The sequence below is a fragment of the Trachurus japonicus genome, chromosome 8 (assembly GCF_045865225.1).
Source record: "Trachurus japonicus isolate A0001 chromosome 8, Traja_1.0".
In the NCBI taxonomy this organism is placed as follows: Eukaryota; Metazoa; Chordata; class Actinopteri; order Carangiformes; family Carangidae; genus Trachurus; species Trachurus japonicus.
The window spans coordinates 7,834,738-7,959,737 of NC_140914.1; the positions used below are offsets into that span (position 1 = coordinate 7,834,738).

The following is a 125,000-nucleotide window of genomic DNA, read 5'->3' on the forward strand; positions in this document are numbered from 1 at the left end:
TTAAGTTTCAGAGATGGTTTCCTGCAGCTCCTCCACCAACCTGAGGCCAGAAAGGTGTGGGGAAATGTAATAAAGCAGTGGTAATCTTACCATAAAAAAACAATAAAATGCTGGAATTAAACATTCAAGTGAAATTAAAGTCTCGTCACAATCACCTCTTTGCTTCATTTAACCTGTAAAATCAAAACAACGCCCGGCAAAAAGTCATTTTATTGTATCAAATGGTGTTGCTTTGATGAGTGGGAATTTCCATGGAGTACTTGAAGGCAACAAGTGCAAAGTGTCAGAGCAGCTTGTTATGGGAGTTGTGGTTTTACTGCACAGAGAGAAGAAGAAGAGGAGACTTGCTGATGATGATGTGTCTAAAATAACCACAGTGCTCCAGATTTATATTTAATATAAAGTTATGTCTGGTCTGACGGGTCGAGTTTCTGCTCCGTTCTAAATCCGTGGACAATTCTGCACAAACCACAGTTAAAATTTATGTTCCTGTTTAAAATAGATGATGACAGCATCGCTCTGAAGCAGCGAGCAGCCGCACGGACACAGAAAACCAAGATTAAATACTCACCACATGTCCGTGGTCTCATCAAAGATCAATAAATCTGTGCATGTTCAACGTGTGCACACATCACAGGCGTGCAAACCGGTCCAGTATGTTACAGGTGGAGTGACGGGTTAAGAGGAGGCTGACATTTCCAGGACGGCAGGACGGGTTGCTGAGGGCAAAGGAGGCAGCGGTGCTCTAGGAGGAGGAGGAGGAGGAGAGGGCCAAAGATTGAATTTCGGCCCGACAGCATTTCCACGGGAGCGTGAGAAAGAGCACAAGGGAGCAAAGTGAAGACAGTGAGTGACCTACAAACAAGCTTAACCATCTTAACTTCACCCCCGGCTGCAGATCAACGCCGTGGCAGCTCCTGAAGGAGCCACGCTGCTCCCCCTGTCGCCTCCCCTCCCAAACGTGACACATGAAGGTGGGATAGTATATTCAGCAGGGGGAGGAGGGGTCGTCTAAACATCATGATGAGGGGACCGATACACAGACCGTCTCAGAAGGAGGGAAGGGTCGGCCCTGAAGGTGGAGGTGGAGTGAGAGAGCGATGGTCGGACAGACGGATAGAGAGACGGAGACCAGTCTGAGTTTGGTTTCTACTGGGAGAACTGGACATGGTGACAAACAGGTGATGAGCTTTGTGCATGGAAACGTGTGGAGTAAAGACAGTACAGGAAAATACTGCAGAATATGTTGGGAAAAAAAGTTGCATGCATGAATGAATGCATCAATAAGTTTTAAGTTTTCTGAGAAATCTGCAAAAATGTTGCAAACCTGAACAGATTCTGCTTTAGTTTCAAGTTTTGGTTCAGTATTATTATATTTTTTTTACTTTGATATATACATAATGAAATTATAACGTAATCTAAATCAAATCTAATACAAAATGTTTTTTCTGTTGTGCAGAAAATTTAAAGGCTGATCTCAGAGAGAGAGGAGAAGAGGTGAGATTTTGATCTTCGTGTTGACTCATTCACACTGACACAGACAGCCCTGAGATTAATAAGAAGCACATGGCTCAATGATAATTTATATCAGAGGGATTATCTGTTATTATGACTGATGGATAAAATAACAAGAACACCAAGCAGATGAATTGACAGCTCTCTGAAAATGGAGCAACAAATTATAAACAGTATGACCAGGATTTCTTCCAGGTCCGCCACATTTACTGGATTAGTTTCCTCTGGGTGTTTCTAATACAACTGGCCAATGAGTGTTGTTTAGTATATAAAGGCACTGTTAGATTATTGGGGAGATGAGAAATTGGTTGTTGCATGTTTTGGCTCCATTCAATAACAAAATGTGAGATTTTATCCAGAATTTTATGCAAATATTTGATTTCTATGCATGAAAATGATCCTTTCGTGTTTTATCAGTGGCTTTTCTTTCCTCTTTCCACTCATGTTTCTCTAATTCTGTTTCTTCTGGATGTGATTTGTTTCCTTCAGAGCGAAGAGGGAAGAAAAAAGTAGGAGAAGACACACGAGAAAGTAAAACCAGAGACTAAAACATGGATAATCAAGACAAGGATGGAGGCGTAGAAGGAGGAGGAGGAGGAGGAGGGAAGACAGATAAACTAAAAGTTGTGGGAGTTGGTGATGAAGACAAACAGACCAAAGACAAACACAACAAGCTGGAGAAGGAGAGCGGCGAGAAGGTGCCGGGCCACAGGGAGAACCGCAGGGAGAACCGGCGCTGTCAGATGCGCAGCGGTTGGGCCCTGACGGAGCGTCTGGCCATCAACGTGTCGGGGATGCGCTACGAGACGCAGCTCAGCACCCTCGCCCAGTTCCCCGACTCCCTGCTGGGCGACCCCCAGCGCCGGCTGCGCTACTTCGACCCCATGAGGAACGAACTCTTCCTGGACAGGAGCCGCGTCTGCTTCGACGCCATCCTGTACTTCTACCAGTCGGGCGGGAGGCTCCGGCGGCCCGCCAACGTCCCCCTGGACATGTTCCTGGCGGAGATCCGCTTCTACGAGCTGGGAGAGGAGATCATCGACCGCTTCAAGGAGGACGAGGGCTTCCCCAAGGAGGAGGAGAGGCCGCTGCCCACCAACGAGCTGCAGCGACGCCTCTGGATGCTGTTTGAGTATCCCGAGTCGTCCGGCGGCGCTCGGATCATCGCCATCATCAGCGTCATGGTCATCGTCATCTCCATCCTCATCTTCTGCCTGGAGACTCTGCCCGAGTTCAGGAACGAGAAGGAGCAGAGGGAGGTGAGGAGGAGCGTTGACGCACTCAAGAGCCACTCACTGTGCAAAAACTCAACATCTTTCCAAGAATATTTGTCTTATTTCTTGTCAAAATGTCTCATTTCTAGTCAAAACTAATCCCTTTCCACTTAAAATAAGACTCATCACCTAAAAATTTACTTGTTTTTAGATCAATTTCACTGGTTTCAAACACATTTTCACTTGAAATAAGTAGAAAAATCTGCCAGTGAAAGCAAGTTTTTTGTGCTTGTAATAAGGAAGAAAAACTTGCTCCACTATCAGATTATTTTAAGTGAAAATATGCTTGAAAGAAGGAAAAAGGGTCTAAAAACAAGCTGCTTTTTAGTGTGATGAGTCTTATTTTAAGTAGAATGAGATTTGTTTTGACTAGAAATGACATTTTGACTAAAAATAAGACAAATATTCTTGGTAAGATATTAGATTTTTTGCAGTGCATGTGGGGCAGTAAGAAGAGACAGAGAGGAGCGACGAGGGTGTGGACGGAGGGTTATGTCAGAGGGAGGTCATGTGACCTCACAGGGCGCAAAGACAACAGAGGGTTAACGCTGTGAGGAAGTGATGAGGTGAACGTAGAAGGACAACAGGCGCTGACAGGTGTCACAGGGTGAAAACGTCTTCATCTGCCCCGTCTACACTGCAAAAACTCAAAATCTTACCAAGAATATTTGTCTTATTTTTAGTCAAAACAAATCTCATTATAGCCTACTTAAAGTAAGACTCATCACATTAAAAAGTAGCTTGTTTTTAAGACATTTAAAAAAAAAAAACTTTTTTCAAGCATATTGAAATAAGTAGAAAAATCTGGATCAAGTTTTTCTTTCTTATTACAAGCACAAAAAAACTTGCTTTCACTGGCAGATTTTTCTACTTATTTCAGTTTGAAACAAATGAAAATTATCTAAAAACAAGATCATTTTTAGGTGAAAATTCTTATTGTAAGTGAAAATAGTTTAGTTTTGACTAGAAATAAGACATTTTGACAAGAAATAAGACAAATATTCTTGGAAAGATTTTGTGTTTTTGCAGTGTATGCTGAGGGAGAAACAGCGACTTCAAGAAAAATCAGTCAAAGATGAGAAGCGGCAGACAGACAGACAGACAGACCAGAGACGGGGAGGGAGAGATTATTTTGGACTTTGGTCGTTAAACCCGATCCACTCAGATTTGAGGGGAAGGAATGAAGGAGATGAGGCGAGCAATTAAACCAAACGCGCGAGACACAAGAGCAATGAAAGAGGAGAGGCCGTCGCAGCAGGTTGTGAGGAGGTTAAGAGGGAGAGATACCGACGGCTGCCAGAGCCGGCGAGCACATTTAGGTGGAGTGGATATACTTTAAGAGTGGAGGTAGAGTTAAAGGTAAAGAGAGGCGAGTGTGAAGGCAAGGGGAGAGGAGATGAGCTGCTCTCCGGTTACCCCTTGGAGATCTAAAGGTCTATATATAGAGGAAGGACAACCCTGAGAGCACATCAACACACAAACAAACGTCTGTATTAATAAACGGAGTGAGTGAGTCACAGGCTACGCACTGAAAACGGCTTTTGGAAAAGAGTCGACCACGCTCCAAGATCAGCTTTTTTGATGACCGCCACAAAATTAAATTAGCCCTGCGAGCTCTCCGGTAGCCTGGAGACACGGTGGATTGTGGGGGTTCAGGCAGGATTTACGTTTCCCATCACCACCAGCAGCACCACTAGCAGCAGCAGCTCTGCTCCGTTACCACTATACATAGACTGATCGCTCACATGATCAGAGCATTTGACACTTTTGGAAGCTGCATAAACAAATTCAAAGCGACATGTGCAGCCGTCCCCAGGCAATCACTCACCTCACACATGACACTGATAATCTAATATAAAATACCTGTCTTCCATATAAAAATCATGCTCAAATTTTATGTTAGTCACTTATTTAGCTCTTATTATCATTATGCACATGTAATAATTGGTTTATAATGCAATATTATGCATCTGTAAGCACAGAAATGTGTTTATTAAGAACTATAACTCCTGCAGCCAGAAGTAGCTAATGAGCGGACTGTAAAAACAGATATGAGAGAAGAGGTCAAAAGAGAAATCTCACCTAATAAAAAGTAAATTAAAAAACAATATATAGATCACAAATTAATGAACGCAAGAAATCCGTAAGTAAAAAGTTTGAAAGAAAATGTTAACGGATTAAATAGATTATAAAATGAAGTCATGAGTGGAAGTAAAAAGCAAGCAGGATGTAGAAAGACATTCAGTCGTCTCAAAACACAAATGAAACAGACAGGTCAAATAAAATAATACATTTCAGATTGATTGAGGCATTGATATAATAATAAAGAAAAAGAAAATTGTAACTGTGTTACTTTGCGCTATTACTGATGTGATACAGCTGTCAATCTCCTATACGATTTATGTAGTGGGCATAAAAGCTAAACACAGAGACTAAAGCAATAATATATATTCGTCGTTATAAAGGTTTAATGATCGAGGTCTAAGAGTGAGTTCACCCAAATCACAAAAATGTTCATTTTCTGCCTTTTTCTTTACGTTTTGATACTGACCACTGCGATTAATGTTCAAAAACCAACACAAATCTGAACCATAGACACAAAATAATCCAGAGACTCTGCTGTCAACTGGTTCCTCTACACCTACTCTCTCTTAGTTGGAGTTTTTCTTGTCTGTGGACAGTTTAGTGAGATATAGAAAGTTAAGGTTAGATTCTAACACATTATGAAAGAGAGTTTTGCTCAAACACCAGACACCAATGAAAGTCTCAGATCAGAACATGATAAGTGGGCTCACATTATCCAGCCTGGCCAAAAGGAGATCCTGTTGTAATGCAGTTCCAATGTAAGTGATGGACAAAGTCCAGAGTCTTTATCAGAAGCTGATGTGAAGCTTTAGCAGCAGCTGCGTTAGACGGTTGAACTGGGAATGGGAAAAACTGTTGGGAAACCAAAGAGTTCATAATAAAATACTATGACTTTTGTTCAGGAATGAATCTGTATCTTTTAAACGCTGCAAAACAAAACACAAGCAAAGAAAGATCTAATAATCTGCACGCCAACAATGAAAAGCAGAATGTGTGATTTAGAGCGAACTGAACGTTGTCGCCCATCGTAAAAGGTTTTTTTCTATAAGATTTGCAAATAATTGCTTCTGACCCAAACAAGGAGACAGATGGATAAATATAAAAACATACAAATAGTCGGGGACAATATGTGCTGCAAGGCTGTAAAACCTTTAAAGTAACTCAATCCAACTAGTTAAAAGACTCTAATGCCGAATCATTTCAACCCTGCACCTACTTCCCAGAAAAAAACAAGCAGCCGGGTTAAACGAAGTGTCAGATGCCGCGGCCATGCCGGTGTCTGGGTGTAACACAACCCAGAGTCACATGAGTGTAATGTTTTTTGTGTGCTTAAATATAGAGAAACTGATTTATATAAAAGTCTGTGAAGGAAAAATAAAGCCGGGGGGGGTGAAAACGGAGAGGAGAGAAAAGTTAGCACGGTATCACAGATCTCACAGGCTCGATCGGATCCCGATGACGGACGTGATACTCCAAATGTGCTGAGGACAAACTCACAATAATTGCTTCTTCTCACTTATCGTCTGTCCACATTCAGGTTACTTCATCCTTGTTTCCCTCTGTTTACGCCCGTCGCCATGGAGCTATTTACCATTGCTCTACCTTTCCCCTTCATGCTCATACTTCAAGTTTTACAAACAACAGATGGTACAGTCGTGTCTGTCATGCAGGATAACTCATGTTTTTGGCTTTTGCAACTGTAACTTGATTTCTCTTCTTTCATGTTTCACAGCAATTCACCTCCATCCCTCATCCCACCATCGCCAACGAAACCATCCTGGTCCCGCCTGGCTTCACCCCCTTCCAGGACCCTTTCTTCATCGTGGAGACTATTTGCATCTGCTGGTTCTCCTTTGAGCTCGTCGTGCGCTTCATCTGCGCCCCCAGCAAGCCGCACTTCTTCAAAGACGTCATGAACACCATCGACTTCTTCGCCATCATTCCCTACTTCGTCACGATCGGCACCGAGCTGGCCAAGGACAAAGGCGCGCAGCCGTCCGTCTCGCTGGCGCTCATCAGGGTCATCAGGCTGGTGAGGGTCTTCAGGATCTTCAAGCTCTCCCGCCACTCGAAGGGTCTCCAGATCCTGGGCCAGACGCTGAGGGCCAGCCTCCGAGAGCTGGCGCTGCTCATCTTCTTCCTCTTCATCGGCGTCATCCTCTTTTCCAGCGCCGCCTACTTCGCCGAGGTGGACAGGCCCGACACGGCGTTCACCAGCATCCCCGAGGCCTTCTGGTGGGCGGTGGTGTCCATGACGACCGTCGGCTACGGGGACATGTACCCGGAGACGGTCGGGGGGAAGCTGGTGGGCTCCATGTGCGCCATCGCCGGCGTGCTCACCATCTCTCTGCCCGTGCCCGTCATCGTGTCCAACTTCAGCTACTTCTACCACCGGGAGATGGAGTGCGAGGTCAACACGGAGTTCCAGCACGTCGCCACGTCCGTCTGGGAAAAGGGCGATGACGACGAGGACGGCGAGGAGGAGGAGGAGGACGAGGACAGATTGGATGACGGGGTCGAATACCCGGGAGATTACGAACCCCTGTACGAGCAGAACAACATCTGTCCTCCGCTCAACGGGGCTCTGCTGGCGGGACTTTGTGACGGACAGGCGATCGGAGATCAGAGAGGAATTAAGTTCTACCTCGACGGACCTCTGGTCACTCAGGTCTGACGGAGCAGAGAGTTTTCAGACTGAAGATTCGAGCAGCAAGAGAAGGAGAAAGCTAAAATGGATAAGCAGATGGACATGTCCACAAAGACTTGGGACTGTGGTTGAAAAGTCTTTTTTTATTTTATTGCTTTGGACGGTTCAAACTGGGTGAAACGACCCGGAAGTGTCGGGGAGTCGCAGTCGTGATCGGAAAGGAAGCTTCAATGGCTTCCAATCTTATCTCCTTAAAGCCCCAGTATGTAGGAATTCCCCCCATCTAGTGGTGCGGTTGCATATCTGAACGTATTCTTGATGTTGCATTCACGTGAAATCGGGCAGACGTCAGACAGACAACAGACGCTGCGTGTAACAGGATAAACAAGTGTCTATGTAAACAAGTGGTCTGCCAGCACAAAGCAAAACAATACGGGCGTGACAATATGTTGTCATGGTGATGTTGCATTGTCCCACGTTTTACCGTCTTTCTCTCGTCAAGTAAAATGACATCCGGTTGGTTTGCCGACGGCCGTCTGCCTGACTGCACCTCCGTCCTTCCTCACACTACACAGTGGTGACAGTCCGCTGAGTTTCCGTGGTTACCTACGGTCATGCTGCCACTGAACATAAAAAATGGCGATGGAACATGGCAGCCAAGGTTCGGTGCGTCACCCACTTATGTAGTTGTAACGACTTGTAACAACTCATTCTAAGGTACGAGAAAGCTTTCATTTGTGTGCGGGTGTGATTCGACTTCAGTGAAATACTTATTTTTGAAATCAATATATGATTTTTGCCAAATGCCAAATGAGTTACATACTGGGGCTTTAAGCCGAGGAAACACTGGACCTTCCTTTATGGACGGAGAGAAGAAATGCCGTCCCACAATTCCCATTCAAAGTGACGCAACACTGTAGAAATGTAGAAGCAACAGAGCAGCTGTTTCAAGTTTGAAAACTGATGGAAATCATCGTCTGAACCACTGAAGCCAGAATCCATAAATATACGTTTCTTCAGTCATCATGGAGACAAAGTGGAGTGAATTTATAGTTATCGGCATCAACTTCATAACAAAGTACTAATGTTTATAGATAAATGCTGTTTCACTAAACCTCCCTTCATTGAAGTATGCAGAAAAAATAACTGTCAGGAAACTGCACATTTTATTATATCATAATTATCATTTCTATTTAATTATCAGATTAACTTAAGTGAATAAAAGTTTGTTTTGTTTCTAATTTATTATCTCTGTGTTATAAATAAAGCTAGTTTGAAGAAAACAGGTGAATTTAAGTGCAGTCAGATTTTCTCCAAACCACAAATGTCTTTCTTGAACTCAGGATGTTTTTCATCAAGGTACAGCACTGTTGGACTGCAGCCTTTGACCGACACAGGCCCTTGTTCGTGCTTCCCATGTCATCATGGTTTTTACCTCAGAGACTTCTGCATGATTATGTTTGACGGACAGCATCTGTTTTCCCCCAATAAATGAATAAATAAAAGCAAATCTGTGAGAAACCTTGTTCACCGTATGGAAAAAATTAGTGCTGCTGTAAAGACGGACTCCTCAAAGATCCCTCTGCACAGCTGGAATAAAACATGTTACATGGCGGCACAATAAACTCGATTTTAACTAATTCCTCATGTCGGTTTCTTAAGGCACAAAAATATCCTGAGAACACAGGCCAACAGAAAACATGGGGACTAATTTCCAGAGAAAATGGGAATTTATCTTGAAAGCAATTCTTTATTTGAGCCAGAGTAATGATTCAATGTAGCAGGCACTGATGAACCAATGGCTAATTGAAGCAGAGTACTTAGAAAGCAGGATAAAAAGTGCAACAGGTAGAACATGTTTCATTCCAGCTGGATCAGGGACTAAAACTAGCAGTGAAAAAATAATTTAGTAAACTTAAAATAAAAAATAAAAAAGTTTTTTTTCCCCCGAAAACGAGAACTAAATAAAAACTACAACGAACAATGCAAAACTATCTAAAACTAAACTGAATTGCAGATAACATCAGCTTAGTTGCAGGAAGAAAACGCCATGGGACGACTTAAGCTCGACCCACAGGTAGATAAGAGTGAATGTAATGTGATGAGGACTGATGGGAAAATTTATGGGATGCAAATAAAGGGAAAAATCCCACAAATTTGGAAGTTCATCTTCAGAGGTGTGATAGAGACGTTCTCCTAATACCTGAAAAACAACAAAAGACGAAATAAAAACTAAAAAAACAACAACAACTAGTCAATTCCTCAAAAATAAAAACTAATCTAAAACTGAAAACTGAAAAACTAAATAAAGATAAAAACTAAGGAAATCTTTCAGTCAAAGTTTGCCCAGATTTATGACAAAAGCATGAGAGCTACAATTTGAGGGCACATGGAAACCAAAGCTCAGTTAGTGCTACAAACCGATCCCACCACATTGTAGACATAGATATAAAACACTTGAGGGGGAGATCTGATCTCTCTAAAGCCTGGAGTGCAGCATGCTGGGAATCCCTTCACTGCATATTTAACTGATTGTGTTATCTGAAACATGTGACCTGTGCGGCCGTTACCTGTTCCTCTGCAGCTAAACATGCGGCGAGCGTGGCAGGTGTTGATGCCTTGTACTTGTCGGAGTCATGTCAGAAATGCGGTGCTGTAATGTTGCGCTGACGACAACAACACCGAAGAGATCGCTCATCGGCTTGTAGTGGTGCAGACAAGAGTTCATGCTGTTGGTCTGGAGCCAACTTTAATGCAGCACACGCTCACACCGGTGTAATGGATACAGCCTGGAGATACGTGCGGAGAAAGCTGATCTCAGGTCAGCAGAGCTTCGGGGCCTCCAAGTGACATTTCTGTCCCAGTGGTGAAGCCAAAACTGTATTCTGATGGTCTGAGGTTCAACTAATCACCTTCTGGCCCTTCTCCACTACACAGTTACAGCTCTACTCGGCCGACTCCACTCGGTTTATGTCAATTTCCATTACAATTGACCATGTCTACCTCCTGAACGTGGGCGAGGTCGTCATATCATGGCTGCTACAGTCGCTCCGTCTACCTCTCTTATTTTGATCCTCTCATCAGCTGCAGACACACTTGTCTGCACCTCGTTGACTGACTCCGTTGTGGTTTTCTGCACAGCAGCTATTTAACTCGCATGAAAGAATAACAACAGTCGCAGTACAGACCAGCGGTCGCTGTTGCCGGTGTATTTTTAGAAATAGGTTTGATTATTGTGAAGACAATCTGGCCAGTCAGACAGTACGTTTATATGACACTTGAAAAAAAATGAATTATTGCCTTAATCCGACTATAACAGGACAACTGAAGTGCATGTAAAGGCGTCAGTCCTAATAATATCGGAGTTCTCCAACTCCAATTATGACACCCAGATAATGCAATTGAAAATCGTTTTTCTTCAGCATGTATTCGCCTTAATCGGACTGAAACTGGACAATGCATGTGCGCATACTCCACAACAGTAGAAACGGCACAAAGTGGAGCAGAGAAGCCGCCCAAACCCAGCCACGTAAAGAAAAGAAAACCCTGTGTCAGCGCCGATTCAGTGCATTTCACACAGTGCGACCAGCAAGAGGATGTGTTGTATTGTTTTTAAAAAGAGAGAGAGAGAAAGGAAGCCCGTGCACCGTCATTTGTATCCCGAACCCGGCCCAGACCGGTGTAGTTGAGAATTTTGAGTTATTTGATTTTCTCTGTTGCATGTAAACTGGGACACAATGGAATTTTGAGCATAGCTCAATTTAGCTGTGCATGTAAACGTACTGAGTGGCCGGTAGTCGTTGATGTGATGTTTCAGTATCGGCTCAGCTCGCTTGGAACCTCGCTTGAGCCGTTACCAATAAAAAGTACCAGGTACCAGGTACTATCACTGGTGGCAAAGAAAGTCAATTTAACGGTAGTTGTAGTGACAGTTATTTCTTGTCAGTCCGACCCCTCACCTACGGTCATGGGTTGAGATGCAGAGAGTTAATCACAAGCAGATGAAGTGAGTTTCCTCTGTGGGCGGCCGGACTTTCACAGATACAGTAAAGGGAGTGAGACATATGGATGGAGCTCGGAGTGGAGTCGTTGAGGTGCTTACGGCATCTAAACCTGATCTCCTGGGTGCCATTGGAGGTTTTCCAGGCACTCCCAACTGTTAGGAAACCCAGATCGGACAGCAGAGACCATTATCTCCTCTGGCCTGGGAACGCCTTGGATTCTTCCAGACTTCCCGTTACATGCAGAACCTTCGTACTGAAACGGGGAATATCAACTCCCAAACAGGCCTCCTTTAAAGCCCACGTTCGTCTGATGGGTCAAAGTACGGTTGTGGAGGTCCTGGAAGCAAACAGTAAAACGACTGTGGTATCTTAAATGATGTAACTTAATAATCTTATGTCTATTTGTACGTTTGAGGCCGAATCTGATCCGGATTTCACATCGTTGCCTTAGAGATGACGATAAAGATCAAGATACCGAAGACACGAGGAGACGTGGACACGTACTATAAAGAATATTATTAGGAGGTGATGCACACTGGATACTGTACGTCTGCACTTCTTCTGGTTTAATGATCCCAGAGGCTTTGGAGGGAGAGTTTGGGTGTCATACTATAGATACTGTGGATGCTGCAAGAAGGTTCTGGTTCTGGTTCTGAGTTTCTTTCTAGGGGGACTTTGCATGTTCTTTCTGTGTCTATATGGGTTCTCCAGCTTCCTCTGACAGTCTAAAGACTGACAGTCAGCACACGAGGTTGACTGGTGAGTCTTAGTTTTCTGCAGTTGTGAATATGAGAGTGTGAAGTTCTTTGTCTTTATATATCGGCCCTGTGACCTGTTGAGGTACATCCTGCTCTCGCCCAGTGTCAGCTGGACAGTATTGGATCAGGATGGTGGTATTACACTGTATGAGAAGTTACTTAACCGTCCTGTTGTTCTTCTTGGTCAAATTGACCCAATCTGTTCCCTTCCTCCATCCCTCCTTCTTCCCACAATCCTGTTTCCCCTTCCTTCTTTCCTTTCTTCCTTCCTTCCCTTCATCCTTACTTCTTCTTCCTTCCTCTTTTGATCCAATTGACCTGATCTGTTCCCTCCCTCCATCCATCTTTCTTTCCTTCCTTTTCCCTTCCTTCTTTCCACAATCCTTTTCCCCTCCCTTCCTTCCTTCCTTGAACTGTTTCCTCCCTCAATCTTTCTTTCCTTCCCTTTTCCCTCCCTCCCTTCCTTCACCCTTACTTCTTCTTCCTTCCTCTTTTGATCCAATTGACCTGATCTGTTTAGTTCCTCCATCTTTCTTTCCTTCCCTTTTCCCTTCCTTCTTTCCACAATCCTTTTCCCCTCCCTTCCTTCCTTCCTTATTTCCCTTCTTCCTTCCTTGAACAAATCTGTTCCCTCCCTCCATCTTTCTTTCCTTTCGTCCTTACTTCTTCCTTCCTTTTTGACCCAATTGACCGAATCTGTTCCCTCTCTCCTTCTATCTTTCCTTCCTTTTTCCCTTTCTTCTTTCCTTCCTTCTTTCCCTTCGCCCTTCCTTCCTTGACCCTGGAGGACAACAGGAGGGTTAAAGGTAGAGTTGGAGATCCTGGAAAAACGGTTCTTGCAGGCCACATTTTGAAAATACACAAGTCAAAAGTCCAAGTCCCCTTTCCTCAGACTCCTCCCTGAAGCATCCAGAACGCAGGAACACGCAACGCTTGTCCAGCGCTGGGTTCACATCAAGGTGAAGCCGTGCTACACGCGACGGTACCGTGGAAAGCTGCGTAGACCACATTAGGGTTACATTGGGTTAGGGTTACACCGAGCAGCATCGCTATCTTTCCTTCAGCTTTTTCTCATGGCTCATTCAGATGAAAGAAAACATCTAACATCATAATAAACCATCCAGTTCAGAGCTACATTGTAACCTACTACCAGACTTCAGTGTGGGACATTGGATCACTGGCATCGCCTTTTCCGCGGTCGTAACTCGTTGAAGACTCTGATCTTTGTGATGATTTTTGTGAAAAAGCATTAAATTACTTGGTTGCAAGAGGATTTCAAGAAATTCAGTAAAAAGAAAATGCCACAGAATAAGAGCCCCAACCCTACCTTTAAGAGACAGGAAACAACTGTTTGATTTATTTTTGCCTCTTCTTTTATTGTAATTTTTTCCACATGTTCGTAATAAAGTCTTAATTCGTTCAAATCTCTGATCAGGAAGTGGACGCTGTGAATATTCTACATGAAGCGATTGTTTTGTAAAAGGAAGCACATTGATTAGACTCTCACTGTAAGTAAAGTACCGACTATAAACAACTACCTCACACCACCCTACGTCAAAAACCCACCTATCCCTATAAACCCACTATAAACGACTTCTTGGAGATGAGTGAGTGCAGATGGTGATGAATGTGGGTCGACTCAGCTCTGTCCTGTGTGTGATGACTCATCTGGCCTCTAGGTGTCACACTCTGGTTTTTTTGAAACAGCACAAACCTCTCGGTCTCTCTCTCTCCTGCTGCCAGTGGATTTCATTTACTGGAGAATGACATAAAAGACTGTGGAGGATTCAAATACAACGTCTTCTCATCTTGAAACGATCTTGTTCATATGATCCAGATGAGTTACGTTATGATATTTTCATTCCTCGCTCTCCAGAAAACAGACGTGTTTAAGTTTCTGAGGCACGGATGAAACATGCAACATATAAAAGATGTGAGTGCATTACACACGACCACATGAAATAACTTAGCTTAACTGTTATTACACATGAAATATTATTATCATATATCAATGCACTGGGTTAGACTTTGGCTTTTGCAGCATGAAAGGTTTCACGTATGTAAACTTTGTCCCTGATTTATATATTAATAAGACAAATAAGACAATTAGTCTGTTAATCTACTAGTTAATCATGCAAAAGTTAATGAAAGTATTTTGATAATTAATGATTTTAGGTGCAGCTTCTCCTATCAGTGGATTGTGTACATTTTTAAGCAGATACTACATGCAGCCACTGATCAACACTGTAATATATATATATATTTGAGATTGATGTTAAACTTGTTCACGTTTAATCTTTAAGAAAGTTTTATTGCAACTGATAGAACAAAAATGTAAAACTCGTAGCGTTTATTCTTTTTGTTGCTATTTGTCAAAAGAAAACGGTTCATTTCGGTCCAGTTTGTGCAGTTTACGGCGACCAGGTTTGTCTTTATCTGTGAATTAATCAGTGTGAGGCTCCAGTTGCATTCATATTAAAGAACTTTATTCATAAATTAATCACATTTGCTGCCAAATCTTCACAAGTAAGACAAAAAACAAAAGGCTGGAGAAAATGTTTGAGTTGAGCCGAAGTAAAGAAAATGGATGGACAGGGTTTCGGAGCAGATGAAGCTCCTCATACCCCCCCCCCCTCTCCTCTAACACACACACACACACACACACACACACACGCACGCTGCTCTCGATGGCTGCAGTGATTAAATTCCTGACCCCCTGTCGCCTCAGATGGTGTGATATCCCCCTGTCATGTGTCTCTCTCTCTCTCTCTCATGCTACGGGACAGATTAGAGCTTCATCCACAGACACTGTCCTGTCAATCAACACCAACTTCCAACATCCCATCATTTCTCCTCCACCTCATTCACACTTCACCAATCTGAGCATCACATTTCCAGGTTTGTGACCCTGTTGTTGCTGCTGCTGCTGCTGTTTCACCTCTTTCTCTCCTGTGACGTGCAGCCGCCCGGCGCCAACGTCAGCCCGGCTTCGCAATTTACCCACAGTGCCCTTATGCTGTCTGGGAAGAATGAAAAGGATTGACGTCTTTCAGGCCATCTGCCGCTCCGCTCCCATCGCTCGCTCTCTCCTGCCTCTCCCATCTCTAACTATTCTTTGAGAGGATTAAGTGTGTCGCTATCTCTCTGTGTGTGTGTGTGTGTGTGTGTGTGTCTTTGTCTCATCAGCGTGCACAGCGCTGCCTCTTGTGTAATATCTGCATTTTCGTCTCTATTGCAACTTTTCCACCCTGTAACATGCGTCTGCCTTCTCTTTGTGTCCGGACACCAAACAGTCGGTGACGCACGACCCCTTTTAGAGAGTAAATCCCTCCAAAGATTGAACAAGAAGACGCAGAAGAACCATCAGAAGTTATTTTAAATAAATCTCTAAGATTTTATTACATACAATATACACGCAACCTGGACCTGTGTATCATCTGAGTTCAAACTTAAGGAAATTAAAATGAAAAGGCAGTTGAGTGGGACAGAGGAGACTGATGAAAATTATTTTACAGCAACTGATAAATGACAGTAAAAGTAAAATAAATAACTAGTAAATTTAAAACATACAACAGAATTAAAACAGCATCTTGCCTATTGCTCATCGTTTCAGACACCAGACCACAACGAGAAAATACAAACCATAGATACAGTAATATAGACAATATTCACATCGACAGTCGGAGGATGGAGATGCAAGGAGGTGGAGAATTATAAAAATAACGCTGCTGCTGTGTCTGTTGTGCGTTTCCATCATTTACATGAACCTGTTGAATGTGTGAGGTAATTTTAAAGGAAAAGTTTGCCAGGAAACTTAAAACAGGAAGAGAAGGAGTCAAAACAAATAACATCAACACACACTTCTCCTCAAGAGCAGACGCACAATCGTCCGGTGTCAAGCAAATTCAAAGAACACACACAGACACACGGGAGCGTTTCAGGTGATAAATCAACACAGAGGTGGGTTATAAAAAGGAAACGAGGTGAGTAAACTGGGGAAAGAACGCTCCATTTAAAGGGATAGTTCAACATTTTGGCAAATTGTCCCATTGCCATAATCCCTATAGTCACAGCAGTAGGTTTCGTTACTTTTAATTGTTGGTGCAAGCTATTTTTAGAACGGTGGAGCAGAGCCGCGAGCTGCTCAGAGCTACGCTACGGAGGCTAATGGGATTTGGACCATGCTATGAGATAATAACAGAACGTTACCAGACAGAGTTGTTTTAGAGGTAAATTCATGCAAAAACGCTGATGCACGTTCCTGTCTGGGGCAGTTTTTCGTCAAGCAGTCGCTGCATTTACCTCTAAAACAATTCTCTATGACTATAACTATCTCATAGCGTGGTGAATGTGCAGGTCACATTTTGATGAGTTTGGAAACCAAGAAATCCCATTAGTAGCTCACGGCTCTGCTCCGCCGTTCTAAAAACAGCTTGCACCAACAAATAAAGGTAACGAACCTACTGCTAAAACTATAGGGATTATGGCAATGGGTCAATTTGCCAAAATGTTGAACTATCCCTTTAAGCTCTCAGCAGAGACTCTGGGCTGGTTTTCAGGGATGTCACATCGTGTTGTCATAACAACATCTTAATATCTATGAACATTACGCTCAGAGTGAGCTTATCGATCAGTCCTGACACAGATAATGAGAAGAAACCAGCTGGAGATCGACCGTGGACCTCCTCTTTGCTGTTTTGTTTTTCAACTAAATTGGGGAAAGCTGTTGTTAAGTGGAAACAAATTGTTGGGAGGAAACAAAAGATCTGTGGAGCTACAGTCATGGCAGGTCGCCCGGCGGGATGGCGTGCCTCCGATCGTAGGCGGTGTCGTCGCTCTCCTCCCCGTCGCTCACTTCGCCCAGAACCCGCTCCCTCTCCTCCTCCTCCTCGGTTTCGCTCTCTCGCCTCAGTCGCTCTCGTTCCCGGTCTCTTTCTCTTTCTCTGTAGCAGCGAGGCAGCGTGGGAATCTGAGGGGGCGGAGCCACAAGAGTGAGGTCAGAGTGAAAACCAACTCAGTTTGAATAAACAAAAATGTGCTAAACATTAAAGGAAGAGACCTATCTATCTATCTATCTATCTATCTATCTATCTATCTATCTATCTATCTATCTATCTATCTATCTATCTATCTATCTATCTATCTATCTAGTTCAAACAGGTTTTGTTTCTCACTTTTGTGACGATGCATATTTTAAGACCAAAATTTTATTTTTGCATTGATGCTTTATAATTTTTATACAAATAGAAGACAGTTACTGTAAATCAGGGAGGGAAGAGAGAGAGAGGGAGAAGGAGAGGGAGAGGGGGTGACATGCACATAAAGATCAAAGAGCTCCAATTTGTTTTTGCCGTTGTAAGAATAAGTTTCAATTCATGACGACTGTAATTAATTCTTCAGCTTTTCTGAAAAACACTAAATCGTGTTTCAACTAGTGTCGCATTTCAGACGCAGCCTCCATCAGACAGTCTTGGTCGTGGTCTTGAAATGTCGACTTTCTGCAGGAGGTGACTCTTGAAATGGGACCAGGTTTATTGGACTATGAATCAACATATTGTATTTTAAAGCATTTAAAGCAACAGGAAAACTGACTGAGCAGACACATGCAGATTCATGGTAACTGCATGGAAAAGTGCATGTTGTTTTGAGATCAGCGGGGCAGAGACGTGAGCTGCTCAGTGAACACAATGGAGGTGAACGGTACAGCTCCCCTGTCCCTCATCAAACTCATCAAATACACAATCCAACAACTCCACAACGCTCTGGTGGACAAGTTGTGACCTGCACATTCACCACACTATGAAATAATCATGTAACATAGTGAGACAGAGTTGTTTTAGAGGCAAATGCAGCCGGAACTACATTCCAGACACGGCTGCTGGGCGGAGTGATTTCAAAAGCGCAAGTAGTTCTGAGTATTTGCTTCATGTGTCGTAATGTTACATGTTTATTTCATAGCGTGGTGAATGTGCAGGTCACAACTTGTCCACCAGAGCGTTGTGGAGTTGTTGGAATGTGTATTTGATGAGTTTGATGAGGGACAGGGGAGCTGTACCATTCACCTCCATTGTGTTCACTGAGCAGCTCACGTCTCTGCCCCGCTGATCTCAAAACAACATACACCGATAAATAAAGGTGATGAACCTACTGCTACGAGTATAGGGATTATGGTGAGAGGAGAACTTGCCAAAATATAGAACTATCCCTTTAAGGAGCATCGTTAAAGAGCAAACAGAGGGGGGGTGGTTACCTGGTTGTCGTGGCTGGGCAGGGCGCAGTAGCCCGGCTCCGTCCTGCGGAGGAGGCGTGGTGAGTGGGTACGGAAAGGTCGGGGGGAGTGGGAGTGGGAGCAGACGGAGCGCGGAGAGGGAGAGCGGACGGAGCGAGGTGACGGAGACCGGACAGAACGGGCCGGGGAGTAGGTGATGGAGGCGGACTGGGAGTGGACGGGACCGTGGTGGTTTTGTTTGGGAGGGCGGGGGGAGCGGGGGGGCAGCTCGGGCGGTTTGATGGGGTCGATCATCAGGTCGATCTCCGTGAGGATCGGCGGCGGGGGGATGAAATCGAGCTCCTCCTCCGGCGGGAGCATTTGCATTTCCGCAGCGTCGATTTCTTGAAGCTCCGCCTTCGACAGGTGGTCCACGATGCCGGCGCCGAACGAGTCGCCCACCACGTTGATGGAGGTTCGCATTCTGTCACTGAGCGGACAAACCACATGAATAACACCAATGTTTTTACACCGACACACACACACACACACATCCTTGTAAATCTATCTTTGTGAGGACATGACATGACATAATGTATTCCCTAGCCCCTTACCCTAACCTTAACCATCCAAAACAAATGCCTAAACTTAACCATTACTCTTAACCTAATTTAAACCTAATTTTAACCTAACGTCTTAACCCAAGTCTTAACCCTCAAACAGCCCTTGGAAAAAGTGAGGACCGGCCAAAATGTCCTCACTTCCCAAAAATGTCCTCACTCACTGTTGGTTAAAAACTTGTTCCGGTCCTCACAATGTAGCATGTACAAGAACACACACACACACACACACACACACACACACACACACACACACGCACACACACACACACACACACTCCACCTATCAGACACCTGACTCACAGCAGCCAGTCGACAGCGATCAGCAGACTGATGTCCTGGGTGGGAAGACCGACGGCCGTCAGGATCAGCAGCATGGTCACCAGGCCGGCGCTGGGAATACTGGCCGCTCCGACGCTGGCCAGCGTGGCCGTCATACTGCGGAGGAGAGACGAGGAGGATCATTGAACTTTACATCACCAGCTGAATAGTTTTAGGGTTTCACTTCATCCTGTTTCATGTCCCTCTCCACCGGCTGGCAACGGATTTTCATATAATGGCGGCGGATAGAGTTCACTTTTGAATCGTCCAAAACACACACTATGAAACATCCAGATACCTCCATACTGCTCGTCTGTACTGACCCAAGTGTCCTGAAGCCGCCACATGAAAAAGATGTTTGGAAAAAATTGATCTCTGTTTTTAGCCTTGTTGTCGTAGTAGCTCCCAGTGGCTGCAGGAGATTTGCTGCCAGATGTTCGTTCGTCGTCGTAAACCAGTGAATGTCTGATGTAAACACGGAAGAACATCTCGCAGCAAATCTCGCGCAGCCACTGGGAGCTGCTGCTACAACAAGGCTAAAAACAGAGATCACTTTAATTTTTCTGAACAACTTTTTCATGTAGCGGCTTCAGGACACTTGGGTCAGTACAGACGAGCAGTATGGAGGTATCTGGATGTTTCATAGTGTGTGTTTTGGACGATTCAAAAGTGAACTCTATCCGCCGCCATTATATGAAAATGTTTTGATGACTCAGAAAGTTCTCCAAACCCTTCCTTGGCATGACGGTGAGTAGATGATTGGTGAATTATTGATTTTGGGTGTAGTATCCCTTTAATTAATTGGTTGCAATCGGAGTGTGAAGAGGATTTCAAGCAATTTGGTAAAAAATGCTCCATAATAGGATCTCCAACCCTACCTTTAAAAGAAAACTAAAACAGTGAAAAAAAATTTGTTACCTGAAATAAAAAGAAAAATGTGTTTGAATAACCGAAAACTACATAAAACTAAACTGTACTGCAGATAAAAATCAGCTTTGTTTTGTTGTTGTTGTTTTATTCCCTCGAATGCAAACAATTTTAAGTTTTACTTTTGATTTAGCTCCGAGTTATGGTTAAAGAATTGAATGAAAAGACTTAGTAAACCATATTTGGTGTCGTGTATTATTTCACCCTTTTCACCTTCCACAAATCAAGCTTTCCTCCTAATAATTTACATGAAAAACAAAAACTGAATAAAGCTAAAACTGCTCAATCACTTGTTGAACTAACTAAAACTAAACTGAAAAAAAAGTAAACTAAAAAACTAACTAAAGTTTCATGACTATAAAAATGATAAAAGATAAAACTTTCTTGAACAATCGCTCTTGGCCGATGCTGTAAAGATTCATTTATTCCATGATGAAAAAATGTGACATTTGACCTGAAAGTTTCCGTCACTGTCGGCCACAAACAGCCGGCGGTCAGTGTGGTGATGAGTGTCAGACGGTGACGGCACCAACTGGAGCAGAGGTGAAACCGCACCGAACTGTGGGAATCGCTGACTCACTGTGCCAAGCGGCTTTCACTGCTGACTCAGCGCGTTCTCTCTCTCGGGCTGAACGTCCGCCAACAAACCCAATTAAACGTGGTGTGTGAGAGCCCGGGAAGGTGCCGGATACCAGTCGGCTCCAGAACGAGTTGGCGTGACAACAACTGTAGGATCGTTAGGTGGTTGTTGTACATTTAGTAAATAGTGAGATGTTTTTATTGTTTTCCTTCACAGGGAGGCAGGAGGGTTAATTACAGGAGGAGCGGGGGCATTAAAAAACAAAAGCTGGACGACCTCAGATTTATATAAAGGTGTGTTTTGAGTTCATGTTTTACAGTTGGAGGAGCAACAACCTGGTGTTTACAGTGAAACACATTAGATGAATGTGGCATGTCTGATATGTATATATATTGTATATATGTTTCCTCATGTATTTATTTCTTCACTAAGTTCACGTATTTTTAAAATTTGATTCATTGTTCTTTCTTATCTGTGGAGATGGCAAAACTATTGCCACAAGAGTCTTTTTTCTAGAGTCTTCTGTATAGAGTTTATTGTGGCTTTGTTGTTTTATCTGTCATCATTGTCTCTTTGTCTCTTCCTCTCTCTTACCTTAGCCTCTGTTGTGTCTTTAAATGTCAAACACCATGCTGTCACACTGTTTGCCCATTTTGGGACAATAAAGATTTACTTTACTTTCCTGATGTCCAAACTTTCCTGCACTATGTTTTGTTGTCTGACCCGGGAGCTCAATTTATTACAACATAAAAACACAAACATGCAGGACAACTTGACAATTTGACAAAACATGTGCTGCAAAAACTCACAACACAACATAAAAGTTTCTAGGAACACAAAAGTATGAGGGAACAGACTAAAGACTACTGCTGAGCTAACAGTGGAAATTTGCAATAATCTGAAAATTGTGATACTGTTGTTACGGTAAACCAGACAAACTCATCACACCATCTTCACAAATTCTAAAGTCAGGAACCTTTGAACTAAAAGTGGCATAGAATCGTTTGTTTCTGCAGGAGTTAATAGACTCGTAACATATAAATGAATCTGCCGTTTAAATAATTCTGGCAATGAAACTGTGTTGGGAATGGTGAACATTGGGTACAGTGACACACGCTACACATCTGAGCTATGGAAGCACTGGTACACATGCCCTTTAAATATGAATTGTTAGACAATTTTATTTTGTTATTTTTGCCTTTGTTTTTTGTTAAATCTTTGTCCTGTGTGTTTTTATAATAGACCCTAGGTCTGTCTGTCTGTCTGTCTGTCTGTCTGTCTGTCTGTCTGTCTGTCTGTCTGTCTGTCTGTCTGTCTGTCTGTCTGTCTGTCTGTCTATCTATCTATCTATCTATCTAAAGGGCCCCAGCCTGGTCCGTCACTTTATTGTGTCCTTGGAAACACTTCTGTTGTGTTGTGAGTTTCTGTGGTGCACGCATCAACACATTGATGAAGTTGTTTTCTAAATTTTTCTAGCATGTTTCTTCCTTCAGTGGACAACTCGACAATTTGACAATTTGTGTTGAGCTCTCCGGGCCACCGTACCTCCAAGATCTGAACTACATCTCAATCTGTTGTGACAATCTGCGGCGGCAAATATCACCACGAAGTTTGAGACGGTTACGCACCACATGTGGATGTTATTAGGAAGATTGCTTTTTTTTTTTTTTTTCTCGGATGACACAACAGAACTTTTTAGAAAATTAGATTTTGGAATTTGGTGGTAAACAGTCATCGCTGTTGAAGGATTAAGAAGTAAACAACTTCAAAGTGCCGAAGATCATTTGTAACTCACGGCCACAACGAGCAGTGTCTGGTCCAACTGGGTTTGGTTAAACGCTCAAAGACGAACAATCTGAGCAGCAACACACTGCACGACTAAAACAGTTTGTTTACATCCGCTACTTTGACTTGTGTGTGTGTGTGTGTGTGTGTGTGGCGCCCTTTTCTACCCATTTCAACTCTAAATTGTTACTGTAAAACAGACACTTCAAACTACTTCTAACTGTTCACACCTTCGTTCATGCAGAATCCAGTAAAGCTTGATGTGATCTTGTGTCACGTGACCTTCAGGCAGATGGCGTAAACAACAACGATGCACAATAAACAACGACAGCACGTGAATAAATCTCCTGGATCAACTATTATGGAGCTTTACCGTAAACACCACTTAACATCATGTAAACATTGTAAATATTTATGTGTCTCGTGTGGTAAATTGTTTGGACTGTGACCGACACAGATGGTGAATTAAGATTTTGTTGGTGCTAAAATGATGAATAATAATAAAAATGTGAATCAAATAAATGATTTGAGCGGGAAATCCTTGTGCAGTGCATTACTTAATTTTTTGTAATGTTGTGAAAGGAGAGGTGGAGCTGGTCAACAGTCAAATGTTTGGATTACAGTATAACACATACACACACATTCGGCCTTTCATCTGGTTCATCACAGAGTTTTTGGTTTTTTTTTTAAAGTTTAGATCATAGTTATTCAGCTGAGTCCAGTTAAACATCACTTTGGTTTTTTGCAGCTTGGCGTCACGTCACAAACTGACACAACTGCTGTGAGTTGTGTGTTTTACATAGTTTTGCAAGTTTTAATGATGTTTCTCCAAGATAATTGATAAGTTATTCTGTGGTGAAGTTAGAGACGGTTAACAGGGGAGATGTGAGGATTGACAGATAAAACTATAATAATAATAATATTATCTGGATTTATCTGTTTGTGCACTTGTGATTGTGTTTCAGATGATTTCTGTAACAGTAAAGTTGATGTGTAGTTCAGTAGTGACACTTCTTCACCTCACTCACTGGCAGTGTTGGGCACGTTACTTTTAAAAGTTATTAATTATGGTTACTAGTTATTTTCCCAGAGTTAGTAACTGAATTTCTACATTATAAAAGTAACTAATTACCAGGAAAAGTAACAGTAACCCTTTAATTTACAGGTCGCTAATTACATGATAATGTCAAGAAATAGCCAAGAAATAACGGTCAATTTCATGTCATGTTTTTCATAAAGACAAAAGGTTACACCATGCTTTTCATGCTTTCAATTTTTTGGGAAAGGCCAGATTTTTTCTCCACCAAGTCTTCTTGCAATTGACCGATGTTTCTGTGCTATTTCTACGCAATCAATTGTTATTTCTCAACATTATTATGAAACTGACCGTGATTTCTGAGGCTATTTCTAGACATTACTATGCAATTTCTTGTTATTTCTGAGCTATTTCTTGACATTATCACGTAATTAGCGGCTTGTAACTATTGCTAATTCTCAAATATGTCAAATTACTTGAATCAACCTCCTCAACCCCTCAGTTTATCTGGAACTAACCAACTGACTCAGTATTGCTGCTGAGGGATTCTGAGTCAGTTGGTTAGTTCCAGCATTTTTCCGACTAGTTTGATGGACTAAAAAAAAAAAAGTGTATACGTAACATAAAAACCTAAATGGGTGTATTTTATTTTGTAAAGGGGAAGTAATGGCCAGTAATGGGGGATTTTTATCACCAGTAACAGAAACATAAACCACCCTGAATAATCAAAAATGAACACTTGTAACAGCCCCCTCCTCCCTTTTAGCAGGATTGCACTTAAATGTTGTTTTTAATGTTCTATCTATCTATCTATCTATCTATCTATCTATCTATCTATCTATCTATCTATCTATCTATCTATCTATCTATCAATCTATCTATCTATCTATCTATCTATCTATCTATCTATCTATCTATCTATCTATCTATCTATCTATCTATCTATCTATCTATCTACCTCCCTCCTCCACCACCTGTCTCACCTGACAGTGACGATCTGGCCGCCGTCCAGGGTGATGTCATTCATCTGGGCGATGAAGATGGCGGCCACGGCCTCATACAGCGCCGTGCCGTCCATGTTGATGGTGGCGCCGATGGGCAGCACGAATCTGGTCACACGTTTGTCGATCTTCAGATTTTCCTCCAGGCAGCGGAAGGTGACGGGCAGCGTCCCGGCGCTGAGGGGACACAGGAGAAAGAAAGAAAGAAAGAAGAAAATAAAAAGGTGCAGATGTACAAAGAACAGGAGCAAAGTGTGTGATGACAGACGGAAAATCGGCCGACAGGTGGTGACAGACAGAAGTGTGGAGGTGAGGAGGGAGGTGTCGGGGTGATGTTTGGGGTAGAGAGCAGAAAAAAAAAAAAAAGAAACTGTAGAAATCTGAGCCTCCTCCGAACAGCTGGTGCAGCCACTGTTGAAATCCTCCAACATGTGAATTACAGGAATTTGATTCCCGGCCCTGCTAAGCCCGGGTCATAATATAATTAGAGAAAACGTTGATAGGATTACACATTTTCACTAAAGCCGCAGTAATGTGCCAAAGTAACAGTTGGTTGCGGCAGAGCGGCGGGATCCCCGGCGGGCCGGGCCGGGCCGGGCCGAGCCGGGCCGGACACATCGGGGCCAGTTTGGCCTGTGACTGTTAATCCTCCGGCTCAGACATCCACAACACAGGATCTATCTGACATGGGCGCGTCTGCCTCGGCCCAGCGCTCACACACATTTTGGCCGCGTCGTCCTGATTTGTCAGTTCGCTCGTTGTAAATACATCATTTCACTTTTCGCCCGTTTCAGATTTAACCCAAATGGCGGCGAGCCAGTGGCAGGCGACGCCGATCAATCACAGCGACTACAGCAGCTGCTGCAGGAAGAGATGTTGTAAAAAGAAACATGTGACACACACATGTGTTAACACATGCCCAAACAGAGCGTTTACACACACACACACACACACACACACACACACATATTTCTTGCAGGCTGTCGTACCTGCTGGCGGTGCCGAGGGCGGTGATCCAGGCCTGGAAGATTCCAGAGTAGAAAGTGAACGGGCTCTTCCTGGTGATGGCGAAGAAGATGGCCGGTAGGATCAAGCCGCCGTGGATCATCAGGCCGACCATCACCGTCACCATGTACATGCCCAGCTGCCTGGCAACCACCTCCAGGTCTCCGATCGCCGCGATCTTCCCGGCGATCAGGGAGGCGATGCCGACCGGAGAATACCTGAGGAAAAAAACATCAGAGCTTTAATCTTTCTGTCAGGCTCCATCATGTTTTAATGCTTCATCTTCTCTTTTCTCTCTGTGCGAGGATGAAGGTGTTTCAATTATAACTTTATTTTATATAAAGCCGCCTTTCAAAATACTGCTGAAAATGAAGCGTGTATTATGCTACGTAAATAGTTTTGCCTCAACTAGGATGATTTTTCATGCAAAAACTAACAATATAATGTATTCTAGATCTAAAATTAGTGATAATTTACATTATTAATCAATCTGCAGTTTAATTTTCATAGTATAAAGTCTTGGGTCTTTAAATGTTTTCAAAACTTCCTCAAAAAAGCAGGACTAAATGCATAAATATTTACTTTTTTCTTGAACAAATGATCAATTATGAAAATATTTGTGGATAAATTCCTGTTTATTGATGAACTGCTTTGTAAAATCACTTGACAGCTGAGCTCGACTGCTTCAGATCATGTTTATATGTTTTTGTGTTTTCTGTTGCTTCACTGTTGCAGAAATCTAATAACTCATAAAGCCAAACCATGTGTTTAATGTTCTTATTAGAAAATAATCATAAAGATATGAAAAAGTTTTTTGTTTTTTTTATCAAACAAAAAAGAAGAAGAGAAACATTTGTTTTGTTCCCTGCTGTTGGTGAGAAACGTGTAACCAACACCTAATCAATCTTAATTCTCTGTCAAAGGAGCTCCTCTTCTCCGCTCGAGGACATGACACATTCTTGGATCTCTGGTTTCCACAGCAGTTGTTCATGAGCGCAGGCCGCCGCTGGGCCGAGGGTCATGTGAATTAGAGCCGTGTTTTCCCTTTAAGCTCTTCCTGGTCCGAGCAGAGGAGCAGGTCTCGTGGTGGCGGTGACGGCGTCTGCATTGGCGTTAGCGGTGGCGCTCTCTCTCTCTCTCTCTCTCTCTCTCTCTCTCTCAGGTCAGCTGGCATTCGCTGACAGTTGTTTTGGTGCAGTTTGCCGCCGTATATGATCTGATGGATGTGTTCCCCGTACGATACGTGTCTCTGTATACACTGGCCTCAGTGTTTGGCGAGCTCCATAGGCCCCGTGAGTAATCTGTTTATACTGAGTGAGTGATACGAACAAGGACACGGTTCCTTTGGTGTCCAGCTGCGCATGTAGAGACAGAGACGATGGCCTCGGAGAGCTGAGACACAAGCATCCTGCTGTTTTTCTTCCAACCCAACGCCTACCCGCGCTCCCTCCCTGCAGCTCCCCTCCCTCTCCCTCAGGCTTGGGGAGTAACGGAACGGCGTTACGTAATCAGGATACAAAAAAAAAAAGGTAACTGTAATCCTAGGGATGTCACGATTTCTTGTTTTCACAATTAATCGCGGTATTAAACTCCACAATTACTGTGATTGATCGTAAAGAATCCTAAAGATGTTGGAACCATATCTGCAGATGTGCACCAAAGTAAAGGTAAATGCACAGATACTGGTCCATTTATCTAAAGTAACACTGAATTAGTAGGAATTTAAATGTTAGCGTGTGAAAAAATGTATTGTGAAAAAAATTATTAAAATAAACTTAAACATTTGATATAGATGACAATTAATGACTTAAATATTTCAAACACTTCTCCCAGTGGATTAATAACTGGTCCTATGTAATTATATTTTGACGATATTTGATTTTACATATTCATAGTGTTGTGATATTTATTGATGCATAATAGCGTGATAATCGTAATACCGTGATTATTTCTCTGACAATAATCATACCAAGAAAATCTATAATCGTGACATCCCTACTGTAATCCGTTACAGTACGGGAAAAAAACCTGTAATCAGATTACCGGTATATTTGATAAAGAATGGGGATCACTTGGCAGGATTACATTTTTAAAATCAACCATAGGCTATAGAGCGTGCACACAACGCCTCAACAAACCAACACGTGAAACGAGTCGACCACCTGTGTGTGTGCCAGTTTCCACACACCGTTCCCGTCTGCGCTGTGGTTGAGCTCCGACTGTCGGATCAAACCATCGCCCACTGCTCCGAGATCACAGGAGCACAACCAGCTGATTAACAGCCGTGTAGAAAGTGAGAATAAAATGCAAACAACAGATCAATTTGCCTTTCTGAGCTCGATTTTGTTTCTGTTCCTGCACAACGGATGTTTTGTATCATAAAATGTTGTGGTTTTCCACCTCCACAACTATTTATTAATTTCTTCCTGACCCGTGACTCGTGGTTTGTGCCGGCGGCAGTGATTAATGTTGACAAAGTGATGATTTTACAGTCGGAGTTTATACACTGTCTTATATTTAGAAATTTACCGGATGCTCTGTGTGTTTGACTTCCGGTTTGGAGCGATCTAATCCACGTGGATTGATGCATGACGTTCTTAATTTGCATGTTTGGTACTGAAGTAATCCAAAAGTAAGTTAAGTAATCCGTTACATTATTAAAGCCCCAGTATGTAACTTATTTGGCTTTGTATTAGCAAATATAAATACGTATTTCACTGAAGTCGAATCACACCCACATACAACTGAAAGCTTTCTCGTACCTTAGAATGAGTTGTTACAAGTCGTTACAAATACATAAGTGGGCGACACACCGAACCGAGGCGGCCATGTTGCATCGCCATTTTTTACATTCAGTGGCAGCGTGGGGAGAAAGTTTTCCAGGTAGCGCCTGTTAAAACTGTCACCACTGTGTAGTGTGAGGAAGGACGGAGGCACTGGTGTTGCATTCAGGTGCAGTCAGACACCTGAATGACGCCGTCGGCAAATCAACCGGATGTCATTTCACTCGACGAGTGAAAGACGGAAAAACGTGGGTCGGGTAAACAATACGACATCACCATGACAACATATTGTCACGCCTGTATTGTTTTGCCTCGTACTGGTGGACCACTTGTTTACATAGACGCTTGTTTATCCTGTTACATGCAGCGTCTGTTGTCTGTCTGGGGTCTGCCCGATTTCATGTGAATGCAACATCAAGAATACGTTCAGATATGCAACCGCACCGCTAGATGGGGGGAATTCCTACATACTGGGGCTTTAAGGAGATAAGATTGGAGGCCATTGAAGTTTCCTTTCCGATCATCACATCACCTACATTTTATACCTTTAATTTTGTGATACTTAGAGTAAGTTACTGATTACACTTTGTTTAACAGGTAACTTGTAATTGTACTGGATTACATTTTTAAAGTAACCCTCCCAACCCTGCTCTCCCTTCACAGCTCCAGTGCCACTTCTCTCTCTCTCTCTCTCTCTCTCTCTCTCTCTCTCTCTCTCTCTCTCTCTCTCTGTCTGTCACCGGGTCCTGTGAAGCCTCAAGGCGAGGCGTGCACCTCTCTCTCTCTCTCTGAAGGCATGCTCTCACACGCATCTTTTCCACGTCCCCCCTGTCCTGTCCCTTCCCCTTTCTGCCCGCATCTGCTTTCTGCTCTGCTGCCAAGCGGCTCCTCTGCCGTTGGTGGATCCATTACATTTTGGAGATCTTCCACCGCGCCTCCCCTGGGAACCCACAACATTGTTCTGGGTCCTGGCTCCTTCTTCGACTCCCCGGCATACCACAGACTCCAGCTTGACCCAGGGAAACCCTCTCTCTCTCTCTCTCTCTCTCTCTCTCTCTCTCTCTCTCCATCTGTCCGTGTCCTTCACTAACACACTTTCTGCCTCTTCCTCTTTTTTTTTTTCCTCCAGCTTTCAGTTTTTTTGTTCCCACAATTTGTGTCATGTACGCAGCGTTCACCTGATCCATCACTGTCACCTCCGTGTGTGGTAGTTATCTCCAGAATGTCATAGCAGCGCAGCCGTTGAGCAAAAGCAGAGACACACTTGTTGTGAACGCACAAACACACACACACACACCAACACACAGAGGAGAGACACTGACCACATGATCATGGAGACCATCGTCATGATGATCTCATTAAGGATGTTGAAGAACTCGCACATGACCTTCCCCCGCTCGCCCATCCTGCCCATGCAGATGCCGAAGGTGATGAAGAAGCCGATCAGGCCTGAAGGAGGAGGAGGAAGAGGAGGAGACATAATAATCAATGAGAAGATAGTCAATCAAAAATAAATAAATTTAGGTAACCCTTTACTTTACACGCCGCTAATTACGTGATAATGTCAAGAAATAACCAAGAAATAACAAGTTATTGCGTAGTAATGTCTAGAAATAGCCTAGAAATAACAGTTTCATAGTAAAGGAGGAGAAATAAAGCCAAGAAATAACAATTGATTGCGTAGAAATAGCCCAGAAATATCAGCCAATTGCAAAGGACTTGGTGGAGAAAAATGTTGGCCTTTCCCAAAAAATTCAAAGCATGAAAAGCATGTGTAATCTTTTGCCTTTATGAAATGAAAAACATGACATTACTATCACGTAATTAGCGACCTGTAAATTAAAGAGTTACCAAAAAATGTAATTTACGTAAACATGCAGCACAAAGCGTCAACTCACCAAGGACGTTCATGCCCCATTTGTACTCCAGTTTCTTTTTGTTTACTATAATGGGCTCAGTCTGGTTTGGAGCTACGACCGGCACCTTCTTCAGCACCGTCTGAACCTGTTGGAGCAGAACCATGTTCACACGGGTCAGAGCTCAGGACGGAAACTCAACAACTGACATGAGATGAGTCCAGCTCACACAGCGGAGAGAGAGAGAGAGAAAAAAAAGCAATGTGATTTAGTAAGTGGGATTCAGTGAGAGCAAACAAAAGCTTTGGCAGCTGCACAATAAACTAAAAGATTTTTGTTTAAAGAAAAAGGCCAAATGGGGAACGAGAGATTCTCACACAAAGACAACAAAGAGAAAGAGAGAGAGAGAGAGAGAGAGAAGAGGAGGAAGAGGAGGAAGAGGAGGTGGTCGAAAGGTTGAAAAGTGAAGGACGACTCCTTCCTGCAAAAGCAATTATGGCCTTTATGACTTCAAAGAGCACAAACAAAAGAAGCAGAAAAACAGATCTGCAGACAGAGGAGTGAAGAAAGGCATGAAGCGAAAGAGAAATTAGGAGAAGGATAGAGGAGAGGAGAGGAAGAGAGGAGGAGAGGAGAGGAGAGGAGAGGAGAGAGGAGGAGAGGAGAGGAGGAAAGGAGAGGAGAAAGGAAGGAAGGAAGAGGAGGAGAGGAGAGGAGGAGAGAGGAGAGGGGAGGAGAGAGGAAGAAGGAGAGAGGAGGAGAGGAGAGGAGAGGAGAGGAGAGGAGAGGAGAGGAGGAGAGGAGAGGAGAGGAGAGGAGGGGAAAAGGAATAGGAATATGAGAGGAGATGAGAGGAGAGAGGAGAGAGGAGAGGAGGAGAGGAGAGGAGGAGAGGAGGAATGGGGAGAGGAGAGGAGAGGAGGAGAGGAGAGGAGGAGAGAGGAGGAGAGGAGAGGAGAGGAGAGGAGAGGAGAGGAGAGGAGAGGAGAGGAGAGGAGAGGAGAGGAGAGGAGAGGAGAGGAGAGGAGAGGAGAGGAGAGGAGGGGAGAGGAGGAGTCGGTACTGTGTGTCCAGCAGCAGATGAATAACTGTGTGATGTTACAGATGTAAAGAGATTAGCAGCAGCAGAGGAGCTGATCCTCGTCCAGTCAAACACAGTCAACGGCCTCTAATCACCCGGACACACGCACAACACACACAAACAAACACACACACAAACACACACATCACTGTTAAGTACAAACATCTGAAGAATCTGAGAATAATGACTTCAAATGTTTTAGATAATTAAGTGTTTGGTGTTAAAAAAATTAATGATAAAATCTGTGACATCGGATTTTTTTTCAAGTCGTTTGTTTTGTCAAATGTTTAATAAATCTTTACAAGTTTTAATTAAAGCTGTCGATTGATTAAAATGTGCAACTGATTGATTGCAAATCAATTGCACACCTTACATTACAAAACAAACCTTAAGATGCACAGTTTTGTATTTTGGGAAACAGTTGCAAGAGTCTAATGAGCAGATTGAATCCACTCTGACGTCGACATCGTTAAACACACAGCTACTCACACTAATTAATAAAATATGTGTGATGTTAAACACAACCGGCAGTAAAAAGACAACGTGTTGTTTACACAGATTCAGTGTGTTAATTAGTGAACTTTATAGACACTGGAGCCAGGCTAACTGCTCCCACCTGTTTCCTGTCTTTCTGCTAAGATAAGATAAGTCAGGCTTAAGTTAAGTTAAGCAGCAGCTGAACGTCGCCGCCACACGGTCCTCCGTCCTCTGCTCCTCTCTCAGGATATTCACACCTCGGGGTCGACACATGCTCAGAGGGAAGCCTTGACCTCTGTGGCTGAAACCCTTTAAGTCAAATCCTCCCTTCACTCTCACACATGTAGAAAACATCCAGGATGAAGTTTGGAGGACGAGTGGAGCCTCCAGAGGATCAGCAGCCGTTAACCTCCCCACACAAACTCCTTCATCCTGTCCAAGCCCTCAACACCAGCGCTTCACACAGACTCCATCACCGCTCAGAGTTTGGAAACAAAACTATCCTGACTGACTAGTTGAGTTACGGAGTTTTATATCAATGGTTTCAAACCTTTAACACAAATCAACATCTTGTTTCCTCCCTCCATCATGAAAAAGCTCAATTTTTTACCAACAGCTGGATAAACATTAAACCACAACTGGATGACACTCATTTTTAATACCTATTTTTAATATCTTCAGAAATATTATTAAAATTCACCTAAAAGATAAATAATGGATGTTTTTTTTACAGAAAAAAATCTCAATATTCAAAGAATAACCAAATACTTCTTATTCAGATTCATTAAAGAGGAACTACGCAGGATTTGTAGCCAAACTGTCAGTCTCTCTGTGACCTTAACTAAACAGCTTTGGAGTAATTGTGATGATTTATTGTGATGGTCAACATTCAAGATCATGCTCAAAACTTTTAAATTAGCTTTTAATGTTTAAGTTTGTATGTTTTATACAGTTTTATTATTATTATTTTATTATGTATTATTATTATCACGTGTGTCACTTATTGCGTCTCTTTGTTGAAAAACAACCGCCGCACTGGTGTCCCAGTTCTTGTCTCTGCAGCACCACGACACAAACGCGCCCCGTAACCCGTAAGCTTTTGTTTATGACAGATTAAACTTCACAAATATACACGTCGTAACATCGTACTATATGATATATAACGTTATCTACCGCTCTATTGATTGTTTTCTCGTCGGCTTCGTTGTAAACAAATGCACACAGCCATGCATAGATCCTCTTTAAAAGGTTTTAGCCCAGTAACTAAATGTTCGTTATGTTTGTATTTGGCGCCTGAACCTCTAAAAGAAGTGAAGAGGCAGGGTGAGGAAAGCGTCGGTACCTGTTGGATGCAGGCCTGAACCAGGTTTTCAGGGAACAGGTTTCGGAGCAGGTCCAGGAAGGCGTCCAGGCTGCTGACCTCCTGGTTCTTCGGGGCCGAGTTCGACTGCCCCCCCCTCAGTTTGGGGTTCCCCGGGTGGATCCCCAGCACCAGGATGACCCCCAGGATGGCAGCGATCACAGTGGTGGACATGTAGTACACCATGGCCCTGCTGCCCATCCTGCCACTGGAGCGGGCGTCCAAACCAGCCAGGCCTGAGACCAAAATACATAAAGTGAATGAGAGTTGTTTTTCTAGTCCCACATGTTCCCGTCCTGTGTACATACAGTATATAAGTTTATATACAGTACATGTTGATTTGTTTCTCCATGTGTTAAAGTGTTTATCTGGTTTGTCTCAACAACAAATAATATAATATAGCTTTATTTTTACAGACTCCAAGTCCAATAATTGACAGGCAGACAGACAAATAGACACATAAACAAAAAAAAACATAGACAAACAATATATAGACAGCACACAGTCTGTCCACACACAAGCTAAAAAATAAATCTGACGTCTTTTTGAATCTAAATGTGAAACGAGAGATTTAACATGTCGATATTTAACGTGTAACCTACGCCATTTAATTTAAACCAGCTTATGGTTTGTTGTACAGTTAATTAATGTTTGGCATGTTAGGAATAAAATCATTAGCGTTGAAGGTATCTCTTAAAGTTTTATAGGTTTCACAGAAAAGCCATTTAAAATAATTAAAGGACGATTCCAGACAAATTCAACCTGGGGCTCTAGTTTCCTGGTATTTTAGGTCTAAAAGAATGAATCTGAAGATTTCCTTTTTAAAGTCTCCTGTTATGCAGTAGTTCTGTCTGTCCCCGCATCGCCACAGGAGCGTATAATGGGAGCAGACAGATCTTAGGCTGTTTAGGCTGTTTACGTCCCACAAAACCAAATTTCTTTCCACAGTCTACGTCAGATAGTTATTCAAACATAGTTATCTGTTTGTTTTATCAACAAAGGAATATCAACTCAGAGGCAGGACGTTTTTGTAGCAGTAAGATTAACTTTGGCTATTGTTTATTGTTTATTTTATTCTACCTATTAACGTACTGAGAGTCTCAACTACAGCTCTGTTTACAAACATGTCAGTTTTCTTGAAGTAAACAAACCCCTCAGTGTATGTTGCTGTGGCGATGTGGAGACAGACAGAACTACTGCATAACAGGAGACATTAAAAAGGAAATCTTCAAATTCATTCTTTTAGACCTAAAATAGTAGGAAACTAGAGCCCCAGGTTGAATTTGCCTGGAATTGTCCTTTAAATTCTGATGATCAGTTAAAACCTTTTTTTTTTTTGCTTAAATAAACTCACTGTAATTACTCCTGACATGTTAACGTAAGGCGGTTAGATTGATAGCATACTAATGTTTAGCATGGTGTTAATAATCAGCACCTTCAGCATCAGTATTTAATTAGAGGTGACGATTACTCTTCATCACATGTTTCCAGGTCCAGAGATAATAAACAAACTAATTCACAGAAACTCGCCAGACTCGTCAGGTTTTGTTTCTTTTTTCAATTAGTTAGTTAGTCACTATTCACTATGCACCAGTGTGAATGGTCTTGCTTTTTTTAAAACCACTTCTTAATGCTGCTATTAGTTTGTTAACTTCTGACAACAACTGTCAACTTCTCTGTGAGAAGTGCTATATAAATAAAAATGTTCTTACTTTTACTTACTTACAATGTAACAGTTTCCATGTGAACACGCTGAGTTGGGAACAGTCAGCGTCTTAGATCAACAGAAAGTCAAGTTGATCAGATGTTTTCTATTCTTCTGCTCTTCACTCCTTATTATTACACTCACTTTGGAATCCGGTATCTGGTTTTACTTTTCTTGTGAAGCATTTTTTCTAACTTTGTTTAGGAAAGTGTTATATAATCGTGATTATTATTAGAATAAGATGTTAAAGTTTAGTAGCATCGCTCCTGAGGGACAGCTCAATAATTAGTCACGGTCATGGACAATCTCATTATTTACCAGTCGGGAAGCTGGTTAGGGAAAAACTTGTTGGTGTCAAGATTCATCCTGTGGAAACATATATCTGTATCATATCATTTAACAGATGTTGATCTGAGAAAACCAACAAATCAGTTATTTGTCAGCTCCACTCCAAACAGTGCTTTAGCTGAGGAAGTTGAATTTTCCAAGTTCCCAGTTGGCCAAAAGAAACGTCAGATTTCCAACTGAACTTCAGAAAACCCTGAACTCCCAATCCAAGATGAGTAGATGAGTAAAAGTTGAACACTTTATGTCTTGTTTTTGCGACATTAAATCATGTTGTTTGTTTTGATGTTTTGTTGCTTTCATGCCGCAGTTTTCATGAAGTGTGTTATTATCAGCTGGTATTAACTAACGAAGCTAACAACAACAAAAAGGGACGCTTTAACGACTTGTTCCCAACTCATCGCTGTAACACATGGTCAGTGGAGCGCAGCATGACTGTGTATTTATTGCGTGTGCATGTAACGCACCTGTGATGAGGCTGGAGATGATGAGAGGCAGGATGAGCATCTTCAGCATCCTCATGAGGATTTCTCCAGGGAAGGAGATCATGGTGAGGACGGAGCTGTCCGTCACCTTCATGTAGCGGAGCAGCATCCCGAACACCGCTCCCATGACAACACCTGAGGACGAGGGAGAGAGGCTGTTGTCAAGTGTAGTTTTTGGAAACAGATAATCACGATCACAAAGTTGTATCTGTAACAAAAAACTATCATTATCAATGTTATTTTACTATTAAACTACGCTTTGTTTTTGAACTGCAATACGTCCGTGACTTAAGTCGACATTAGTTTCCCAATCCATTTAAAAAGTCGTTCAGCTGCTCATTAGTCTGAGTCCAGCAGAGTTTTAGGCTCTCATGGTGCTTAAGAAGTGGGAAATCATGGATAAATGCTCCTCTGTGTACTTAGTGAGATTGGGGCAATATATCAACCCCAAATATCAGAAATATCTCAAATAGTTTTCGGTAGAGCCTTAATTTGACAGACCCTCAAGTTTTTAATGTATTGTTGAACACACTGACCCCCAAACTGTGCTGCTTTACATCTGATGTTAAGGAGACCTCTGACTGATGAGAAGCGTCGACTGTAATGTAAACGGGTTTAAATCTGGGTGACGAATCGCCGACAAAAATAACACACTTCTGGACCTTGCAGGGTTTTTTCTTTTTTCTTCACAGAAAGCAGCTATGCAGAAACATACCAAAGTGTTTACAGAGGCAGACTTAAGACAACAACAAGCCTCAGATGTCTCGTGGGAAAATGATCATGGAGTCTGTACATTCAGGATCGTGCATGTTTAATATCTGCTGCGGAGAAAATGTCTGCAGGACTGACCACAAATTCAATTCTGGTCAATCACTGAAGAATGCGGGGACTTTGGGGCGTTCAATTACGTTTCATCAAAAGCTGAAGCTGCTTGTTGTCAAATGTTTTCTTGGAGTTATTAGGTGACTTAACATTTATTCTCACTACAATACACTTTACGGCTCACAGGCTGATAAGAGGTTGTAGTAAAACTGGAATCACGTCATTACACATCTACACATGTCCTGGTCCATGCGTACCCATAACAGTGAGTCCCAGCAGCAGGCTGTGGGTGTTGCGGCTGCAGTGGCCGGCATCTTTATACGCAACTTCCGTGTTGTCATCGCGAGGGGTCTCTTCTTTCTCCGTCTCCTTGTTTGTGTTGGACTGGTTGGCTGTCGACTGGTTTGTCATCCTGCCTGCAAATGGAGACAGTGGGAGGAACGGGTTTACTGCTGGGGAGAACATGTGCTTCTCCATCTCTTAGCACACGCTGGCCTGCACAGTATTAAAAGTGCTGGTAAATGATCCGCCCGAGGTTCTTTAACTGAATCGTCAAATGTGAAGACTGTGGAGTGTTTACAGGCCGTCTTAACAAAACATTCCTCTGCTATAGTGAGGATCCACATTGTTACCATTCTGGGTGGCTGCCTCTGCTCTTAAATGGGGATTAGGGACACCTAGCACTCAGTCACACAACAAGAATGCCTTTTGAGTATTTGGCTGCAGTTCCTAAGGGAAGTAAAGACGCATAGCTGCAGGCAACCCAAACACAGCAGGCGATGGCTAAACAGGACATGAAGAAACAATTCAACAGATGTAATCTGTGCATCATCCTCTAAATGGAAAAGGCAAAAAACCGCCAGAATCTAAATACAACATACAAAGCTATGGAGCTGCTGATGAAGGAGGAGATATAAGTGACGTGTGCAGTAAAGGCTGAGTCAGCCAGGAGCCGTGAGATGTGGCCCCTGGCTCTAGGGCGGTCTGTGACTGACAGGTCTGACACAGGCTTAAGTGGAAGTTGTTTAATGGCTAAATCCATGTTGGAAAGGTACAGGAAAGAACAAGACTGAAGCTGCAGTCAGACCCTAATTAGATCCCCATACGTTAGGGAGCGGCAAAACTGAGCTTCGACTTCAATGTGATATTTTAGAAGCAAAGGTATGGGTTAAGGTTGGGGTTTATTACATACACAAAACACACATAATTTCTGTTTTTGTTTAATAGCAGCAGGTGAACACTAATTAATGACAGAGGTTAAAGACGTTATGTGTTTTAAACTTTGGTATAAGTTACAAATTCATGAACTGCTGACATAGACCGCCAACTCTGACCGGTCGACTGCTCACCGTCTTAATATGCTTAACATGTTATTTTGGTCACACTGACTAATTGGCATTTTAGTTATAAATCCTGATACGAATATGGAACATGATTGCACTAAATTTTGTAGCAGCCAGCCACCAAGGCATTTTACCCAAACCCACAAACATCACCCACATGGTGCTAGAGGAGCCAAGGAAATTGCTAAATTCATTTCGATACATCATCTGGGAACCATAAAATTCTCCAGAAAGTGCCCTATCAATCCATCAAAGCAACATTTGCAAATTTAATATGAATGTAAACTTTAGTCTGTTGGTGGTACCATAGAAAAAGGCACCAAGGTCAGTGGGATTCATCCAATTTGGATCATGAATGGCTGCAGAGAACTTAATAGCAATCAAAGTTGCTCGAAGTCGAAGTTATGGAGGTATTGATGAAATTCAAGTACGATGTGTCTCCTATTGGAGTGGATGCAGCTACATATGGAGGAAAAAAACTTAAAACTTCCTGTCATTATGGAGTCCATTTAACTCGACTCGATCATTTTGAACTCTCACCCTGGAGCCATAAACACCCGTCAACGGTTAATAATTATCACTTCAAGTCTATTTTGGCTCCTGTGCGTCAACAGGAGGATTGTTACTAAAGCAATCAAATTTCCCTTCAAGGCAAAGTCATCACCTCCATCACGAAGACAGAGTCAACGAGTAAGAATGTCTCCACTGTCCAATAACGCCACACATCTCTAACTCTGCAGAGACCGCACCAGCTACGATTCTAAACATAAATCATATATAAACACATCTGGGGAGCAGCGCGGCCATGCCAAGTCCTCATCACATGTATGAATGTCACATTTACAAACAGACAGACTCCCTGAGACAATTGAAATCAGACGTGATTATAATCCATCAGCTGAGCGGGTGGCATTTTCTGCGGCGGCAGGGATACAGTCGCGACTCATTCGCCAAAAAGTACAGTAGACAGGGAGTGCAGGGGCATGAAAAATGTTACCTACTGGTTCGTCTGAGCTGTCACGCTTTCACCTCCTCTCTCTCATCTCCTGCTCCCTCCGGCCATACCTCTGCCTCTTACTACCGTCTCTGCAACTGTCGCCCGTCGAGGCACAAAGGCAGATTGCCCGTGTGATCTGAAACGTTGTATTTTGGAGGCGGAGAATGCCCTGCCAAGTTTCAATTGCAGAGATATAATCCTCAGTGGATGGAGTACTGAGGAGAGGAGGGGGAGGGGGTTCCACTGTTATAGTCCTTCACAAATCCTCTTTTCAATCCTTATGTCATTCTTAGCATGAACATTGTTTGGTAACATCAGTCGGGCACATGCACTTCATTTGTACGAGGCCATAGTGAGGGCAATGGGGGCGAGGACGACATTTTCACAATAGTGTTTTTTTCTTCCTGATTCACTGAGAAAGGTGGTAAGGTTTGGAGACAGTCGACCCTCTCCTCTCTCAATGATATGGTTCAATGACCCCAACGTGCAAATAAAATCCTGTCCAAAACTTCAAACTAAATGGGATGTCAAGGAAAGACCAAGATTGTCCTGCTCGGTTTTTGCAAAAGCTGGCAATTTAGAGATGCATGATCCTCTGTGGCGATATGTTTTTTTAAAATATGACAAGGAAATATCATGAACTTTCTAAGAATAAAGCAATTTCAACTCATGTTACACACCATCAGAGAATCGTGCAGTCGTTCAACAAGGCTGCCTGTCATCCTCTCTAGGAGTGAAAGCTTAATATTAAACCTTTGTTCGCTGAGCAGGTCAGATGGAGGCCCTGAAATAATGAAGCAACAGCATGTGTCCTGCGAGGAGGAGGGCGGCGCTGAGGAATATAAGCTGCAAGGACATACTCAAGGACCTGAAGCCGTTCTGCAAATCTGTCTTCCTTCCCCAACAGACAGATTATTTTCCTGCTCCAGGAAATGTCAGAGCTGCCTCAAGACGAAACGTAGCTGGCCTCTAGGAACCAGCTCTTTCTGGACTGTCCTAGTGACTCTGCTCAGCCAGAGAAAATGGGACTGTATATTTACAACCTAACAGGGTCGAATCTGACTTCTAAGTTTCTAATGTTTTCCCTGAAAAGTACTCAACAAAGTACAAGAAACAGATGCTGTTTGGAGTATCTGAGCAGCAGCCAGGAGAGGAACGAGTGGTCATAGGCAGATCTGTTACATCATATGATAGCTTAGTATCCCTAATAAAATGCAGCGGGTCCAGCCTGTTTGGTCAGGCAGCCTACAGTAAATCCTAGATTTCGCAGCAACATGGAACATGTAATACTCCTCTGGTGCGCAGGTAGACCTCAGACCCTTTGAAGGGAAGCCTGATCTTTGAAAGAGCTTTGGAAACACGTGTTAATGATGAGGGGGCAAAGGAGAAAAAGCACAAGGATGAAGGTGGGATGACTTCAAAGCGAGACCAGTTTGGAGAAAAGAAACAAGCAACCTCTACCACCCTGGTACGGTAGTGACAAGATGGAAAGTCTCCCAGGGCGAGGGTCAGAGTAATGGCAACTGGATAAACATGGGGGTCCCTCAGTGTAAATACTCTGCTAGTCCATCAGATGTGTGATGATGCCCTTTGCAGTGCGTGATAACCATCACAATCAGTCTCCACATGCAGCCATGTACTTACGACACATCTTCTTAATCGTCATGGTTTCCAGGAGGATGGGCCTTGATGACAGAATGAGTTAATCTCCCAGAAGAGCGGGTTTTGATTGCTGTAAATGAGCCAGAGCTGCTGTAGATTGAGGTGCGCATACCATCGGAGCCGGACACAACAAGTCACCGCCACACAGCTGACTTCAGTCTGGCCACTGGATTGTCAATCCCTCGCCTAGTATCCACTTATGGATGTCCACATTGATGATCCGACCAGGTCTCTAACCAATCGCTGATGTTAATTCAGGAGATCAGACAGATGCATGTTGCCCGTACAGCTGTAAGTCCCCATCCCTACCAATCTGCCTGCCTCTGATCTTAACTGGCACTGGCTTTTTTTTAAATCATCTGCACTAAAAAGCAACATAACAATCTGAATATGGTTTCACTGACTGCATGTGGTCTTTGTGAATCTACTTAGCCTTTATAGCCACTAGAAATAATAAAGCCTTAATAGGTTACACAGAAAAGTGACCAACAAACAGCCCAGTGAGGCAAATCTAAAGCCATTTTTCATAAATTCAACCAAAATGTCAAGACATTGCAAAAGCAGAAAAATACATTTGGTCTTATTTACATCTAAGATGTTGCTGCTGTCACTCTTTCTCTAGCTTCTGTCTGTTATTTAATACACTCTCTGATCTGTGCTTCTTCTTCAGGACAGACTAGATGCTACAGTGCCTCGGTATCGGAAAATGCCGAGCCAGCCAGGTCGGGTCTAACTGGTTAGCATGCTAACGCTAACTTCAGAGGTAGAAAAGGAGTGGCTGCTTTCCACCAGTGCAGACGACAACAGCAGCAGGAGAACGTTTCTTCTATACGGTTAAGTAAACAGCTGTTGCTAATGCTAATGTTAGCAATTTAGCAATGGCACATATTCCTAATTGGTGCTTGAAAGCTACTTCTTACCTACTTACTACTGATTAATTTGGTTCCCTGACAAAAAACACATTTCATAGACTGTTCAGTTGATCAGATCACAACTGGGTCAAAAAGAAGTAATTAAGAGCTAGTTGTTGCAATATCTTTGTAGTTTTAGGCAGTTTAGCTTCCTGTAGAGAATATGTCATTACAGAAACCTCAGTATCCCTATGAAATGACAACATCCAGCCAGGTTCAATGTCTGCAATTCTCTTCTTTTACTGTGTGCTTTCCATATGGTTTAATCAAAACAACCAAAAACCAGACTTCATCAATTTTATCTCGAGGTTGGACGTTCGTTGTTCATATGCACTAAACTGCTCACTGAGGAGATGAAACAAATTTCATTCATGTGTAGATGTGTGTGTGTAGTTTAAAAACGTGTATTGTAATGTATTGTTGAGCAGGCACCACATGTGTGTGTGTGTGTGTGTGTTTGTAGCAGTGTGCTGGTGTCTGTGTGTCTCAGAGGATTACTTCCAATGGTTGATTGTTTGGTGTGAGCTTTGCAAAGGGATCGAGATATAATCCTCACCCCGCCCCTCCATCCTCCCCTCGTACAACAGCGGGAGATGAGGATGGTCACTGCAGCACTACAACTCGCTACATGATAAACTGGTGTCAAACACAAATCTGGCGAGGAATGAATAAAAATGAAAATATAACAATATAGCTGCGTGACTGTCTGGATCACAAGTAAGTATATAGCATGTAGTATCATGTTGTTTATCCACTTTTTTTTGCATTAAATGTGGAGCAAGCACCTCTGAGAAAAAGACAAGATATTTGAACTCAACAGCAGGACAAATACAACGCATCAGAAGCTCCGCCTCCCACATGAACCTGCATTGCAAAGGCCACGACAAGATCCAGGTCATCTTAAATGGTACAGAAATTGGAAGTGAAGCAAAATATCATAAGACAAACATGTACAGAAACACAACTGTACACAAACTACAGTGACAGAGGAGAGGACTGGAGGTTTGTGGCTAAGATAACATGAAGATAGATCTATGGCTGTAAAACTTCTTCTATGTTGACATAGCCAAATAAGATGGCAAACCGTGGCTACAGCTACTGTTTCAAAGCTATGAGGCAGATTACCTTAGTGATACTCTCCTGCTGTTATAGCATCACACCATCTCAATAGCAAGATATTAAGCCGAATATGCAAAATTTAACCAATGTTCCTGTCAATTGGGGTGCAGGGTTTGGTCATAGCGCTGAATTTGCTGATTACCAGGCCATGGTACAACTTTTGAAAATGCTCCTTGATCATCTCTCCTTCCTCACAATCGTCCTAAAGTCTCCATTCGTCTCTTATGTGCACTCCCAATCAGTCCCAATAAAGTAACCTTTAAATTAGTTATATCCATTAACATGGGCCAGATTTACCAACTCTTCCTCCCACTTTCCCCGTCTCCTGTGTATCAAGACAAACATCCAGCAGACAAATTCATTGAATCTGACACAAATTGTACCGTATTAGAATAGTTTACAGCACCATTAATGATAAAGGCTTGCACAGTCTGACACCAACTACAGTACAAACATACACTCAGATCCTTTACCATCACATAAGATAAAGACAAGCAGTAAATCCATACTTTAGACACGGGAGATAAACAACTTTGATATTCCTGCTTGAAAAACGACTTTAAATGATTAATCGCTCATCAAAACCAGACCATGATCATCTTTTTCTTTTGATCGACTATATGATTTAAGCAAAGCAACATTCATTCGCAACAAGCAATCTCTAACATTCATTCTGAATTTCCTCATTCATAAGCTTTCTAATAAAATGTATAATCTGTTAATCTTCCAGAATGAAAACATATAGGCTAGGGCTTTATCCCTTTTACATGAGGAGTTACTCTGTCCATTCAAACTGCTAATACACTCAATAAACATCTGCAGATGAACATATTCCAGACACATGACTGCTCAGAAACACTTCATGTAGCACAGCGTCTCTCTCTCTCACACACACACACACACACACACACACTGCTGCTGAGTGGCCGTACAGCTCAGAGTGGAGCGGTACCTAATTCCCTCAACATATGCACAACTGCCATCGAACACGTGTCTGCCCCGTGGTTTAACAGCAGGGGGGTAAAACGATGTGTGTTGACCCTGTAGGTCAGTGTCAATCAGCTGTGGACTCTCAGTGGTTGGGTGTGACCACATGGGTCAGTGTGTGTGTGTCCTCAGTTGGCACATTTAACACGCTACACTATATTAACACATAACATTAGTAAAACAGATCGTATGACTCACTTTGTGAAGCTTCTTTCTAAATTCTGGAAAAATTACATCAATAAGCACTGATCATTTTATATTTTGTTTTATATTTGAGAAGCTGTGAGTATTTTCCAACAGTGATACTAATGGCAACATCTTGCAACTTGAAACAGAGACTGAATCTGTGAGCGTGCAAGTATAATCTCTGCATATAGCCTATGTTATGTATCTTGACTTCCTGGAGCTGATTGTGATATTGTCAATTGTCCAAAATTAAAATTTGCAATCACACAAGCAAAGAATAACAGTAAATGTTCACATACAGTATATGTATGTATAACAAGTAGGAACCAGGAAATTGTATAGTTTTTTACTGAAATCTTATGTGACATATTATGTGAATCAACAATTTTCGCACCATTAATCAATAAAAATCAATTAATCAGTGTAAAATGGATGAAAGGAAGATACAGCAAGAAACTTTCAGGGATCCTTTCCCTGAAAGTTTCTGTGTGTGTGTGTGTGTGTGTGTGTGTGTGTGTGTGTGTGTGTCGCATTGTCAGTATTTGAGATTGAATGTACATGAAGTGTGAGTGTCAGAAAACACTCGAGCTTGTGTGTGTATGACAAGTTTTGCATGTGTCTATGTGATTTAGTCTGCATCTGTGTGTGTGTGTGTGTGTGTGTGTGTGTGTGTGTGTGTGTCCACGTGTCCCCACCCCCTCCTCCTCCTCTCTCTCTATCGGACGATAATCTGAGTGTATTAATCTGTTGTTTGAACTCCTTAAGCACAGACTGTCTATCACATCTGCTCTCTTCACCCTTGTAAATCTCTGCTATTTATAACTAACTCTCCCTTTCTCCTCTTGTTCCCCTTCTTATTCTTTCTTTCTCTTTCTTTATCTGTCGACACACCTCCTTGCTCCAGCAGGATTTTGCCCCCCCACCCCCACCTCCACCTCCACCCTCTTTTTCTAACTATGTACAGTAAATCCATCTTCTCATTTGGTCAACAGACGCCTTGAAGAAACTCCTTACATCTCTGCGATCCCGCTCTCTGACAGCAGACGCTCCGCTAAAACAACGCTCATGTTACACATCCCATAGCAGATTTTGGAAAGTGTAAAACCAAGTATCATAGATTAACCTGCAGCTCATCCCAAACCACAAAAAAACAAAACACAACACACAAAAGATAATAATCATGAACAACTAAGCCACTGTGAGATGACGCACAAATGTGAGAGGTGAGGAAAGTTGTGAATGAATGGAGTGAATGAATGGGAGGGAAAAATAACAAATACATTTTTTTTTAAAAGAGGAGGAGAAGGAGGAGAGCGGTCCTTTTTTACCTGCTGTGTGATGCTGTCTCCCATCCGACAAGAGCGAGGCATCGGGGGAGAGGCACGAGAGAGAGGAGAGGAGGAGGGATGTGGAGATGAAGAGGCAGAGGGGACGGGAGGCAAAGTCACAGTCTTTGCGTCATCTGAGAAAATTTGCAGATTAATACAACAGCTTGGTGCTCTGTGTGCCACCCCCCCCCCTCCCCTCCCTTTTCCTCCCCTTTCCTCCCCCCTCTCACCCTCATTCCCTCACCCGCTCACATCCATCACATTGTCGTCTATTCGGTCGTCAATGAAAACAAAACCACTGTGGAGAGAAGATCAGACGATTATTGTTTAAATATTTCAGATATGGACGGCTGGTTGTAGGTGTTGCAGGTTGGTGGTGATGGGGGGGTGTAATGGTTACCCTCCCTTCCACAGGAGGGCGCTATGACTCTGCACTGAGTGGATAAATGTGTACAGTGGTTAGATTCCCAGCGAGGGATCCTCTGACAGATATCAGTGTCAGTCAAAGTGCACGGAGGCCGGTGGGGTGGAGCTGCCACATACTGCACATACACCCGGCTCCGGCTTCTGCTTCTTCCATGAACCACGACACTTAATCAATACACAGAATCACTGTGGAAATAAAAACCCCCCCGATGAAGAAGCTGAGGAGGCAGAGACGCTGAGCTGCAGGTGGGGGGTGGAGGGAGAGGGGGGGGGCTGTGAGTGACGGAGCTCCACGCTTTATGATTTATGAGCATCGCTCTTCTACTATGAACCAGCGTGACTTTGCAGACATGAATATGAAAACATTCCTCGGTTTGGTGTCAGATCCGTCACTCTGGCACGGCACTGAGATACAAGCAAAACTACAACTAGGTGATATGACTTCATTAAGCATCACAAACTGTCATCTTACTATCTTTAAACCAATAACACATTATTTTAAGTGTCTGATATTAACTTATTGATGCAGAGCTATATGCCTCTGAGCTCCTTCTTCCTCTGATTGGTTGATTGAACTTGCTGGTTGGTTGCCAAGTCTATTCTAATTTTAGTTACACAGGATACATCGCATTTACAGAAATATTTAGGTCAGTAAGACATTAGGAATATCAGTAATGTGATAATTTTTACTATCTCGCATTCATAAACGTTTGATAAATGGTTTAAAACACAAACTATGTTGAGTTTCTAAGCAGATTAGAAATATTTTAGTGATATTTTGACAAAAAAGCATAACTTATTCTAGGGAGGAATATTTTACAGTTTTGTTTTGTTTGTTTATCCTCTTGTTTATAAGAAAAAGTTAAAGTTGTTAAAAAACTACAGCATAGTGTGTTATAAACTGCTGCTACTTAAAAAAGGCTATAAAGGGGAATTAAAGGGGAAATTATCATAGATTCAGTTTATTGTCCAGCACTATACTATAAAACACACACACACTGTCACACACTCACACACAGAGTCCCAGAGGAGTGACAGATGGAGAGGGGCAGGATGGGAACAGGGGTTTGTACAACTGGGCCGGTGCCTCCATTGTGCAGTAGGTGCGCTGTAAGTCTATCCTCTACTAATTGCCAGAGCAGTTCAAACACAAAGTCTGCCTCTGAAATCCAACCCCGCCGGGTGTTGTACAGTGAGTAAACTTTACAATGTGCAACATTTTTCTCCTGGCAAAGAAAGGGGGACACAGAGATGGCCGATGGGAGAAGCGAGGGAGCGAGGGGGGACGAGCCGGAGCGAAGCAGAGAGAGACAGAGAGAGAGAGAGGAAGCACGACGAGTGTGAAAAAAACAAACAAACAAAAAGCGTAGAGAAGCAGAGGGAAGGTGTGGATCCAGTCGTCCAGGAGGAAGACGTAACTGTAAATAGATCTTTCACTATTTAGGCTGCATGTCTAATCTGGGCGCATCCAGACTGCAACGAATCTGTGACAAGGGAATGAAAGTGTAGCCGCTGTAGGTGGACGAGTCCTGTAAGGAGACACTGAGGAGGGACAGATAAGGAGACGAGGAGGTGGTGGTAGAGGGGGTGAGGGGGTGAGGGGGGGTGATTGAGAGGCGATCCGGGTAGAGAGACGACAGCGAGGTGCTGTAAGAGGAGAGGGAGCGACGATGGAGACGATGTAAACAAGACGGGCGACGGGCAGAGTGTGTGTGTGTGTGGTGGTGGCGTCTGAAGCCGTTTCATAAGCTGATGATCGACCTCGGACATAACACAAGATCTGACCGGACCGACACACTCGGAGGCAGCGGAGTCGGAGTCGGGGGGGGGGGGGAGGAGGAGGAGGAGGAGGAGGAGGAGGAGGAGGAAGGGGTGGGGGACACACCGCAGCCGTCTGCGTCCTGCAGCCACTTCAACCTGTTTCTCATTAAGCATTAAACAGAATTACCAAACCAAGTCCTCCGTTCCCCCTTAATGAGGGCTTTGCAGCTCCGATGCTCTCAACCAACCCCACACACACACACACACACACACACACCCGCCACCTCCCACCCGCAAAACCATTTTCCTGAAGGTGAACATTCCTCACACTAATTTCAGTTTCACGCAGGAAAGACTTGTAGCCGCATGCGTTGTTTGTTTGTTAGAGCGGTGGTGTGTCGGTTCAGGCATGTATATGTGTATGTGTGTGTGTGTGTGTGTCTGTGTGTGTGTGTGTGTGTGTGTGTGCATACTTTCCTCGGGGAGCATGTGTGTTGTTGGTGTGTTTACGTGTGGTCTGGCTCCAGACTCTGTCACTCTTACTCTCTGACCTTTAGTAAGCTGTGAAATTTAATTTCAGGCTTGGGTTGCTTTCTTCTGCACAGTCCTACACCTGTGCCAAATCTGTCCGTGGAGAAGTTGGACAGCAGCAGCAGCAGCTCGCAGCCGGGGGGACGGATGTCTGAGACAAGACGGGAGGTGACACACACACACACACACCCCCACCCCACCCCCTGCGCTGAATGACCTCACCTCTGACCCTTTACCTCTTTGCCACCGTGGCTGGCGACTGGGGCATTTCCAGGAGGCTCCGGCTAATTGGGTCAGATTGCGGAGAAAAGCCCATTACGCCTGAAATTGGAAACATATGCAGCTACACCTCAGTGTGTGTCTGTATGAGAGAGTGTGTGTGTGTATGTGTGTGTGTGTGTGTGTGTGTGTGGTGGCCATGGTAGTGCAGCTGAATGAAGGGGAAGAGGTGCAGTGAGTTCAGGAGGTGAGGTCAGTGATGAAAACATAAAACTAATCAGGTGGAGAGAGAGAGAGACAACGACAGAGATGGAGAGATTCAAAGTGTTGCAAAGACGGAGGAAGAGCTGATGAAGGATTGTTCACCGCTGGGGACGTCGGGGGGGTCCCAGTGTGTTTGACTCGGTCGCACTGAGGCGCTCTGTTGGCCTCGGCCATGACGGCTCGGCTCAGCTATTTTCTAGTAATTGCCGTAATAGCCACCGTCCAATTACGTCTCAGATCTGCGTTTCAGCTGACGGAGGATGTCCGAGCCGATGTCTGGCGGAGGGAAAGATTCAATCAGAGGTCGGACTCGTAACGGTGACATCTGGAAACTGAGAAAAACACCTCAGTGTGTGTGTGTGTTTTGTTTTCCTGATTGAAATATGAGCATCACTGAGGAGGTCAGGATTCAAAACAGTTAAATTATCCCGGTGAAAACGATGTCAGACTTATGACCGAGTGTGTGTGTGATGGTGCCAGAGGTTTTCCTCCTGTAGAAAGCAGAAAGGTACCATAAAAACAGACCTGTTTTTGCTTTTATGGGGCTTTAAAGGGATAGTTCAACATTTTGGCAAATTGGCCCATTGCCATAATCCCTATAGTTTTAGGAGTAGGTTCGTTACCTTTAATTGTCGGTGCAAGCCGCGAGCTGCTCAGAGCTACGCTACGGAGGCTAATGAGATTTCTTGGTTTCCCTCATCAGACTCATCAAATACACAATCCAACAACTCCAAAACGCTCTGGTGGACAAGTTGTGACCTGCACATTCACCACGCTATGAGATAATAACAGAACGTTACGAGACAGAGTCGTTTTCGAGGTAAATGCAGAGACTGCTTGCTGAAAAACTGCCCCCGACGAGAACGCGCATCAGCGGTTTTGCATGAATTTACCTCTAAAACAACTCTGTTATTATCTCATAGCGTGGTGAATGTGCAGGTCACAACTTGTCCACCAGAGCGTTTTGGAGTTGTTGGATTGTGTATTTGATGAGTTTGATGAGGGAAAGCAAGAAATCCCATTAGCCTCCGTAGCGTAGCTCGGAGCAGCTCACGGCTCTGCTCCGCCGTTCTAAAAATAGCTTGCACCGACAATTAAAGGTAACGAACCTACTGCTATGACTATAGCAATTATGGCAATGGGCCAATTTGCCAAAATGTTGAACTATCCCTTTAACAATAGTCCTGAAAATCTGTTTAGGCCACAAAAACGGTGTTTGCTGAAAAGCCGATCCCCGTTTGGGAAAAAAAAAAGAAACTACTGAGTTTGATTCCTGCCGTTATTGGGACTTATCTCTAAAGGCTCTTGGTGACTTGTGGATTAAGAAAATCCTTTAATGTGACATGTTATTGTGACAGTCTCAAGGAAAACTTGTTCTTTGAATGAAAGTGGCTGCAGCTACTTGTGAAGGTCTGAATGTAAACGTGTGTGTGTGTTTGGGTGTGTGAGTGAGTGAAAGGGCAACAGCCTAAGACAACGACGTTTGCACATCCCTGCCCTCTCAATCGTCATCTTTATTTGACCGTCACTCATGTCCGCACTTAGCCAACAACTTTCTCCTGCTGCCTCTCTCTCTCTCTCTCTCTCTCTCTCTCTCACTTGAACTCTCACTGATGCACCCTGGGGCGGAAATATCTAAGTGCATGCAGGGCAAGTTCAGACAAAGAAGGAGATAGAGAGAATGGTGGGAGGGTTGAGAGGATTTCAAGCGACTGACAAGAGGGAGGAATGCCGTGAGGAAGACACCGGGGAGTATGTGTATGTGTGTGTCTGTGTGTGCGTCTGTGTTTGTCTTGGGCAAGTTAATGGTAAATCTGGCAGAAGATTAGTGCAGCTACTGTGAGGAGGGCACGGTCGGGAGAGACGGGGCGGAATGGGAAAGACAGCGAGTGTATATATATGTGTGTGTGTGTGTGTGTTTGCGCAATCAGTCAACGAGGGCACGTAAATGAACGCTCCCTTCCATCTGAGGGTATTGACAGTGTTAAATGTCTCCGTCCCTGAGTGAAGACTGCACTTTAGTCTGCCTCTCTATACAGAAGTGACCCGTTTTAGCGGCTTGGAGTTTGAAAAACCTCTTTTCATGATCCCCCCTTCTCTTTCTGTGTCTCCTCTCCCCGGTCCCTATCTGTCCCATCCCCAAACTCTTTCATGAGCAGTCTCTCAGGGGCAGGGTTGTAACACAACCCTCCCCTCTTTTGTCTCCATTCTTTTCCTTATCCTTTCATCTTTTTAAACATTCAGGGGGAAAGGGGTTTGGTGAGATGGAAACCACGACTTGGTAAAGGAAAGAAAGAGATAGCATGTGAGAGAGCGAGAGAGAGAGATAGAGGCGGGAGGGAGGAGGGGGAGGCAGAGTCTCCCCTCTCTGCTCATCCGCCAATTTATGGCTCTCCCTTTTCAACAAGGCCATTCAAGGTGGGGAGGCTCAGTGGATGCGCCTTTCTCGTGGGTCAATAGCGGTGAACCCTCAGTCTGGCCTGTATGGGGACCACTTATCTGCTCCGAGGACCCGTTGAACTGTCTGTCGGCCTTGTGTGTCCTCCGTGGGCCTCCATTGTGTCTCCTCCTTGCCGAGTTTCCCCCAAAGACAACGTGAGCGGACAGAGCCGGACCGGTCGCCGGCTCCTGTTTCCACGCTTTCAACTTAAAAGGCGTCGTGAACCGCCTGCACTCACCCAACCTAAAAAAAAAACACACAGACAAACAACAACTGAGTGTACATGTTCCTGTAATTAAACCGCATAGGAAATCAGCATATGACTGTGAGCACTGATGGTTTCATGTTTAAAAAAAAGAAGAAAAAAACATCCTTGTCGGTGCGGGGCAAGTTAAGACATGGTACAATACCAACCTCTTGTTTCCAGTTGTTTGTACACATTGTGATGTCTCTTTGTCTCTGAAATAAAAGCACACAATAAAACATTTCAAATTAATGATGAATCTTTATCCACACTGGAAATGAAAACACTGCTCTGAGAGTTCATCCCAATATTGTTAGAGATGTTCTCACAAACATGCTTCCTTCACTTTCACTTTCTGTCCAGTTCATTTTCAGCCTTCAGACTGTGCTGATCACCAACATTTCAAGCTAAGTCTAAGTCTAAGTCTAATGTTTTGTGTCATTATCTTTCTGCAGTGTCGTCCTCTGTTACCTGTCTTTGCCTCACCTTTCTGCAGTACAGCAATCTCCTATTATTGCATCAGAGGTTGGAGTAACAGTTCCCACACTGTGTTTGTACAGACAGAGGGTGTGTAAAGCATTAATTATCCCGGCTTTGTTTACTTCCCTTGCTGCAGGAAAGCTTAAAGTTAACATTTTTTGAATCCAACAAAAAGTTAATTTTTTTTGTTTTTTTTGTTTTTGATGTACTACAGCCTCTTATCGTTGTAACATAAAACTAGAGTAAACGAGGATGTCCATAAACTAACTTGACAAACTGACTTGGCACTTCATAATTCCCATGAAAATAAACAACCGCGGGAAACGAGCCAAAGCAGGACTATGACAAAAATGTGTGTAAGAATGCAGTGCCAAAAGATATCCTTGCACGCATTAGTTTTCAGTTTCCTCAATAATAAATATGTCACTTCTGACATCCAAGATAAGCCGGGACATGAACGCAGTGGGACAGTGACTGTGTGGGTTAAGTGCGATGAATATTTGCATAAAACATTGGCATCCCGCCAGTGTTACGCAAGAGTTATCCCTTGAAATTTCACATCCGAGGTTATTATCATATGAAGTGTTTATAAATAATAGCTGGTTGGGGTGATGATGATGGGTGGGATTTAGGGGGACACCGTGCTCAACATTGCCCCGGGCCCTGAAATCAGCAGTTACGCCCCTGTTGAGACGCATGTGTTGAATTAAAAATATAGTGCACAATACATTTTAAAGAAAAGTTGACCCAGATTTTCAAGCAATCTGCCAGCGTATAGAGTATCTTATGAAGTATTTTTAGGATATATTTTGAAACATGTTCTGAATGTTTTTCATTCTGTAGAGACTTTTTCTTTGCATGTGCTGTTCTGTGTCTACAACGCTTAAAAGTAGGTCTTGATAACCACCGATGAGGACATCAAAACCCAAACTATCCTGTCAAAGTGCCCTTGAGCTAACCACACGTATCTGCCGCCAAATAGCCAGAAAGTGAGCACACGCACAAATATATCTGGCACAAGCAAACAGGAAGCAATCCGAAAACAGACTCGGATTTTAAAACATGAGGCGACATCCTCCCGTTTGATTGTGCCAAATGGGATTATGTTGCAGCACCCTTTGCACTTGCAGACATGGGAGCCCTGACGAATCGCAACACCCAGCTTCACTACACAGCTTGTTTGTAATAATTTGCACCGTTACCAACCCAGAATGAACTCTCATGTCTTGGACCTGTGTCAACAACACACTGCTGGTAATTCATCAAATTGCTTTCTTGTGAAGTGTGGGGCGGGGATGAGAAAAAAAAAAGAAAACGAGGGGGAGGTAAAGGTAAAGAATCTCAGTCACGCACATGTGAAGTCACACAACTGGATATATCAATAGCTAGCGAGGAAATATGACTTTTTTGGATACGTTTGCGCATTAAAAACTTGCCTAACAATTAAATAATGTGCGCCTTTGTGTTGGAAACAAGTCTCGTACACATCTGCTCTCGAAGACGCGTAAAGTTGGATCTCGTTTCAATATACTAACCTCCCGAAGTAAAGAAAAAAAAAAAACTTCGTCTTGTCTTTGCGCTTCCCAGGAGAAATCGGAGTCGTTCGGTTGTCAAGCTAGCGGTAGCTAACGAGAAGCAGCGCCGGAAGTAACCGTTGGTGTCTTTGAAAATAAAAGCCCCCGTGCCGGTGTCTAGCGTTCCACCAAGAACAAACTCACCCCGGGGTTTTTTATTTTGAAATCCACAACCGGAAGTTGTGTTTCCAACTCGTGCTAACTTCACGGACTGTCCGACTTTACGCGTTCCAGGCGGAGTTCAGGTCTTAAAACATTTGGCCAACTTCTTCACCTCTCCACTTCTTCGTTCACATATTTGAACTCAGATACCTCCCCCCTCGGTCCGCCTCGGAGGAGTAACAACTCATGGAATATCTACATTTTAAGTCATATTTTCTTTTTTGATACCTTTCTGGGCTTTTTTTTTTTTTCACTTTCTCCTCCGCTCAGTTTTGGAGGCGCTTCCCCGGACAGGAGACAAGTTTTCTGGTTCATTTTTCTTTTTCTTTTCTTTTCTTTTTTACTCGTCGGATCTTGAGGGGCCACATGCAATGTCACGGACTATTAAAAGAAGAAAGAAATGTTTGTGACTAGTCTGCGGTAACGAAAGTGCGAAAGTGTTGTTTGACTTTAATTTTTTAAACCAGTTGAGCAACTGGCGACAGGACTCTGAAATCAATGTGGTGTCAGCTGGAAGGACGCGGGGTCCGGATCTCACCTAAACGGTACGGTTTTAAATTATACAGGAAGGCCTTAAACTACACACTAAACACTATTATTAGCACGTTTGAATTATTAAAAATATCATCGATTTATTCAGTCTACTAAATACACCCGCAGTTACATAATGATGTAAAAAACAAAACAAAAAAAACACTTAACCATTTCAATATGTTAGTTTATGAATCTTAACAGTTTCATTATTTAATTATTAAGCATTTAATTATATATTAACACGGTTATCTGTCACTGCGACCACCTATCAATGCACACAGAAATGACTGACATGTTTGAAAATTGATTGATCTTTTCTGTTCAATTGTATCCCATCTAGTTCCTAAGAATGCCAAAAGGAAACTTCACTCCAGATAAGCTTATTAAATCAAACCGACCATAATCCCTCAGTGTTGCACATTTTATTTTCTTTGGCCATCCTGCAGCTGCAGTCTATTCCACATTTTGTTTTCGTTGGCAGTCACTCAGGTGAAGTGTGAGCTACTGACTCACAATTCAAACCCGCAGGTAGATCACACAGGTTGCGTTTGCAAACATACCTGCAGCTGATGTCTCAGGTCGATATTGTCAACAGATCTTGGGTTGATCAGGCTCCGTGGGAGGTAGCTTCCTGGTGCAAGTGCAAATGAAATGAACACGATTATAATTTCCTCTCTCCAGCTCATGCATCCTCTGTAAAGTACTTGTAAAATGTTACATCACACTAAAATGTACGATATAAAACGAGCTTTTAAAAGATAAAGATGTTTATCATGTTTTTTTTTTTTGCACTAATGCATGTACAGTGCCTTGTCTAAAGTGGTGCATTTTCAGCTCCTGTGTAATTGTGAGAGAGATATTTCACAGAAATGTCAGTGATGACTGAGTTTTTCATATGGAGCCAATGTTATAGAGGAGGGGTCTGGCTCCTGCAGGCTGAGCTGGTATGAAACAATCACAGACCTGGAATTAATGGGGTGTTTGCACAGTGAAAGAGCTGGGCATTGTAAATAAGCCTATGAGAGGCCAAGGCTTTTTACTTTTCCCTTACAGACAGAGAGAGGGGGGGCAAACATTTACCTGTACATGTGTTTTCCACATCACATGGTGTCACAGCCGCTCCTGTTGTCACTGTCTAATGGTGGCACTCAGATGCATTTCAGACAGCTTAGTCACACCGAACCTGTCATAAAAAATCTGCTGAAAGACGCAATGTGAGGTGCAAACTGTTTTTAGGGAAACTTCCTCCAATCATCTGGCCTCCAGACGTCTCCCACCCCCGTCACTCTTTAGGTTACAGGACTTCAAAGAGGCCGGATTAGGACGGAACGGGGCCAACACTAACACACATTGCATTATCTCTCTGTCAGATGGATGTGTCTTAGCCACACATCAGGGAGGGGATTAGTTTGTTAACAGGCTAATAGCACAGTAGCCAATGCCAGGTGTGGCGCTGCTTTATGGCGTCTGTTTCCTGGGGAGGGTCTTGTGTGTGTGTGCCATAACTCCCCCTGATTCCTCCGTCAATCAGTCAGTCAGTCAGTCATCCGGATTAAACCTCTGCGGTTCACACTGGCAGCAGTCAAACCAATTTACCAGGTGCCAGACTTAAATCAAGAGATGTGTTTATGTGTCTGTTGTGTTCGAAGCTGCATGACAACAAGATGAAGTGTTTTCGTGATGGTTTCAGTCGCTCAGTAATAAAGAAAAACAAGAAACAACAAATCGGGCAGCTGTGTTGATGAACAAGTAATCAATCAGATCATTTACTATAAGCCAAAAAGTAATGATAATTTGCAGCTTTCTATGGTCTCACATTTATGTAAAAACAATTTATCCAAGTTTTAGTCTCCCTGAATTTTGAAATTGCTGCGTTTTTAATATTTTTTCTTACAGTCATCAGATTGTTTATGCACAAATAGATCCATTGATTAATTGCAGGCTTTATAGGAAACAGGAGAAACGAGCACACATTTTTGTAACAAGTAAAGTAATAAATAGAAACAGTCATGAGATAAAAATCGTAAACAGTGGTGCAGTGGGAGGGAAAGCAAAGTGTAAAAGATCAGTTACAAGCTGTCACTTAAAAATGTTCCCTAATATCCTTTCGGTATGTTTGTGTATTGCTCAGTTTAGTTGAAACAAGTTGAATGTCTAGGTTTTTTATTGTGTGTAGTGTTTCTGAACATCTCGCAGACTCATTATAGTGGATCTACGTGACACACGCACACAGAAGAAAAAAAAAAAAAAAAAGAGTAGAAGAAAAGAGTATTTGCAACCGAGGCCTGTTCTGAACTATTTCATCTATGTGCAGTCACAAGGAGTTGGTAAGGGAGCCAGTGCCGTCCATGGAGGCCTCAGATCAGATAGTCAGGACATAGTTTAGTCTATTCAGTCATATTTAGTGTGTTTATTCATGGATTTTTGGCTGATGAGGTGGTTGGTGTCTGTCTGTTTGTGTAGGCCTTGTCCTGTGGTTTCAAGGTATTCTTCCCGCGCTCGCTGGGGAATATTTCAGGTTACGCAAATTAGGATTAACCAAAGTTTGTAGTGTTGAGTCGTATTTATTTAAACGTCACATTTTAGAGAGAGCATGGGATTTGTGTATGTGAGTATGTGTGTGTGTCTGCTCATCTTGGGTGGGTTGTTGAAGGAGGGATGGGGGGGGTCAGAGTGCTTGGGTCTGGTCCAGAGGTTGGAAGAACGTCGTGGTCCTCGTCCAGCCTTGCAGGGAGCTCAAATGATGCATGTCATTGTAGCAAATGGAGCGTGGTGATGAAGTGCTGCTGCTGCTGCTGCTGTTTTACTAAGAAACCACTTAGAGAGTCTGCTCGCCTGCCTTCTGTGTGGCGTCTGAGTGCTCCACGAGAAAGTCCTTAAGAAGCATATAAGTCTCCTGCAACAGAACAAACACCAGATTTGTCCTGGATATCCCCCCACCCTCTGGTTTAGACGGTCCTCTTGTCCCCGTGTACTGTAGCTTCTCCAGACTGTGCCCGCCGTAGCTGCGTGTTCCACTTTTCACTTTTTGTTTTCAGCTTTAATTGACATTGGCAGGTCGCTCTGCATTTCAGGTGTGTGTACGTGTTTACCGTTTTTAATCAACTGTCATCACCTTAACACCTGGGTTTATTTGGCAGGCCCAGCGTTTGTGTCTGTAGCCACAGCAAAGCCAAAATATCAACGGACTTTAATATGATTTACCGTCAGCGGTGTCAAGCAGACACTTAGAGCGCCCGAGGTGACTGCTGAGTGATGTGTCAACCAATCCTCGTCGCTCCTCGGCGGCTGCATTGTGTCCAGGGTGTGGCCCTGCCGAGTACAAGTCCTGCCACTGAAAGGATTCGGTTTTGTCACTCACGCGGCAACACAGCGGTTGCTGATGAAACATCCTCTCAGTCACTCTCACACGCCCGGACAGAGAAATACAAACACGCCACAAGCAAACAAACACAGTCATGGCATCCACTCCTTTGCAGTTACCTTCTGCTGCCCCGTGCCCCCTCCGCCCCCGCCTCCAGCCGGAGGAAACCTTGACAGAGCCTCGCCAGTAAAGCTGCATCACTGACATTCTCATCATTCCACCTATTTTAACTCTTTCCAAGAGACGTCCTCGCTGCTTTCAAACAAATAACTAAACTGATGTTTACCTCTGGCCGAGAGAGGCTTGTGTGCGTTCTGCCTGAACGCCGTCCCGCTCTTCGTGCCACATGTATGGGTGACTGGAATATTTTTCCACTTAGTCACAGAGGGAACCTCACTTTGAAACGCAAGTGAATCATCTCTGGCTTGAGTCATATTTTTTGTTTCGTACAGATGGTGTCATAGGTGACGAACGCATACAGCTGAAAAGTCTCACGCATGGCAGGGAAAGTTTACACTACACAAAGGAGTGTTTTGTTTGAGTGTTGTAATAGGTATTGGAACAACTTTTCCACGCATCACCAATGGAAATATTGTCTTGTAATCAAGAAGAGATTTTTATCAAGTGTAGTCACTTCTGCTTCTGCTTAGTGTAACTTTACTTACTGTAACACTTAAAAATAAACCAGGAACAATGAACCAATACCGACAATTTTTGGGGACAGGGGGCGGAGCTAAATAAATCCAAAACCATGTCAGTGCAGTGAGTGAGAGTTTGCACCAGTAATTACTGTACGTTCACACCAAAAGCTTCCAAAGAGGCAAAATATTTTTAGCCGCTTTGGTCGCTCTTCATGTGACTGACGTCAAAGTTTGAATGTGCTGGTCATTTAAAGGAGCCGAAGGTTGCCGCCAAACCGCGTCAATTACCATAAAGTTAACCGAAACATGTGGCTCAATAAGTAAGACTAGATGAGCTTACAGCCCCAGTTTTTGATTTTTTACATCACATTCTATATGTGGAAACTGTATTAAACAAAATATTGATTAAAGCTGAGCAGTTTTGATTAAACACACCTCTGGAGAGGAACCAGGATGATACCTTCAGTCATGTTTCATCCAATCCTTGAACAAAAACAGACTTGAACAAAAATAAGTTACTCAATACTCAATTTTACTAAAGTTTCTGGTTAGTCTTCTCAGCCAATCCACAATTGGCCATCTACTGTACTGCTGTTATCTTCTACTTGTGCAAACCTGTCATTTCTCAGCTCCTAAAGGAATTATTGGGAACATTTTCTGCAGTACTTGTTTCATAGTTTCATCATTCATAGTTTACCTATTCCACCACTAATCCCTCTGTGATTAAAAGTTAACACAAAGTTTAGATAGTGCAGCTTGTGGCTGGCTAGAAGTTTACTGTTGTGATGGTTGCACATCACCCTCTGGCTAAAAGTCTTCCAGTCCAAGGTGACAGATGTATTATTTCATGTTCCGGCAGCACCTTTCCAAAAGAAAACAAATGTGCCCACAGCCCAGGTGTGAACAAGTCAAATACCTACAGGATATACTGGAAACACCGGCATGTTTTCCTGCTATCTGTGTGGTTTTGTGGACTTGATGTAATTGATACCACAGATCTAAACAGAAACTTTAAAGAAGGTTTTGGATCCTAGAGAGAAAAAAGGAAGAAAAATCATGTCCTTAAAAGCTGTGAGGGGAGGTTTGTTCCTCCTGGGTTGTCTATTTAATCCATTTCCTTTTGGCTGTTAAGTCTCTGACTTGCATACATACCAGGTTGTCAGTGTATCTGTTTGAAGGTCAGCCTTTCAGACGCCAGAAACTATGGCGTTCATAGTCGACCTCTGTCTTACAACATGAAGAAGCAGAGGGCGACCTCGCTGTTCTTGGTCCTATTTTCCACAAGTTCTGCCAACATTTTAAAGCCATACCTCAGCGGTTAAAGCTCCAGAGCCATAAAGCTGCGGGCCACTTGTAAAATCTCTCATTTTACATTTTAATTGAGGTACTTAGTTTGACTGTATAAACCGCAATTCGCATTATATAAAATAACATTGTCTCCCTCTCTCTCTCTTTAAACTGCCAGCTGATACGTCCTGGGAGTGATGCACTGGCTTCCCCTGGTTGCCATGGTGATTGCCTCGGCCCTGCCCTTCCCTCACAACCCCGTGTCCAGGATTGCTGCCGCGACAACAGAGCCTGGCTTTGACGACCACAGAGAGCGCCGTCATGACCCGGCCGCCAGCCTCGCAGCTCCGACTGTGGACTACAACTTCCATGGAAATGCCTCACAGACGGACTTAAACAGACAAAACCTCCAGAGCCCTAAGGATTATGTGAAATCCTCCGCACATGAAGAGACCTCCACGTTCCAAGTGGAGAAACAAGAGACATACCAATCAAATAGCAACTCAGGCAGCAATGACAAACACAGTGTCAGTTCGGATATTCCCACAGAAGCAGCAACACTCAGGACCGAGGGTATTTCTGAGGATAATTCTTTACCAAAGGACTACAAGGCTGAAAGTAGGAGCAAAAGCAGGCAAGATTACTCCAATTTTGTGAACTTCTCCAAGAAGGACAGACTTCAGGACTCTACAGATCGACCGTTGCAGGTTTCTGCAGCGGAAAACCACAATGTTGTCAGTCCTGTTGCAAACCGAAAGGGTCAAAGAGGACCAGAACCGACTGTTCCCTCAGAGCAGTTGAGAGATACAGCATCAACAGTGAGGACGGGGATGCAGCGGACGCCGGGAGCGGAGAGACGTCCGGCTGAGGAGAGGTTGACGCTGGAGGCAGGGCTGGGTCTGGGAACCGGGCTGGATAGCATCCTAGAGGGAGACGAGATGTTTCTGGATGCACATCCTCGAGTCCTGTTCTCACCCTCCCTGTCTCCCCCAGAACACCCACCTCACCTGCTCATGTTGGAGACTGGCCTGCTGGAGGAGGACGGCGACGGGGAGGAGCAGGAGGACGTGGACGGACACATCGAGGGACACGGGGACCGGGCGATCGACAGGAGCACGACTCTGAGTTGGATAGATTCTGCCAGAGTTAACGGCGAGGGCACCCGTCCCGTCAAAAGAGACAAACGCTCACACCTGATGGACAGACGGAGGGGGGAAAAGTCGGTGTGCGAGTCAGAAAGCGGTTGGGTCACCGACAAGAGGACCGCCATCGACTCTCACGGTCATATGGTCACCATCTTGCAGGAAATCCAGACCCAGACAGGACCACTCAAACAGTACTTCTATGAGACTCGCTGTCGCCAGGCCGAGCAGCAGAGCAACTCTAGCCGGTCGAGGGGTGCGGGCGCGGCGGCGAAATCCCCGGCGATGGGTGTAGCCGGGGCGGGCTGCTTGGGCGTGGATAAAAAACAGTGGCTGAGCGAGTGCAAAGCCAAGCAGTCGTTTGTCCGAGCGCTCACCAAAGATGAAAACAACAGAACCGGATGGAGGTGGATCCGCATCGACTCGTCCTGCGTCTGCGTGCTGCTGTCCAGAACCAATCAGGTGGCAGGGAGGGAGGTCTTGTCGAGGAAGGGGAGAGGCTGAGCGAGGGAGAGGAGGGAGGGAGGTATGGAAGGGGAGGGGGCGGGGGGGTTGAGGGAGTTTGCAAGAAGTAGAAAGTGACACAGAGCAGAGCAGCTGTGACATGCTGCTTGCTTAAAATGATGGAAGATATTCCTGCCTTAATCCACAGTTTTCCTCCTTTTTCCGATCCCTCCTTCCACCTCAGCCTCAAAAGACTTTTGAAAAAAACAAGAAGACCTCAATACTAGCTCTAAGGAAAATTGTCATTCATAGAGATTTTACTTTTAAAAAGTACTGTTTTTGTATGATTTATCTTTCATAATCTAAGTTATTTTTGATTAGTATAGCATGTGTATGTCTTTGATATTAATATATTCCTTTATGTGTACAATATGACACCAGTATACCTTTATATATGAAGCTATGTATATCTGTGTGTATTTATAGAAGAAGTGTCTGATGATAATTCCAGCCTCTGGTCCAGTCAGGTTGTGAGAGGAAGGAGCGCCACCTACTGAGGCTCCATTTTACTGCTCCACAACTGGACATCTTCTCTTGTTTGAAGACGTTTCACCCCTCATCCAAGAGGCTTCTTCAGTTCTGAGACTAATGCAAGAAACACGGGTATTTAAACCCAGAGTGGGTGGTCCTATGTTTGGTCTCTGGTGAAACCAAAGTCACATGAGCCTGTGAATATTCTCATTTGTCCAGGTCATCGTTATCCCCAAAGAAATTAAAATAAAAAGCAACTGGACTTAGACAAATAACCAAGTCCAGTTGCTTTTGATTTAAATTTCTTTGGGGACAAAGTCACATGACCACACCCCCAGTTTCGAGGGTGTGTGGTCATGTGACTCAAGTCTCGGGGGTGTGGTAATGTGACTTTGTCCCCAAAGAAATTTAAATTTAATACCAAAGTCACATTAGTTGCATTAGTCTCAGTCAGAACTGAAGAAGCCTCTTGGATGAGCGGTGAAACGTCTTCAAACAAGAGAAGAAGTCCAGTTGCTTTTTTACTACAACTCCACAAGAATAAGATGACCTGGATGACTGAGAACCTTCACGGACATTGATGTCAATTATATGACACATAAAGAAGGTCATTTTACCATCTGCTGATTTGTTCGGTTTGACTGCCAAACATCGTAATAAAGGATCTTTGTACTCATTAAATGATCAATTTAATAACTCTGAATTAGTCCTCTGCAATTTATTTTATAAAGGCATTGTGTTATCATTCCTCTCATCAAATTCTCAAGACAATATTACTTCACAAACACATTGTTATGTTGTTTTGACTGACTGTGGAACCGGTAAAATAAACAGCTTGTAGAATATGCTACAAAGCCATGACTCATTTTATCAACCAAAGCACCAGACAAAAATAAATGAATAATTGTGTTTAATTTCCATAGAGAAAATATTTGCCAATCAGAAATTGAAACAATTTTATATGGCAATGTCATGTTATACCATATATTCATACACAAGTATTTCATATTTGCTGTAAACACATATCATCCTATACTGTATGTGCTCATCATGCCATTGTGTGGGGCTAAAAGCAGCAACTACAAGCTGTGTTTAGGAATTAAATAAAAATTACATACCTCAACATAGGCTACTCTCTCAAGTTGGACAGCAGATATTTGTAGATGGAGTTTTGTCATGATAAAGCATCAGGCCATGACTGGGCTCGGTGGAAGTGTAACAGTTGGCAGATTATCTTTTCCTCCTAATTTCCTCCTCCTCCTATTTTTTCCTGTATCACATTTTTAAAGAATGAAAAATAGAGATAGGCTACTTGAGGAATATCCTATAATACCATACTTAAGTGCTGTGACTATGCGACTATGTCAGGGCAAAAAGAGAAAACGTACAGTAAATACTCACAGCAATAGTGTTTCCAGGTGGGACACTACCTAGACTGTAGTGATTAACTTGAGTGAGTCGGACAAACTTGTTGAGCTTTCTCCCAACTCCAAGCCGTCAATAACCGCGAAGGCCGAATTTGCGCTGTGTCATAAGCAAGCTGCCATTAGCCTGCTGCTAGCACAGACCGCTACAACCACAACCCTAGCTACTGTTACCGAGCAACCATTCCCTTGAGGCGAAAAACGTTCTGCTCTCTGTTAGTGTTGTTTGCTCTCATTTTCGGTTTACAATGAATATGGGAAGAGATAGGGCCATGAAGGATCCACCTGTTAGGGTGCTTAGCCACGTCCCAACTCAAGTTCCAGGTCTACAAAGGTCTAGTTTACGAGGTTTTTTGCTGGGGGAGCATACATCAGTCCGACTGCCCAAAAGTCAGACGGTTCATTTCTCCGACTACCCATTCTACAGTGTTAAAGCAGAAGTAAGCGATCCGGTCGTTTTGGCTAATGCTGCGTTCCAGGCAGGCTTTTGAAACCGTAAATTACAGCTTCAAGTAACGACTTACGACTTTGTAGCGTTCCAGGCAACCCACTCGTGTTTTTCCGACCTGCTTTACCTGTGAAAGTGCACTATAACGGCCACTGGTAACTTCCGACCCGTGAACTCGTACCAGATCGAACTGGTACGACTTAACAGGTCGGAAAAACACGAGTTACGGGCTGCCTTGAACGCACCATAACGTCTTGTCAGCCGATGGAGTTAGCAGCCCCCGCCCTCGTCATGGATCTATTGGTCCTCGTCCCTGCACACGCAGCCCTTCATACCGTTCTCTCTCCTCATTGGATAAAACTTGTAGGATACAAGAAAAGTTTTCTCCTCCGCTCAGAGCAGAGTGACTGACAGACCCGTGTTTCAGTCCAAACACTCTATGTAAGTGATTGCTGTCGGAAGATATAACTATTTAAGACTTAGGCTATATTAACACAAAAATATCGCTTACTTCTGCTTTAAGGTTAGGTTTAGGGTAGTCGGAGAAGTGGGAGGTCGGACTAATGGACGCAAAAATAAAGAAATGTATGGTCGGAGAAATGGGTAGTCGGACAGACGTCATGCGCCCTTTTTGCTGTCGGTCACAATCAGACAGTGGCCGCCATTCACAAAGCGCGGGTCCCGTACCTAACTAAGCAACTTGAGAACAGAACTTTTTTTCACAACAACTTGAACCGTTAGCTGTTGAAATGAGCCAAAACACAGTACTTAGCATTGAATCAGGTGCGCGATAGGGCACGGAGGATCCACCTGTTGGAGGTTGTAGGCCAGGACACGAAAGGAGGACATTTTTGTCGACTGCTACTACTAGTCATCCCTGTACAATCAGAGCTCAAACTCACCTTCAGACAGCTTTGTTGTTGTTGCTACTTCACAGAATGTTGGTTACTTTCAAGTGTCCCCTGGAAACACCTGCATTGTGATAATTTCAGCATACATTATTGATGTTATTCTCAATTCAGCTCTTATGTTTCAGTTTAGTTAACGTACCAGTTCTATGTTTTGCTTGTAAAATCTTTTTACATACAGTCTGATCTGGACCAGTTGGTAGCTGTGGCTATCTGTTGTGGATTAAAAATGTCATTAGCCTATATCTAAATAGGAGTGTTGTGTAATTATGTAAGTTAATATACCATATAATAGAAATGCAAACATCTCTAACAGCTGAATAATATCATCAACATTGAACCACCACACTGCTCTGTTATACCTGCAGAGAGAAATAATAAAACAAATCAATGGGTCAAAATAAAAACATTGAAAGCTTTGCGATGATCAGCAGATCCACCTGGATCGCTTTATTTTTTTTTTCTTTTACATCACCATTTTCATTATCATCATCATTATTGTTTATTTTCCCAGATGATATTTTCAATTTGTATTACTATCACTTTAATCATGGAAATCTGATAAATCATTGCACAATTTGTTCTCAAAATGTACACATACAGTAGCATATTTGAATGACCATTTTCAATGTTTCATATTTACTTTTAAAACTAGTTCAAATGAAGTCAAGAAGGAACGGAACATGTACATACATTTATCCAATACATACCTAAAGAAAATAAATAGTTATCGTAAAAAATAAAAAATACAACTGAAAAAAATACACACATTTTACAAATTGATCCCCAGGCTCCCACCCCTGTAGGTTTATCATACAGATATATATTTTTTTAACGACACCTCATATCACCTTCACCACCAAAAAAATGTTTTTAGGTCATTGTCGTTTGTTTGACATGCATCGTAAACACAGAGGCTAAAGGTTTTGTTTCCTGGGCTTCCTCGGGCTCGCCCCTCTCTTCCTGCCTCTCTCTGATCTCACCCCCCAGAGAGCTCTTGGTTTCTGTTATGGCTTGTGTGTGCAGTAAAATGACCAGTTTCTGTCCATCCTGTTGTTGTTGTTGTTTTGTTTTTTTCCCCCTCCTCCCTTTGAGACGCTGTTTTGTCTCTCTGTTGCCTCTCCCATCACCAGGATTACCCAAGACCCTGAGCTGATGATTACAGGTCATAAACCGCAGAGTGACATTATGGAGGGCTACTGAGGAATTCAAGCTTGAGTCAGGCTTCAATAACACATCTTTCTCAATATCATTAAAATGTAACAATCATTTTCCAGTAAGACATTCTTTACAAAGGGCTTTGTAAGGTAATTGGTACTTGTGTGTTATAGGCCACTAATGAGCTACTGTACTGTGAAAGTTTTCGAGCCAGTTTATGACAGATGCCACCTGCGTTATCTCTAATGACTTTGTGATGCTATATTAGAGGGCAAATCTTAGGATATAATCTTAGGGTATAACTTGAGTTAAGGTCAGCAGATCATAAAGATTGTTATAAATCATCCTCAGGAGACAATGAATACCTCAACCAAATTTCAGGGCAATCCATCGAATGGTTGTTTAGGTATTTCAGGCTAAAACTAGAGCTTATGTGTTGCAGATTTGAAAAGGAACAGTCAAAACTGAAATCAGAACAATTTAGTTTCAGTCGTAACAGGTTCATCCTCACCTTTTTGTCCCTAGCATGGACCACACTCCCAAAACAAAGGCGCCTTACATTTCCAACAATGCAACTCAAAAGCCCTCAGTCTCCTAAAGGCACATGTATTTCTAAGCCAATGCCTCTAAGCTCTGTTGAACATCTGAAGTTTGAGCTCGATGACTTCACTGTAACATCATGAAAGTCAATTAATCAAAGTAACAACCCGCAGAGCCACAGACAGCAGCATCAGTAGGCTTCATGTCACATACTGTCCCTTTAACATGTAAAGATCCCATGAACCCTTTGTAAAGAACGCCTTTTTAGAACGTGGCACTAACACCAACTTTATGGATTACCTGCCATCAACGACAACACAGAATCATTGAACACAATGCCCCTGTGGCCTCGCTCCACCCTGTCCCATCCAACCTCCGAGCCTTTGATCTCCACAATGGGCTCCCTTCAAAAGAAATTACTCAGCCTATCGGTTTTCAAGGTGCCCAATAGACAAAGCTCGAGGAGGGTCTCTGTGATGTGGTTGGAGATAAATGGTGGTCTGAATTCGGACACGTTTTACGACACCGCTCCGACCAGTTGGGGACACTTAGACCCTCGAACAATAGAGCCACCATGGCCGACACTGGACACCAGCCGCCTTACAAGTAGAAAGGAGAACACCGGTGTTGTTTAGAGTTGTGGTACATTTATGTCCATTTTACCCCCCCCCCTCCCTCGACCCCCCACGCCCCCAATGGTTTTACAGTTTAAACATCCTCCTAGTCCTCATTAAAAAACACCTGTTGTTGAGCAGACGTTGTAAGGCGACACCTTTAGTTGTTTTTGTACTGTAAAGAGAATAAATGGCAGCAAGTGACTTCCTCTTAATGTAGGAAAATAAGCCCTGATATTGCCAACTCTGCCGACTGTGTGCAGCCACAGAGAGAGAGAGGGGTGGGGTGGGATTGGGGGGTAGAGGTGTGGGGGGGGGTGGTCTGCACGCCTGGCACGAACATAACCAACACCGTCGTTGTCCTTTTTTAACCCCGAACACAGGGAGAAAGAGAGAGAGAGAGAGCAAAGACAGAGTGACAGGAAGAGAGAGAGACAGAGAGAGAAAACAGCTGATCCCATTCAACCTTCCTGGTCTGGTCGGAAAATACATTCATACATTCTTCATGTCATTTTCCCCTTTTATTCCTTTTGTTTCTGTTATTGCAGAATGGTCAGACCGATTATTTATTTTTAAAAGTTAAATGGTTATATTCATTGCTTCTTTCTCCGTGGATGAGCGAGAGGGTCCTCTAGTCCCCAATCCAGTCAGCGCCCTGAGGAGAGACACAGCGTTATTCCCACGTCACTGCGTCCGTGGCCTTAATTCAACTCCGCCTTAAATCCCCCGGCCGACCAACCCCACCACTTAAAGACCTTAGGCGAACTGCTAAAATCCCAGGCTCAAACCAATCCACTTGCAACAAACAAATGCATAAAACAACAATGTTCGAAACAAATGTGCGAGGCAGATGTGCGAGGCATCTCAGGAGCTCGGAGAAACTTGGAGAACCCCCCCCCCCACACACACACACACACACACACATAAACACAAACACAAACGAAAGACGAAACAGGGTTCAACGGTTTAATTAACAGGCAGTTCTCACCTCAGCCCCTCAACAGGAGTACGTCCTCACTGAGGCAGATTCACCCCGGGCACCAGAGTTGGCTGCGATGGAGACAGGGAGACACAGATGGGGTCATTAACGTAGCTGCAATCCCTTAAACACCACTGACCTTCCACAGGCATTCTTATTAAGACGTGGAATGAGGGATAATAGTCTTCCTCTGCACTTTGAAGCGTCTGTTCCTTGTTATTGCCAGTCGCTCTGCTAAAGGAAACTGAAAATTCCTCCGCCAAACTAATGGCAGAGTAGCATGAAAGCAGCCAACTGCTCCATGCATGTGACTCTGGGAGCTTTTACATTTTGCAGAATGGCTTATATAACGGCGGCGGCTGCATGCATGGTGGCTTGCAGACAAATGTTTCTGTTCAAGGCTCATTTCCACGAAATCAAGATGTAAACACATGCCTCATTTATTATCACATCCACAGAAATGGTTGCACCTCATCGGGGTCGGTCCTGTGTAACCTGGCTACGACGGGCTTTTTGTCACGGCTCCTCATGTGAAACTCGGTGCAGGCAGCGGGTAACAGGTTTTTTTTTTTTTCCACACATCGTCTAAATTTAGACGAACTCGCCCGAGGAGTCGAGCGAACGCGAACATGAGAGCGGAGCAGCAGCCAAGAGGCCAGAGGTCAGACTCACCATCACTCTGAACCTTTCTCAGGGTAACGGAGGGCGTGGAGATGGCTGAGGCACGGAAGTTAGCAGGCAGGGTCTCGGCAGAGTCAGAGGTCACGCCCCGGAGATCCTTCTCCCTAAACATCTTCCTCCAGGAGGGCGAGCGGGTGAACGTCTTAGTCCCATCCTGTCAAGACAAGACAAGACGCCACGTGTGAAAACATGAGAACATCACATTAAAGGAATAATTCACCAAAAAATGAAATTCACCTTCATGCTGATGAATACTCCGGAGAAGTTTTTTTATTCCCCAAAGTGCATCTGGAGACCCGGGAGGCCAGTTCGTAGTTCAACGAAATCCTTATATGACAGTCAGTAGCACCTGACACAAAAACGTCCCTAAAACTACACAAAAACCCTGAAATATTCCTCCATACTGCTCGTCTGCTGCAATCCAAGTGTCCTGAAGGGATATAGTCCAGAGTTTACTCGACACAACGTCATTTAGGACATTTTTACAGCCTAAACAGTCCTGTGTTGAATTTGCCTGGTGCACGCTCTCGCGTTCACGTGACGCACGCGGACGTGACTGGTCTTGCCTAAATGACGTCGTTTCGAGTAAACTCCGGACTATATCCCTTGTAGCGGACGAGGAGTGTGGAGGAATATTAAATGGTTTTTGTGTAGTTTTTTGGACGTTTTTGTGTTGGGCCCTATTTTTCTCATATAAAGTTTTCGTTGGACTACGAACCGGCCTCCCAGGTCTCCAGATGCACTTTGAGGAATAAAAAACTACTCTGGAGTATTCATCAGCATAAGGGTGAGTTAATAACGACTGAATTTCATTTTTTGGTGAACTATTCCTTTAATCCTTTTTTTTTTAAATTCAAATTTCTGCAGGCTGATCTGTATGCCTACCTCATCAGGTCGTCTCTCGGTCCCCATGGAGATGAGGGAGTTGTACTCCTGCTCCAGGAGCTGTCTGGCCTGCAGGAGAGAGAGAGAGAGAGGGAGAGGGAGGTGAAGCACGAGATGAATCTGTGATGCAGACGTTCATTAGCTCATGTGTGAACGTCGTCCATGCAGCTGTAACTCCGAAGGACCAGATGAGGAATTTTTTTAGGCCGTTATTACAGACGGCAGTAGGGAGGTGACAGGAAATGATAGAGGAGGATGTGCAGTAATAAGGAGCTTCGACACTTGAGTCATGGAGGGTGTGCAGACTGTTAAGATTAATAATTTTGGACATATATCATACAAAGTCTTATCTGAACGCTGATTGATTAAAAGCAAAAACCTGCAATCGACATAATTAATGCCACACCACATAAAAGCCATTCTTTCTGTTTGAAATAATAATCGGCCCAGTCAGTTCCGTCAATATAATAAAAATCAAATGCTTTTAATGAGAAAGTCATTCGTGGTGTCCTACTAGTTTGTAATTGTGAGCTTCACTGTGCAGAGATGAGAGGGTTTATGATGTGTATGTTTTTGATATTACAACCACTTTGAGGGAAACTATGGACGATGAGGAAGTGAAAACCTGAGCACAGAGTTTGTAACAAAGTAGGTGACGACTTGTGTCCAGCGGTTAAAACTTCTCAGGCGACAAATATGTGCATAGGAATGGATTTTTTTGGATTTTCCATTAAGACAAAAGGAGAACATGTGCTTCTAAGAATATTTAATGAGATAATTTAACTATTTTGTGGGAAAAGAGTTGACAGGGCTGAGTCTTTTTATGTTTTTAAGTCTAACTGAAGTCACATTTGGTCTTTTCTGTAGTTTAAAATGAGTCTCTGTGTGTTTTAAATTCATAGTAATAAGTTTTGTATCATAAATAGGAAAAATGTCTTGTGAAATGCTCATTTTGGTCTGTTTTCTATCAAGCCATCCCTCATGTTTGTGATGAGGATGATGATACCTGGTTCACTAGAGCGTATGAGAGAAAAAATAAACAAACTTCACTCTGTAGCTGCGTCACAGACACGCGTGTTGTTTGTGGTTTGGAAACCAGCGTCTAAATGTTTAACATTTGCAGATGCGTTCATGTGCTGTTTCCTGTTCTGCAGCTGAGCAATAAGATACAACACGATGATGATGAAGTCACTGAGGTCGCAAAGTGCATGCAAAGTTTTTACTGGCTGTTCAAGTGAGTGGACGTCGTCTGAATGGTATAAAACTATAAATTCAGGGGGTGCTATCATGGGAACAGAAAATACTAGATATGGATTTCTCTGGTTTCTCAAAGAAGTCCTAAAACCCAGCATCTCCCTGCTGTGTGACAATGGTGCTAACCACTGCAGCACTGTGTCCAAATTGAAAAAAGGATGTTATAAAAACTTCATGGGATACTTCACTAAAAATCGATAATTCACCAATTTTCTACTCACTGTCATGCCAAGGAAGGGTTTGGAGAACTTTCAGAGTCATCAAAACGCTTTAGGAGTTCCAGGGGGGGTCCGACTGGTGACGGGTTTTCATATAATGGCAGCGGATAGAGTTCACTTTTGAATCGTCCAAAACACACACTATGAAACATCCAGATACCTCCATACTGCTCGTCTGTACTGACCCAAGTGTCCTGAAGCCGCCACATGAAAAAGTTGTTCAGAAAAAATTAATTTGATCTCTGTTTTTATCCTTGTTGTAGCAGTCGCTCCCAGTGGCTGTTGATGTTTGTGCACATGTGCGAGATTTGCTGTGAGATGTTCGTTGGTCGTTGTAAACCATTGGATGTTTGATGTAAACACGGAAGAACATCTCGCAGCAAATCTCACACAGCCACTGGGAGCTACTGCTACAACAAGGATAAAAACAGAGATCAAGTTAATTGTTTCCAAACAACTTTTTCATGTGGCGGCTTCAGGACACTTGGGTCAGTACAGACGAGCAGTATGGAGGTATCTGGATGTTTCATAGTGTGTGTTTTGGACGATTCAAAAGTGAACTCTATCCGCCGCCATTATATGAAAATCCGTTGCCAGCCGGACCCCCCCTGGAACTCCTAAAGCGTTTTGATGACTCTGAAAGTTCTCCAAAGCCTTCCTTGGCATGACGACCTTCTCGTCAACCTGTTCGTTACCTGTGTGTTCTGATTGGGGATCTGCAGCAGCAGGGCCAGGTCGGTGTAGTCGAAGGTGTCGTCTAGAGCCAGCAGCGCCCCGTGGACGCCGCTCTCACGGAGGTTGTCGGCGTACTCCTTCAGGCCGATCGTCTGCACCCAGCACATCACTCGCTCGTTGGACCACACCATCACATCTGGGAGGAGGAGGAGGGAGGAGGAGGACAGAGTGAATGAAGGGAGAGTAGAGTAGAGGAGAGGAGGCATCCATCTGCAAACAGCCGGCCGTCTGCTCGCTGTTTTTATAAGACGGATCGGGTTTCTTATTCTTATTCCGGTCACTTCCTGAAGTTCAGGCCGGATGAGACAGGCTGCTTATTAATGGTCTCTTCAGAGCGGCTCACATTACCTGATATTTGTGAATTGTTCCTGCTCAGCTGATTTATTTTCTGGACGCGCTCGGCTTGCAGGTCAGGCCCGATCACCAGACCGAACCCAAAAAACCTACAAATTTCCTCCCTTGGGAAATTCTTCTGTCAGGGAGAAACGAGCCAAGATGAACTGACTGTAAACGTACAACATGTGTCTCCTGAGGCGCAGCGGTGAGAGAGCAAAAGATTGGGTTTTGTCTAATGACTGAGCGTGTTGACATTTATGTAATCATTACCGGCTAAATTACACTAGAAAGTTGTGGTTTATAATCTCGTCTAAGTGGAGGAGGGGGGAGGGGGGGTTCAGCATCCAAAGGGTGGTCCGAACAAACATCCCTCTGGGAATTGTGGGAGACCGAAGAAATCAAAGCAAACTTCTTGTTTTGTTCGCCATCATTAAGTTTATGGGAATTTTCCCTCAAAAAGAAATCTGTTTGAGTTAGACAAATTCATTTTATAGCCTGTAGCCGATGAAAAGAAGGTAAATGATTTTTATAGTTTCACAGGGAAGAAGAAATGCATTTTCTCTTCTCAGTGTCACGTCAGCGAGCTTTTAAAAGATCCGACTGAAAAGTTAAAAGTAATTAAATAAATGTTTCTGCTGTTCCTGGCATTAGCATACAAATATTATAATAATAACAGCAGCAGTCGTTTGGCTTGAAGCAGGTAGGTGTGTTGCTGGTGTTGTGTTTGCCAAGTTACATTTCAGAGTTTTCTAAAGGTGCCACACAGTATAAAAGTAGCTGTGCATTATAAAGCAACTCTAGGTTTTATATTAAAGAGGTATTAAGCAGGATTTTCCCGTGGCTATGCTACATTTTTACCTTAATTTAAAAACTCTGGAGTAATTGTGATGGTTAACTACATGACTTGTAACTTGTTACGAGTGAGAACGGAGGCTCTCTGCCTTCACCTGGCGTCTCACGGCTGAAAACCAACTTGGCAACAACAGTGTAGCTAGTACTCGGCCGCCGCCCCGGTGTCCCAGCTCTCGTCTCTGCAGCACCGCGACACAAACGCACTCCGTAACCCGTAATCTTTTGTTTATGACACTTCAGACTACACAAATATACACGTCACAACATCGTCCTAATGTTATCCACCGCTCCATGTATTGATTTTTCGCCGGCTTCGTTGTAAACAAATGCACATGGCCGTGATGAGGGTTAGCAAAACAGTGGAAAAGCGACCGGAAGAGTTCCTCTTTAATACTGTAAAAGCATGAAAGCCTCAGTCCACAGGGAACTGCACACAGCCTGTATTCAGAAACTGAGCCTTAAAACCAGCCGCTAGGACTTCCTGTCACTTTGTGATGTCACAACAAAGCTGTCTCCTGTGCTCACCATCTCATTTCATTTCTCTGAGTGTTTTATTCGGAAATTTGCTCTATTTTTTTATTGGATCACTTTAGAAAACAGTCAGCCAATCAGAAGAGACAGACAGAGTCTCCTCTCTTCTGATTGGCTGACACTGACCTCTTGTCAGCTACTAGAGCTCTAGAGAGACGCTGAGAGAGGAGATTGACAAACTACTCCGACATGGTTCATGTACATCTTATCATGGATCAACATTTCAAATAAAACACAGAAGAAGAGTAAAATATGAGACTTTTAAAACTTCACGTGTTTTTACTGATCGAATCATGATGGAAAACTCACCGGAGTCTGCACCGGACTCAAGTTATTCACACAAGCTTGACGAATTATACACAGTTTGAAAAGCTCCATGTCTCCTGATTCTATCTGTGCGAAGCGTTTTAGGATCCATGTTACACAGCAACAGCTGTCGGGGCAGAACTGGGTCAGACGTGTCTATGGCTCCACAGTGGAGGATCTGCTACAGGGTGTTCGCTTTTTAATGCTAAAAACATTTCTGCCATGTTTTTGGTCTATTATTATCATTATCATGGTCTCAATGATTTATTATGAAAAGTATATCACTGCTGCAACAGAATGTTTGGTGTCTTAAATGTACATACGTATAATATTACGCACAAATTGATAAAAAATAACAGACAAATGACTGAAGTGAGAGAGAAATGACAGGTTAATAATAATAATACTCGTGTAAATAATTAACCTGACCGAGGTATGCTTTGAAAAAGACAATAGTGGAGCATGAATGGGAGAATTAGTTCGTTGGACGGTGTCAGAAACGCGTTCAATACCCACATCTGGGGCTTGAATGACGAGATAATGGCAGAGTGGGGAAAAACAAGGAGCTCACCTTTGTTCTGGTGGACGGCGTCCTCTCTCCTCCTCTCCAGCTCTTTGCGATCGTAATTCAGTCGCTTCAGGCACATGATGCCATAATGCAAACTGACCCTGGGAGAGGTGAAAGAGCCAGAGGGGGCGAAGGGTTAACTGAGGGCGTGTTTCCACTCTCACCTGCACTCAGAGAGCATTAACACAATCCCAGGGCACTGACCTTAACTCCTTTTAAAATAAAAGGGAGTTAAGGTAAAGACGGCCTGGAGACACACACCTGAGTGTCGCAACAACAACGGAGAGGAAAACACGAGAAGTGACATGAGAAGCCGGAGTTACAGTGTCATGCAAAAGTTTGGGCACCACTGGTCAAAATTCATTGATCTCCAAAAGGCATAAAGTTAAACATGAAATACTCTTTTGCAATATTTTAAGCAGCGTATTATTTTTTCAGATTGGAATAATCTTCCTGCTAATATCAGATCCAGCTCCTCTCTTGGTATCTTCAAGCTCTGTCTTCTCCTGTCTTCTCCCGCTCCTGTTTTCACTGAAGATTCATGCTCTGTATGATTTGTTGAATTGATATTAATCATTAGCCTACATACTGTTATTTCAGTCTCAGTGTTGGCCATAGTGGCGTTCTTACGGTTGTATTGTTCCAATGTAGTTATATAAACTGTGGTTTGTCCTTTGTTTGTTTTTTTGTTGTGGACTTTTTCTTTTTGTTTGTCTGTTTGTTTTTTCTTTATTGTTGAGAACATGTTTGTTTGATGAGTTCATGTTTGTCTATATGTTTGGACCCCCTTGAAAATGAGATGATACATCTCAAGGGGTTTATCCAAATAAAGAAATTTCAATATATTTTTGTTTTCTACAATTTTAGAGTGAAAAGGGAAACAAAGCAGCAGCCTGCAACAGAACGGGAAACCCAGGAGACTTGAGCTCTCAGATAACTTTGACCAAGGTATCAGACAAGACATTTACTATTTACACACTGTGATAGTTTCTAAAGGGGGGGCCACTAGGTAATAACTATACATGGGATCCAAACCTTTGCTTTGAAAGATGAAAAAAAAAGTTTATATAATATTGTTTAAAATATAAAGGGAATGTGTCATCTGTAACGTTATGTCTTTTGGAGATAATAAGGTTTGGCCACCCTGCATAGTCAGTAGCTAGTAGGCCCCCCTTTGGAAATTGTCACAGTGTAATTAGTAAATATCTTGTCTGACACCTTGGTCAAAGTTATCTGAGAGCTCAAGTCTCCTGGGTTTCCAGTTCTTTTGCAGGCTGCTGCTCTGTTTCCCTTTTTCACTCTAAAACTGTAGAAAACTACCGTAAAATAATACACTGATATTAATTAAAATATTGCAAAAGAGTGTTTCATGTTTAACTTTATGCCATTTGGAGTTCATTTCATCTTCCTCTTGCTGAACTAGTGTTCACATTAAGATACATTTTGACCAGTGGATGCCCCAAACTTTTGCATCTATGTGAGCGCTGAGCGCGGGCCGAGCTCTACCTGTGGAAGCTGTCCACCATCTTCAGCTGTCCTCGCAGCTCCTTCTTGGTCAGGTGGTCCAACATGCGCGCATCCACCAGGGACTCCATGAAATAGCTGCGATACTGAGGCAGGCCCAGGCTGGGCAGCCAGTCGTTGCCCACCCACTCATGATTCATATCGCCATAGGCCAGGATCTGGAGGGGACAACCACAGATGATCAACGCTGATTCACGCTGCGCTTCACGTCTGACGGTCGGCGGCTTCGTGACTCACCAGAGATAAAATTACGGACGAGAAAATATGTGTTGCGTGTTGCGTTAATTTTGAACTTTCAAAATAAAAGGTGCATCCGATTCCTTACCTGATCCCAGCTGAACTCCTTCAGCTCCTGGAGCGCCGAGAGGAGAGGAGGAGGAGGAGGAGGAGGAGGAGGAGGACGAGGAGGAAAAGGAGGAAGAGGAGAGGCAGACAGAGAGAGACAGAGCCAGAGAGAGTGATGTGGAGGTGGTGAGGGGACGGGGAGGGTAGAGGGTCAACAGCAGGATGGACGGATGGAGGAGAAGCAGAAGAGGAGGAGGAGGAAGAGGAAGAGGAAGAGGGAGAAGCAGCAGCAGCAGCAGCAGCGTCAGGAAAAGAGGACAAAAGGGAGGAATAGTGTGTTAGTGAACGGGTAATTAGTTGGAAGCAGTTCACACTGAAACAGCAACCACAGGGAGAGAAGAAGATGCTCAACACTATGGCCTGGGCCCACAGAAAGACAGAGAGTAAAGAGAGAGAAAAGAGAGAGAGACAAAGAGAAATGTAGAGAGAGAGAGAGTGAGAGGAGGAGGGAGGAGAGAAACTCGTCAACATGATTCAGAAGCTTCACATGATTCAAACCTGAGTGCAACATCAAGTCATGAAAACAACAGAACAAGAGGGTTTTTCTGTCAGACAGACTGACCGGAGGCTTGATGGCTGCGTTCAAGGACTCCATCTCAGCGTGGGTCATCCACACGTTACTGGTCGACTGTCGTCATGTGAACAAGAGAGGAGTGAAAACATGAGATAAGCGAGAGAAAAAAAATATAATGAAAAAATGACAGAACTGCGTTATCATCGAACAAGAGGTTGCACAGGTTTACGTGAACTGATAAATGTGTTAAAATCTGTTGGGAAGAATTAGAATTTGAACGTCGTCTTATCTCAGGGACACGACGACGGCTGAGCCAAAGACAGGAATTTTTTTTAAAAAAGGAAAAAAAAGCCAAAACTTCAACGACTCCAAAACAGGAAGTTGGGTTTTACTTTTTTCGTGACTTTGTATATGTGCGTGCTTCACTTTAACTACGTCTCTGTAGAACATCTGGATTATCTTTACCACTGTGTGACTAGTCAAAGTTTAGGAGAAGATGTTTTTGTTTGTTTTTTTCTGACAAACTTGGTGTCTGAGCAGTTTACTTCTGTTCTCCTGCAGGAAATGCATCGGTATTTTGTTACTATTATTATTTTTGACATTTACCACATGAACAGAACTTCTCATGGTCTTTTTATTCTCTACATTTACATTACATCCTGAATCTCTCTTTTCATTCCCTCCTCTCTTTCTCTCTGCGACTTAAATTCCTGCACATAATTCCCATCGTTTTCTTTCCTTTTGTTCCACTTTTAACTTCATCCTTTATAGTTTTAATTACATTTTATTTTTTATTTTTCTGTCCTATTACTAGTTTCTGTTGCAAATTTCCCAGCAGGGATCACTAGGTCTTCACTAATCTCATAACTACAAACATCTGGTGCCCCTCTCTCTCTCTCTCTCTCTCTCTGCCAATATGAAAACAGCGTATGTGTATCCTCAGTAAAAAAAAAGAAAAAAAGAAGTGTGGGATGATGAATGTATAACTCAGCATATGAGGGCATTTAAAGTCTTAGCACAATTAAAGGCGTCTTTACCTATAATCCTATGGCGACATTGACTGGACTGTTTTTTTTTATGGCATAAGAAAACATTTGGAGGATTTTTGCTTCTATTTTTTTTTTCTCATGTTGATTTAAATGTCGTGTGCGGTGATGGAGCCTCACAGAGCGAGTGCTGGCCGGCGCCGACGGGCTGGTGAGGGACACCATCTCCTGGATGGCGAGCCGCAGTTTGAGGCGGTGCAGCGGGTTGCTGATGCCGATCTCCCTCTGGATCTCCGTGTCCGACAGGTTGGCCATGATGGCGCCGCTCTTCACGTTCGAACGACAGGCCGCCACGTACCAGGCCGGCATTCCCACCCACAGCTGGCGGGAGAGGCAGACGAGAGGTTAAAATAATGAGGGTAAAAAAAAGAAAAAGAAAAGGATCCAGATTGTGTTCTTGAATCTCCGTCTATTTCTCTCCTCATTAAAGGTACATTGTGTTGGAATTTCTCCCATCTAGCATCACGGTTGTACATTGCAAGCAACTCAATGGTATTTTTCATGCTGCATTCACGTGCAATTGGGCAGACGGCAGACGGACGACAGCCACTGCACGTAACGGCATTAACAAGCCTCTATGTAAACAAGTGGTCCGTCAGCACGAGGCAAAACGACACGCGTGACAATATGTTGTCATGGCGATGTCGCATTGTTTACCTGACCCACGTTTTAGCGGCTTTCTCTGGACTTCTGTGACTAAAATGACATCTGGTTTGTTACCGACGGCCGTCTGCCCGACTGCAGGTGAATGCAGCGTCAGTGTAGTTCCGTGGTTTCCTACCGTCACGTTGCCACTTAACATAAAAACATGGCGACACCACATGGCAGCCAGCACCGAGCTTACCCGCTCCATGTAGATATGAATGATATGAACGGCTAATTCAGAGCTGAAAGGAACACTTCAGTTTGTTGATGGGGGGGAGATTACTGATTAATGAAAAACGTACTTTTGAACCAAATAATCGATTTTCGCGAATAGATAACAGGAGAAGTTACACAATGTCCCTTTAAGTTTCTGTGATTTCACATTACCTCCAACCAGGACACGACCGTGGGTCCGTCCCAAGATGCGAAGGGAAGTCCTTGGCGACATGCTTCTTCCAGCAGCTCGTGCCTGTTGGGAAGAGGAAGCATTATTTTTGTCGGGGCTCTTATTGTGAAAGGTCACGAGAATCAGGATAAAAAAATAAAACAAGGGTAAAAGTTCCTGACACTGACTTCTTCTTGCTGCGGCGGTCTTTATCTGCCGGGCCCAGCGTCCCGGTCTTGTTTATCCCCATGGGGTCTCCAGAGGCCAGGTCCTCCGAGGGCGTGGACGCTGGTCAGAGAGAGAGAGGTCAAAAGGCCACAGGAGTTAGAAGAGACGGAGCAGCTCAGACACGTTTAAATGAAAAATAGTGACAGACTCATATGGAGTCGGTGTTGTCTCCTCCTCCATCTGTTTACCAAGAGACGCTGATCCCTCCCGCCCGGGCTGGCCCATCCTCCCTTTCTCCTTCTTCCCAAAAAGCCGACCGATGGAAGCCCTGATGGTTTTCTTCCTACTGGACTTGTGGAGTGAATCTTGGCTGCTGTTGGAGCTGCTGCCATCTGCCGAGAGACTGGAGGAGACAAAGGAAATCACCGAGGGGAAGAAGTTAAATACACATGAAACATATTATATTAAAATGTATGTGCTGATATCTGACTATCCAACATTTATAAAGGATATATTATACGCCTCAGTGATGGATTGAATAATGTTTAATGCATGATTTAGTTATGGAGCATTAATAAGAAACATGTTTGGGTTGCCAGGTTGTGGAAAATCCTTGCCAGGTCTGTTAAGTCATTTATCTTCTGGAGAAAATGCTGCAGAACACCTGGACCAAAATCCACTCATAAACAACTTATTAACCCTTAAACGCCTCACGATTAGGGTGTAACTGTTTATCTACTTACATAGAGTTATAGATATAAATCACACAAATGTAAACAGAGGGATAAAATGTTCCGTTAACAACACGGCTGTGGTTTTAGTCAGTAATGATGGAAGTTGAAATGTTATAAAGCTTTAAGAAATGATGAGTTATGGGGTTTACAATTATAAATGTTAAAGGGATAGTTCAACATTTTGGCAAATTGGCCCATTGCCATAATCCCTATAGTTTTAGCAGTAGGTTCGTTACCTGTAATCGTCGGTGCAAGCTATTTTTAGAACGGCAGGACAGAGCCGCGAGCTGCTCAGAGCTACGCTACGGAGGCTCATGGGATTTCTTGGTTTCCCTCATCAAACTCATCAAATACACAATCCAACAACTCCAAAACGGTCTGGTGGACAAGTTGTGACCTGCACATTCACCACACTATGAGATAATAACAGAACGTTACCAGACAGAGTTGTTTTAGAGGTAAATTCTTGCAAAACTGCTGATGCGCGTTTCCAAGCAGTCTCTGTATTTACCTCTAAAACAACTCTGTCTGGTAACGTTCTGTTATTATCTCATAGCGTGGTGAATGTGCAGGTCACAACTTGTCCACCAGAGCGTTTTGGAGTTGTTGGATTGTGTATTTGATGAGTTTAATGAGGGAAACCAAGAAATCCCATTAGCCTCCGTAGTGTAGCTCTGAGCAGCTCGCGGCTCTGCTCCGCCGTTCTAAAAACAGCTTGCACCGACAAATAAAGGTAACGAACCTACTGCTAAGACTATAGGGATTATGACAATGGGCCAATTTACCAAAATGTTGAACTATCCCTTTAATAAAATATCAATAAACAATGATCAATGGTCTGTTCAGTTATAAATACACACAGATAAATTACTTATAACTCAGCCACTGAGCATTAATTAGTAAATTCCGATTTTTTTAGATTAACTATAAATGGTGCCTTCTCTTACCTGCGAAAGTCCCGGGGGTCGTCCATCATGGCGCCTGGGTGGGTGAGGGTCATCCTTTCCAATCGCAGCGCACGAAGAGTGGGAGGAGGCGTGGAGTCCAGGAGAGCGAGGGACCGGTCGTCGTCTTTGTTGTTCTGATGATGTGGAGAAAAAAACACGACGATGATGTTCAGTTTGGATAGCCTAGAAATCTAGACACACCGTCGCGGCAGCAAATACATTTGCTCCGTAGGTGGGTCTAGAAACGAGCCATAGGAACTTTTTGAGTCTCGAACACCGTTTGAAAAACATGACAAGAAGATGGCTTTGGCAAAGGAATCGTTTGAATCGGCGTTGGCATCAACTTTGAAAGAATTAAACTTGTCATTTTCTTTCAAAGTTGAGCAAGAAACTGAACACTGAAGTCATTCATTTCGAAGAAGGATGTATTTGGTGTTTTGCCGACGGGATATGGGAAAAGTTTAATCTACCGATGTCATCCTGCTCTTTGCTCTGATTAGTCGTAGCGCTACCCTATTGCGTGCAGAGGCAGTTTGAAAGACAGCCTTCATCCCGCCCCCTGGATTGTGCCGAGGTCTACCGGTCGTTGCCAGACTAGACATGTTAATGATACAGACTGGCTTGTCAGGCTAGATGTTTGGATCCATTCACTCCTCATTTGTTACATGTGAACTATCGGATGCCACCCGGACTTTCCCGCTCGTTACGGGAAGGGGTGAGGCCTCCTGGCTGCTACTGTTATCTGTTGACTCAAGGTTTTTGAGATTTTACATATTATAGAACGAAGATAATCACTTTCACAATCACCACTGACTGTGTGTTTTGTGCTCGTTGCAACATCTTTTGTGATTCAGCCGCCCACTGCTGAAATCCTGGAAGCAGAGCGTCTGGCACCGACCATCACAACCACCCTGCCCGCGCGTTGCTTCAACCAGTCTCGGCCTTTCTAATGCGCTGCTGCAGAACGGGTGAACTCCTGTGACCCCGTCTGCATGATTTACTTATATTTTATTTACATGACTCACCGTCTGGAAGGAGCCAGACGGGGAGGCTGATACGAGACGAGATAAAAAAAAAAAAAAAAAAGGTTCACGCTCGGGAATAGAAAAGGAAAAAAGGTTCATCTCCACATTCCTGTAATACCTGTCGATCAGACTCGCGGGCCGGGGAGTGAGGCAGGCGAGGGGTGGAGTGTCCGGAGCTGGGCGGAGAGGGGGAGGCCAGGGTGGAGGATGTGATGGACGAGGGGATGAAGCCCCGTCCTGTGCCGTCTCTCCCCAGGGACGTCGGAGGGTCCAGAGCCACGCTGACCCGGCTCTCGATCTCCTCGGCCCGCAACTCCGTGTTCTCCTTCTCCTCCTGGATCAGTCTGAGAGCGGAAGATGGAGGAGGAGGAGGAGGGGTAAAACATCTGGATGAGACTGAATATAGTATATATTTTTTAAATTTTACTTTTTATTCTAGTAGCATACACTTATGTGCCACCAACATAACATGACGAGTGGAGGATTTGAGCTTTAGGTAAAACATTAACACATCATATGTAGGACATAATAAAATGCTGCTTGGAAATAGGGAAAAGCATTTCCTATTAAAGGGTTTGACCTGATCTTTGCCATCTATATGAAATTAGGTCTTCTAGTTGACACATACAGTAGCTGAGCCGTTTTAACTAGTTCTCTTCAAAAATATCTGTTTGGTTTCTTAGTTTGAATGTAATTCTCTCCGTAATATATGTAAATTACATCAATCCACGCATTCATTGTTGGTTTGTAAGACTGAATATTTTAGCAAATCACACTTATTTATAAGTTTTAGAAGAGAAGAATGACAATACTCTTGTGTCTGCACATTTAAAGGACGATTCCGGGCAAATTCAACCTGGGGCTAATAGTTCTTACGCTGTTTAGGTTGTTGACATCCCTAAAAACTGCATTTTTTTCCACAGAGAGCGTCAAAAGGCTTCAAACATCCACCGAGGGTTTTGTTTACTTCAAGCAAGTAAATATGTTTGTAAACGGAGCTGTAGGCCTGATACAAAGTCTCGTGAAGTTGCGCGAAACTCGATAAGTCTCACATGAGAGTCAAGTTGACGGCTTACTATGTTTACAGGTCGTCTGAAGCTCCCGTTTGTTTTATCAGCAAATGAATATCAGCTCAGAGCCACAACGTTTTCGTAGCGTTGAGAGTAAGTCTGGATATCGTTTATTCTACCTGTAAACATAGTTAGCTGTCAACTTGACTCACACACAAGACTTCATAAGACTTTGTATTACAGCTCTGTTTACAAACATGTTGTCTTCCTTGAAGTAAACAAACCCCTCGGTGTATTTTTGAAGCCATCTGACGTTGTCTGTGGGAAAAAAAAGTGGTTTTGAGGGATGTAAACAGCCTAAACAGCGTAAGATCGGTCTGCTCCCATTGTAAGATGCCGTGGCGATGTGGGGACAGACAGAACTACTGCAAAACATGAAACATTAAAAAGAAAATCTTCATTTAGACCTAAAATATTAAAAAACCATGGCTCCAGGTTGAATTTGCCTGGAATTGTCCTTTAATATAAAGCTACGGCTGGCAGCAGGTTAGCTTAGCTTAGCATACACACTGTAAACAAAGGGAAACTGTTAGCCTAGCTTTGATATTTCCACCATAAATTCTGATAATCTCTGTTCTCCAGGACTTTATGGCGTTGTGGTGTTGACACTTTGGGTTCAGTTGGATCTGAGGACTTCATCCACCGCAGCAGCTGCTGTTCCAACAGCGTCAGAGGTGTTGATGTGTTTATTTCTGAGGCTTTATGTCGAGAGGTGTTTCCCTCCCCCTCCTCCCTCCCTCCCTCCCTTCCAGCTGTTGAGCTCCGCTGGCCCCTCCCTTACTTGATCTCCTTATTGATGGCCTCCAGCTGTTCCTGCAGCATGATGGCCAGGGTCTGCACGTCCGTCTGTCCGCTCGGGGACAGCAGCTCGGAGCCAAACCGAGGATCCCCGTCGTCCTCGTCGTCGGAGCAACCGACATCCACGCCCGGCTCGAACCCGGTCCCCAGCAGGGCCCCGCTCTCCCAGTCTGGGTACTACACAAGAAAAGAGGAGGTAACACCCACTCAACTGCTGATATTCAGTCATACATGCTCAACACTTCACATATACAGACACATTTTTCATTTTTTGCAGCCAACATGATGTTAACACAATTAATGATCCCCAGAGGATCAATCTCTGAGTTTCCATCTTCACCGACTGGATGGATCAGCATGAAATCAGGACCAGACGTTCACACCTTGGTCAGACTTGAAATTCGTCCACTGCTTCAGTTTATGACCAAAACCTTCAACACCAACGGTTGCTTTTTATTAGGTGCTAATTAGAAATACTGGAACGCAAAGTACAGCCTCACACAGCTGTTAGCACGGTGGTCAAGTCTTAAACCTGATTACCAAACTTAATGATCAGAGGTGTAAGTAGCTTAGATAAACAAGATTGTTTTGGTTTGGTACCATTTTCTTATAAATAACATGTAAACGATTGGATAAATATGTCAACCAGAAGGTGACCAGTGTACTAGCAAAATAATAATAGCCTACATTGATTTTTCCTAATTCTTTGGCCCTTTTCAAAACATATCTCCTCTCGTGTTTTAAAAAATTGCCCAAAAAAGCAATTTTTTCCAGGAAAAACAAGAAAAGTTAATTGAAGGCTAAAGAGAACATATTTAATATTAAGATGTGTATATTTTTTATATATAATGTGCATAATAATGTTACTCAAAGACACAAGTCTCTGTGTTTCTCTGTTTCTGTTTCACCTCACATGAGCATGGTAGCGGAATCGACGTGCGTCGAAAGCTGAATGAAATTAACAACACGATCCAAAGCGTTGTATCCCTTGCGCCGAAACGGACGACACAACTTCAAAATTATTTTTAAATGTCTTTCAGACACAACACGATGACGACTTGCAAGCAAAGCAGCAATGTCCTTATAATGAAGTCTCAGGCCAAAATACAAATGAACTAACTCCTGTACTGTCATTTTCATACATGCGAGTGCAAAAGGTTATTTTCAGGTGCGCACAAGAAAACTTTCAGTCAAAACATTTAATTTTATTTATTTTTTTCCCCATGTCCCTTTAGGGCAGTGTTTTTCAACTTTGGGGTCGGGACTCGGGACCCCTCGCCTGGAATTCAAATGGGGTCGCCAGAAATGTCTAGTAATTGATAAAAAATATTTAGATTATTATTCTTTTTAAAGTTATGATTAAAAACACCACACACTATTTTAAACAACTGTATTCTATACTTTCACTTTCTCAAATATAAATCGAGTTCAAATTAAATGCAGCATATAAAAATATCTGAGCTGGCGCATCTTGATTGACGGGGTCGCCAGAAATTTGTGATGTCAAAATGGGGTCACGAGCCAAAAAAGGTTGGGAACCACTGGTTTAGGGGCTCCGAAGAAACTAAAGGACAGCACCGCAGATGGATAAAAAAAAAGAACCTGTGTTTTTGATTCCCACCTTGGTGGCGTCCTCCCGTGCGGAGCTCCAGCGGGCCCGGTGACTCCGCCTGACCACGCCCCCCGTGGAGGCGTTGCTGAAGGGATCTAGGTGAGCGGTGGAACCTGTCGGGAGGGACCCGCCCCCGTGGGAATACCTCAACTCCAGGGCGCTGCCTGGAAGAGAGCGACTGCAGAGATAGAGGGAGAGATAAGATGACACGAGTGAAGATAAATGGATAAGTGCAAAGGGAGGGGGGGGTGGTGGTGGGGGGGGGGGGGGGGTTGACAGTAAGACGTTGGAACAAAGGAAAAATCATGGTGAGGGATGTAAACATAACACAGGTGCCAGATCCAAAAGCGATGTATGTGAAAGTGCATCGTGTTCCCATTAACAGGTCTGCAGCGGGAAGCACAGACGAGAACGTGAGAATTAGAGGCGATGATGCACGATCATCTGTGTGTGAGTGTGTGTGTGTGTGTGTGTGTGTGTGTGTGTGTGTGTGTGTGTGTGTGTGTGTGTTTCCATATCGAGACAGATTTCGCCCCGACAGTGCTGACAGTGTTAAACACCTCCAGCGTGGAGTGATTTATCTACAATGTCTGACAAGATAACACACACACAGCCCTGGCGTCTGTACAGTCGGATTGAAGCCGCTCAGGTTCGAGTTTCGCTCTTTTTCTGTGGCGCTGACGTGTAAATGGCTCCTACCTGGAATAAGAGCCGCCGGGTCTGGCTCTCAGCTGATCCAGCTCCAGCTGAATCCTCTCCAGCTCCGCTATCAGTTGGTCCTGGGAGTGGAAACGAGAAAGACGAGAGCCGCTGAGAACAAAAAAAAAGACAAGAAAAAGAAAAGAAAGAGGATTGTTGTGCATTGTGTTGTGGTCACCTTGTTTGCTAAGAGATCATCCTGGAGCTTCTTCATGTTGGACAGCTCCTCAGACAGAGCGTTCTGCACGGGGAGTAAAGAAATAACAACATCACAGGTCAAATGTGATAATCCAATCTGTACAAACTCACTGTGAATGGGATGTAAATATTAATGGGGCACATTTTGCAGATTTTGAAGACAGATGTTTATATTATTATTAATAGTATTTGTTTTTTATATTCATGCATGTAGAATGGAGCACTGAAACAATTTCCTGTGGGGGATTAATGAAGTATTTGTGATTCTGATTCTGATTTTGAAGACAACACCTGTAACTCTGAGCTGAACTGATCAGAACCAGAGATATTTCACACTACTGATTGCAGATTTTATTTCCATGTGTTTTGCAACAAAGTCATGTCCTGTCAGGAGCCTGTAACCTGCCAAAGAATTATTCAAATATACAATATAAACTCACTGTTGTATATAAACCCAGTGTGCAGAGCAGAAGTGGTGAGAATATAAAGTGATATTCTTTAAAAAGTGGCAAAAAAATTGTGTTTCACTGTAAAAAAAAAAAAAAAGAAATAAAAAGGGAGGAACTATGGCTCACTGGGTCCTGGTTCGTCAATTTTTTTTCATTGTGCTCTCAGGGCCACTGTATGATGCACCCAGTTATTTAATGGTTTAAATATACAGTGTCTATTTCCTGGCATTTTAAAGGGATAGTTCAACATTTTGGCAAATTGGCCCATTAGTTTTAGGAGTAGGTTCGTTGCCTTTAATTGACCTACGCTACGGAGGCTAATGGGATTGTTACGAGACTGAGTTGTTTTAGAGGTAAATACAGAGACTGCTTGCTGAAAAACTGCCCCCAACGGAAATGCGCATCAGCGGTTTTGCATAAATTTACCTCGAAAACAACTCTGTCTGGTAACGTTCTGTTATTATCTCATAGCGTGGTGAATGTGCAGGTCACAACTTGTCCACCGGAGCGTTTTGGAGTTGTTGGATTGTGTATTTGATGAGTTTGATGAGGGAAACCAAGAAATCCCATTAGCCTCCGTAGCGTAGCTCTAAACAGCTCGCGGCTCTGCTCCGCCGTTCTAAAAATGGCTTGCACCGACAATTAAAGGTAATTTGCCAAAATGTTGAACTATCCCTTTAAAGTAAACAAATACAGATGTCCCGTCACCTTCTCCTCCAGAGCGGCCATCCTCTCCTTCAGGTGGAGCTGCAGCCGCTCGTTGGACTCAGACAGCAGCTTGTCCACGGTGTCGGAGAGACGCTTGTTGTGTTCGTCGTTCATCCTCTCCCTCTGCCTCGCCTGAGGGGGAGAGAGGGAGGCGGGTGAGACAGAAAGAGAGAGGGAGAGAGAGGAAAAAAAGAAAAAGAAGAGAGAGAGTGAGTGAGTGAGGAGGGAGAGGAGGAGGAGGAGTGGGAGGAGAGTTAATAAGGAGCATTCTGCTTGACTGAGAGCAGAAGATTTGTATCTGAATGTTCTCGGTCAAATAGAGGGTTTAGAAAATTAGAGCGTCTTTGTGAAGCCGAACAAAAGGAACGAGGGGGAGGAAACAGAAAAGAGAGGGATGATGGAAGAAGAGCAGAAGCATGACTCACTCTCTGTAGCTCCTGGTTCTTCTCCTCCAGTTGTGCCTCCATCTGTCGCAGCCGCTCCTCAAAGTTACCATGACGCTCCTCCGCCTGAGTGACCGGGGAGGAGGGGAGAGAGGGGTGGGGAGGGGGGGAGAGGAAGAAGGAGAGGAAGAGGAGAGGGTGAAAGAAGTAGGACAGGAGGGGGGAAGTAGAGGGGATAAGGACAGGAAGAGGAGGGGAAGAGGAAGAGGAAAGGAAAGACGAGATGGAGGGGACAGAAAAAAAGGAGGAGAGGAGAGGAAGAAGACAAGTAGGGTGGAAGAAGAGGAGGATAGAAAGGAAACAAGGTGGAGCAGGAAAAGGAGAGAGGAGGAGGAGAAGGAGAAAAAGAGGAAGAGGAGAAGGGAAGAATGAAAGAAGAGGGGAGAGGAAGAGAAGGGGAAGAGAAGAGGAAGAAGGAGAGGAAGAGGAGAGGGTGAAAGAAGTAGGACAGGAGGGGGGAAGTAGAGGGGATAAGGACAGGAAGAGGAGGGGAAGAGGAAGAGGAAAGGAAAGACGAGATGGAGGGGACAGGGGAGAGAAAAAAAAGGAGGAGAGGAGAGGAAGAAGACGAGTAGGGTGGAAGAAGAGGAGGACATAAGAGGAAACAAGGTGGAGCAGGAAGAAGGAGGAGGAAAAGAGGAAGAGGAGAAGGGAAGAATGAAGGAGGAGGGGAGAGGAAGAGAAGAGGAAAAGGAGGGGAGGAAAGAAGTAGGACAGGAGGGGGGAAGGAAGGGGGACAAGGACAGGAAACAAGGAAAGGAGGGAAAGAGAAGGAGGAAGAAGAAAAGAAAAAGGGAAAGGAATGGAAGAGGAAAAAAGGGGGAGAGGAGGCGAGAAGAAAAGGAGAGTGGAGAGGAGTAGAGGAGAGGAAGAGGAGGAAAGAAGTAGGACAGGAGGAGGGAAGGAAAGGGGACAAGGGCAGGAAACAAGGAAAGGAGGAGAAGAGAAAGAGGAAAAAGGAGGAGAGGAGAGGAAGAAGAGGAGTAGGCAGGAAGAAGAGGAGGAGAGAAAAGTAAACAAGGAGGAATAGAGAGGAGAGGAGAAGAGAAGAAAAGGAGAGAGGAGGAGGAGAAAAAGAGGAAGAAAAGGGCAGAGTGGAGGAGGAGGGGAGAGGAAGAGGAGAGAGAGAAAGAAAAGGATAGAAGAGATGAGGAGAGGATATGAAGAGGAGGGGGAGAGGAGGAAAGAAGTAGGACAGGAGGAGGGAAGGAGGAAGAAGAAAGGAAAGAGGAGAGGAAGGGAAGATGAATAAGGAGAAGAGGAGAGGAAGAGGACGAGTAGGGTGGAAGAAGAGGAGGAGAGGAAAGGAGAGGAGAGGAAAAGGAATAGGAAAAGGAGAGAGAAAGAGGAGACAACGAGGAAGAGAAGGGTAGAATGGAGGAATAGAGGAGTAGAGGAGAGGAAGAAGAACAGAAGAGGAGAGGAAGCAAAGGTGAGAGGAAACAAATGGAGGAGATGAGAAGAACAGGAAGAGCAAGAAGAGAGAGGAGGAGGAGGAGGAGGAGGAAAAGGAGAGGGAGGGGAGAAGAAGAGGAAGAGAAGGAGAGACAGCAAAGACAGGGGAGGAAAGAAGAGAGGAGGAGAGATGGAGGAAGAAAAGAAGAGGAGGGGTTGACTCATCAGCATCGTGTTGTGACGGCGACACAGGAAGCAGCTCGTTGACGAGTCGTTGACGAGTCCGTTAATGAGTCGCCGGCCCGAGCGGCTCAGACTGAACCAGGAGGTTAAACACCGGAGTAATTAACTCAGTCGCCGTAACGACTGCGAGCGCAGACTGGAGCAGCTCTTAAAGGGAGAGTTCACCCAAAATTCAAATTTCACTCATTATCTACTCACCCTCATGTCGACTAAGGGCTGGGAGAAGTTTCAGAGTCCTCCGTGGCTTCTCTGAGTTACGGGGGCGGGGGGCTCCGTGCAGCAGTATTTGTCCATATAACGGTTGTGAATGGATACCACTTTTCTTTGTCCAAAAAGACACACCAAAAAACATCCAAATACCTCCATGCTGCTCGTCTGTAATGTCCCTCTTGTATTGAAGCCCCGACATGAGAAATTGTTCCGAAAAAAATTAAATGAGTCTATATTTCAAGCTTGTTTGTAGTGGAAGCTCCCAGTGTCTCAGTTCACTGCTCTTCCTGTGTCACTGACCGGCGGAACAATTTCTCATGTCGGGGCTTCAATACAAGAGGGACATTACAGACGAGCGCTATGGTGGTATTTGGATGTTTTTTAGTGTGTCTTTTTGGACGAAGAAAAGTGAGCACCATTCACAACCATTATATGGACAAATACTGCTGCGTGGACCCCGCTGTAACTGTAACTGTGAGAAGGCACGGAGGACTCTGAAAATTCTCCCAGCCCTTAGTCGACATGAGGGTGAGTAGATAATTAGTGAAATTTGAATTTTGGATGAACTATCCCTTTAACGTGCACAATCGCCCAAGGATCAAATAGCTGAGCTGAGTCTTCACCCCTGACGCTGGCTTTCTTTCATCTCAGCTTGTTTTCTTATGATTTACTGGCACCGACTCCACGATGAAAAATATTTGGCGTTCATCTGTCGCTTGACATTTTTCGTGGTTGGATTCATTCATGCACACAGTAAACACACACCTGAGTGACAAGCGGACGCACTGTGCACGTACACAAGTCAGCTGCTGTTTGGTGCAAAAACAAAGCTGGATGATTATAATATGTGAGGAACTTCAGACGGCTGCAAAAAATGCAAAATGTAAATAAACAGTGGTGGTGTGTGTGTCTCCGGCTGCAGCAGCAGGTAAACAAAACAAACACACACCTTGTTGAGCGCTGCCACTCTCTGGGCGAGCTGGGCCTCGATCTCCGGCAGCGTCTCGGCCCTCTGCAGAGTCTGCTGCAGCTTCTGTTTGGCGTCGTCTAGACGCTCCTGGAGCTGCCGGTTCTTCTCCTCGCTCTGCAGGGAGAGACAGTCTTTAGTGCACTTTTAAAAGAAGGTGCAATATCCCCCTTGCACTACTGCACATATAGTTTGATAGCCTTCATATTCTGTACATACCTGTAGCAATATTGTATTTATATATCATCTCCTAACTTGAGCTTGAACTGTATACTATAATAATATGTTTGGGTTTTTTCATACATGTCTATGCTGCTTTCTGCACTTTGCACTTTTCATATTGCACCTTATTATTACTCCACAATATCATAGGCTACCTCAGACTTTCTTTTTGTTTGGAAAATGTATATGTCCATTGTCTGTCTGTCTGTATATCTTGTGTTTATTTGATTATTGTTGATGTCTGTGTTCACTTTTATGTTGTATGTGTGTGGTAAACGTGTGTCGCTTAATTGTGTGTTAATTTGCACATTTGGAGTTTGGGAAAATGCTATTTCGATCCCCTGTGTAATGACTGTTATATAGTGCGATTGACAATAAAGTTCACTAAACTAAACTAAACTAAACTAAACTAAACTAAACTATTTATTACTGCTCATGTACTCTGGTTAGATGCAATCAGCATTTCGTTGCCTTGCAGCATGTGCAATGACAATAAAGTTGAATCTAATCTAAATTATATTTTAGGTATGATTTTTTCCATAATAAACCTTTATCATTGTACCTTTATTTTTTAATAAATTTACTGTAAATATTGGTCTGTCTTTTCTGAGTTTCTTGTGATGTTTCTGTCTTTCTGCCTTGTGTTTTTGTTATTTCCTTCCAGTAGCCTACAGTACATGCAAATGTGCTATGAATGACAATAAAATGGACTCTGGCTCTGACTCTGACAGGACGGGAGGAAGTCATGGGGCGTAGCAGCAGGTCTGCACATGGACGCAGGGACATGTTCGCACTATGATTGGAATGAGGTCACATTAGATATTTCCGATGCGCCCTCCCATGAGCTGTGTCTCCACGATGACAGATTTAGATGCTTGTAATTGATCGACTGAGAGGGCGAGGACTATCCGCAGGCTCATGAACAGCTCACTGACAGACACGGACGGGAAGTCCAAACATAGTTCAGTTTTTAAAACATAATTTAATCCCAAATAAAAAGCCTGCTGCTAGATACCTGTCAACTCCTGTTTTTCCCCTGTGGAAAATCACAGTCAACAGTTGCTCGTTAACCATGTTAACTAGGACATTAAGCTACTGTTGGCCAGGCGAGTTGCTACTAGCAGAAATCATTAAAGTTAAAAATGATTTAATGTTGAAAATTATTTCATGACAGTTTTTGCACTGTGGGAAACAACAGTTGATAGTTGTCAAAGAAATGTGAAAAATATCCGCACAACTCAAGGTCAACAAAGGTAACACAAACAGATCTGGGTGCACAGAAAAAAGCGTGTCAAAAAATAATAGAAACATGCACTAAATAAATATAGGCTACTCAATAAATCAAATATTTATTTATAAGAGTGTCAGTTTCTATTTTTCTTTGTAATTAGTTAGCCACGTTAGTGTTGAGATTATACTTTCAACTGTTGGCCAATAGGTTATTTACTGGAATAAACATAATCTAATCTTAAAAATAAAAGCCTGTTTAATACATGATTTACAGTAATTTAAAATGAAAGCCTACCGGTGACAATAACAGTTTTCCCACTGCGGACAATAGCCTAATGTCAACAAGAGTTGCTCGTTAGTCTAGCTAACTTTAACTAACCCTGACTTCTATCCACTGCTGTCCGGTCAGCTACTCTATCAGGAGTAAACATAAAATAAATTGAAACATAATTTAATTAAAAATGAAAGCTTGTTAGATACATTAACTGTTTTTTCCACTGTGGAAAATGATGTTAACAGTTGCTAGTTAGCCAGGTCAGCTAGCATCAGGGTAAAACTATATTTAAATCTCAACACAGCTGCAGCTCTAACATGAATTATACGTTTTGATTAAAAGAAAACATGAACACTAACTCTCATAGACAAGCCAGTCTAGTCTACACGAACTGATGAAGCCACTTGGATAAAACTAAGTCCAGTTGACTTGTTTCAATAAATTGCCTGGTGATGAACATTAAAGTTAACCTTTCGGATATTAGGCAAGGCAAGTGAAGGCATCTTTATTATAGCGCTCATACCAAGGCAACTTAATGTGCTTTACATAAAGACAAAACATTTACAAAGAACAGCATTAAAAACAAGCAATTTTTTTTAGGAAAATTAAAAAAAAAAAGAAAAGTAAACATTAAACATAAAGTTAAAAGCAAGAGCAAAGAAGAATAAAAAAGTAGAAGAAAAGAAAATAGATAAAGTTTAAAGTTTTTTAAAAAGAGCTCAGCCATAAGCACATGAAAAGAGAAATATTTTTAACCTGGATTTAAAAGTGCTCACAGTTGGGGCCAATTTTATCAGAATAAGTTTATACTTTTAAATTTCTCTCAAAAGACACGGGATCCCAAGTTTAACACGGTTTGTAGCCTATTTATCTTATTAGTAAAATCAGGTTTCTGGAGAAGCAGCGCCTCAAGTCTTAAAATGATCTGATGCCATTAAACATTTAACATTTTGGGTTGATTCTAAATTACTATCTTGTACCATGTAGCCTAATTAAAGTTTGATGTTAACTTGTAAAATAGTACAACATCCTATAAATGTGCTCTTTGTTATGGAGGGGTGGAGAGGTTATTAACAGACCTACGCCCTCAGATTGAACAGGTGAAGTTAAGAAGCGTTGAGGGCGGCGGTCGTGATTAAACCCGGCGGTGGTGCCAATGACTGATGATAACCTCTCTGCACGAAAACGCGAAACGCTGCCAAGCTGCCAATCAACAGCAGATACACGGGACACACACGGGGATGAAAGACACGTCGTCGTCGTCGTCTCACCTGTCTGTAGAGGGACTCTTTGCTGGCCAACTGGTTCTCCAGTTTGTCCTTTATGTCGTGGAGAGACGTTGCCTCCCTCTGGGCGCTCAGGTACCTGCAAACCAGGACAGAAAATATAAAAAGAGTCAAACACATTAGACAGACAGAAGAGGACATATCTCTGAGAGTTTATGCAAAAAAAACAAAAACAAACCTGCGTTCTAGTGTAGTGATTCTCTCCTCCATGTCCTCCCTCTGACAAAGTGCCTGCAGATTTAAAAGACAAAAAGGAGGAAACAGTGCATGTTTAGTCGGTGAAAGAGGAAAAGGAAAAACAAAGTATATACCATATAGGCTGCAGGACAGATAGAAACATGTCTTTGACCCTTTAGATTTAAACTGTTATATAAATACCATATTCAGGATTGACATTTTTCATTAGTTAGTTATTATTAGACATTATTTCTGTCCTTGTTAATTATGTGTTTAGTTATTCATGATCTCCATCGTCTCTGTAACCATGAGATTTAAAACAGCTCTGTACTTGTACTTGCTTGAGACACTTTCTTCTTGTATAGTAATGATTGATATGAAATTTACAAAATAAAGCTTGCACGTCATAAAAAAAGAAGAAGGGAAGAAGTCCAGACAGAGAAAGTGGTGGAGGGGCGAATGTCAAGTTCATGGCTGAGTGTTGATCAAAGGGAACTCACAGAGCACTGACGAGCCATTAGCTGAAGAATGATAACGACCGGTTGGTTGGTGGTTAGTAGTTGTTGTTGACACGTTTCAGAAGCACCGAGTTGCACAAGGAGACCGAGGGGGGAGGAAGGGGGGGAGGGGGGAGGAGGGGAGGGAGGAGGGGGCACTTAGGGAAAACTACTGGCAGGACTGACTCTCGTCCCAAAATGCTTCACACGCCTTCAGTCGTCTTCCAGCTTCTCTGCCTGATGAACGGCGGCGGCGGCTAAAACGCCTGCAGCTCCGCCGATGGCACCGTCGCCATGGCTACAGCCTAGGGAAGAGGCTCCTGCATGTACAGTAGCAGTCGCCGCCGCTGCCAAGGAGGCGAGCGGCTTTGTTGCCATAGCAAACTGTTACATGTTTCTGTGAGTGTGAGCAAAATAGACCCGGTGTGTGTGTGTGTGTGTGTGTGTGTGTGTGTGTGTGTGTATGGTGCTCACCTCCTTCACGTCCCTCTGCAGCTTCTGGTTGGACTCCTCCGAGCGGGCCAGCTCCCTCCTGGCCGAGGTCAGTTGCTCCTCGATCTCCCCGACCTGATGGGAGGGTCAGAGGTCGGGGGGTCAAATATCGTCTTCAGTCAGCTTGTGATACTTGATTTGAATAGTTTGGAATAGTTTAACATTTTGGCAAATTGGTCCATTGCCATAATCCTTATAATCATAGCAGTAGGTTCGTTACCTTTAATTGTCGGTGCAACCTATGTTTAAAACGGCGGAGCAGAGCCGCGAGCTGCTCAGAGCTACGCTACGGAGGTTAATGGGATTTCTTGGTTTCCCTCATCAAACTCATCAAATACACAATCCAACAACTCCAAAACACTCTGGTGGACAAGGTGTGACCTGCACATTCACCACGCTATGAGATAATAACAGAACGTTATGAGACAGAATTGTTTTAGAGGTAAATACAGAGACTGCTTGCTGAAAAACTGCCCCCGACAGGAACGCACATCACCGATTGTGCATGAATTTACCTCTAAAACAACTCTGTCTGGTAACGTTCTGTTATGATCTCATAGCGTGGTGAATGTGCAGGTCACAACTTGTCCACCAGAGCGTTTTGGAGTTGTTGGATTGTGAATTTGATGAGTTTGATGAGGGAAACCAAGAAATCCCATTAGCCTCCGTAGCGTAGCTCTGAGCAGCTCACAGCTCTGCTCCGCCGTTCTAAAAATAGCTTGCACCGACAATTAAAGGTAACGAACCTACTGCTATGACTATAGGGATTATGGCAATGGGCCAATTTGCCAAAAATGTTGAACTATCCCTTTAACTAGAGTATGAGACAATCACCTGTCGGCACATGAGGGCCAGTCTCTCCTTCAGCTGCCCCAGCTCTGACCTCTGTCGCTCGATCTCGCCCTCTCTCTGCCGGTCGACCTCCCCGTCGTCCAAGATGGAGGACGGTCCGTTAGGAAGCCGCTGAACGAAGAGGAAATAAAATAAAAAAATCACTTTAATTAATGTCACAATCACAATAACTTCAGCTGGATCATGAGTTACACTGAGGATGTAGGTCAGTTCAGTCCAGAGCTGGTCGTATTACGTAACGGACACTGTTACTGTACAGTATTCTGTCTTTCTTACTGTATTTGCTGTAAGACTTTTTAATTTACTTGTTACTGTAGAGATAAAATAGCAAAGATTGAAGTGTTTTGTGTAAAGTAGCCTACATCAGTGTGTTGCTGTTGATTTGAAAGCGATTCAAAATGGTGCATGTGTGTATCATTTTGTTGCGAGAATGACATTTTTGAATTCAGAGGTTGATATTATCATCTTATATTTGCAATGGAGAACTGTAACGAAACAAATGGATTAATAAAATGCGTCTGGTTCTGACTCTGAGCCGACTGACATGTTTCAGGTTCTTCACGCTGCTGCCAATGAAATCGTGTCTTTACCTCTTTGCCGTTGTCTAGTCCCTGCTGCCGCCGCTTGATTTGTTCCCTTAAAGACACGACCTGCAGCGACACGGAGCAGAAACATCACCGTGAAACCAGCGTAGGAAACATCATTTAATTGAAAATAAAGCTTGTTAGATACATTAATGTTTTTTTCCACTATGGAAAATGATGTCAACAGTTGCTAGTTAGCCAGGTCAGCTAGCATCAGGGTAACCCTAGCCTGTGAATATTCTCATTTGTCCAGGTCATAGTTATCTCAGGGAAATTTAAATCGAATGCAGCTGGACTTGGTTATGTGTCTAGGAAGACGTTTCACCTCTCATCCAAGAGGCTTCATCAGTTCAAAAGGAGAGATGAACATTAACTTTCATAGACTACCCAGTCTAGTCTACACAAACTGATTAAGCCACTTGGATAAGACAAAAACTAAGTCCAGTTGACTTGATTCAATAAATTGCCTTGAGATGAACATTAAAGTTAACCTTTTGGATATTAGGCAAGGCAAGTGAAGGCATCTTTATTATAGCGCATTTCATACCAAGGCAACTCAATGTGCTTTACATAAAGACAAAACATATAAAAAGAACAGCATAAAAACAAGCAATTTTTTTTTTTTGAAAAACTAGAAAAAAATGTAAGAGTTAAAAGCAAGAGCAAAGAAGAATAAAAAAGTAGAAAAAAGAAAATAGATGAAGTTTAAACTTCTTAAAAAGAGCTCGGCCATAAGTGAAATGTTTTTAACCTGGATTTTAAAAGTGCTTACAGTTGGGGCTGACTTCATATTAACCTTTGTCCTTCTGGGTCAAGGAAGGAAGGACGAAAGGAAGGAAGGAAGGAAGGATGAAGAGATAGATGAAAGGAAGGAAGGAAGGAAGGCAGGAAGTACGAAGGGAAAGAAGGAAGGAAGGACAAAGGAAACGATGGGAGGAAAGAAGGAAGGGAAAAAGGAAGGGAGGGAACAGATTGGGTCAAAAAAGAAGGAAGAATTAAGGGCGAAGGGAAGGAGGGAAGGAAGGGAGGGAGGGAGGGAGGCAAAAAGGATTGTGGAAAGAAGGAAGGAAAGAAACATGGAGGGAGAGAACAGATTCGTTCAAGGAAGGAAGAAGGGAAAGGAGGGAGGGAAACGGAAGGAAAGAAAGATGGAGGGAGGAAACAGACCAGGTCAACTGGCTCAAAAGAGGAAGAAAGAAGAAGTAAGGCCGAAGGAAAGAAGGAAGGATGGAGGAAGGGAACAGATCGGGTCAATTTGACCCAGAAGGACAACAGGAGGGTTAAGCAAATATAACCACGGAGAGACATCAGAATAAGTTTATTCTCTAGGTGGTGTGCTCACCTCCTGAGAGGACGTCTGCAGCTCCTCCTCCAGCGACGACACGCGCTCCAGAGCCACTCGGAGCCGCTCCCGCACCTTCTCGTCCAGAGCCTTGTGGTGCTCGAACAGGGACTTGAGGGCTTTCAGGACCTCCACCTCGCTGGAGACCCCGGTCTGCCTCTTCCCCAGCGTCATCCTCAGGCTGCGCTCGTGACGGGACACCAGGCACTCCAGATGTTCAAGCAGCAGCTGGAAAACACATGTGGTTCAACATACACAGTAAACGCCTCACGGCTGCAGCAGCTCTGGTCGTTACGTTATATAAAACAGCTCAGATGAAGACACGGCGGTGCGTTTAAAGGACCTCAGGACGGATGAATACCTGAACTTTAATCAACATAATGTCAAACAGATGTGGCTGTACTGACTCGTGTGTTGTTGCGCTCGGCCTTCAGCTCGGCGATCTCCTCCTCTCGCTCCAGCAGCTGCTCTCGGCAGAGGTTCAGCTCTTTGGTCAGCACTGCAAACTCCTGCCGGGTCACAAGAGGGAGCTGTTAGAGACTCACCACCGCTGCTGCTGCTGCTGCTGCTGCTGCTGCATGAGGTCATGAGAGCAGTTCATCCACAATGATCTCACACACACACACTCATCAACCTGTGAGGTTCAGTAGGCTAGTACACAAGTATTCTGCAGTGAAGCAATGAACTTTCCCAAACTCCTTGAACCTGCCTCAACACTGCAAAAAATCAAATATCTTAACAAGAATAGTTCTTATTTTTAGTCAAAATGTCATTTCTAGTCAAAGCAAATTTCATTATACTTAAAATAAGACTCATCACATTAAAAAGCAGCTTGGTTTTAGACACTTTTTCCTTCTTTCAAGCATATTTTCACTTAAAATAATCTGATAGTGGAGCAAGATTTTCTTCCTTATTACAAGCACAAAAAAAATTGCTTTCACTGGCAGATTTTTCTACTTATTTCAAGTGAAAATGTGTTTGAAACAAGTGAAAATTATCTAAAAACAAGTTAATTTTTTAGGTGATGAGTCTTATTTTAAGTGGAAATTGATTATTTTGACTAGAAATGAGACCTTTTGACAAGAAATAAGACAAATAATCTTGGAAAGATTTTGAGTTTTTGCAGTCAACTCCATCTTCTGACCTCCTGAGAGAGTCAGTGGAAAAGTTCAGCTGGAAACAACTGTAAATTGATTTTACAAAATATATAATTATGGTTAATCGTGAAATAATTAGTTAAAAATGCACTTTTAAAGGGAAATTTAAAGTTTTTAACTATGGATAAACATGGCGCTTTATGCAAATGTAACTTTCCTTTACGGCTCAGTCTTAGTGTTTGCTGTTAACAGAGATGGTTTGGGTGATGCCGCTGATTCAAACTATGGGACAGATCAAATGTCAACATAACAGAAAGTATAAAAATCAAAAAACTCCCAGCACACACTAGAGCGGATTGACAAATTAATGTATTAACAAAGGTTAAAAGCAGCGAACAACGCGTTCCCTGACAAAGCAACAGGCGAAACGCGTTGTTCGCTGCTTTTAACCTTTGTTAATAAATATTGCGCTGGGAGTTTTTTTTTTTTTTTCACTTCTATTCATCCTGCACCAGCTGGCACCTACTGTAGGAGGAGAGACACTTGCTGTGCACGGGACTTACAAACTTTTTTCTATAACAGAAAGTATGTTAACCACATGTCAAACAGACATTACAAGGATTTTGCATCAACGTGTTATTATTGCGTTATCACTGACAGCCGAGCAGAGGAGCTCACGCTGTGGTGACGGTTTATGTTTATGTCAAGTAAATAAGTAAGTAAGTAAAACGTTTTTGTTTCCAGAATGATGGAAGGAAACAAACAAATGATCAGTGATTAATGAAAACTGTGTCATCAAACTCCATGGTAACAGGCCGCGTTCAGTGCAAAACAGAAAATCTACACAACAACCAATCAGACGACAGCGTTAACCAGGTTTAGTTTTGTTATTTTTACTGTTCATCGCCCTGTTTGATCAGTTATGATTACTTTTTTAAATAAAAAATATGTGATATGCAACTCTTCTGACCTCCACTGTGAAAATCAGTGTAGAGGAAACATTAGAGGTTCAGCATCAACTCCTGTTTTCTACATTCTTTCTAAGTTTCTTATTTTTCTTTCACTTTTTTTCTCCTTCTGTAGTTAATGTGCTGAAAGCAGCTAAACCAGGAATGTCCCACTGTAACACAGATGGAGAGTTTTAAACTCTTGTAAATCCAACGAAGGCTGAAGAAACCGTACTCGTTAGCAGAGGAAACTCACACACACACACAGCACCTTTAATTATCTCATGCATTTGTTACCTATTGACTTTAACTGTGTTGTGTTTCTTCTTTCTTTGTGTTTTATTCTGCAGCCGTTCGGTGCAACTCTTTTTGTTTCAGTCTGCTATAAATAAATCTGAATCTGATTTGATTTAATGGATTTTCTCCCCGTGTGATTGATAAATGACGTCTCAGAGGGGCCTTTAACAAATAATGTGACAATTACTGAAAATTGTGAAACCAAACTCCCTGGAAAGTGGAGAGGAATTTCCTCAGCTCCCAACTTATCCCACAGAATCAGAAACATGCAGCATTACATAAAAAAAATAAAGTGTAAGTTTTACAGCCCAGATACTGAGTTAACCCACACACACCGCAATTAGCTACAGGGAACTATTTGACAAATCTTGATCCCATTAAGAAAACGCACACATTTTCTCACAAAAAATTTCATTGCTTCAAACACACACATGCACAAAAATGCAGCTTCAGAGCGGCTGCAGCAGGAAATGACTCACTGCACATGCAACACAACCTTTTGCCATATCTACCGCGGCGCTCGTGGTCCCGTGGCCAACCAGGCCTCTTAAACCGGAGCCTCGATATAAAATCTAACAACCAGGTTTAACTGCACGTGTTGCACCTGAAATTGGTTTTAATTGCTCAATAACCACGACTGGCTGCGCGATTGCCTGCCCTCGTTAAAGAAAAAGAGAAAAAGAAAACGAATGCCTGGAGGTTAAATAAGCGTGAGAGTGACGGGAAGCGGGCCAGCGTCGGCCCCGATGTCTTACATCTCCAAATGACAGCGGTCCGGTCGAATTGTTGTGATTTTGTGTAATTTTCTCCAATTATGTGTAATTGTAAGGTTAGCTACACCACGGTTATGATTAAAATCTGTTGCCTTTAATGCAACTCTGCGGTAACCACGGCAACGCATCAACAAAGACAGGATGAAGGACAGAGCCTGATTTTTGGCATCTGTCATATCAATCATACCTATCTGTGTGTGTGTGGTCTATATATAGTATAGGCCTATATGTATCTGTGATGTATGCATGTTTGTATTTACATATGCACATAGCCTACAGTATGTATGCAGGTCTGTATGTATATATGTGTGGTCTATATATATATGTGATGCCTATGTGTGATGTATGCATGTATGTATATATATGTGTGTATATGTGTGGTCTCTGTATATATATATATTATATTATACTATATGTATACATGTATATGCGTGACATACGTATGCATTCATATGTAGCCGATGTTAATCTGGCCCTCTGTGTTGTGTTTTGGTACGGACTGCCCCAGGTGGGATTCGAACCCTGGTCTCCTGCACGGCGGGCGACGATGCAAACCGTTGTGCCAAGAGGTCCACGACCGCTTGGCAAGCAGATTTGCACGTCCTTTATGGGTGAGTGAGTGCACCCTGACCCTCCATTGCACATATATCTATCTATTATGTGTATATGTGTGGTCTATGTATAATTATGTTATGTTATGTTATGTTATGTTATGTTGTATTATATGTGACGCATGCATGTATATGTACGCACATAGCCTATGCCTAAGCCTACACTTTTAACTATATTTATGGTAAATGGTAAATGGACTTGCACTTATATAGCGCTTTTCTAGTCTCTTGGACCACTCAAAGCGCTTTACACTCTAGGTCACATTCACCCTTTCACACACACATTCATACAGCGCGGGAATCTAGCCATTCACACACATTCGTACACCCAATGGACGCATCGGGGGGCAAGTGTGGGTTCAGTGTCTTGCCCAAGGACACTTCGACATGTTGCCAGGAGGAGCCTGGAATCGAACCACCGACCTTCCGGTTAGTGGACAACCCGCTCTACCTCCTGAGTTGTTATACATGATGAATTCAGTATAATGTTTAACTAATGCTTAACAGTGTGTACTTATTATAAAGTGTTACCTGTATGTATATATGTATGCACGTAGCCTATGTATGCATGTATGTATATTACATATACATGTGGCCTGTGTGTATGTATGAATGAGTATATGCATGTGTGGCCATGTAGCCTAGTACATAGGTATGTTGGTATGTATGTATCCGTCTGTCTGTCTGTCCCGTGGCCCTCCAGCTCTGTCCCGTGTGATCGTGGCGTGACACACACATGACACGGAGCACACGGCCTCGTCCCGCGACACGTGTGCGGCTGAATCATGCGTGTGTTTGCGCTTTATGCAAATGAGCCATGAAGGGGCAGTGATGCGTGCGCGGCGCTGCTGTTATCTTCGCTCTGTGTTAACAACACTGATCAGTTTGCCCAGCACACGTATACACACACACATACACACACACACACACACACACACACACACATGCACACACACATTACGGCCGCAAAACAGGCCGAGCTCCCCCTCACACCGTCCTCCAGTGCGTTTACACAAAGTGCAGCGTGTAGAGTCTGTAACGAGCCTCTGAGCTGATGTGTGCTCAGTTGGGCTGAAATAGAGGAGGAAGAGGAGGAAGAGGAGGAAGAGGAGGAAGGAGGGAGCTCATTTGAAAAGACAGAAGAGGACGGGGTGAGGGAGGAAGTAGCTGTGTACAGATGGTGCGTTCTAGGCCCAGAGGATATCATAATTCTGGGATTAATTCATGTAAAAGATGGTGCGAGATGGACTCTCTCTCTTTCTCTCTCTGTCTCTCTTTTCGTCCGCCATCGTTTTTTTTGGTCAGATCGTTCAGCTGAACCCCCGACTGCGCTGGCATTCACCTCTCAGGTTTTTCATCTTCCTCCTTCTCTCTCTGTCCTGCCACTCTCCCTCTTCATCCATCTTCAATCTCCCACCTTGTCATGATACGTAACATCTAAACCAGACCCAGGAAGCCACCTCATTAGTATGCAGCAAATATGCAAATGAGGCTTGATTTGTTAGTCTCTGTATGTTTCCTATCACCACGTTTTCTCTCCCTGGTCCAGGCTGTCGCTCTCTCTCTCTCCATCCCTCTCTCTTATTTTTCTCACTTGGCAACGTCTGCACACACAGACGAACTCGCTGAACCCCTCCACGGTGGAGTGGATCACACAGCTCCATGTCTTCCTCTAGCTATCTGTGTGTGTGTGTGTGTGTTTCTGCAGGTGTGTGCAGCATATTGATCCCCCCTCGCCGAGCCGATACGGCGCTTTAAAGTCCAGTCGGCCCGTGTTGGGACGTGCCAACGCCCCCCTCACCCCCTCGCCTCCCTTCCCTTCGCTTGCAACTGTTATTATGACATTTTCATATTCAGAGGGAAAAAAATAGGTCCTAACGACGAGCGGAGGCCTCGTCGCAGCCCGAGGCGTCCAACAGGGGCCTGAAAATAGAGACGGGGGCCGAGCCGAGCTGAGTGGAGTCACTACTACACGATCGGCTAACGTGGGAATCTGAGGTTCAGGGGTCAAAGGTTGCGCTGTGACGTCATCGAACGTGTGTTTATCGTCTTCACGTCACGTGTGAGTCACAGAAGTCGAGCGTCAGATTTTTTTTTTACTAAAAATACCGAGCAGGTCGTTCAGAAACACAATGACTCCTTCAACCATCTGCACACTGCAAAAACTCAAATATCTTACCAAGAATATTTGTCTTATTTCTAGTTAAAATGTAATTTCTAGTCAAAACAAATCTCATTATATTCAAAATAAGACTCATCACATCAAAAAGTAGCTTGTTTTAAGACACTTTTTACTTTTTTCAAGCAAATTTTCACTTGAATTAAGTAGAAAAATCTGACAGTGAAGCAAGCTTTTCTTTCTCGTTACAAGCACAAAAAACTTGCTTTCACTGGCAGATTTTTCTACTTATTTCAATTGAAAATTTGTTTGAAACAAGTGAGAATGATCTAAAAACAAGTTAATTTTTAGGTGATGAGTCTTATTTTAAGTGGAAAGAGATTAGTTTTGACTAGAAATTAAATTAGACATTTTGACAAGAAAGATGCACCTTGATACGGAAGCCTGGAGGGACAAACAGTTTCTCCTTTGCTAATCTGCACAACATGAACCAAATTTAAAAAACTGGATTATTAAACATATTTGTAGATATGATAAAGGTTACTTCCTTGGAGTTGGACACTGAACTCAAGGCTGCGACTGATTCCGGTTCAATCTAATCAAAGGTTCATCTGTTCATTAACTTTTCCATTAATGAATTAATCTTTCACTACTATTAAACAGGAAAAGATGCCAATCAACCAATCAACCAATCAACCAATCAATCCATCATCAAATCCTGGAAACTAAAGATAACAGTGTTGAATTTCCATGTGTTTTCAAAATAAAATACCAAAACCTAAAGACCACTTTTCAGAAGCTGGAACGACATTGGTCAGAGTGTGTTTGAGTTTTCTTGCTTAAAAAATGATGCAAATAAATCAATTATATTCGTTTTTTGTCAGTTGATTGATCGACAGTTAGTTTCAGCTCTAATAGTGAAAACACACAGACTGAGGCAAAGTTTAACAACGTTAAATCAGCAACGTCTCCTGACACAAACATATCTTTACCTATAGATATAATGGAGCTGTGAAGAAACCGCGTTCACGTGAATGTCTGAAGTTTCTAGTTAGTTTGCAGAATTAAATTTCAAAACTAGGACCGTCAAAGTTAACGCGATAATAACTCCTATTAACACCACTATTTGACTTTGTATTGACATTTGACCCGACACATCGTTTGAATCAAATTCAAACTAAAAAAGATACTTTTGCTTAAAGCAGCACATTTGTTCCATTATTGAAATAGGGAAATACCTCTTTAAAGTACATTTTGAACAAATAAGAAATGTGTGATTAACTTTTGTAATTGACCGACTATAGCTCTAATAAACATATAGATACTGTATACTGGAGCTGCTGTGAAGAAACTTGGTGCTTTTAATTCATAAACTTACTTTTAATGTTGGATGTTGCTAGTTTGCAGAATACAATTTTGAAATAACTAAACTGATTTTTGCCATGTTTCACTTTACGACCTCGTCTTCACATCATCAATGAACACAAAGACTACACACAACAGAACAACAACGATCAGGAAGTGGGACTCCTGGACCGACAACAACAACATTAAAATCTCTGCTCATGGGTTCAATCATCAATAATTCAGGACGTGATCGGAACCATTTTCACCACGAGCACTTTTTGACACCAGCGCACGTTCATTCACGTCCTAAAAACTTGTTCATCTCTCGCTGGCGGAGGAACCGGAGCTGCTGCTGCTGCTGCTGCTGCTCTGGAGTCCAGTTATAATCTGATTTAAACCTGAGGACGAGTTCCTTCCTGTCTGAAAACATTCACAGCTGCTGTTACGTAACTGTGGATTCAGACCGTAAAAGTTTAACAACACAATCAACACGTCGACGCCTGAGTGAGGTCGACCTGCAGACGCCTCGACCTCGACCTTTCAGCCAAACTATTCACTATTCAGGACTCTTTTTTTCTTCTCTAGTTAAAAACAAGAGCGATATGGAAAGATATTTTGCACTGTGGCCTCAGAGCAACACAGTTCTGGGTTCGAACCCGCCCATGTTTTCTCTACATATCATCCCACAGAGCAAAGACACACAGGTTAGGTTAATTGGTGACTAAAAAATAGCCCGTAGGCATGATTGGTTGTGTGTCTGTGTGTAACAGAGATGAATTCCTGCAGCTCTAGTGAGGAAAAGTGGTACAGAAGATGGATAAATGAATGAATGAATGAATGAATGAATGAATGAATGAATGAATGAATGAACACTTTGTGAAAGATGCTACATTATCTCCAGTGTTTTCAGTAACAAACATAAAGGAGATAATCAAGTTAATATTGATCTTCTGGGTCCATGTTCAATTGATTCAATGGACGATGATTTGATGTTTGTCGACGTCACAATGTGTGTCATGATACGATTCGATTGGATTGGATTCAGGGATCAGTGATTAATATCATCTGCTGATTTAAAGCAGAAGTAAGCAGAATGTTTGTGTTAATATAAGTCTTAAATAGTTATATCTTCCGACGGCAATCACTTATATAGAGTGTTTGGTCTGAAACACGGGTCTGTCAGTCACTCTGCTCTGCTGTAAGCCGAGGAGAAAACTTTCCTTGTATCCTACAACCTTTATCCAATGAGGAGAGAGAACGGCATAAAGGGGCGGTCCTCTCTGTGTGTGCAGCCAATGGATGCGCCTGAATGTGGTGACGTAGGGACGAGGGCGGGGACTGCTAACTCCATCGGCTGACAAGAAGTTAGCCAAAACGACCGGATCGCACTGCTTTAACTTCCACTTGTATCAAATCACAAAAAAGCAACTGAAACAAAAATAATTTGACACTTTTCTTTCTGAGCTCAACCAGACGTTTTATTATTTTTTTTATAGAAATCGGCTCCTGTTCGCTATAAAGTGTCACAATCTGATTCATTGATCTTCGCAACTTTCACCTTCTGTGACATAAAACTGAAAGAACATTAAGTTCCTGTTTGTTTACAATGAAGCAGGATTATCAATGTGAACTTTTCTCCTGTTCAGAGCCTCAGATTAAATGTTTTATAATTTAGTGATTAGCTTCAGAGGTCAGAAATGTCTTTGTGAATGAGAATAATAAAAAAAACTGCAGCAGATACTCATTGCTTGGATGCACCAGGGGAATTTCAAAAATACAGTGGCATGATGCAAAAGTTTGGGCACCACTGGTCAAAATGTCTGTTAATGTGAAACAGTTCAGCAAGTGGAAGATGAAATGATCTCCAAAAGGCAGAAAGTTAAACATGAAACACTCTTTTGCAATAGTTCAACATTAGTGTATTATTTTAGTTTTCTATAGTTTTAGAGTGAAAAGGGGAAACAAAGCAGCAGCCTGCAAAAGAATGGGAAACCCAGGAGACTTGAGCTCTCAGATAACTTTGACCAGGCTATCAGACAAGATATTTAATATTTACACACTGTGATAGCTTCCAAAGGGGGGGCTTCTAACTACTGACTATGCAGGGGGGGCTTTTCCTTTTCTGTCATTTTGAAAATGTAGAAAACTGTTATATAGTTTAAAATGTAAAGGGAATGTGTCATCTGTAACTTTCTGTCTTTAGGGGATCATTTCATCTTCCACTTGCTGAACTACTGTTCACATTAACAGAAACTTTGACCAAGGGTGCCCAAACATTTGCATGATGCCACTTATAGAAGCAGCTTATAGAAGATGATAGGTATCAATGTGTCTGATCAATGTTTTTTCTCGATGTTATTGACTCGTTGATCGTTGATTGGATGTGTCGTCTCAGTCTGATGTGAGGTTTAGAAGATGAAATGATTCAGATCAGTGTCAGTGTGTTTTTTCTTTCTGAGCTCAACCAGACATGTGACATGTTAGCTATAAATTGTCACAATTTGCTTCATCGATCTTCACAACTTTCACCTTCTGTGACATAAAACTGAAAGAACATTTAGTTCCTGTTTGTTTACATTGAAGCAGGATTATCAAATGTGAACTTTTTTATAGTAATGAGCTTCAACATGAGGTCAGACATGTGACATGTGTATGAAATTGCAGCAGATACTCATCGCTTGGATCTACCGGGGAATTTCAAAATAAAGGCGCAGCTTATACATAGAAGATGACGTATCAATGTGTCTGATGTTTTTCACTTTGGATCGATGTTATTGACTCACATTGATCGTTGATTGGATGTGTTGTCTCAGTCTCAGTCTGATGTGAGGTTTAGAAGATGAAATGATTCAGACATGTGAATTTTTTAATAAAAATCAACTCCTGTTTGCTATAAATTGTCACAATTTGATTAATTGACAACTAACTACAACTAATTGACTAACTAACTTGACAATTAACTTCACAACTTTCCCCTTCAGTGACATAAAACTGAAAGAACATTGAGTTCCTGTTTGTTTACATTGAAGCAGGATTATCAATGTGAACTTTTTATAGTCCACAGACATGTCTATGAAACTGCAGCAGATACTCACTGCTTGGGGAATTTCAAAATAAAGGCGCAGCTCATATAGAAGATGACATGTATCAATGTGTCTGATGTTTTTCACTTTGGATCGATGTTATTGACTCGTTGATTGGATGTGTCTTCTCAGTCTCAGTCTGATGTGAGGTTTAGAAGATGAAATGATTCAGATCAGTGTGTGTGTGTGTGTGTGTGTGTGTGTGTGTGTGTGTGTGTGTGTGTTGGTACCTGTGGCAGGGCGATGGACAGCTGCCTCTGGAGCGACTCCTTCTCGTGGCCCAGCTCCCTCAGCCTCAGGTGCGCCGTGCCCAGACTGTCCTGCGTCTCCCTCAGACTCTCCAGCAGCCGCTCCCGCTCCGTCAGCATGTTCACCATCAGAGACTCCAGGTTGCCCGTGCTGCCTCCTTCATCACTCCCTCCTCCTCCTCCTCCTCCTCCTCCTCCTCCGCTGCGGGGGTCTCGACCACCGTAGCCCCCTATGCCTCCTCCTATCCCTCCGCCCATCCCTCCTCCTCCTCCTCCTCCTCCTCCTCCTCCTCCGCCGCTGCCGGCCGGGGAGGACGAGCCTCCTCCTCCTCCTCCTCCTCGCCCGTCCTCGGAGATGGTTGGCATCACCTCGCACATCATCTTGACGGTGTGTTTTTGTTTTGTTTTTTTATCTACAAGCCGCCGCTCACGTCATTAAAAAACAACACTCAGCAGTCGCTCAGTCGCTGATTGGACGTCGACGGTGCTGAGGGATGATGGGAAAGTGTGTGAGTCTGTGAGAAAAGTGTGTTTTTGTGTTTGTGTTTGTGGGGCAAAGGTGGAGGAGAAACAGTGCAGGGAGGAAGGGGTCAGTGGGGTGGTGGTGGTGGGGTGTGGTTGGGGGGAGGTGGAGGGAGGAGAAGTGCAGGAGGTTGGGTGGTGGTGGTGGTGGTGGTGGGTGACCTCTGACCCCCCCACCCCTGACCCGGGCTTCACTGAGAGGAGAGACGAACCTGCAGAGAGAGAGAAGAAGGAGAAGAGAAGAGAAGAGAAGAGACGAGGTCACGTTCAGGCCAAGATGTGATTGGATGAGGATGAGGAGGAGGAGGATGAAGGCCACAGATTCCCAGAATACACACCTATAGGCTGTCTCTCTCTCCACACACACACACACACACACACACACACACACACACACACACACACACACACACACACACACACACACATAGACACACACACACCTTTCTGAGGCGTTTTCCCCTCCGAGTCGCGCTCAGCTACCGCGGCATCGCGATATTCAGCGTCCGGACTAATTCATCCATCATCACGGTCGGGATGAATGCGCATGATGCACGGAAATGAGTCGTGAATGGCAGCTTCTTCCTCTTCCTCTTCCTCCTCCTCTTCTTCTTCCTCCTTTTTTTCTACCTCTTCCTATAAACGCGAGCAGCGGAGCAGCAGCAGCAGCAGCAGCGGAGCAGCGGCCTTCAGGTGCTGCTGCTGCTGCTGCTGCTGCTGCTGCTGCTGCTTGTCTCAGTCATGTTTAAAGGAAAGGAGGAGGAAGAGGAAGAAGGAAAAAAGGGTGTCATCATGAATTGTAATCACGGGCGGTTGTAATCCAGAAGGAGGAAGAAGAAGAGGAGGAGGAGGAAGAGGAGGAAATGGAGCTCCAGTCCGGAACCAGCTGTGGAAATATAAAACAGTCCCGGACGGAGCCTCCTGATCCTCCGGCGGGAGAGGATGAGTCGGTGTCTGTCTCTGAAATAAACGCTTCAAAATGGGGAAAAGAGGCGTTTGTGGACGTGTGTGTGTGTGTGTGTGTGTGTGTGTGTGTGTGTGTGTGTGTGTGTGTGTGTGTGTGTGTGTGTGTGTGTGTGTGTGATGTGTGTGTGCAGCCTCACGCCGCTACCACATCATGGTGGGAGGTGCCAATCATCCTGTAAATGATGTAGGCCTAATTAACAGATGAAATCACAGCACAGACCGCAGCTGGATTATCGTTATTAGTCTGATTATTATTATTATTATTATTTTATATTATTATCATGTTATTATTATTATTATTACCCGGTGACGTGATTAACCTCAATCGGCGCGCGCCGCTTTGGCTTTATTCCGACCGCAAGGCGTCTATTTCCTATCAACACCCCATTACCCCCCTCCCCACACACACACACACACACACACAGGCTACACACACCCTCCCTTCACCCTCCCTCCCATAAAAACAGCTGGACAGGGCAGGTCCGTGCCGTGCCGTGCCGTGCCGTGCCGTGCCGCTCTTACCCGCTCCATGAGCGACAGTGAAGGAAGGAAACGCGCAGCTCCGCGGCGCCGGTTTTACTCCATCGCAGCGTCAGACTCGGAGCTGCAGGTTCTCCCCGTTCCAGCCCGGTTAGCAGCCCGAGCCGAGCCGAGCCATCCCCTCCCTCTCGCTCTCTGTCTCTCTGTCTCTCTGTCTCCCCCTTTCTCTCGCTCTGTCTCTGCTCAGGGAGCGACGCTCCGCTCGCACCGCTGCGTCAAGGTGCGCGCAGGAAGCATGGCGAGCATCCGGTCAGGATTTTCACAATACAACACACACAGAGGTGTAGGAAGAGGACTGTAGGACAGATTTCTCTTTCTCTATCTCTCCTCTATATTTCATTCTATAGGCTAATTTTTTTTAAAATAATAACTAATATTTCCACTTAACATGTTACATCAACATGACACAAATAAAAGCTTTGAATTGTGAATCAGATTTGAGGTTTTTACACTTGTTCAGGTGACTCAGTGTGAAGATGTAACTTTTTTTTATTTTTTATTTTTATAGCAAAATGAAATCTTAAAACAAAGTATTTCACTAAATAGAAAATGAGAAATTATGGTAAAAACCAATAATTGTGAGAGCTGAGATTGATCTGAGAAGTGAGATTATTAGGCTAGCCTATATATTAAAAAAAAAGTTTTTTTCAACATCCGTCATGGCTTTATAGCTGTGGTTCATCTGTCTGAAGGCAGATGTGTCAACCATCTGTCTGCAAATACTGTAGACTTAAGTCTGTTGAGAGAAATAAAGCGTTTTTTAACTGCACTGTATTTATTTGACAGGTTTACTATTACATTTTTCATGAAAAAGTAATACAGTTTTTGAAATGTTATAGCCTATATTGCTACAACTTAAACTATTAAAAGTTGTTGAATGATTGTGCAGCAGTTTGACCTTTGACTATAAGATATTGCTGGTTTATTGCTGGTATAATCAGCCTGTAGCTAGTGACGGTTTGGGCACACAGAAAAGATTTCAACCTACTGTCATTATCTTTTCTGGACCTTTATTGTGAAGAGCTAAAACAGCACTTCCGCTCCTGCACCTGTTTCCTCCGTGTGACTTTCCTCCCTCATCTCTCCTTCTCCTCTGAAGGATGCTACTGGGTCTTAAAGGAACAAGCTTCACCGTGTGACCCCCTCCTCCCTCTCCTCCCCTCCTCCCTCACCCTTTCCTCACCTCTTCCTCACCCCCTCCTCTCCTCTGACTCCAGGTTATTGTTGTTTTTCTGCCTTTAAACACTAAACTCAGAGTAAAAACACCGGAGCAGCAGCTGGTTCCTCAGTTTGAGATGTTGGATGCTGATGAGGAGAAACAGTGAGACGGTGTCGCCCCCTGGTGTCTGAGCAGGAGAAACACAGCGAGGGTTTCAGATAAATGTTTAAATTTGATGTAACAAAGGATGATTTTTTATTTATTTTTATTCTAATGAGTGAAACTGAAGATGATGTGGAGTTTAAACAGAGACAGAAAACTTTTAATGACCTTAAATCTGACTTCTGTTTAAAGTTCATACTCAGATCTGACATGTCGGAAATTCACTAGAGCTCATTGAAGAGATTAAATTATTTTATGATAAAAAATGAAAACCAAATTGTAAATAAACTATAATCACATAAAATGTCTTCCTCGTGGTTGAATCGCCCGCTGTTTGTGTCAGATGATTGACAGGTTCATCAGCCTGAGACGCTCCAGCCCCCAACATCTGGTCAGGAGCCTCGACCAATCAGAGCGGGAGGGGGGCGGGGCTTAAAGCTGCCTAGGTAAAGGAGGGGGAGGAGGAAGAAGAGGTGAGGGGGGTGAGGTGTGTTGGAGGTGACGTAATGTCCCTTCAGAGAGGTTGATGTGCGGCTCATCCAGATGAACTCCTTAACTCTTTAAGGTGGAATTATCTGAGAAGTTTTAGTTTGACTCAGTTTGTCTTTATTCGCCTATTACAGTATTATTTCCTCTTACTTTATTCTAACTTATACTTTATACTACTTTATATTAACTTATTTTTATGTTTCACTTTACAATTGGCTGATTATTATTTTTGAATTACTTTTAATTTTGAATTATTACTTTAGTATACAGCAACACTCATTACATTTCTGTGTTGTTTGTAGAGTTCAGTTGCACTTCTACACCTACACCTTCTTGTTTCTGTATCTGTGTTGAGTACAATTTAAAAAACTAAATAAAGAAATGTTTCTTTGTTTTTAAACTTTCAAATCAATTATCAGTTATTATTACTACTTTTCACTTTTGTTCATAGCTACACTCGTTACATTTCTGTGTTGTTTGTAGACTTCAGTGTTTCTCAATAAAGATAAAAAAAAACAAATAGATCTGATGTGAGAAACACAATAGAAAAAAACAAGAAAGACAGAGGAAGAGAAAGAAAATAGAAAAAGGAAGAAAGAAAGACAAAATAAGACAGAAATAAGTCAATGCTGCAGCTTTTGGATCAAAATATTTGAGCTCCAGTTTCTGTTAACAAACACAAACTAATACAAACCAGATCTCAGATGGTGTGTAGTTATAGTAAATTTACTGTGTATTTATATTTGTTTGACACACAATCAGCTGTGAAAGTAGTTTTTGTGTTTTTTTCCATTTGTTTCACTTTCCTGTTGATTTTTAGGTCGTCTCATTAACTCCTGTTGAAATTACATCAATTATAGAGTATTTTAAAGTGATATAAGAACAGAAAGCAATTAATAAAAACATGATAAAGATGTGATGCATCAATAAAGTACATTTATATTGGTCTAAAAATGCAGGGTTTTCAAAATAAAAGTCCTTGTACAGGTCGAGTCATGAATAGATAAATACCGTCTTCAGGCTGAGGACGTCTCTGTCTGTGGAGCGACAGCGTTTGACGGACAGGAGGCGGCGGCACAGACATCAGGAGGGGAGGAGAGGGGAGGAGAGGAGAGGAGAGGGGAGAGGAGAGGAGGGGTCAGTGAGGGTCAGCGGGTCACAGGAATGATGCGAGGAATCCCAGGAACTTCAGGTCAGATGGACGACAACGAGGATCAGCTGATCCCCAGGGAGAGGAGGAGGAGGAGGAGGAGGAAGGGGAGGAAGGGTCTGCTGGGATACATGTGATTAAGAGGAGGAAGAAGAAGAAGAAGGAGAAAGAGAAGGAGAAGAAGAGGGGGAAGAGGAGGAGGAAAAAGAGGAGCAGGAGGAGGAGGAAGAAAAAGAGGAGGATGAGCGGGAGGAGGAAGAAGAAGACGAGGAGAAGGAAGGGAAGGAAGAGGAGGAAGAGAAGAAAAAGAAGAGGAGGAAAAAGAGGACGAGAGGGACAAGGAGGGAGAAGAAGAGGAGGAGAAGGTGGAGGAAAAAGAGGGGGAAGAAGGAAAAGGGGAGGAGGAGGAGAATGAGGAAGAGGAAGAAAAAGAGGAGGCGGAAGGAGGAAGAAATGGATCAGGAGGAAAAAGAGGAGGTGGAGGAAGAAGAGGGGGAAGAAGGAAAAGAGGAGGAGGAGAATGAGGAAGAGGAAGAAAAAGAGGCGGAAGGAGGAAGAAATGGATCAGGAGGAAGAAGAGGAGGAAGATGAAGAAGAGAAGGAGGTGGAAGAAAAAGAGGAGTGGGAGGAAGAAGAAGAGGAGGAGGTGGAGGAGAAAGAGGGGGAAGAAAAAAAAGAGAAGGAAGAGGAAGAGGAGGGAGAAGAAAAAAGGAGGGAGAAAAAGAAGAGGAGCATTTCTGTTCTTCTTCCCTCTGTGTCCAGGCCGTGAACTCACTTCAATTTAATCAAGTTTTTAAATCCAATCTTCTGATTTGTATAAAAATGTAAAGAGGACGAAACATTTAAAAAAAAAATAATTTAGTAAATTTCATAAAATAAGAAAAGTGCAAGAATTCACTGTGTCTAACACATCTCAAATGTAAACGTTAACATGTTTTTTTTAATGTTGTGGCTAGAAAATAATTCAAACTACAAATACATTTTTTTAATATAAAAAGTTCCAGGACATTTGGATTTTATTATTGAATTTCTACTATTATCATGTATTGTATCTATTGTTTGTTATATTTTTGTACTTGTACCTTCTTGTTCTTTATCTGAGCTGTTTACAATTTAAATAACTAAATAAAGAAATGTTTTTTGTTTTTAAAGTACTAAGCCTGAGGAGAAAGAAATGTCTTATTGGTATGAAAACAAACACAAATGTTTGGTCTGACTTTTCACCCGGTCTTTGAACGCACCACGAAACCCGGTTTTACTCATCAGACCCTGAACGCCTCTTCACCCCGACATCGTGCAGGGACAAAAATCTGACCTGAGGTCTGTCTGACGGGTTTTAAATTACTTTATTCGAACATGTCATTGATGATGATGATGATGATGATGATGATGATGATGATGATGATGATGATGATGATGATGATGATGATGATGATGATGATGATGATGATGATGATGATGATGATGATGATGATGATGATGATGATGATGATGATGATGATGACGTCACACTGCTTCACTGTGATTGGAGGGTTTCTGAACATCTACAGTCGACCACAGGACGAACACACAGCACGACATGACCGAGGCTTTAACGTCCACCAAGAAGAAGGAGAAGGAGAAGCAGAACCCATCTGGACTTCTGTGTCAGTGCAAATCAGAGCGTGTGTGCATGCGTGTGTGTGTGTGTGTGTGTGTGTGTGTGTGTTAAGGCTGGAGGAGTGTGTGCTGCACTAAGTGTGTGAAGGCAGATTCTGCGGCGGCTCTGCAGGCAGGTTGTTGGGGACTTCTTCTTTGTGGTCGGCTGCTGCTGCTGCTGCTTTTATCTCTGTGAAGAAGGAGAAGAGAGTAAACGTTACGACACACACAACATCACACACACACACACGTCGGGTGTCGGTTTGTGTGTGTGTTCACCTTCAGGTTTGTGCGTCTCCGGCTGAAACTGTAACTCTCCGTTGGGACCTGCAGGAGGAGGAGGAGGAGCTCGTCCGTCGGCCGCCTGCTGCTCCTGCTGCTCCTTCTGCTCCTTCTGCTCCTTCTGCCTCTGAGACATCTCCAGCACCGCCTGCAGCGTCAGCGAGTCAGTTAACTCCTCATCTGTGTGTCTGGAGCAGCAGTATTATGGGATGTATGTGTGTGTGTGTGTGTGGGTGGTTGCCTACCTGCTGGTACTCCCTCTTCTGCGCCTCCAGAGCTTTGCCTCGCTCCTTCAGCAGCTCCTGCTCCTGACGCAGAGTCTCCGCCCTCCTCCTCAGCTCCTCCTCTTTGTCCCGGAGCTCCACCTCAAAACGCTGCAGCTCCTCCTCCGTGTAAACCGGCTTCTCGTCCAGAGTCTGGAGGGACCACACGGAGAGACACGATGCCAAATTCATGTCAAAAACATATTATCTGACTATTTTTACATCACAATCAGTGTGTTTTTCTCTTCCTCAAATGTTTCATGACGTATTTTTCTTATTTTGCACCAATTAAAGTTGTTTCTCAAAGTTTTACTCCTCCAAACTATACATAAATAGCTTAACCTGAAAAATCTACATCATGCAGAACTGAGTAGCTCCAAAAGCAGCGATGCCTCTAACAAAACCATGTTGTAATGTCCATACTGGACAATAATAAATGTCCTGAATGGAGGCATTTTGCCTCTAAAATCTGAGAAAAATGCAAGTAAATGTTTCATCTACTTGCGCATGTGCAACCAGTAAATTTGCCTTTTTTTCTTGTTTTAAACACTAGTGAAACGTGTAAGGGGGCGACTCAAAGAATCTGAAATCTGTCATTACAGGTGGCAGGCGGATGTGTGTGAGGATCATGAATGAAAAGGAAATGTGAATATCTGGTTTGCAAGACGATTTACAGTGTGTGCCCATAAATTTTCTCCTGCATAAGTTAGTCTGGAACCCTGATAAATGTATTTTTCCCTCATTATTTAAAGGGTTAGTTCAACATTTTGTGTATTTGATGAGTTTGATGAGGGAAACCAAGAAATCCTATTAGCCTCCATAGCGTAGCTCTGAGCAGCTCACGGCTCTGCTCCGCCGTTCTAAAAATATCTTGCATGGACAATTAAAGGTAACAAACCTACTGCTAAAACTATAGGGATTATGGCAATGGGCCAATTTGCCAAAATGTTGAACTTCCCTTTAAATTAAATTTAGCTGCAGTGGTATAAAGCCTCTTTACCTCCCACTCTTTGGGATTATTGAACTCCTTCTTCTCGGTGGACTTGAGGAACTCCTCCAGACTGACCAGTCGGTCCTTGTTAACGTCCACCTGGAAAAACAGAAACATCCGTCAAAGTCGAGCAGAGAAAGATAAAAAACAATAAAATAAATAAATAAATAAATATATGAATGAACACTGAATAATAAAGACTCACGTTCTTCATGATGTGCTCCCTCATCCTCAGCCTCTCCTCCTCCATCTCCATCATGTCGTCCTCCTCGTTCTTCGGGTCGTAGACTTTCTCCAGCTGCAGGAAGGGGGGGGCAAACAGATGTGAGTTGCCGTGGAGACGCCTTTTTTTTTTTCTCTTAAACTGAGCTGAACACAAACAGCTGTATTTTGAAACTGATGATCATCCACAGCTGATGTTGTGTCATCACAGTTTTACTGTAAAGCTCAAGTGAAGCAGTTTTTTACCTCCTTGGTGAAAAGAGCCTCGAGCTCCTGTTCGTCTAAAACGCCGTCTTCGTTTGTGTCTAAAGAGACAAAGACGTCGTCAGGAATTTTACTGTTTCCATAAGGCGTTTTTAATTCGATATTGCTTAAAGGGATAGTTCAACATTTTAGCAAATTGGCCCATTGCCATAATCCTTATAGTTTTAGGAGTAGGTTCAGTACCTTTAATTGTTGATGCAAGTTGTTTTTAGAACGGCGGAGCAGAGCCGCAAGCTGCTCAGAGCTACGCTACGGAGACTGATGGGATTTCTTGGTTTCCCTCATCAAACTCATCAAATACACAATCCAACAACTCCAAAACGCTCTGGTGGACAAGTTGTGACCTGCACATTCACCACGCTATGAGATAATAACAGAACGTTACCAGACAGAGTTGTTTTAGAGGGAAATTCATGCAAAACAGCTGATGCACGTTGCCTTCAGGGACAGTTTTTCAGCAAGCAGTCTCTGCATTTACCTCTAAAACAACTCTTTTTAGAGTTGTTGGATTGTGTATTTGATGAGTTTGATGAGGGAAACCAAGAAATCCCATTAGTCTCCGTAGCGTAGCTTTGAGCAGTTCGCGGCTCTGCTCTGCTGTTCTAAAAATAGCTTGCACCGACAATTAAAGGTAACAAACCTACTGCTATGACTATAGGGATTATGGCAATGGGCCAATGCCAATTTGCCAAAATGTTGAACTATCCCTTTAATGTGAATAAAAATGTGTGGATGGTGGAAACATGACGAGTGTGGAGGGTTTGAACAGGAAGTGCCAACACTCACCGTGCAGCTTGAAGAAGGTTTTGGGGTTAAACTCTTGCGGGTCGAGTCCGTCCGTCTCCTCCCAGACTTCCCGGAGCTGAGCGACGCTGCCCTGAACGCACCACGACACAGCAGGACAAATAAAATAAAACACATCAGACGTCCGGATTCACCTCCTCTTTGTTTCCACGGATGTTAGACTCACCGGGGCGTTGACTTTAGGATGCTGTCGGTGTTTCTCCTTCATCTCCTGCATCCTCTTCTCCTCCTTCTCCCTCTTCTCCTGGTCCAGGCCCTTCAGGTACTCCCGCCGCTCGTGCTCCTTCAGCATCTCGTAGCGCTTGAACTCCTCGTGGCGCTCGGCGTCGTAGTTCTCCAGGTCTTTAGTGGCCTGAACACAGAGAGAAAGGACAAACCACCGTCTTTGAATTCTCACATGTACAGTACATGCTGTATTAAAGTCTGATCAGAACGTATTGACGATTGATCGGCCGTTTCTTATCGTACGGTGGAGATGAGCAGCTCCAGGTCTTTGGCCTCAAACGTGTTTTGATTGTGTGGATCCAGATGTTCAAACTGCTTCAGCAGGGAGGCGTGGTCCATCTGCACACCTGCACGGCAAACACAGTGATTACCGACCACAGACTGGTCTTTAAACACATCGTTTCCTTTACGTTCTGCACACACACACACACACACACACACCTGTATTCACACTTGAGCTGAAGACGACAACACAGCACATCTGTGTCAGACACTAAACTGACCTCACCATCACATCAATCATCATCCATTCATTATTTACTAATAATAATGCTGCGTTCAAAACAACTCCGAAGTCAGAAAAAACGAGTTCTGAGTTGTCAAAAACGAATTGAACGGCGTCGAACTCGGAAATTACAGGTCGGACACTCGGGTATCATTTCAGAGCTTCGATTTTCAGACTTGACATCACGACAACATCAAAACATGGCGGCCTTTGTCGGTAAGAAGTTATTTGTTGAAGTTTTAATGCATTTTTTTTTGTGTATTATTGCAGTTTAGGAAATACGTTTATATTAAGCTGTCATGATTTTATTGTGTGAAATTGTGGTCCTCGTATGTAACGGAAATAACGTTTACGTTTAGTATAGGAAGTTTTCTCTTCCGAGTTCCTGCAGCGTGAACGCAATGATGTCGGAAGTTGGAAATTTCTCCAACCCATCCCAACCTTTAATCTAATCCTTCATATTGTCTGTAATGTAATGTTTTCCCTTGAGGATCAATGAAGTGTCTGATCACAGACTCACTCTGAGTGTTGGTGCTGTCCAGTTTGGCCTTGAGCAGCATCCGGAGCCGAGACACTTCCTGTCGCTTCAGCTCATCCAGTCGAGTCCGGACGTGGTGACTGACCAGGTCCAGTTCTTTACTGAGGCGACCGTTCTGACGGAGAAAAACAACAACCACAACAACAACAACAACAACAACAGGTGAGGAGGGAGAATCAAAGCTGAGGTTCTCCTGCTGAAACCTGAACGAGGAGAATCCGTCACCTTGATGTCTTCTGTGTTCGCCGTCTGCAGCTTTTCTCTGAAGTGAGGATCCGTCTCCAAAACCTCGATCACCTCTCGGAGATACCTGTCGTAGTACAGACCGGTGTCCTGCAGGAGGGAAACGTAACTCTCATCAGACTCTCAGGAGAGAAACATCCAATAACGAGAGGAAACAGAGAGTCTGTTCTCTCTTCTCACCGTGTTCTCCTCCTGAACCTCCTCTTTAACCTCCTGGAGTCCTCCATTGCGGTCGATCGGCACCGACCAAACCCCGGCAGCGACGGACAGAAGCAGCAGCAGCCAGCCAGGTGTCGGGTTCAGGTTCATCCTCCTGCAGGACAAGACATCACAAACAGATCAGACTCTGAGAGAGCGACAGTTCTTCTTTATATCAATTACATCCGGTTTGCCTGTCCACCTGCTGGCTTATACCAACATCCCTTGCTCTTTCTTTTTGTGTGTTTTTATTTTAATTTGTATCATAAGTATTTTACTCTATTAATTGCACCCCACACTTTCTTTCTCTCTCTTCTCTTGGATTTGTTTGCCTTTGTTACTGGTGTATTGTATATTATATATTTTGTATGGATGTTTTACATGTAGGCTACATGGCAGCTGTCATCACTCCCTTGCCCAAGACAAATTTCCCCTGGTGGGACAAATAAAGTGTATTTGATTTGATTTGATAAAAACAGTGCAGGTTCCTCTTTTATCTGCTTTTCAGGAAAACCTCAGACTACAAAACTCTTTTGTGAGCATTTCATGGTTACACACAGACTCTTACATTATATAATCTATTAAACTTTGGCTGCTTTTTTGTTTGATTTACAATACTTAGTTTTGTATGATTTTAATCACATGTATTGCGTCTTAACATGACTTTCTGCCTTATATAAAACTATGTTGTTGACAGTTTATGTAACTTTCAATGAAAAACAGACTACATTGAAACTCTTATCTACGTCTATGTAGCTGCTGGTCTCAGTCGTCTGACTCTAGTTTGTACCGGCATGGTTTTGTCTTTGTCTGATCACTGTTATCTGGTTGTTTACATGTTTATTTTTTATCAGTGGCAGAGACAAGAGATTCTCAGATTATTCTCTAGACTTTCACTTTCACTTAAACCTGATTAAAACCTGACACTGTATTTATACAGTCAGGAGGAGTAAAGTAAAATGACACGCAGAGAAAACCCCACTCATAACCAGTGTGTGTACATGTGTTTCTGTGTGTGTACTCTGAGGGTGTGAACTTACTCACTGATTAAATAATAAAATTCAACATAAATGGTTGGAGGCCTGTGTGAAAACTATAGGCCGAATTGACCAGAAGACTTTAAAGATTTATTCAAGGTTTAAAGTTTAAAACTTTTTGTAAATGAGTTAATTCACTGATATGAAACTTTGCTAATATCAGATTATTTAAACGGAGTCTGGTGCGATGGTTAACCTTGAGCAAGAAAAGGACTTCTAGGAGCCTAAATAACAGGATATATTAAGGTTAGGATGCCTGAAGTGTGAGCTAATGAAAAAACAAACTGTATTAAAACAGGATGTTTGTTTTTGTAGCTTAATTCTCGGTTGTAAGTTAGCTTGTTAGCTCACGGAAGGACAACACGGATGCGGATAGGAGGTGAGAGAGATTAGCCTCAGGTTCAAGACAAACACTGACATGTCTGTTGCTGTATTCACCTGTGACATTAAACCTGTGGTTAATGTGATATCAACGTTTGATTCTTACAGGATTAAAAACATTATTATTCATTTTAACGTCATTTTCAGGTGATATTACAGGTGCTAGTCGCAATGTTAGCCCAGTTCTTCCTCCTCTGTCCCGGTTATATCTCACGATTTTTTAACGAATTCTTCATTAAAATGGAAACAAAACTTAAAATTTACATTAATTGATTAAAAAAAACAGTCTTTAGATAACGTTTGATATAAATCTCTTACCGCTGATGGGTTTTAATTCCTGATCCTGTGGCTCAGACGGAGCACGACTTGTGTTTGAGTCGGAGGAAAATGACGTCATGACGCAGGACCACCGTGCTGCCTTCGGGGGTCGTCGGAAATGATAAAACTAGTTTTGTTTTCTTCATGAATGCTACATTATCATCGCATTATGAAAAAAAAGTATGAGGCAAAGTAGTGTCAACTAATGATTAAAATAGTTTCCAATTTTTAATAAGTTTAAACATTACGTTGTTTAAGATGTTTTATGTTTTTTTTTGTTTTCGTTTAAAATATACTTTTAACAAACATCGTGAAAACAAAAATAGCCTAGTTAAGCAAAAACAGCCACCAAAAGTTAATCCCTGTCCAGAAGGGGGTAATATTAGATGTGCCCGTCTTTATAGGGGAATAACTGCAACCATAGATGTCAACAAACCCAGAGAGCTCTGGCGTACGTGCCCATGAGTATCACGTGAATGCATCATCATCCCGTTAGTAAATAATACATACAGTAGACACAAACTATTATATGTACAAAACTTTTTAATTCATTGTTTGAAAAATAGATCTGTTGTATATTTAATTCAGTAGAAAACACAAAATCATGGCATATTGAAATAAATTAATCAACAGTTAACAATTGCACGTGAGAATAAATTAAATGAATAAATATCATGCATAAAAATAACACCTACACAGCTACAATAAATTTAATAGAAATAGATAATAAAAATATGGCACATGGAAAACACATAGTTGCAAAAAGTGTTCACAAATAAATAAAGTAAATAATAAATTAGCAGTCACTCAATAAAAAAGAAACAAACAATAATCTTAAAATATAAACTTTAGAAACATGTCTGAGCATTTTGAGGTCATTTTCAATTTATATCAGTTTGACTGATGCACATGGGGGTTCACATGGGTTTGATTGATTGATACACTTTCAATGCGACACCACTGATTCAGTGTTTAGAAATCAATCTCTCTCATGTCAGTGGGGGTACCAGCCCTCTCGTCCTCCTCCATCTCCTCCTCCTTCTCCGTGGGGCCCTGGTGGAGCCCACTCCTCAGCCGCTGGCGCAGGCTGTACTCAATCATCTCGCTGTAGCACTGCAGCACCACCTGGAGAAAAAAAATATTGGTTAGTGATCAAAACACTAAGATGCTTAATCAACATCTATTATTCTTGCAGCTCCAGCCCTTTATATTACTTTTATTATGGACACAACGTACAACAGACACAATAGTTCACCTACAAAGCTCTCAGATACATCACATATAAGAAAATACAATCTAACAGGATTTCATAATGAAAAAGGAAAAGTTACTTTTAGTGGGCCCATATGACATTCAGTATCCCACTTAGTATTATATCACTTTATATTAAGTGTAAATCAACCTCAGGCTGCTAAATTTAGCTAATTTTGGTACCATTTCAGATTAAAAACCATAGATGGATAAAAACATGCCAGGGTCGTAATGACAGATTAGAAAAATGAAATACATTTATAGTAGGTGTGTAAATGATCAATAATTAGTATTGGCAGTAGCCTAATACAGATTATTTTTGATTAGATTAGAAAAAACTTTATTGTCTGTCACAGAAAGTCATCTTTGGCATGTTTTAAAACACATTAAAGCAGAAGTAAGCGATCCGGTCGTTTTGGCTAACTTCCTGTCAGCCGATGGAGTTAGCAGTCCCCGCCTCGTCCCTACGTCACCACATTCACGCGCATCCCTTGGCTGCACACACAGAGAGGACCGCCCCTTTATGCCGTTCTCTCTCCTCATTGGATAAAGGTTGTAGGATACAAGGAAAGTTTTCTCCTCGGCTTACAGCAGAGCAGAGTGACTGACAGACCCGTGTTTCAGACCAAACACTCTATATAAGTGATTGCTGTCGGAAGATATAACTATTTAAGACTTATATTAACACAAATATTCCGCTTACTTCTGCTTTAATCGTTGTTATTTGTAATACAGGGCCCCCAAATAAAATGTTGCTTCGGGCCGGTGCCCACACACTCACCGGGTCGGTCAGACACAGCTCAGCCAGCGCCTCACACACGGCGGCGGCGCCTCCCGGCTCAGCGCGGCTGCTGCCGCCGCTGCTGCTGCTGCTGCTGCTGCTGCTGCCTCCCAGGCCGCGCATCGCGCAGTTCAGCGCCGCGGCGGCAACAAGCGACGGCGGAGCTCCGAGGAACCGGGAGTCACAGACGCACATGGCGGCCAGAGTGTCGCTGTGTCTCCGCACGGTGGAGACCCGCTCCTCCTCCTCCTCCTCCTCCTCCTCCCCTGAGTCTCCTCTGTCTCCTCTCTCTCCTCTCTGGGCCACGGAGGCCACGAAGTGTGGCAGGAAGTCCTGCGGGGTCACGGCTGCTGTGTCCCAGCGCAGGGCGGCGAGGACGACCCGCTCCATGTCCTGGTGGAGGGAAGAGGTGCGTTCAAGGGTTAAGAATACGTTTTTGACGATTTTTGATGAGATTAACCTAAAACAACAACGATTAGCTGATTATTTAATCGTGGATATCATTGATATTTGCAGCCCACGTGCATCTTTAGAGCTCTGCAAGACAGTGAAGGCATCTGCGTTTGTTTTCCCTTAAACTTAAAAGTTCAGATTCTCTAATTGTTCAATCAAACACATCATGAAAAATAAAAGGTTGTAGCATAAATTCACCAGACATGACAGGGCAATAATGAACCAATATTTGTTTGTTTCCCTGTATTAATTATTTTTCATTAAGATTAAACACCATAAAAAGGAGTAAAAGTGGAAATTATGGATCATATATCTTATCTTATCTGATCCTATAATCAAGGTTTAACTTGTGGCTGCAGTCTGATTTAAATAGTGACTATATTTGGAGGCCACACAGCTGGAAATGACTCCAAAACTCTTCAGCAGAAGTTTTTTCAAGACACTTTTCTAACAGAGCAGGTCCAGATCTTCTCTTCATTATAATGTTAAAGGCTTTCTTATCTCAAAGTTAAGACTTGTGGTGTGTTTGCAGTCTGATTTAAGTAGAGATGACATGTCGAGGCCACAGTTGGAGATGACCCCAAAAACTCCACTAGGATTAAGTCAAATCACTTTTCTGCTGCTAATTACTGTAACAGCAGAAGTTTCCAGATCTTCTCTTTATAATGTTATCTATAGAAAACATAAAGGTGAAAGTTAAAGAAGAACGATGCAGTGGTTACAGATGTTGCTGTGAGACTCACCCTGAGGCTGGAGGGCAGGAAGCTGTACTCGGCCGCAGCGCACAGGGTGTCGGCCGTGACGTTGTCGCACTCTGTGAGCTTGGAGGCGATGAGGATGCAGCTGGCGGCCAGGCAGTAGGGCGAGACGGGCACAGACAGAGAGGCGGACAGGAAGCGGTCCATGAGGGAGACGGACAGAGGGAAGACGGGCTCGTCACAGCCGCACTCACAGCACACCTGCAGAGAGAGAGAAGACACAGGTGTGAGAGCTGCTGCTGCACATGGAGGAGGAGGAGGAGGAGCAGGAGGAGGAAGAGGAGGATGACTTTTTGTGAGTATGTTGTGTTTATGTTGATTCTATGTCACACATAAACTCAGACAAACATCATTTTACATCATAAACTGTGGAAGAGGAAGTGCTCGGGACTTAAAAATCAAAGTTGTGAAACTGCAACATAAAAAACATTATTATTTGTAGATGGATGGATGGATGGATGGATGGATGGATGGATGGATGGATGGATGGATGGATGGATGGATGGATAGATAGATAGATAGATAGATAGATAGATAGATAGATAGATAGATAGATAGATAGATAGATAGATAGATAGATAGATAGATAGATAGATAGATAGATTTATAGATAGATACTATAGATAGATAGATAGATAGATAGATAGATAGATAGACAGACAGACAAATAAATGCATAGATAGATAGATAGATTTATAGATAGATAGATTTATAGATTTATAGATAGATAGATAGATAGATAGATAGATAGATAGATAGATAGATAGATAGATAGATAGATAGATAGATAGATAGATTCTGGTTCCAGTTCCAGTTGCAGTGCAGTTGTGATAAGAGAGAAGAAGGAAAGAATACGCACAAAACAACAAAAACACAACACAGTTCAAACTAAAAAATATAGTACCAAATGTCAAATATCAGTATCAATTTGGTCCAGCAGCCAAAAAAAAAACAACTAACAAAAGTGCAAATAACAAATAAACAGTTAAAGATAGATAAAAAGATGATAAAACAGTTAAAACATGTGCAGTGGTTTGCAGTTTGTGTGTCAGTCAGAGCTCTGTCCGTACCTCCAGCGCCCACTTGGCCAGCTCCTCCCGGCGCTCCGGGTCCCGCTGGATGAGGGCGACGTAGAGCGAGGAGGGCAGGTAGCGCTCCTCCAGCTGCAGCAACCTCTGGATCACACGCTGCCCCGACACCGCCGGGTCCCAGGCCGCTCGCACCTCAGACGGACCCCCGGTGGCGGCGTCATGGCCCTGGGCCGGAGCCTCGGTCTGAATCTGGTCCTGGTCCTGGTCCTCCACCTCCTCACACCACAGAGACACAGACATGCCTCGGTCCATCTGCACGGCCTGATGGGTAAAAATGAGCTGGTGTTACGTCCAAACGGATCGTCCTCCTGTCTCCTGCTCAGCCGCCTCCTCTCAGTTTTATACCAGAGACAGGGAGAGAGGGAGTGGTCATGGAAAAAAAAAGAAAAAGGGGGGTGTGTCCCTCGTGAGTGACATAAAATAATAAGAAGACAACAATCACTCCAACAGGTGGGGAGAGAGAGAGGGGAGG

At 43.2% G+C, this 125,000-nt stretch overlaps 7 protein-coding genes across 17 annotated transcripts in view; 2 read left to right on the forward strand and 5 right to left on the reverse strand.

Moving 5' to 3' along the window:
* Positions 1-903, reverse strand: part of hsd17b14 (hydroxysteroid (17-beta) dehydrogenase 14) — a 10,761-nt gene extending 9,858 nt beyond the window's left edge. The window contains exon 1 of the mRNA XM_085783550.1: positions 572-903. Within this exon, the coding sequence (XP_085639676.1) occupies positions 572-590 (19 nt within the window). The 5' untranslated portion in view covers positions 591-903. The remainder of the gene's footprint in view (positions 1-571) is intronic.
* A 138-nt stretch (positions 904-1,041) lies between these two features.
* kcna7 (potassium voltage-gated channel, shaker-related subfamily, member 7) lies at positions 1,042-7,613 on the forward strand. 2 transcript variants are annotated; one of them, XM_085783542.1, is made up of 4 exons: positions 1,042-1,181; positions 1,460-1,497; positions 2,005-2,774; positions 6,607-7,613. In XM_085783542.1, exons 3-4 carry the CDS (start codon positions 2,067-2,069, stop codon positions 7,546-7,548), a joined length of 1,650 nt encoding a protein of 549 aa, XP_085639668.1. In that variant the 5' UTR covers positions 1,042-1,181; positions 1,460-1,497; positions 2,005-2,066; the 3' UTR covers positions 7,549-7,613. The 2 variants fall into 2 exon arrangements, with proteins under 2 accessions (XP_085639668.1, XP_085639669.1); XM_085783543.1 differs by lacking the exon at positions 1,460-1,497.
* Positions 7,614-16,725: 9,112 nt separating this feature from the next.
* slc1a9 (solute carrier family 1 member 9) lies at positions 16,726-62,502 on the reverse strand. Of its 6 annotated transcripts, XM_085783539.1 has the most exons (14): positions 62,376-62,502; positions 54,929-55,031; positions 54,409-54,479; positions 51,260-51,313; positions 36,938-37,092; positions 35,841-35,993; positions 33,306-33,559; positions 30,448-30,553; positions 29,872-29,998; positions 25,751-25,984; positions 24,744-24,938; positions 19,415-19,549; positions 18,534-18,981; positions 16,727-17,252 (listed from the first exon to the last, which is right to left on the reverse strand). In XM_085783539.1, the coding sequence occupies exons 5-14, from the start codon at positions 37,089-37,091 to the stop codon at positions 17,064-17,066; spliced, it is 1,995 nt and encodes a 664-aa protein (XP_085639665.1). In that variant the 5' UTR covers position 37,092; positions 51,260-51,313; positions 54,409-54,479; positions 54,929-55,031; positions 62,376-62,502; the 3' UTR covers positions 16,727-17,063. The 6 variants fall into 6 exon arrangements, with proteins under 6 accessions (XP_085639662.1, XP_085639665.1, XP_085639667.1 ...); XM_085783541.1 differs by lacking the exon at positions 54,929-55,031 and having other exon boundaries at positions 62,376-62,496; XM_085783540.1 differs by lacking the exon at positions 62,376-62,502 and having other exon boundaries at positions 54,929-55,060.
* On the forward strand, positions 53,324-60,824 carry ntf4 (neurotrophin 4). Its single transcript, XM_085783544.1, has 2 exons — positions 53,324-53,859; positions 59,319-60,824. The coding sequence occupies exon 2, from the start codon at positions 59,338-59,340 to the stop codon at positions 60,784-60,786; it is 1,449 nt and encodes a 482-aa protein (XP_085639670.1). The 5' UTR covers positions 53,324-53,859; positions 59,319-59,337; the 3' UTR covers positions 60,787-60,824.
* A 4,352-nt stretch (positions 62,503-66,854) lies between the features above and the next one.
* Positions 66,855-107,678, reverse strand: ppfia3 (PTPRF interacting protein alpha 3). 3 transcript variants are annotated; one of them, XM_085783552.1, is made up of 30 exons: positions 107,280-107,678; positions 97,183-97,284; positions 96,776-97,003; positions 95,440-95,499; positions 94,832-94,960; positions 93,980-94,072; positions 93,010-93,062; positions 92,817-92,910; positions 89,802-89,936; positions 86,987-87,070; positions 86,562-86,693; positions 85,385-85,447; positions 85,207-85,286; positions 84,517-84,685; positions 82,879-83,072; positions 81,146-81,371; positions 80,003-80,136; positions 78,570-78,724; positions 78,342-78,441; positions 78,156-78,237; positions 77,244-77,444; positions 76,126-76,191; positions 75,544-75,570; positions 75,201-75,376; positions 73,698-73,795; positions 71,062-71,237; positions 68,895-68,963; positions 68,001-68,163; positions 67,338-67,399; positions 66,855-67,004 (listed from the first exon to the last, which is right to left on the reverse strand). In XM_085783552.1, the coding sequence occupies exons 1-29, from the start codon at positions 107,676-107,678 to the stop codon at positions 67,347-67,349; spliced, it is 3,741 nt and encodes a 1,246-aa protein (XP_085639678.1). In that variant the 3' UTR covers positions 66,855-67,004; positions 67,338-67,346. The 3 variants fall into 3 exon arrangements, with proteins under 3 accessions (XP_085639678.1, XP_085639679.1, XP_085639680.1); XM_085783554.1 differs by lacking the exons at positions 66,855-67,004; positions 67,338-67,399; positions 68,001-68,163; ... (1 more) ...; positions 71,062-71,237; positions 73,698-73,795 and adding an exon at positions 75,639-75,923 and having other exon boundaries at positions 75,208-75,376; positions 75,544-75,590; XM_085783553.1 differs by lacking the exons at positions 66,855-67,004; positions 67,338-67,399; positions 68,001-68,163; ... (1 more) ...; positions 71,062-71,237; positions 73,698-73,795 and having other exon boundaries at positions 75,200-75,376; positions 75,544-75,923.
* Positions 107,679-113,910: 6,232 nt separating this feature from the next.
* Positions 113,911-120,288, reverse strand: nucb1 (nucleobindin 1). 3 transcript variants are annotated; one of them, XM_085783557.1, is made up of 13 exons: positions 120,195-120,288; positions 118,441-118,573; positions 118,243-118,350; positions 118,000-118,132; positions 117,218-117,321; positions 116,916-117,101; positions 116,732-116,822; positions 115,928-115,986; positions 115,665-115,757; positions 115,469-115,558; positions 114,451-114,621; positions 114,203-114,326; positions 113,911-114,113 (listed from the first exon to the last, which is right to left on the reverse strand). In XM_085783557.1, the coding sequence occupies exons 2-13, from the start codon at positions 118,567-118,569 to the stop codon at positions 114,019-114,021; spliced, it is 1,383 nt and encodes a 460-aa protein (XP_085639683.1). In that variant the 5' UTR covers positions 118,570-118,573; positions 120,195-120,288; the 3' UTR covers positions 113,911-114,018. The 3 variants fall into 3 exon arrangements, with proteins under 3 accessions (XP_085639683.1, XP_085639682.1, XP_085639681.1); XM_085783556.1 differs by having other exon boundaries at positions 113,911-114,104; positions 114,203-114,353; XM_085783555.1 differs by having other exon boundaries at positions 114,203-114,353.
* A 590-nt stretch (positions 120,289-120,878) lies between these two features.
* On the reverse strand, positions 120,879-124,780 carry ccndx (cyclin Dx). Its single transcript, XM_085783559.1, has 4 exons — positions 124,508-124,780; positions 123,423-123,638; positions 122,227-122,619; positions 120,879-121,319 (listed from the first exon to the last, which is right to left on the reverse strand). The coding sequence occupies exons 1-4, from the start codon at positions 124,778-124,780 to the stop codon at positions 121,167-121,169; spliced, it is 1,035 nt and encodes a 344-aa protein (XP_085639685.1). The 3' UTR covers positions 120,879-121,166.
* Between the last annotated feature and the right edge of the window lie 220 nt (positions 124,781-125,000).

Bases quoted from the DNA above. Each gene is read 5' to 3' on its own strand.
- kcna7 (XM_085783542.1), top strand. From the start codon at position 2,067: ATGGATAATCAAGACAAGGATGGAGGCGTAGAAGGAGGAGGAGGAGGA. The intron at 2,775-6,606 runs GTGAGGAGGAGC...CATGTTTCACAG, and splicing joins ACGAGAAGGAGCAGAGGGAG to CAATTCACCTCCATCCCTCA.
- slc1a9 (XM_085783536.1), bottom strand. From the start codon at position 40,686: ATGACGATTAAGAAGATGTGTC. The intron at 37,097-40,664 runs GTAAGTACATGG...CTCCATTTGCAG, and splicing joins GACGATTAAGAAGATGTGTC to GCAGGATGACAAACCAGTCG. The intron at 35,994-36,937 runs GTACGCATGGAC...CCTCGTCCTCAG, and splicing joins GCTGGGACTCACTGTTATGG to GTGTTGTCATGGGAGCGGTG.
- ntf4 (XM_085783544.1), top strand. From the start codon at position 59,338: ATGCACTGGCTTCCCCTGGTTGCCATGGTGATTGCCTCGGCCCTGCCC.
- ppfia3 (XM_085783552.1), bottom strand. From the start codon at position 107,678: ATGATGTGCGAGGTGATGCCAACCATCTCCGAGGACGGGCGAGGAGGA. The intron at 97,285-107,279 runs GTACCAACACAC...GTGACCCGGCAG, and splicing joins TGTCCATCGCCCTGCCACAG to GAGTTTGCAGTGCTGACCAA. The intron at 85,448-86,561 runs GTGACGGGACAT...CTCCCCGTGCAG, and splicing joins TGGCCGCTCTGGAGGAGAAG to AACGCTCTGTCTGAGGAGCT.
- nucb1 (XM_085783555.1), bottom strand. From the start codon at position 118,569: ATGAACCTGAACCCGACACCTGGCTGGCTGCTGCTGCTTCTGTCCGTC. The intron at 118,351-118,440 runs GTGAGAAGAGAG...TCCCTCCTGCAG, and splicing joins AGGTTCAGGAGGAGAACACG to GACACCGGTCTGTACTACGA. The intron at 114,114-114,202 runs GTGAACACACAC...CCTTCTTCACAG, and splicing joins GGAGACGCACAAACCTGAAG to AGATAAAAGCAGCAGCAGCA.
- ccndx (XM_085783559.1), bottom strand. From the start codon at position 124,780: ATGGACCGAGGCATGTCTGTGTCTCTGTGGTGTGAGGAGGTGGAGGAC. The intron at 123,639-124,507 runs GTACGGACAGAG...CTCTCTCTGCAG, and splicing joins TGGCCAAGTGGGCGCTGGAG to GTGTGCTGTGAGTGCGGCTG. The intron at 121,320-122,226 runs GTGAGTGTGTGG...TTTTTTCTCCAG, and splicing joins AGCTGTGTCTGACCGACCCG to GTGGTGCTGCAGTGCTACAG.